Raw genomic sequence first — 130,363 nt, 5'->3', positions numbered from 1 at the left:
ACTTTGAATTTCTTTGTTTAAATAAACCTGGCATATACCTTTTTTCGCATCATACCAGTATTGTGTGCGGTAATTTTTCTCTATTTGTGTCTGTGTGCATGCATGTAGCAGGGCTCTGAGTGTGTATGTAGCAGGACTGTGAATGTGTATTCAGCAGCCTATGCATGTGTCTGTGTGCACGCATGTACCAGGGCTATGAGTGTGTATGTAGCAGGGCTGCAGGTGTGCTTGTGTATGTAGTAGGGATCTGTGTGTATGAAACAAAGTTGCTTGTGTATATACTGTACAACAGAAATGAGTGTGTGCTGAACATGCAGCACTCTTGTGTATATGTAATGCTGCACAGTGAACATAATGTGCGTGCTGTAAATTTCTAAGTGTATAATACACAAGTTGCAGAGAAACTACTACCTCCCTATTCTATCCTTGGGCAATAAAAATTAGTGTTACTTACCACTCTGCTTCTTTACACTGCGAGGGATGTTTTAATTAGAAAGAAATATTAATAAGAAGGAAATACGTTTTCCTTATTTTCGGATATTGAAAAATGAGGTGCGTCCTAACAGTCTGAAAGGTATGGTAGGTCTATCCCTTTAACCCTGCCTGTGATGATAATAAGATGACTAATAAAAATGTTATCTCTACAGGGTGGGATGTATGAGGCTATCATGAGACTTAGGCTGCCGTCACACTAGCAGTATTTGGTCAGTATTTTACATCAGTATTTGTAAGCCAAAACCAGGAGTGGAACAAATAGAGGAAAAGTATAATAGAAACATATGCACCACTTCTGTATTTATCACCCACTGCTGGTTTTGCCTTACAAATACTGATGTAAAATACTGACCAAATACTGCTAGTGTGACGACAACCTTAGTGGTCAGAGTGAAAAAAAGCTAAATTTTAGAACATAACTTGTGACATGATGAATAAAAAAAAATCAAAACCTTTTTAAGGATTGCTGTTGCTGAGCTTGTCGCAATGAAATGAATGCACAACAATGAGACCATTGAAATTATGAAACAATTAACATTTCTGAGAAGATCAAATCATTTTATGCAAGAATTAGTGTCAAGCAGCAAAAATATCAAACATTCAATATGGCTATGGTGTAAAAATTAACCAACCTTTAATGGGCACGTGATAATCAAGTGAACGGTGTGCAAGACTGGTGTACAGATGTGACTGACCAGTGCTGCAAATGCCCTGAAACTGGAACCCAGTGGGGCACAGTGCGATTATAATGTATTCTCTGCTTTCACCGCTGACATGAACTGGAATTAGAATCTCTACACTGCTCTGGCTTTTTTTACATAAACAATTCTGACCAAACACAGCCTCAGTACAGTCACTGAGCTCAGTGATTGGCTACAGCGTTGATGTGCGCTGTCGACTTGACGCCACCACTGCAGCCAAAACATCAAGACCTGAGCAGCGGCAGAGAGTCAGCCCTAGACTTCGGGAGGGTGAGTACCAGCTCTGCTCGTTATTTTAGGCATTTTAGAGCACGTTCCTAAAAGTGGAAAACCCAATTAAGCGGAATGGAGCAGGGTGAGGGTGCGATAACTGAAGATGTATCTTGGCACCAAAGAAGGACGGTAGCTTAATCCTTAGTTGCGGTAGTTGAGCAAAGTACTTACAGTGCGGAGGTGCCGAAAAAGGTCAAAAAGTCCCAGCACCTGCGCGCTGCAGTACTTTGCTCTGCCCTCAACAGGCGATGGCGGGGAGCCTGTATGGATGATGCAGGGTCACGTCATCCACAAGAAGCAAGCCGATGGGAGGCGCCGGACCAAGACCAATGACGCCCATCAGACCGGACCGCCCCGCAGGTGTGAATAATAAAACTTATTTTTCAATTCTTCCAGGTCGGGTTGGGGCTTATATTGTATACAACATTAAGGAATTCTGTGTATAAGCTCTGAAAGGTGATGGCCGTATCATATATTGGCCAAAACCGCTGACAGGTTCCCTTTAAACTAGTCTGATAATCATCAGTAAGTAAAGGCATTGTTCACCACTGGACAATACCTTCTAATAGTTCTAGCTCACAGGGCAAAATACTTATCTCCACGACCGACACTGCTGCTCCGATCTCCCTGCTGTCTCTCCCGGCAAATGTAGGAAACCAAACTGCTGTCACCAGAGCATATTTCAACACTCCAGCCCCAAAGTTGTTAATTCCAGAAGTAATGGCTCTATGACAGCCACAATAATGTCAATGACCCTTCAGATGGTGCATTGCCCCACTAATAAGCTTATACACCATTAATAACAAAAAGTGTGATAATTTCCTGGTATATGCTACAGATTTAAATGGCTACCTAATAAAGTTGAGCACATTTTTCAAAATTTGGTTCCAATTACGATCGGCGGCAAATATTGTTTTTGCAATATTCGCGGAACACAGCCGAACGTCATTGGAGTCTATGGGAGTAGAAATTAACGAATATGTTCGGAGCCGATCAAACAACATAAATTCGGCACGACTAGGGTAACAATATGGCACGAATATGGCAAATTCAGATTTGGCGACCAATTCTGAACATATTAGCTCAACTCTAATTCCTAACACCCATTGCAACAAGTAAGCTGGTGATAATTTAGTTCCTATGCCTAATTACTATTATGAGAAAAAAAAGACTGACACAATCCTGATGCAATGTCCCCACGACAGCCAGCTATGCTCTCATATATATGGCCAAAGCCAATGAGCTCAACTGGCTGCAGGGCTGTGAATGTTACGTAAGTGCTGCAGCCAAACAAAAAGTGGGGCAGTGTCAGAAAGCTGGCGGTTTACACGGAGGGGTAAGTAATACTCAGCTTGATTATGGTTACTGCAGCTGATGAAAGAAAATTTTCTGAAAGGGCGGGACCCCTTTAAAACTACAATACACAACAATAGCTCTCACTAGATACCCAAATCAATTTACAGTATATGCAAAATTAGAAAATGTGAGCTTTCTACATGAAGATTACCTGATGATTCAAGAACACTGATGATACCCCCCATAGCACTCCATCTCAAGGATCGCATATTAATGCCCCTTTCTATGCCCCATTAGTGGTCAACTTATCATCAAACACTACCATTCTTATTTCTTTCCATGCTCTAGTAATCATTAATTCCTCACCAAAATATGCATGATGTGAACCCTAAACAGCTTTTCAGAGAGAAAAAAATATTTATAAGGATGTTATGGAAAACTGAAGTGGAGACAATCTGCTTTTGTACTGATTGTGTTGGGAGGAGTGAGATGTGCAGGAGTGAGTATGATGGAGATTATCTACTTTATAAGGGTAGCAGCATCGTAGCCACAATGGTCTCAATCATTAGGATTGTATAAAGCCAATACTCATACAAACCAGTCTCGGATCTACAGGGCCAAACTGGGACTATAAATAATCCCTGGCACACATACCCCACCAGCCCACAAACCATATCCCCAACAGCTCAAAAACTATTGGCACCGTGCCATCAGCACAGAAATAGTCTACCCATTGGGGAATTTATTTCACATTGATAGAATGCGTGATACAGTGTACGTCCCATTGCTGGAAGGAAAGAATCAGAAAAGAGGAGACATCTTGCTCAAGTGGGTTTTTTTTTACAATTTTGGGGATTTTATGTGAAATGATGTCCAATTTGCCTTTTTTTTCTGTATTTTTTTTCTTTTGTGTTGTTCCAATACACACAAAGGAAATTAAATGTGAATAACAAAACATGTGTAATTGCAATAATTTTCTGAGAGAAATTGTTATGACCGTCTAAGTACACTCACAGGTGTAACGTACAAACTTACCTGAACTCAACCGGTCCCTGTTTAGACTGGGAAAGTTCATAATCTGACCCTAATATATGCAATGGCACCCCCACTCAATGTGGACTTACCCTGAATGTCCTTAACGGCACCATCTCTACAAACAATAACTATAAAATGAAACACACAAAAATCTGGGCAAAAGGCACAGGCCTAAGAACATGTACACACTGACACACAGGAAAGACGGGAGAAAATAAGAAGCACCACACAACAAACAGATGTAAAAGAAAGGAAATGTTACTGGGGAGGAAGACAAACAAACCGTAGAGATTTACCAAGGATAATAATCCCTAGCTGAGGAGCTGGAACTCCAAACACTATCCGTTTTGAAATATAGCCAGCAACCATTGTATGTGCTAGGAGAATATACACTGCTCAAAAAAAATAAAGGGAACACTTAAACAACAGAATATAACTCCAAGTAAATCAAACTTCTGTGAAATCAAACTGTCTACTTAGGAAGCAACACTGTTTGACAATCAATTTCACATGCTGTTGTGCAAATGGAATAGACCTCATGTGCCTGGAGTGTGTCAGCAGTTCCTGCAAGATGAAGGTATTGAAGCTATGGACTGGCCCGCCCGTTCCCCAGACCTGAATCCGATTGAACACATCTGGGGCATCATGTCTCGCATCATCCACCAACGTCACGTTGCACCACAGACTGTTCAGGAGTTAGTGGATGCTTCAGCCCAGGTCTGCAATGAGATCCCTCAGGAGACCATCCGCCGCCTCATCAGGAGCATGCCCAGGCGTTGTAGGGAGGTCATACAGGCACATGGAGGCCACACACACTACTGAGCATCATTTCCTTGTCTTGAGGCATTTCCTCTGAAGTTGGATCAGCCTGTAATTTAATTTTCCACTTTGATTTTGAGTATCATTCCAAATCTAGACCCCCATGGGATATTACCGTATATACTCGAGTATAAGCCGAGAATTTCAGCCCATTTTTTTAGGCTGAAATTGCCCCTCTCGGCTTATACTCGAGTCATACCCAGGGGTCAGCAGGGGAGGGGGAGTGGCAGCTGTCTAATAATACTCACCTGCGGTCCCTGGTTCTCCGGGCGCTGACAGCTTTTTCCTGTAGTGAGCAGTCACATGGTACCGCTCATTACAGTAATGAATATGGACTCCACTCCATAGGGGTGGAGCCGCATATTCATTATTGTAATGAGCGGTACCGTGTGACCGCCAACTACAGGAAGAAGCTGCCGGCGCCAGGGAACAGACGTGCAGGGACCGCGCCAGGTGCAGGTGAGTATAACGCAGTGCGCGATATTCACCTGCTCCTCGTTCCACCGTCGGCGCCGCTCTGTCTTCTGCGTCCTCTGCACTGATGCTCAGGTAAGAGGGCGCGATAGCGCGATTAGTGCGCGCCGCCCTCTGCCTGAACAGTCAGTGCAGAGGACGGGGAAGACACAAGTGCCAGGGGCCTGAGATGTGAGTATGTGATTTTTTTAATTGCAGCAACAGCATATGGGGCAAATATCTGTATGGATCATCTTATGGGGCCATGTGCAGCATTATATGGGGCAAATGTCTGTATGGAGCATCTTATGGTGCCATGTACAGCATTATATGGGGGCAAATATCTGTATGGGGCAATGTGCAGCATTATATGGGGCAAATATCTGTATGGGGCATCTTATGGGGCCATGTGCAGCATTATATGGGGCAAATATCTGTATGGAGCATCTTATGGGGCCATGTGCAGCATTATAAGGGGCAAATATCTGTATGGGGCAATGTGCAGCATTATATGGGGCAAATATCTGTATGGAGCATCTTATGGGGCCATGTGCAGCATTATATGGGGCAAATATCTGTATGGAGCATCTTATGGGGCCATGTGCAGCATTATATGGGGCAAATATCTGTATGGGGCAATGTGCAGCATTATATGGAGCAAATATCTGTATGGAGCATCTTATGGACCCATGTGCAGCATTATATGGGGCAAATATATGTATGGAGCATCTTATGGGGCCATGTGCAGCATTATATGGGGCAAATATCTGTGTGGGCCATGTGCAGCATTATATGGGGCAAATATCTGTATGGAGCATCTTATGGGGCCATGTGCAGCATTATATGGGGCAAATATCTGTATGGAGCATCTTATGGGGCCATGTGCAGCATTATATGGGGCAAATATCTGTATGGGGCAATGTGCAGCATTATATGGAGCAAATATCTGTATGGAGCATCTTATGGACCCATGTGCAGCATTATATGGGGCAAATATATGTATGGAGCATCTTATGGGGCCATGTGCAGCATTATATGGGGCAAATATCTGTGTGGGCCATGTGCAGCATTATATGGGGCAAATATCTCTATGGAGCATCTTATGGGGCCATAATCCGCATTTGTGGAGCATTATCTGGGGCAAATGTGTCTATGGAGCATCTTATGGGGCCATAATCAGCATTTGTGCAGCACTGTATGGGGCAAATGTCTGTATGGAGCATCTTATGGGGCCATAATCAACATTTGTGCAGCATTGTATGGGGCAAATGTCTGTATGGAGCATCTTATGGGGTCATAATCAACATTTGTGCAGCATTATATTATTATTTATTTATATAGCACCATTGATTCCATGGTGCTGTACATGAGAAGGGGTTACATACAAGTTACAGATATCACTTACAGTAAACAAACTAACAATTACAGACTGATACAGAGGAGAGAGGACCCTGCCCTTGCGGGCTTACATTCTACAAGATTATGGGGAAGGAGACAATAGGTTGGGGGCTTCAGGAGCTCCGGTGTTGGTGAGGTGGTAGCTTCGGTAGTGATGAGGAGGCAGCGGGGTCAGTGCAGGCTGTAGGCTTTCCTGAAGAGATGGGTTTTCAGGTTCCGTCTGAAGGATCCGAATGTGTTTGATAGTGTTTGATAGTCGGACTTGTTGGGGCAAAGAATTCCAGAGGATGGGGGATATTCGGGAGAAGTCTTGGAGGCGGTTGGATGAGGAGCGAATAAGTGTGGAGGAGAGGAGGTCTTGGGAGGACCGGAGATCACGTGAGGGAAGATATCGGGAGATTAGTTCAGAGATATATGGAGGAGACAGGTTGTGGATGGCTTTGTAGGTCAGAATTAGTAATTTGAACTGGATACGCTGAGGGAATGGGAGCCAGTGAAGAGATTTGCAGAGGGGGCAAGCAGAGGAATAGCGAGGAGAGAGATGAATTAGTCGGGCAGCAGAGTTAAGGATGGACTGGAGAGGTGCAAGGGTGTTAGCAGAGAGGCCACAGAAAAGGATGTTGCAGTAGTCAAGGCGGGAGATGATGAGGGCGTGCACAAGTATTTTAGTAGATTGATGGGGCATATCTTAATATGGAGCATCTTATGGAGCCCATCATGAACTGTTTGGAGCATTATATGGGGCTCCTGATTCAATATGGATATTCAAAAACACTTAAACTACTGATGTCTCAATTAATTTTACTTTTATTGGTATCTATTTTAATTTTTGAAATTTCACAGTAGCTGCTGCATTTTCTGTTGTGAATTCTGTTGTCGGGCTCCCTCCTGTGGTCATGAATGGTACTTCGGCTGGTTCTGTCCATGGACTTCCTCTGGTGGGTGTTTCTGAGTTTCCTTCCACAGGTGACGAGGTTAATTTGTTAGCTGGCTGCTCTTTAACTCCACTTAGATCTTTGCTCCATGCCACCTGTCAATGTTCCAGTATTGGTCTAGTTCACTCCTGGATCGTTCTTGTGACCTGTCTTCCCAGCAGAAGCTAAGTTCCAGCTTGTATTTCTTTGGTTTGCGATTTTTCTGTCCAGCTTGCTATTTTTATTGTTGTCTTGCTTGCTGGAAGCTCTGGGACGCAGAGGGAGCGCCTCCGCACCGTGAGTCGGTGCGGAGGGTCTTTTTGCGCCCTCTGCGTGGTCTTTTTGTAGGTTTTTGTGCTGACCGCAAAGTAACCTTTCCTATCCTCGGTCTGTTCAGTAAGTCGGGCCTCACTTTGCTAAATCTATTTCATCTCTGTGTTTGTATTTTCATCTTTACTCACAGTCATTATATGTGGGGGGCTGCCTTTTCCTTTGGGGAATTTCTCTGAGGCAAGGTAGGCTTTATTTTTCTATCTTTAGGGCTAGCTAGTTCCTTAGGCTGTGCCGAGTTGCATAGGGAGCGTTAGGCGCAATCCACGGCTATTTCTAATGTGTTTGATAGGATTAGGGATTGCGGTCAGCAGAGTTCCCACGTCCCAGAGCTCGTCCTTTATTATCAGTTACTATCAGGTCATTCCGTGTGCTCTTAACCACCAGGTCCATTATTGTCCTGACCACCAGGTCATAACAGTACAGGTGGCCCAAAGTACTAATGCATCTCAATAGAGGGATAAGAGAAGTTCTGAGACCATTTTTTTTTCTTTGCAGTGTGTTTTGTCTCTCTTTTCCCCTTTACCTCTGGGTGGTTCAGGACACAGGTGTTAACATGGACATTCAAGGTCTGTCCTCTTGGATGGATAATCTCACTACAAGGGTACAGAGCATTCAAGATTTTGTGGTTCAGAATCCGATGTCAGAGCCTAGGATTCCAATTCCTGATTTGTTTTTTGGTGATAGATCTAAGTTCTTGAATTTCAAAAATAATTGTAAATTGTTTCTTGCCTTGAAACCTCGCTCCTCAGGTGACCCTGTTCAACAAGTAAAGATCATTATTTCTTTGTTACGTGGTGACCCTCAGGACTGGGCATTTTCCCTTGCGCCAGGAGATCTGGCTTTGCGTGATGTTGATGCGTTTTTCCTGGCACTTGGATTGCTTTATGACGAACCTAATTCAGTGGATCAGGCAGAGAAAATCTTGCTGGCTCTGTGTCAGGGTCAGGATGAAGCGGAGATATATTGTCAGAAGTTTAGAAAGTGGTCTGTGCTCACTCAGTGGAATGAATGTGCCCTGGCAGCAATCTTCAGAAAGGGTCTCTCTGAAGCCCTTAAGGATGTCATGGTGGGATTTCCCATGCCTGCTGGTCTGAATGAGTCTATGTCCTTGGCCATTCAGATCGATCGACGCTTGCGTGAGCGTAAAGCTGTGCACCATTTGGCGGTACTATCTGAGCATGGGCCTGAGCCTATGCAATGTGATAGGACTTTGACCAGAGCTGAACGGCAAGAACACAGACGTCGGAATGGGCTATGTTTTTACTGTGGTGATTCCACTCATGCTATCTCCGATTGTCCTAAGCGCACTAAGCGGTTCGCTAGGTCTGCCACCATTGGTACGGTACAGTCTAAATTTCTATTGTCCGTTACTCTGATTTGCTCTTTGTCATCCTATTCTGTTATGGCATTTGTGGATTCAGGCGCTGCCCTGAATTTGATGGACTTGGAGTATGCTAGGCGCTGTGTTTTTTTTCTTGGAGCCCTTGCAGTATCCTATTCCTTTGAGAGGAATTGATGCTACGCCTTTGGCCAAGAATAAGCCTCAGTACTGGACCCAATTGACCATATGCATGGCTCCTGCACATCAGGAGGATATCCGCTTTCTGGTATTGCATAATCTGCATGATGTGGTCGTTTTGGGGTTGCCATGGCTACAGGTTCATAATCCAGTATTGGACTGGAAATCTATGTCTGTGTCCAGCTGGGGTTGCCAGGGGGTACATGGTGATGTTCCATTTTTGTCTATTTCGTCTTCCACTCCTTCTGAAGTTCCAGAGTTTTTGTCAGATTATCGGGATGTATTTGATGAGCCCAAAGCCAGTGCCCTACCTCCTCATAGGGATTGCGATTGTGCAATTAATTTGATTCCTGGTAGTAAGTTTCCTAAGGGCCGATTGTTCAATTTATCTGTGCCAGAACATGCCGCCATGCGGAGTTATATAAAGGAATCCTTGGAGAAAGGCCATATTCGCCCATCGTCATCACCGTTAGGAGCAGGGTTATTTTTTGTGGCCAAGAAGGATGGTTCTTTGAGACCTTGTATTGATTACCGCCTTCTTAATAAAATTATAGTCAAATTTCAGAATCCTTTGCCGTTGCTGTCTGATTTGTTTGCTCGTATTAAAGGGGTTAGTTGGTTCACCAAGATAGATCTTCGGGGGGCGTATAATCTTGTGCGTATTAAACAAGGCGATGAATGGAAAACAGTATTTAATACGCCCGAGGGCCATTTTGAGTACCTGGTTATGCCATTCAGGCTTTCCAATGCTCCATCAGTATTTCAGTCCTTTATGCATGACATCTTCCGAGAGTACCTGGATAAATTCCTGATTGTGTATTTGGATGATATTTTGGTCTTTTCGGATGATTGGGAGTCTCATGTGAAGCAGGTCAGAATGGTGTTCCAGGTCCTTCGTGCGAATTCCTTGTTTGTGAAGGGGTCAAAGTATCTCTTTGGAGTTTAGAAGGTTTCATTTTTGGGGTTCATTTTTTCCCCTTCTACTATCGAGATGGACCCTGTTAAAGTCCAGGCCATTTACGATTGGACTCAGCCGACATCTGTGAAGAGCATGCAAAAGTTCCTGGGCTTTGCTAATTTTTATCGGCGCTTCATCGCTAATTTTTCTACTGTTGCTAAACCGTTGACTGATTTGACCAAGAAGGGTGCTGATGTGGTCAATTGGTCTTCTGCAGCTGTAGAGGCTTTTCAGGAGTTGAAGCGTCGTTTTTCTTCTGCCCCTGTGTTGTGCCAGCCAGATGTTTCGCTCCCGTTTCAGGTTGAGGTTGATGCTTCTGAGATTGGAGCAGGGGCTGTTTTGTCGCAAAGAAGTTCTGATGGCTCGGTGATGAAGCCATGTGCTTTCTTTTCTAGAAAGTTTTCGCCTGCTGAGCGTAATTATGATGTTGGTAATCGTGAGTTGTTGGCCATGAAGTGGGCATTCGAGGAGTGGCGTCATTGGCTGGAAGGAGCCAAGCATCGCGTGGTGGTCTTGACAGATCACAAGAATTTGACTTATCTTGAGTCTGCCAAACGGTTGAATCCGAGACAGGCTCGATGGTTGTTATTTTTCTCCCGTTTTGATTTTGTGGTTTCGTACCTTCCGGGCTCTAAGAATGTGAAGGCTGATGCCCTGTCAAGGAGTTTTGTGCCTGACTCTCCGGGTGTTCCTGAGCCGGTGGGTATTCTCAAAGAGGGGGTAATTTTGTCTGCCATCTCCCCTGATTTGCGGCGGGTGCTGCAAAAATTTCAGGCTGATAGACCTGACCGTTGCCCAGCGGAGAAACTGTTTGTCCCTGATAGCTGGACTAGTAGAGTTATCTCTGAGATTCATTGTTCAGTGTTGGCTGGGCATCCTGGAATCTTTGGTACCAGAGATTTGGTGGCTAGATCCTTTTGGTGGCCGTCTTTGTCACGGGATGTGCGTTCTTTTGTGCAGTCCTGTGGGACTTGTGCTCGGGCTAAGCCCTGCTGTTCTCGTGCCACTGGGTTGCTTTTGCCCTTGCCGGTCCCGAAGAGGCTCTGGACGCATATTTCTATGGATTTTATTTCGGATCTCCCCGTCTCTCAAAAGATGTCGGTCATTTGGGTGGTTTGTGATCGCTTTTCTAAGATGGTCCAATTGGTACCTTTGTCTAAATTGCCTTCCTCCTCTGATTTGGTGCCATTATTTTTCCAGCATGTGGTTCGTTTACATGGTATCCCGGAGAACATCGTTTCTGACAGAGGTTCCCAGTTTGTTTCGAGGTTTTGGCGATCCTTTTGTGCAAGGATGGGCATTGATTTGTCTTTTTCCTCGGCTTTCCATCCTCAGACAAATGGCCAAACCGAACGAACTAATCAAACTTTGGAAACATATCTGAGATGCTTTGTTTCTACTGATCAGGATGATTGGGTGTCCTTTTTGCCGTTGGCTGAGTTCACCCTTAATAATCGGGCCAGCTCGGCTACTTTGGTTTCGCCGTTTTTCTGCAATTCTGGTTTCCATCCTCGTTTCTCTTCAGGGCAGGTTGAGTCTTCGGACTGTCCTGGTGTAGATACTGTGGTGGATAGGTTGCAGCAGATTTGGACTCATGTGGTGGACAATTTGACATTGTCCCAGGAGAAGGCTCAACGTTTCGCTAACCGCCGGCGCTGTGTGGGTCCCCGACTTCGTGTTGGGGATTTGGTTTGGTTGTCGTCTCGTTATGTTCCTATGAAGGTTTCCTCTCCTAAGTTTAAGCCTCGTTTCATTGGTCCGTATAAGATTTCTGAGGTTATCAATCCTGTGTCATTTCGTTTGGCCCTTCCTGCTTCTTTTGCCATCCATAATGTGTTCCATAGGTCGTTATTGCGGAGATACGTGGCGCCTGTAGTTCCATCCGTTGATCCTCCTGCCCCGGTGTTGGTTGAGGGGGAGTTGGAGTATGTGGTGGAGAAGATTTTGGATTCTCGTGTTTCGAGACGAAAACTCCAGTACCTGGTCAAGTGGAAGGGTTATGGTCAGGAAGATAATTCCTGGGTTTTTGCCTCTGATGTTCATACTGCCGATCTGGTTCGTGCCTTTCATTTGGCTCATCCTGGTCGGCCTGGGGGCTCTGGTGAGGGTTCGGTGACCCCTCCTCAAGGGGGGGGCACTGTTGTGAATTCTGTTGTCGGGCTCCCTCCTGTGGTCATGAATGGTACTTCGGCTGGTTCTGTCCATGGACTTCCTCTGGTGGGTGTTTCTGAGTTTCCTTCCACAGGTGACGAGGTTAATTCGTTAACTGGCTGCTCTATTTAACTCCACTTAGATCTTTGCTCCATGCCACCTGTCAATGTTCCAGTATTGGTCTAGTTCACTCCTGGATCGTTCTTGTGACCTGTCTTCCCAGCAGAAGCTAAGTTCCAGCTTGTATTTCTTTGGTTTGCGATTTTTCTGTCCAGCTTGCTATTTTTATTGTTGTCTTGCTTGCTGGAAGCTCTGGGACGCAGAGGGAGCGCCTCCGCACCGTGAGTCGGTGCGGAGGGTCTTTTTGCGCCCTCTGCGTGGTCTTTTTGTAGGTTTTTGTGCTGACCGCAAAGTAACCTTTCCTATCCTCGGTCTGTTCAGTAAGTCGGGCCTCACTTTGCTAAATCTATTTCATCTCTGTGTTTGTATTTTCATCTTCACTCAGTCATTATATGTGGGGGGCTGCCTTTTCCTTTGGGGAATTTCTCTGAAGCAAGGTAGGCTTTATTTTTCTATCTTTAGGGCTAGCTAGTTCCTTAGGCTGTGCCGAGTTGCATAGGGAGCGTTAGGCACAATCCACGGCTATTTCTAGTGTGTTTGATAGGATTAGGGATTGCGGTCAGCAGAGTTCCCACGTCCCAGAGCTCGTCCTTTATTATCAGTTACTATCAGGTCATTCCGTGTGCTCTTAACCACCAGGTCCATTATTGTCCTGACCACCAGGTCATAACAATTTTCCACCCTAGGCATATACTCGAGTCATTAAGTTTTCCCAGTTTTTTGTGGCAAAATTGGGGGGGTCGGCTTATACTCGAGTATATACAGTAATTTTGATTTACATTGATCATTTTTATGTTTTATTGTTCTCAACACATTCCACTATGTAATGAATACAGATTAGAGAGCGCCTGGCTCAAATTATCTGTATATCGAAAAGGTAATTTCACACCTCAAAGCTAGAAACTAGTCTGCTAATTATTAGTAATTGACAAGTGCAAAACTTGGGTCAGTATACTTTGGAACAATTACAATGGGGAAAAAAAAATACCATGTATACTCGAGTATAGGCCGACCCCCCCCCCCTAATTTTGCCACAAAAAACTGGGAAAATTTATTGACTCGAGTATAAGCCTGGGGTGGAAAATGCAGCAGCTACCGGTAAATGACAAAAATAAAAATAGATACCAATAAAAGTAAAATTAATTGAGACATCAGTAGGTTAAGTGTTTTTGAATTATCATATTGAATCAGGAGCCCCATATAATGCTCCATACAGTTCATGATGGGCCCCATAAGATGTTCCATAGAAACATTTGCCCCATACAATGCTGCATAAAGGTTGATGGCCCCATAAGATGCTCCACACATTATGGCCCAATAAGATGATCCATACATTATGCCCCATGAGATACTCCACACATTATGCCCCATGAGATACTCCACACATTATGCCCCAAAATATGCTCCATACATTATGGCCCCATAAGATGCTCCATACATTATGCCCCATGAGATGCTAGACATTACGCCCCATAAGATGCTAAATACGTTATGGCCCCATGAGATGCTCCATACATTATGGCCCCATGAGATGCTCCATACATTATGGCCCCATGAGATGCTCCATACATTATGGCCCCATGAGATGCTCCATACATTGTGGCCCAATGAGATGTTCCATACATTGTGGCCCCATATGATGCTCCACACATTATGGCCCCATGAGATGCTCCATACATTATGGCCCCAAGAGATGCTCCATACATTGTGACCCCATGAGATGCTCCATACATTGTGGCCCCATACGATGCTCTATACATTGTGGCCACATAAGATGCTCCACACATTTGCCCCATTTGCTGTTGCTGGGATTAAAATAAAAAAAAATCACATACTCACCTCTCTTCGCTCAGGCCCCCGGCACTTGCGATAGTCACCTTCCTCGTTCCACGTGCCACTCTGTCTTCCATCCTCTGCACTGACTGTTCAGGCAGAGGGCGGCGCGCATACTAATCACGTCATCGCGCCCTCTGACCTGAACAGTGCAGAGGATGGAAGACAGAGAGGCGTGCAGCGGTGGAACGAGGAAGGTGACTATCGCGCAATGCTCACCTCCCCGATATACTCACCTGCTCCCGGCGCGGTCCCTGGCAGCGTCTCACTGTCAGATGATCTCCGGGAGTCGGCGGCATCTTCCTATGTTCAGCGGTCACGTACCGCTCATTAAAGTAATGAATATGCATCCACGTGACAAAATCTCGGCTTATACTTGAGTATATATGGTATTTAGTCAGCCACCAATTGTGCAAGTTTTACCACTTAAAAAGTTGAGAGAGGCCTGTAATTAATATCATAGGTAGACCAGAACTATGAGAGTCAAAATTGAGAAAACAAATCCAGAAAATGAGCCTGGTCTGATTTTGCAAGATTTATTTTGCAAATTATGGTGGAAAATAAGTATTTGGTCATTAACAAAAGTTCATCTCAATATTTTGTTATATGTCCTTTGTTGGCACTGACAGAGGTCAAACGTTTTCTGTATGTCTTTACAAGGTTGGCACACACTGTTGGTGGTATGTTGGCCCATTCCTCCATCTTGATTTTGAGTATCATTACAAATCCAGATCTCCATGGGATATTCATTTTGATTTACATTGATTATGTTTATGTTTTACTGTTCTCAACACATTCCACTATGTAATGAATAAAGATTTGCAACTTAAATATTTAATTCAGAGATATCTAGGATGTTGTATTTTAGTGTTCCCTTTATTTTTTTGAGCAGTGTATATTTTTCATATGTGGTTTTCTTTTGTCCATAGATATGCACTTTCTTTCTTGCTGTTGCTAGCTTATTTATTGATCTGGATTGTCTATAAATTGCACATTTTTCTGTGGTCATTTAAATCATGTACGAGTACTTACTGTATACTCCTGCAATGTGCCTGAGCCTTCATGTAATTGTTAATACACACATTTGGTGTTTTAGGCCTCTTTCACATTTCCGTCTTTTGCTGTCCGTCGCTATGCGTCGTTCTGTGCAAAATACGCATCCTGCACAGTTGCCCGCAGGATGCGCTTTTTGCACATAGACTTGTATTACTGAAGCATGGACACACGTTCCATACGTCATGCACTGGATGCGTCTGTATTTGGTGGACTGTCGTAGCGAAAACACGTTCAAGGGAATGCTTTTTCGTACGTCGGGTCCTGCATTTCCTACCGAACTCCGCCCCCTCCCCCCCGGGACTTTAGAATCGGCAGTGGATGCGTTGAAAAACTCCATTCTCTGTCCACGTTGTGCCGAATTTTCACAACGTCTATCGGCACGTTGCGCCAACGCTTAGCGACGGCCGCGTACTGACGGAAATGTGAAAGCAGCCTTACCTTAATCGTGTTCTGACAACTCATGACCTTATTATTTGCTACCTCAGTACTTGCACTATTTATGAGGTTCCCCTTTCTGCTTTCTTATGAATTACTTTTTGATTGTTTATTTTAATCATGTATTTAATAAATAAAAAAACTTTTTAGGGCAGCACGGTGGCTCAGTGGTTAGCACTGCAGCCTTGCAGTGCTGGGTTCAAATCCCACAAAGGACAACATCTGCAAGGAGTTTGGATGTTATTTCCTTGTTTGAGTGGGTTTCCTCCTTGCACTCCGGTTTCCTCCCACATTCCAAAGACATACTGATAGGGAATTTAGATTGTGAGACCCATCGGGGACAGTGATGATAATGTGTGTAAAACTGTAAAGCGCTGCGGAATATGTTGGTGCTATATAAATAAAGAGATTATTATTATTTTTAAACATATTTTATGTATATGCAGCTGTGTATCATATTTTTAGGTTCTATTAGTAATGTATCATTATAACAATAATTATTACCCCTCTTCTGATTCCTGTATACTGTTGCCGCCTGAAGCATTCACCATCTTGCTTCTTTTCATACAGAAATAAACATCTGAAATAGTAAGGCTGGTTTCACATTTGCATTGGGCAGAGCTGCGGAGGACTGCGTACTTTCTCTGTTAAGCCCCGCCCACTGCCACATCTCTTCCATTCAGCTTCGCCTATGTCGGCATGCGTCCTGCGTACCTATCTTTAACATTGGGTACGCAGGTCATGTGGAGGTATGTGGATGCATTCGCATGTGTCGTTTTGATGCTGCACTGAACGCAACAAAATGCAACATGTTGTGCTCTACGCAGTTCGGCGCAGTGTCAAAACAACGCATGCGGAGGCATCCGCATACATTCGCATGGCCTGCGTTCCCAATGTTAAAGATAGGTACGCAGGATGCATGCCGATGTAGGCGGAGCTGAATGGAAGAGGTGTGGCAGAGGGCAGGGCATATGGAGGAAGTACACAATCCTCCGCAGCTCTGCCCAACGGAAATGTGAAACCAGCCTAAGAGAGAAAGCTTAAGAGATGAACTGGAATATAAGTTGGCTTGCGTGCAATAATAATAATAATCTTTATTTTTATATAGCTCTAACATATTTCGCAGCGCTTTACAGTTTTGCATACATTATCATCACTGTGCCCGATGGAGCTCACAATCTACATTCCCTACATTGACAGCACTCCGGCCAGTGGCTCCGCTGTCTATACAGGCAGAGCAATGAGAGCAGCGCGGTGCCCTCCGCTATTTACCTAGCCCAAGGGGTCGGTGGTTACATCACATCTCTGACCTTGGGGTATCAGGTGTTTGGTAATGATTAGTGATGAGTGAATATACTCATTACTCGAGATTTCCTGACCACGCTCGGGGGTCCTCCGAGTATTTTTTAGTGCTCGGAGATTTAGTTTTTCTTGCCGCAGCTGAGTGATTTGCATCTGTTAGCCAGCATAAGTACATGTGGGGGTTCCCTAGCAACCAGGCAACCCCCACATGTACTTACGTCATAACAGCTATTTTTGCAAAATGCAGCATGTCACTTCTGTCAGTGTTTTTCATCCATTGACGGCAATGGTTAGTACCAAAAATGCAGGTATCAAGTTTTGCTGCATTTTTGGTCACAAAACCTGATGAGCTTTTATTACTAGTTGGGTCGCCTAGGGCTGAACTCAGCTGCATCTGGCAAAAGCAAACAAAACTGATTCTACAGATAGTTTTCTACAATAGTAAATTATATACATGGCTGTCTCTACATACTGTCCATTATAACTGAAGTCCCTGTCTGAGGTAAAATATGCGCCGTCCATTACTACCACTACTTTGTACTTTCTGCCAGGAACAGCAAGTGACAGGAAGGTAAATCTAAAAAGCACGTGACGGGCCAGAAATGACGTGTGAAGTTCCGCCCTTCTACTGCATCCAACTCGCTGCCCTTAACAAGTATGGCCGCCGGACACTTTCTTCCCACACCACGTGACGTCGCCAGGCTCCTGTAAGCAGTGGTCGCCGTCTAGCCACTGTCATTGTGACCCCGCCTCCACTCACGTGACTCGGCCCCCATCTCTCCTCCCCCTCCTGTTCATCGGTTCTAGTCCGTCCCCTGCCTGGCAGTGACCGTCTCAGCCATGATGGTGAGTAGCGGGGGTAGGGCGTGAGCCGCATTCCGTTAGCTGAGCCCGAGCGGTCGGCGGTGATGTGATGGCGTCATGGTAACGGTGTATGTCTTGTTTTTTTCTTCTGCAGCAGGAAGGCCTGGATGATGGACCCGACTTCCTGTCAGAGGAGGACAGAGCGGTGAGTGGCCGCAGACCCCAGTGACTGGCAGCGGACCTTCCACAGGGAGCACCTGTCAGCACTCCCACTGGCTGCAGTTAGCTGACTTTTGTCCTCTGCCTGGCCGGCACATGGCGACATTACTGCAGAGGGCACTAGACTTTTGGCTTCTATACAGAGCGACGTACACCGTCCTGTGGTGGACAGATGCACAGCCACTATCGGATGGATAGCCGCCAGTAGCCACCCCCATATCACCGTCTGTCACTGCACCATTGCTGTTCTCTCGTGACCGCTGCTGTCCTCCGTCACCACACCGTCCCTGTCCTGCGTGATCGCCACTGTCCTCCATCACTGCACCGTCGCTGTCCTCCGTCACCACACCGTCTCTGGCCTGCGTGATCGCCACTGTTCTCCATCACTGCACCGTCCCTGTCCTCCGTGACCGCCACTGTCCTCCATCACTGCACCGTCGTTGTCCTCCGTCACCACACCGTCCCTGTCCTGCGTGATCGCCACTGTTCTCCATCACTGCACCGTCCCTGTCCTCTGTGACCGCCACTGTCCTCCATCACTGCACCGTCCCTGTCCTCTGTGACCGCCACTGTCCTCCATCACTGCACCGTCGCTGTCCTCCGTCACCACACCGTCCCTGTCCTCCGTGACCGCCACTGTCCTCCATCACTGCACCGTCGCTGTCCTCCGTCTGCAGCAAAACTTGATCTTGGCAGGAAAGAAGCTGCGTCAAAAACGCAGGTTTAGGTGCATTTTTGGTGCGTTTTTTTTTTTTTTTTTCTTTGTCCATGCTAATATCCTTGAATTTTCAGCAGCAAATTACGATACCTGCGTCTTTGCTGCGTTTTTTTTCAACACCCATTCAAGTCAATGGGTGAAAAAAACGCAGCAAAAACGCTGAAACAAGTGACATGCTCTATGTGCAAAAAAACGCAGCAAAGCACAAAATACTGATCACACAACATGGTACTGTACAACGCATGGAAAACAGCTGCAGAACCGCAGCATCAAATCCGCAGCAAAATCTGCAACGTGTGCACGTAGCCTTAAGGCTAGGGTCACATTGCGTTAGTGCAATCCGTTTAGCGCTAGCGGATTGCGCTAACGCAATGTTTTCTATGGGGCCACGTTCGGGGTCGCGGTAACGTCCCCGCTCTCGCAGATCCCCGATCTGCGAGAGCGGGGAACGGACCGCGGGCGCGCCTCAGACGCTGCAAGCAGCGTCCGCGGCGCGCCAGGAATCACCAGCGCGTTGCTAGCGCGTGCCGAACATGGCACGCGCTAGTGAAGCGCGTTCCCATTAGCGTGAATGGGCGCGTTAACGGCCGCGTTGCCGTGCAACGCTGTCCGTTTAACGCGGTCCCATAACGCAATGGGAACCCAGCCTAAGATCAGCATGCACTTGCACTGATTGCGGTGTCCCGCATGCACCTTGCTGCTCGAGTCCCAGTTTTGGCACTGAATGAGAGAGTGCGTGTAGGACTCATGCACTTGGCACTCCAGTCAGTTCCTTTGGTGTGTCTTATGGTATTTTCTTCTACAAGCACGTGCATAACCGCTAAGCTGAAAACAGCCGTGGTCTTGACCTATGTACCTCTCACATCACTTCTTTACGTGCTTGGGATGCTTACTTCCTAGACTTCTTAGTGTTTGCAGTTAATTGGTTATCCTTTTAGAATTTTCCATGAGTTAGGTTCATTCCTTTTAAATTAGAAAATTCGGAAGTGGTGGAAAATGACAGCTCAGTAATGATCCAAATTGGTCGCCGTAACCAAATGCAAAATTGCAGCAATAGCCTATGGTTGATGATTCTTCCATTGCGTTATGTCTAGAGGGGTCATAAACTTTGCAAAAACTGATAATCACCAGTGGACAAAGTTGGAAAGTATAGAAATACAGCTTGATGTGTACATGTGGGCAAAGACTGATTTTTGCCCCCTAGCGTTCTCATTGGCGGCAGTCGTGTTTACAGGCTCGGCACTTTATTGCTGAGCCTAGTGATTGACTGCAGCAGTTATGGTTCCGTGTAGTGGTAACATAACTGCTGCAGCCAGCCAACAAAGATTGTCGCAGCAGCGGATAGGCAGCGCTAGAGAAGAGGGTAAGGAACAGCTGAGTTTATTTTAACGTAGCAGAAGTTGATGGGGATGAACAATGTATTCCATGAAAACCCTCTTTTAACACTACATGTCCTTTCACTGTGGTAAACCATGGCATCGTTTCCCTCATCCCCCCCCCCCATGACAAGTGTCTTTGGTGTATATATCTGTCTAATATATCCAGGAACTATTCCCCATTCATATTATTTTTAATGGGTGTCTGTCGCCCCCAAAACGCAAATTAAATTGCTTTAACCATTTATGTTATAGATGGAACTCCATGGAGTTGTCTATTTTCAACTTTAAAAGCTAAGAAACTTATATATAGGTGTCTTAGCCCCTAAAAAGTTATTTTGCTGCAGTATACATTTTAGTGTTTTAGCGATGGAGAAATTGACTTTCCATATTGAAATGGTAAGGGGGCTTTGGTGCAACCTTGATGTGGCCAAAGGCTCCGTGCACCATTACACACTCCAGTTTGCATATCGAGTAAATCCCCCATCTTGAATGACAGCGCTCACTTGCCCAGAGCAAGCGATACCTGAACCTGATCTGCTTTCCAGCGCATGCGCACTCGGTGTTGCTCTCTCTGATCCCAGGCTCCTGTCTGTTTCGGAGGGATCAAAGCATGCTCACAATGACACTGCTGTGTGCTCCTCCAGTGTCTTATGTGCGCACAGGATTGGCGAACGCTGTCAAATCAAGATCAGGGAAAGTACTCTATATGCAGTTTGGCGGGCGTAATGGTGCTCCGAGTCCTTGGCCCTCATTTGCATATGAAATACCGTAAGTCTTTTTCTCTTCCACTAAAATGTACTAAGTCACTTACATAAATATTAAAACATTTTCATTTTCTGCACCACAAATCTTGCTATTTGAGTGACTAGTTTCTCTGCATCAGCATTCTGCCAGCACTATAGGTGTTGTCTTACCTTCCCTCCCTTTTCAGCATATATTGATTCCTCTATTGTTGATTGGCTTGCTAATCTAGTAGAAAGGGCCATTTAAGAAATAAAGCTAGCTCCTGCAAAAATATAAAAAACATAATTGACTTATTCAAGGCTCTGATGGTCCCCACCAGTCTTTGCTTATTTTTTTGGAGTGGTGACTTGCCATCCAGACATGTGAGTGCTGCGGTTATCCAGTAGCCTAGGTCATGCATTGTACATGGCCAGTAACTTCCTGTTTGAATGAACATTATCCCTCCAAGATCGTACACACAAATTGTCCGGGGACCACCAGTGGAGCGCTGGGGGATTTACCAGGTGAGTGTGAGATTTTTTTTTTCCCCATACCTACTTGTAATTTCAGACAACCCCTTTTAAGTAGGTCTATCTCTAGGGGTAAACTAGAGGACATTCATGTGGCTAAGCAGGCTGCCAAAAGAAAACAGGGGAAGATAGGAGGTGCAATGAAACTAATAGATGCTTATAAAATGGAGAATAACACTGACATTGTCTGCTTACAAGCGTGCTTTACTAGGTTTTACATATATAATTTTCTTGTATTTTTTGCAATGTCCGTGATCGCAGGATTAGTAAGATTCTTTTGATGACCCGCACTGTTGCATGCTTTCTAATCGGATCATTCTTTTTTCTTAAAGCCACGGGCCATTAATGTAGATCTGCAGCCTGACGCCACTCTGCAAGTTGATATATCCGATGCACTAAGTGAGCGAGACAAAGTGAAATTCACTGTGCACACGAAGGTGGGTGCAATCCGTGTGCTGGGGCTAATTGTGAAGCTTTTATTGCGGTCAGGTAAACCTGTGTATGCTCAATACATTGCTGGTATTTTCTGCAATACCGCTGCTTATTCGTGACTAATCGGAGGTAAACTGCTCACGTGTTTCTTGTGGATTGGATTTCAGCCTGTGCATTGCAAAGGTTAATATCCACTGCATGCACAAACTACAATCTGCAGAAATGTTTTCAGTCCATGTGGATTAAAAACATCCATTTGTATGATATTGTAAATTACTGCAGCACAGAATCCATTGTCTGTACTTGCCCTTAAAGGAGCTACCATTACTTCACATCCACTGGGTAGATGAAAAAATGAATGTTTGCAATTTACATGACCTTTTTATTCACAGTATGGCACCTCCTAATGTGCAGGTCCATGTAATGATCGGAGTGCTGTTGATCACTCTTGCTCGGTCACTTTCCGTACAACCGGACCTCTGCATATTGCTCACAATTCCCTCAGTTTATACAAGAGACTTGTGAGCGCTGCAGTCCATCAGTGGCTGCTGATGGGCTGCAGCGCTCACTTGACATAACAAATTAACACGAGCATCAGCCGAAACTGCGCTGACTTCGCTTTAACAGCATCGGTCCTGGAGGTGGGTATATGGTGTTTTTATCTGACATTGGGTTTTATTTAGTGATGAGTGAGCATGCTCATGTGCTAAGCGTCTTCGGCGTGCTCGAAAATGTGTTCGAGTCCCCGCGACTGCACGTCTCGCTGCTGTTTAACAATTACAGTACATGTAAGGATTGCCTGTGTTTTAGGCGATCCATTCATGTGTAGTGTCTGTCGAGCAGCCGCGAGACATGCAGTTGCGGGGACTCTAACATATTTTCAAGCGTGCCGAAGACACTCGGTTAGGACCCCGAGCATGCTCAGATAACATATGTGAGCACGTTTGCTCTTCACTAGCTTTATTGCATGTAAGAAGGGGTTGTCCAAGTTGCGGGCAATCCCCTTAAATAGTTTGCAAAGGAAAATATACGTTTTCCTGTGCACTTTTTGCACATTTTGAAGAGAGCCGTCCTCTAGGCAAAGCAAATCAACATTCTGCGGGATAAATCTGTCAATAAAGTCTGAACATCAGACAACTCCTACTGCCAAAGATAAATCTGCAGCAGATGGTTTACGCTCTTAGGATATAGTGCTAGTAGCTGAATTTGGCACAGGTCTTGCAACCAAAATGACCCTTTTTATTGTATTTTTAATATTTGTAATTTTCCATTGACAGAGTTCACTACCAAACTTCAAGCAAAACGAGTTCTCTGTCGTCAGACAGCACGAGGAGTTTATATGGCTTCATGATTCCTTTGTGGAGAATGAGGAATATGCTGGATATATTGTAAGTCCTCCTTCGCTTCAGTTTGTCATTGGTTAATGTTATATTCCAGCACTGCAGGCGATTAGGTCTCTATAATTATCGCCATGTTCAAATTCCTTGGAGCATTAAAAAAGAAAAAATGCTGCCAAGACCATCTGTGCTGCGAAAATACCGTTCACAACACGGCGGAATCACAATCAAGCAAGGCTCAAAAAACATTTTAATTTGGCGAGGTTGATGTGCCAAGTGGTGAATCTGTGTTGTGTGGTGGGAAATAAGGTGATGCATAGGAATCTGTTCCATGGAGGGTTATTTCTAGCGACAGGCACTTGGCATGTGAGGTTTTCTTTTAATGTGTCTCAGATGCTAAAGCTGCTTTCTGCAATATTTTTTTTTTTCCAAAGCATGGTAATCCTATAGGTTTATATGGCCATATTGACATTTAATGTGTATTGGAGGGTTTAATGTAAATGTAAGGACATGTTTGTGACTTTTTTTTTTTTGCTCATGGCTAGACCACATTCAGACATCCATTTTTCCTGTCCGTGTTCTGTTTTTCACAGATACAGTCGAAATTGTAGGCATCCTTAAAATTGCTCCAGAAAATTATTGCAGTTAAACATGTGGTGTTACACAAGTTTATTTCCTTTGTGTGCATTGGAACAAGACAAAAAAAACAGAACAAAGATAAAATTGGACATCATTTCACACACAAAAATGCAAAAATGGGCCAGACAAAATTGGTGGCATGCTTCCAAACTTGCAGGTAAACAACTTTGTTTCAAACATTTGATGCTTATTCAAACTCGCCTGTAGCAAGTAACATGTGTAGGCAATATGAAAATCACACCTGAAACCAGCTAAAAAGGGAAGTTGACTGAATCTTTGCATTGTGTGTCTGTGTGTGCCACACTAAGCATGGAGAACAGAAAGAGGAGAGGACAACTGTCTGAGGACTTGAGATCAACAATTGTTGGAACATTATCAACAATCTCAAGGTTACAAGCCAAACTCCAGAGATCTCAAATTTTTTTTTTCCACATAATCAAGTAGATTACAACCCATGGCACTGTAGCTAATCTTCCTGGACGTGGATGGCAAAGAAAAATTGCTGAATAGTTGGAACGCAGGATAGTTTCGATGGTGGATAAGCAGTCCCAAAGTTCCCAAAAAATTCAAGCTGTCCTGCAGGCCCAGGGTGCATTAGTTTCAGCGCAAACTCTCCGTTAGCATTTCATTTAATTCAAATGCCATCGCTGGAGACCCAGGAGGACCCCACTGCTGACACAGAGACATAAAAAAGCTAGAATGCAGTTTACCAAAATGTACGTAACTAAGGCAAAACCCTTCTGGGAAAGCGTCTTGTGGACAGATGAGACCAAGATGGATCTATGTGGTAAAGCACTTCATTCTACTGTTTACCTAAAATGGAATGAGGCATGCGAAGAAACGAACACATTACCTACAGTCAAATATGGTGGAGGTTCAAAGATGTTTTGAGGTTGTTTTGCTGCCTCTGGTGCCTTGACTGTGTGCAATGCATCATGAAATCTGAAGATTACCAAAAGGATTTTGGGTCACAATGTAGTGCCCAGTGTCAGAAAGCTGGGTTTGCGTCCTACGTCATGGGTCTTACAGCAGGACAATGACCCCAAATTTTCTTCAAGAAGCCCCTAGAAATGGATGGTAACAAAGTGCTGGAGAGTTCTGAAGTGGCAGCAATGAGTCCGGATCTAAATCCTATTCAACATCTGTGAAGAGATCTTAAAATTGCTGTAGGGAGACATGGAACAGTTTTCAAAAAGAAGAGTGGTCCAAAATTCCAGTTGAGAGGTGTAAGAAGCTTGTTGATGGTTATAGGAAGTGATTGATTATTTAGTTTAGATTAGTTATTTATTCCAAAGGGTGTGCAACCAAATATTAAGTTGATGGTGCTAACAGTTTTGCCCGGCACATTTTTGGGGTTGTGTGTGAAATGATGATTTGCCTCCCTTTTTTTTTTTTTTTTTTTTGTTTTGTTCCAATACACACAGAGGTAATAAACGTGTATAGCAAGACATGTGTAATTGCAGTAATTTTCTGGAACAATTTCAAGGGTGCCACCACTTTTGGCCTTGACTGTAGAACATGTACTTATTAGTCCATGGAGCTATTCAATTATATTTACTTTGCACACAGATCTTTGTGTTTTTTTGAGGACACTGTCTTTTTTTTTTTTTTTTTTTCTTTTTTTCAATCAGTGTCTGATGAAAGTTACCCATACAAGTCTACGGATTTGTGAAAATCGCGTACAGCACACTGATGACACCAGTATACACTAAAAATGCAGTAAATAGAAGAGGTTTTGCAATTTATTTTTTTCATACTAATGAAACGCCAATGGAAAAAACTGATGACATGCAGACCGTTGTTTTCTTTTTCCCCCAAACAAGAAAAATCACAGATGTCTTAAGCAGCTAGAATGCTGTCAATGTAGCACCATTGTCAGACCAAGGTAGTTTACTGTATACCATATACAGTCATGGCCAAAAGTATTGACACCCCTGCAATTCTGTCAGATAATACTCATTTTCTTCCTGAAAATGATTGCAAACACAAATTAGTTGGTACTATCTTCATTTAATTTGTCTTAAGTGAAAAAACACAAAAAGTATTGTCCTAAAGCCAAATTGGATATAATTCCACACCAAACATAAAAAAGGGGGTGGACAAAAGTATTGGCACTGTTCGAAAAATCATGTGAAGCTTCTCTAATTTGTGTAATTATCAGCACCTGTAACTTACCTGTGGCACCTAACAGGTGTTGGCAATAACTAAATCACACTTGCAGCCAGTTGACATAGATTAAAGTTGACTCAACCTCTGTCCTGTGTCCTTGTGTGTATCACATTGAGCATGGAGAAAAGAAAGAAGACCAAAGAACTGTCTGAGGACTTGAGAAACCAAATTGTGAGGAAGCATGAGCAATCTCAAGGCTACAAGTCCATCTCCAAAGACCTGAATGTTCCTGTGTCTACCGTGCGCAGTGTCATCAAGAAGTTTAAAGCCCATGGCACTGTGGCTAACCTCCCTACATGTGGACGGAAAAGAAAAATTGACAAGAGATTTCAACGCAAGATTGTGCGGGTGTTGGATAAAGAACCTCGACTAACATCCAAACAAGTTCAAGCTGCCCTGCAGTCCGAGGGTACAACAGTGTCAACCCGTACTATCCGTCGGCATCTGAATGAAAAGGGACTGTATGGTAGGAGACCAAGGAAGACCCCACTTCTTACCCCGAGACATAAAAAGCCAGGCTGGAGTTTGCCAAAACTTACCTGAAAAAGCCTAAAACGTTTTGGAAGAATGTTCTCTGGTCAGATGAGACAAAAGTAGAGCTTTTTGGGCAAAGGCATCAACATAGAGTTTACAGGAGAAAAAAAGAGGCATTCAAAAAAAAGAACACGGTCCCTACAATCAAACATGGTGGAGGTTCCCTGATGTTTTGGGGTTGCTTTTGTTGCCTCTGGCACTGGACTGCTTGACCATGTGCATGGCATTATGAAGTCTGAAGACTACCAACAAATTTTGCAGCATAATGTAGGGCACAGTGTGAGAAAGCTGGGTCTCCCTCAGAGGTCATGGGTCTTCCAGCAGGACAATGGCCCAAAACACACTTCAAAAAGCACTAGAAAATGGTTTCAGAGAAAGCACTGGAGACTTCTAAGGTGGCCAGCAATGAGTCCAGACCTGAATCCCATAGAACACCTGTGGAGAGATCTAAAAATGGCAGTTTGGAGAAGGCACCCTTCAAATATCAGGGACCTGGAGCAGTTTGCCAAAGAAGAATGGTCTAAAATTCCAGCAGATCATTGTAAGAAACTCATTGATGGTTACCGGAAGCGGTTGGTCGCAGTTATTTTGGCTAAAGGTTGTGCAACCAAGTATTAGGCTGAGGGTGCCAATACTTTTGTCTGGCCCATTTTTGGAGTTTTGTGTGAAATGATCAATGTTTTGCTTTTTGCTTCATTCTCTTTCGTGTTTTTTCATTTAAGACAAATTAAATGAAGATAATAATACCAAAGAATTTGTGTTTACAATCATTTTCAGGAAGAAACTGAGTATTATCTGACAGAATTGCAGGGGTGTCAATACTTTTGGCCATGACTGTAGCAAAAAAAGGTTTGACAGTGTGGTGAACTCCGCTCTTCTGTACCCCAGAGGTCTATAATTCGTTAACGTTCCATGATGGTTATGTACATTGTGGAGTGTGTTTGGAGCGGGTTCGGGAGCTGAGCCCACTTCGCTAGCTGGCGCCTGACATTAACAGCAATGATTGGCTTTAACATTCTTAATCATGGACATAAGCATTTAAGCACCGCGATCTGGCTTGGGCATTGGGCTCGATATGATCTTGGTGTGTCAGTTATTTTCAGAGGGTCTACTAAAGGCTCCTGTGCGTGTCATTTTAATTCTAATTCTCCTATGGTGTCCATCCAGTTTCTGGGCATCAGAAGAGACAAGAATTTTTTTTTCTATTTTCAGCCATACTGAGTATTGCTGCATATAGTGCAAGTAATCAAAGATCGCAGGTTCAAGTCCTCTATAGGAACTGAAAAGCAAAAAAGTTTTTAAAAAGTAATGTAAAAAATGTATTTACATATTTGGTATTGCAGTATCCATAAAAGTTCAATCTATAAAACCAGTATTGTGGTTACTTGGTCACTGCAACACCACAAAATAATGCAAAACGAAGCTACTACAATGTCGCATGGACCCCAAAATTGTAAGAATAAAAATGTCAGCTTGACATACACAAAAACAATCCCTCAAACTTCTCCATGGACAAAAAAAATTAAGTTTTGTGTCGAAAAATTGTCGACACAAAATTTTATTTATTTATTTTTTATATATATCTGTTAAAATGGTAATAAAAACTATTCACAATTTTGCATGATTCCAGAAGCAAGTCTGCATAAATACATATAAATTAACAGCAGCAGCTCTTCTTTTGTTATTGTTCCTTCATTATTCCTCCTGATATTTATGAATAAGGTAAAAGCTGCGTCTACTTTACCACTTGTCATGGATGTATTTTTCTACAGTCTAAAATTGCCAAATCAGTTATAATACTGTCAGATCAAAAGGACGATAGTAATAACCAATTGGCAATTTAATAAAGGGGTTTTCCATTACCATGGCCAACCCCTTCTCAATTTGAAGGTTTGCCCCCTTGAAGATAAAGCCACCTACATTCGCCTCCTGTGCCGGCGCTGTTCCAGCCGTGTCAGCACTCGCTTTCCCGGGGCTCACGTGACATTATGTCACATGAGCCATGGGAGAGGAGTATAGGTGGGGTTTTTCTCAAAGGAGGCAAACATTCAGATTGAGAAGTGGTTGTCCTGGTACCAAGCAACCTGTTTAATACTTTTCCAGGAGGAGTAACAGAGGTAAAGCATATTTTCTTAAAATCACCATTTGACACATTATTATTATTATTATTTTTGCACGAGAAATGCTAGTATTTACTTATATAAACATGTTTGTAGAGCTGATTGACCTTTCTTTTTCTTTTATTGAGAACACCGCTATGAAACCAACTTTACCTTACATGACCGGTTACTATACAATTCATTTTTTATACATCCAGATCCCTCCTGCACCCCCCAGACCTGATTTTGATGCCTCCAGGGAGAAACTGCAAAAGCTTGGAGAAGGGGAAGGTTCAATGACCAAGGAAGAGTTTACTAAAATGAAGCAGGAGCTTGAGGCGTGAGTATTTACCCGTCCATTGACAATCCCGCTGTTTGCTATCTATTCCCTCTTACCTGATGCTGAAGCTTATGAAATCGTAATGGTTAAGATAAGGGAAAAGCACTGGATTGTCTCTTGGACCCACCTTGCATCTGTGCACTTGGCCTACAGTATATGTCAGGAGATATTCCCGATGTATGCCCTAACGTTGCCATAGGCCGTCATTCGCCAGATGAGGCTGAAATCTGTTCTTTCACCTGCCTCCTGGCAGGTATGTGCCTGCTTACTGTATAGGAAAGCCCAGAAGATGCGGAGATGCCCAGTTAGGTCCTTGTGGTGGATGGATGCCTTTGCATCCATACTCTCTGTGACCACTGTCAGGCACATACTTCCCGGACACAAACGCAATGTGTGTGTGTAGCTGAAGTCTCAAATATGGAGCTGAAGTCACTTTGAAAGAAACCTATGCCTGCACCATTTATTGTGAGCGCTATTCCTTGTAGACGTCCTCCTAGTTTGTATGAAATAGCTTTGCAGAGACTTGTGGTGCCCTGTCACTGGGCCGATAAGGTGTCACTCAAATATCTGGCAATGGTATATTATTTAGAGATTACAGGAGTTAATAATGAGAGCATGTCCTAAAAAAAAGCCATATTTGACATGAAATATGGATTTATTTATTTTTTATTTTGGTCATCTATATCTGTCTAGCCACATCTTATGAAAGACGCACTATACTGACATGAATGAACACAGCGACGTTAAAATGGATTCTGAATTGGAAGCTTACTGGGGACCTATTGTTCTCTGCTGCCCTTATCTGTATACTAAAATAGCATAGGTGGCCCTTTCTCTTCCTTTTTTAAGGGGCAGCTGTCACCAGCTTTTTACTACCTAACCTGAGAGCAGCATAATGTAGAGACCGAGACCCTAATTCAAGCAAGGTGTCACTTGGTGGCTTCCTGTAGTTTTAGATAGTCACAGTTTTATCAGCAGGAGATTATCACTAGAGGTCCTGATCTCTGTACAACGTCTGCCTTCACCACTGATTGGTGGCTTATGTATTGTGTACACAGAAAGCTGCCAATCGGTGGTGTGGGCGGAGTTACAGAGCTCCACATTCGGATAACTGCTTTGTGATAGCTTTGTGGATCATTTCCATTATATTCTTGACATATGTGCATGGAGAGCTTTGTGTCAAACTTGTACGTATGCCATCACTCACTGGCCAAAGGACAGCATTCTTTCCTTTCAGTCTTCACCAGGACACTGTTGTTGCTCTCCTCCTCCAGCTTACACTGCATAGTGTGAATGCAACCTTACCTGCAGACAACTTTGGAACACAATGTGGCTGGAAGGCTTTTCGGGTCAAGTAGCATATCTAAAATATTTGGCCTTCTCTTGCCACAGACTTCTGTAAGAATCAGCAGTAATCAACACTAGATTTTGATGAAATTGGAATCTGAACAATTACAGATCAATTTTAGAAATGTTTTGTATGAGCGGAAAAAGCACAGACAGAACCACAGCGATCATCAAGTTATCGGCTGTCCTGAAGATGAGTGATAGCTCCTTTTAGTGACTATTAGTAGTCTGCTCCATCGGACAGGACTTTTGGATTACTAGTGGTAAAGCTGGGCTTGTAGAATATACTATTCCATGAGAAAATGCATAGGGGGAAATGCACAGATACAATTGCGTATTGCCTCTTTTTGTTTGACCATCTACTATATAATTGTCTAAGGCTCACTTCCGTCTGTCTGTCTGTCCCGGATATTCATTGGTCGCAGCCTCTGTTTGTCATGGCTGCCGCGACCAATCAGCGACGGCCACAGGCCGATTAGTCCCTCCCTACTCCCCTGCAGTCAGTGCCCGGCACCCGCTCCATACTCCCCGCAGTCATCGCTCACACAGGGTTAATGCCAGCGGTAACGGACCGCGTTATGCCGCGGGTAACTCACTCCGCTACCAACGCTATTAACCCTGTGTGACCAAGTTTTTACTATTGATGCTGCCTATCCAGCATCAATAGTAAAAAGATCTAATGTTAAAAATAATGAAAAAAAACGTAGTCAGGCGATGCGCTCGCACCTGCCGCCAGCTTCCGTTCCCAGAGATGCATTGCGAAATTACCCACAAGACTTAGCGGTCTTGCGAGACCGCTAAGTGATCTGGGCAATTTTGCAATGCATCCTGGGAACGCAAGATGGCGGCAATCGTGCGCACCGCCAGAGGTTCGCTGGTTTTACACTGGATCCCGCCGCCGGGTGAGTATATAACTATTTTTTATTTTAATTAATTTTTTTTTAACAGGGATATGGTGCCCACACTGCTGTATACTACGTGGGCTGTGTTAGATACCGCGTGGCTGTTATATACTACCTGGCCAGTGTTAGATACTATGTGGGCTGTGTTCTATACTACGTGGGCTGTGCTGTATATTACGTGGCCAGTGTTATATACTGCGTGGGCTATGTTATATACTACATGGCTGCTATATACTACGTGGGTTGTGTTATATACTATGTAGCTGTGTTCTATACTGAGTGCTATATACTACGTGGCCACTGTTAGATACTATGTGGGCTGTGCTATATATTTCATGGGCAGTGTTATATATTACGTGGCCAGTGTTACATACTACGTGGGCTGTGTTATATACTGCATGGCTGCTATATACTGCGTGGCTGCTATATACTGTGTGGGCTGTGTTATATACTACATAGGCTGTGTTATATACTGCATGGCCTATATTAACGCATCGGTTATTCTACAATTTGTATGTATGTAAATAGCAGCCGCATGGTATATACCACAGGCCACGTAGTACTCCTATATACTATGTGGCCTGTGCTATATACTATGTAGCTGCTATATATATACATACATACATACATACATACATACATACATACATACATACATACATACATACATACATATTCTAGAATACCCGATGCGTTAGAATCGGGCCACCATCTAGTCTACTATATAATTGTCTAAGGGTCACTTCCATCTGTCCTTCTGTCTGTCACTGATATTCATTGGTCGCGGCCTCTGTCTGTCATGAAAGTCCAAGTCGCTGATTGGTCACGGCAAAACAGCCATGACCAATCAGCGACGGGCACAGTCAGGCGGCAACATGGCCGCTCCTTCCTCTCCGCAGTCAGTGCCCCATCCATACTCCCCTCCAGTCAGCGATCACACAGGGTTAATGGCAGCGTTAACAGACTGTGCTATGCCGCGGTGTAACGCACTCGGTTAACGCTGCTATTAACCCTGTGTGACCAACGTTTTACTATTGATGCTGCCTATGCGGCATCAATAGTAAAAAGATATAATGTTAAAAATAATTAAATTAAAAATCATTATATACTCACCGTCCGTCGGCCCCTCAGATCCACAACAGGCCTTTCCCGCTCGCGACGCTCCGGTAACCGGTCCATGCTGCGATCTCGCGAGATGATGATGTAGCGGTCTCGCGAGACCGCTACGTCATCATCTCGCGAGACCACAATGCACTCTTGAGACGGGAGCGCGGGAGGAGCGTCTGTAACCGCTTCGCTTGGATCCGGGGGCTCCGGAAGGTGAGTATATAACTATTTTTTATTTTAACTCTTTTTTTTTTTTGTACAGGGATATGATGCCCACATTGCTATATACTACGTGTGCTGGGCAATATTCTACATGGGCTGTGTAATATACTACGTGGGCTGTGCAACGTGGCTGGGCAATATACTACGTGGGCTGTGCTATATACTACGTGGGCTGGGCAATATACTGCGTGGCTGGGCAATATACTGCGTGGCTGGGCAATATGCTGCGTGGCTGGGCAATATACTGCGTGGCTGGGCAATATACTACGTGGCTGGGCAATATACTACATACTACGTGGCTGGGCAATATACTACGTGGGCTGTGCAATATACTACGTGGGCTGTGCAATATACTACGTGGGCTGTGCAATATACTACGTGGGCTGTGCAATATACTACGTGGGCTGGGCAATATACTACGTGGGCTGGGCAATATACTACGTGGGCTGGGCAATATACTGCGTGGCTGAGCAATACAGGTCCTTCTCAAAAAATTAGCATATAGTGTTAAATTTCATTATTTACCATAATGTAATGATTACAATTAAACTTTCATATATTATAGATTCATTATCCACCAACTGAAATTTGTCAGGTCTTTTATTGTTTTAATACTGATGATTTTGGCATACAACTCCTGATAACCCAAAAAACCTGTCTCAATAAATTAGCATATTTCACCCATCCAATCAAATAAAAGTGTTTTTTAATAACAAACAAAAAAAACAACAAATAATAATGTTCAGTTATGCACTCAATACTTGGTCGGGAATCCTTTGGCAGAAATGACTGCTTCAATGCGGCGTGGCATGGAGGCAATCAGCCTGTGACACTGCTGAGATGTTATGGAGGCCCAGGATGCTTCAATAGCGGCCTTAAGCTCATCCAGAGTGTTGGGTCTTGCGTCTCTCAACTTTCTCTTCACAATATCCCACAGATTCTCTATGGGGTTCAGGTCAGGAGAGTTGGCAGGCCAATTGAGCACAGTAATACCATGGTCAGTAAACCATTTACCAGTGGTTTTGGCACTGTGAGCAGGTGCCAGGTCGTGCTGAAAAATGAAATCTTCATCTCCATAAAGCATTTCAGCCGATGGAAGCATGAAGTGCTCCAAAATCTCCTGATAGCTAGCTGCATTGACCCTGCCCTTGATGAAACACAGTGGACCAACACCAGCAGCTGACATGGCATCCCACACCATCACTGACTGTGGGTACTTGACACTGGACTTCAGGCATTTTGGCATTTCCTTCTCCCCAGTCTTCCTCCAGACTCTGGCACCTTGATTTCCGAATGACATGCAAAATTTGCTTTCATCAGAAAAAAGTACTTGGGACCACTTAGCAACAGTCCAGTGCTGCTTCTCTGTAGCTCAAAAGTGGCTTTACCTGGGGAATGCGGCACCTGTAGCCCATTTCCTGCACACGCCTGTGCACGGTGGCTCTGGATGTTTCCACACCAGACTCAGTCCACTGCTTCCTCAGGTTCCCCAAGGTCTGGAATCGGTCCTTCTCCACAATCTTCCTCAGGGTCCGGTCTCCTCTTCTCGTTGTACAGCGTTTTCTGCCACATTGTTTCCTTCCAACAGACTTACCATTGAGGTGCCTTGATACAGCACTCTGGGAACAGCCTATTTGTTGAGAAATTTCTTTCTGGGTCTTACCCTCATGCTTGAGGGTGTCAATGATGGCCTTCTTGACATCTGTCAGGTCGCTAGTCTTACCCATGATGGGGGTTTTGAGTAATGAACCAGGCAGGGAGTTTATAAAAGCCTCAGGTATCTTTTGCATGTGTTTAGAGTTAATTAGTTGATTCAGAAGATTAGGGTAATAGGTCGTTTAGAGAACCTTTTCTTGATATGCTAATTTATTGAGACAGGTTTTTTGGGTTATCAGGAGTTGTATGCCAAAATCATCAGTATTAAAACAATAAAAGACCTGACAAATTTCAGTTGGTGGATAATGAATCTATAATATATGAAAGTTTAATTGTAATCATTACATTATGGTAAATAATGAAATTTAACACTATATGCTAATTTTTTGAGAAGGACCTGTATACTACGTGGGCTGGGCAATATACTGCGTGGCTGAGCAATATACTGCGTGGCTGGGCAATATACTGCGTGGCTGGGCAATATACTGCGTGGCTGGGCAATATACTGCGTGGCTGGGCAATATACTGCGTGGCTGGGCAATATACTGCGTGGCTGGGCAATATACTACGTGGCTGGGCAATATACTACGTGGCTGGGCAATATACATACTACGTGGCTGGGCAATATACTACGAAACTGGGCAATATGCTACGTGGCTGGGCAATATACTACATACTACGTGGCTCTGCTGTATACTACGTGACTGGGCAATATACTACGAAACTGGGCAATATGATACGTGGCTGGGCAATATACTACGTGACTGTGCTATATACTACGTGGACATGCATATTCTAGAATATCCGATGCGTTAGAATCGGGCCACCATCTAGTTTCTTAATTAGTGCCTTCATGACCATAACATTGGAGCATTGGACAATTAACCTCTAGGGATCTGGCGCTCCTCAATCATTAAGTGATTTTCATACCTCAGTAATAGATCAAATCCATGTATCTCGATATTTTCTAATGGTCTGAATCATTTATTTATAGACTGTGGACCAGAATTGATGAGAACTTTTCCCTTTTGAACGTTTTATATTCAAGGGTAGCTATAGTTTCAATTGTACCTTTCAGAATAAGCTGTGGTGTCAGTAGGTGAGAAATAACACAATTTCTGGTCATTTTGTGGCTTTTATCCAACATTTTCACTAGTTTTCTCCTCTGAATTATCTATTTTCTAATTTGCAGTCCCCTTTAAGCTAGTGAGAGGTTACTAGCTGGTTTGATGTCTTCGATACACAGCTTGACACACAGAGAGGGATGCCTGCTCTTTATTCCTTTTTTAGCGCAAAGCAGGATCATGAAGGGCATTAAGCTGCAATACTGAGCTGTCTGGATGTGAATCCAGCTCTGTAGTGAGATAAAAGACTTGTTAGAGAGCTCGGCACGATGGTTCTGTATCTCCGCCCTCTTCCTGTTTCTTCTCCCTGCTCTACACTCCTCCTCTCTCCATAGAACCTAATGGTCTGTGTCACATGATGTTATAGTGACTGCAAACGGATTTGAACTGTTTTTCAGAGAGAATTACAAGTTCAGGTCTCGGAAGAAGTGTCTGATATGTGAGGAAAGAACCTGCTCTCTCTGATAAGACATAGTTTCCTATATTAGTCTGTACTATTGATTTATGCAAAGTGTGTTGAAAGTGCAGATCCACTTTAAGCATGTGCTGTTTTCTTGTTTGCAGAGAGTACCTGGCTATTTTCAAGAAAACGGTAGCAATGCATGAAGTGTTCCTGTGCCGTGTCGCAGCTCATCCTATTCTTAGAAAAGATCTGAACTTTCATGTTTTTCTGGAGTACAATCAAGATGTAAGTTGCATACTAGGTTAGATCTAAGCTATAGACCAGGTCTGTTTCTCAGACATTTACAGAGGTTGTCCACTACTTTAGGACAGATGGTCTATTCCTAGGATAGGTCATCAATGTCTGATCAGTAAGGGTCTGACACCCAGCATCCCTGCCAGTCTGCTGTTATCTATGTTGGCAGCAGTGGCCGTCGGTCGGAAATATCACTTGTGGAGCTGCTCCATCTTCTGCTAGTGGCCGAGGCAGAGTACTGCACATCAGCCTCTTACTAATTTGAATAGACATATTTACGTGAAAAAAAAATTCCGATACAACAACATGTAATCATCATGGCCTATGATGCCATTCACATGTCTGTGTTTCTTCGGGTACAATGTGTTCTTGTAAAACACATGACGTCTGTGTTTTTTTTTTTTTTTTCCCCTGGTATCACGGATGAAAAGGGCCAATACAAGTCTTTGAGTTGGTGAAAATCACATACAGCACACGGATGCTTTTATAATTTATCCATTTGTGAAAAACACTGATGGTAAAAATGGACACAAGGATGGCACACGGTACCATTTTTTTCACATACATATAGCAACACTGATGTGTGAATGAGGCCTTAGCTTGGGAACAGAGTGAGTGTCGGTCAGATTATCCTGCTGTGGTGTGCAGCTTATTTTCTGACTGGATCTTTTCCATACTATATGAGAGATCAGGGGTGCAGCTGAAAATATCCCTATTGGTATGTGCACACAGGGTGTTTTAGGCTATGTGCACACGTTGCAGATTTGGGCGCAGAATTTTCTGCACAAAATCTGCATCTCCTGGCAGAAAACGCAGGTGCAGATTTGATGCGTTTTTCTTGCGGATTTTGTGCGTTTTTTTGCGGCTGATTTTGTGTGGATTTCATGCGTTTTTTACCCCTGCGGATTTCTATAATGGAAGGGTGCAGAAACGCTGCAGATCCGCACAAAAGTAGTGACATGGTCCTTCTTTCAATCCGCTGCATTTTCTATGCGGAATTTTCTGGACCATTAGAACAGCATTTTTTTTCCTATTGATTTACATTGTACTGTAAATCACTTTGCAGATCTGCAGCGTTTCTGCGTGGAAAAAAAGCTGCGGATCCGCAGTAAATCCGCAACGTGTGCCCATAGCCTTAGACGTCGGCGTACCCGTTGTTGAGTTTTGGAAGCAGTAGATGCTTCAGGAAAACGACAGCAATTTTTTCCTGAAACTTATTCTAAAGTGGTTAAAAAAAACTTAAAAAGTCTGAAAATGTGCACTGCAAGCCATTTTGACATTGGTGTGACTACGTTCATTCCCTTTAGGATTTTGTAAAACTTTTTCAGGCGTATTTAAAGTCGGAATCCACATGAAAAAAATGTCGTGCCCAGAACCCAATATGCCACTACAATGTTTAATGGTGTCTGCCAGATTCTCATTTGTACAATACTTTTTGTTTTGATTGGTGAAAAGATTACCATTTCCATAAAATGAGATGAGAAAAAAAAATGGTCAAAATGTAACACGGCGCCTTGCTACTAACTAGTTAAATGCTTCATTAAGATAAGTCACAACCTTGTGGAGTACAAAGATTTTTGTTGCAGCCATGATAAGCTGTGTCTACACTTCAGCAGTAGAAAACAGCAAGGGCATGAGCAAAGTCAACCCAAAGTACACTTTAATTAATAGATCTTGGAATAATTATAAGTTCCACAATTCAATACGTTAAAATGAAAATGTTCCTGTGCTCAGATATCCTTACAAATGTGCTTCTGCTGTGTACGGTGTAGTGGCTGTATTCGACCATGCAGAGCCGCTCCAGTTTATGGTAAGCACATAGCACATCTTCAAATGTACCGTTTATACTTGTGTATAAGCTCAGTTTTTCAGCACATTTTTTGTGTGCTGAAAACGTCCCCCTCGGCTTATACACGAGTCATTGTCCCAGAAAGACGGCGGGGGAGGGGGAGTGGCAGAGCAGCGGGTCACAGAGGCAGCAGGCTAAAGCCTGTGCCCGCTGCTAAATAGAAATTAATATTCATTTCTTTTATAGCGCACACATCCTACTTACCTTCCCTGCGCACCCTCGCTGCATCTTGTTCCAGTGCCAGCAGCTCTTCTGGCCAAGCGATCACGTGTCCCCCGCTCATTAAGATAATGAATTTTCACCTCTTTCCACTCCCATAGGCGTGGAGTGGATATTCATTACCTTAATGAGCGGGGACACGTGATCGCTCGGCTGGAAGAGCTGCTGGCACCAGAACGAGATGCAGCGAGGGAAGGCAAGTAGGATTTTTTTTATTTATTTATTTATTTATTTTTATAGGAACCATGCATACACAGGTAGGGACGAGGGGACAATGCATACCCTGCTTATATTTGAGTTTTCCCAGTTTTTCGTGGCAAAATTAGGTGCCTCGGCTTGTACTCGGGTCGACTTAAACTCGAGTATCTACGGTACTTTGTTTGTGGGACAGCCCCTTTAATGCCCCAGGTAAAATATTAAAGGAATAATGATTATTATTAGAGACATTATATTTCAATGATTATTATTAGAGATTATACTTCTGCTTTTATAGCCCATTAATTGGAAGCAATTGCATGCAGTAAATGCTTTGTGATTCCCCTCCAAATTTCGAAAGTGATGAGATGGGGAAGAATTTGGAAAATGTAGCCGCCTCATCAACTCTGTGGCACATTCAGACATTGCCTGATCAAAATCTTCCTCCCACATGGCACTTAGAAGCCGGTGGTCAGTTGAGCCGCTGATGTGCTCCAGTTCCTACTGAGACGACTCAAAACAAGTAATGTTTCGAGGCGGAACATAATGACACCAATAAATATATATTTTTTTTTTACAGTTAAGTGTTCGAGGGAAAAACAAGAAGGAAAAATTGGAAGATTTCTTCAAAAGTGTAGTGAAATCAGCTGATGGTGTCATAGTTTCTGGTACAAAGGTAAGCTGGGATGTTTGGTGGCCATAACTGCTCTTAGTATACAAAGCTAACACTAAATGACAATTGCTTCTCCTTTCCTACTGTCTTTGAAGGATGTGGATGACTTCTTTGATCACGAGCGGACGTTTCTTGTAGAATATCACAACAGAGTGAAGGATGCAAGTGCAAAGTCTGATAAGATGACAAGATCTCACAAATGCAAGTTCCTTTTTATTTAAACTGTACATTGTGTTATTTCCTAATTCGCCAAATAATTTGGTGCCTGAGACCCCATTGGAAACACTTCAGTCATTTGTAAGGCAGAGAATTCCTACAAATCAGTCTTTTGGTGTCTTAAAGGGTTTTTCCAGGTCTATTTGCCTACAAACTTAAGTCAGGTAGTTGCTAACGGGCAACTACTTGCCTGTTCTACCCGGTGCCGACTGAAGAGTGGTCACCCACCTCTCCTCGCTGTGATTCAGAGTAGCTCTTCTTCTGGGCTGCTCTATCGAAGGGGTTTTACTGCTGACATCATGCTGATTGCCTAACTAGAGGACGTCAGCTGTCAATGGGGAGTCTGCTATCAATCAGCATGATGTTGACAATCAGGGCCCATCAACGGAGCGGAAGTGAAGCTGCTGCTCTGTCGACATTACGTCAGTGCCGTTGGGAGCAGAGATCGGTGTCTGGCACTGTGGTCAGGTAGTTAGCAGCTACCTGCCTGTTAATTCTTAGGCCCTTAGTAAAATATGTAAATGGTTCTGGATGATCCCTTTAACAGAGTGTATGCAGCAGAGAGGAGAAACAGCCATGCAGCAATCATCCATTGCTATTAGAGATGAGCAAATCCATTTGTAGGACCCTGATCCACAGGCCTGTTCAATACTCCGGTGGTCACAGGATGGGAGCCCTGTGAACCCCCTCATACCCGCTGTTGCCCACGGCTCCTGATTTTGGATCAGTGTCTTTTGTTGTAGCATGAACTAATCAAAAGTGAAGCTGCGGATGACGGCAGGTAGAAGGCAGTACGCAGGGCACCCATCTAGCAGACACGGAGTACTGACCTAGGCTCTGGACTAGGGTCCTGCAAATGTATTCACTCATCTCTACTTACCATTTTTGGAACCATTACCTGTTAGCAGAATGAATCCTTCCCCTGGCCTCTGCTTTCTTCTTGGCTGCATATCTTAACCCTTGTAAATACGTTTAGCCATCTCTTTCTGTAATTTCCATAGACTTGAATAGAGAGAGCTGTGAATAAGCCACATATTTAGCCAGTCTACGTCTGCTGCATGTCATAGCCAGGATGGGGAAAACCCGAAAGGAATGAGGGACCTTATGAGTGAAACACTCAGTCCAAATTTGGGGCACAGTGGCAGGGTCCTGATGGATTGCACTGGCACCTGGGGGCCCAGCAATCCCTTTCAGGTGCATCCTGTACATATACCATTCAAAACGGTAAAATCACACAGGTTCTTATACAGAAACAGGTTTATTGGTAAATGACAGGTCCATACACAACCTGGTAGCCAAATGACCCCTCCTAATCGTCAGCATATTTAGAATTTGTAGTCTTTTGTTCTTCATATTGTTGATATTGCCATGGCAGCACATTTTGAAAAGGTTTGTCCCTGGATAGTGATGAGCTAATATACTCGTTACTCGAGACTTTCCGAGCACGCTCGGAGGTCCTCCGAGTATTTTTTAGTGCTCGGAGATTTAGTTTTCCTCACCGCAGCTGAATGATTTACATCTGTTAGCCAGCATAAGTACATGTGGGGATTCCCTAGCAACCAGGCAACCCCCACATGTACTTATGCTGGCTAACAGATGTAAATCATTCAGCTGCATTGATGAAAACTAAATCTCTGAGCACTAAAAAATACTTGGAGGACACCCGAGCGTGCTCGGGAAATTTCGAGTAACGAGTATATTCGCTTATCACTAGTCCTGGATAATATTTTCTTCCCATCTTTTGTTGTAGGTGTCGCTGATGATTATAACAGAATAGGCTCCTCCATGTACGCCTTGGGAACCCAAGATAACACTGACATATGCAAGTAAGATGCACATAATAGAAATGCTTTTACATAGAAATTTTAGATCGTATCCTTGGAAGCAGTATGTGTCGATTTTTTTTTTTTTTTTTTTTTTTTTTAAATTTAATTTTTTTAAATCCATTATACAAGCATTTCTATCACTCCTCCCCACTCCAGCAGGTGTATAGAGCAGGCTCATGAGCTGATCGCACTCCACGGAAGGCAGTTGCCACCGCTCCGATCTCTACCTGTTTATTACCCACTTACGTCTTGCTGTCAATTTCTGACAATGGAATTAAGTGGGTCATTAATTTGGGCGCCTATCGCACCCATCTAACCCATTTGTGGGGTGCTGATGGGATGCCATGGTAGCTGGTGTGTGCTAAAGAACCTCATCGCTGTCACCTTGGTGCTGCTTATGAGATTGTAAAGCTGCCTACATACTGCAGTATGTTATACAAGTGATCAACTTTTGAAATATTCAATACAGCCATGCGTAATAAAAATCCAGTTTACTAAAATGCAACATGATTTAACCCATACGGTAAGTACCATAAAGGAACAAAAAAATTCAACCATCAGAATTTTTTGGTCACTGCACCCTAAATCAAGCAATAAAAAGTTATCAAAATGTTGTATGTATCATAATTTGATGCTAGTAAAAACTACATCTTGGCATGAAATGTGGCCGCTGTGGGGACACAGCTACGATCGGTGGAACAAGTGATGGTCTAGTAATAGTCCCCTCCATTATCATCCCTTTTCTTTTCCTCTCGCCCACAGATTTTTCCTAAGAGTGTCTGAATTGTTCGACAAAACCCGGGTATGTATTTCTATTATTAATACCGCGTGGAATAATAATAATAATCTCTTTATTTATATAGCGCCAACATATTCCTAAATAATTGCCACGTTATTACAAACGACTGTAGCTAAGCTTGGTCAGGATGACCATTACTGTACCTTTGTGACAGTGAAAATGAAATCTTAATATTATTGCTTGATATGTGAACACAAAGGAATTTCCATGCTTTGAGATTGTATCAAGGTTGCAGATAATGGCTTTGAGTAGATTTGCACTCCCTCAACCCTCAAAGCTATCGGAGCCTGGCTGTTGGAATGTACTTGGCTATGTTTTACTGTGAGATGCTGCAGCACATCAGAGAAAACATAGTATGAAGTGCCGTCCGTGAACTATAGGGAGAGATGTGACTAATTCAGCGCGTCTAAACTCCAGGTGATGTGTTTTGTTTTTTTAATTTTACCGTATACAGCTCGTTGCTGAGATTACCGGCCACCGATGCTGCCTTACCGCAGTTGCCGGTCTTCTAAGCCAAGAATGCTTCACTTGGGAGCTCTTGTTAAGGGCACAGTCAGACGGCCATATAACACACTGCCGTATAATACGGACGACGATCGCGATGCAGTGCACGGACTGGCCAACGCCTCTCCTGACCTGATCTTGACAGCTGCTTAGAAAATCAAGCTGTGGCGCTCCAGTCAGGAGAGCCACCAGCCACTGTGTTATACGGCTGTCTGACTTTGCCCTAATAGAGCTTGTAAGCACCGCTCTGAAGGTGGCCAGATTTCTTCACTCCTTCCTTGTTTTAGAGATCAAGGTAGCGATGCTTGCAGCCTCGAAGAGCGCACAGATAGGGTATCGTATTTCCTAATTTCTTCTACTGCGTGTGAAATGGAAGATGTCTTCCACCCATCCATCTCAAAGCAATTGCATTTCTGTCCAGAAGTGTAGCTTCCCAAAGAAATACCCTATCATGATGAAACCATAATTCCTCCTCCGGAATTCTGGGTTAAGATCAGCAGGTGCTTCCATTATTTGTGATAGGATTATTAACCAGCTCACCCAAGTACCGACATGTAAAGTGCGAAAAGTCTGCAGGAGAGTCCTAGATCTGTAACAGGCGTCGGTAGACAACTTACCAAATCAAAATAATCTTGATGGAGTTATATAGGAGTGATTGAAAAATATACAACTCTCTGTTTATTATTTGCCACTGGGGACCCCGAAAGTATGAGCTCATGGGGCATCGTTCCATTGTTCTTCTGTCAGTGAAAGTATCAGTTGTTGCCATTTACTTTTCGCAGACCATTGAGTCAAAGCTATTTTTCATGTTTAACAAGAATGTGTACAATGCAGATATAATACCGGTAGGGTCAAAAGATAATAAAATTTTAATTTTCAAAAATTTGGTCCAGCCATGTAGTGAAATTGGATTGCTGCCAGAATATTGTTTCTTGTAGCTTCTCAAGATGCGGAATCTTAAGGATTGTCACACAACTGGGTTTCTCATATGCGATCTGTAAAATGTAGAATTATCCTACTGTCGCTCCGTACTTGTACTCCCATCTTATGTAGAAATGACAAGCCCTGTGGTGGTTTATATGATCCTTCTAGTATAGCCCAAAAATAGTTCTCATCTAGGAGCATATGTGCCTCTGCACTTGGTCTAGCCTCTCGGGAAGTCCGAGTCCTCAAATACCTCAATTTGCCAGATGGGTAATACAAATCTGGATCCGCTATTGCATATCCCCTCTTTTAGTCTTTGCAGCGCTTCACTACGAGGTTTAAGCCTTTAGGAACCCCATATAATTTTCCCATAAACAATGTAGTATCTTAAAAAAATAAATAAAATAATAAAACGGGAAAAGATTTTGGGGACCATCACAGAAGAGTATTCCAACATATACAGGCATTTTGGAAGAATTGCCATCTTCACTCCTTCCTGCAAATGGCTGTGTTATTCACATCCTGGGAAAGAATCCTGCCACACGTCAGATACTGGCGGGCTGTGTTAAATAGGCAGCATCTGTCTCCAGCAAACACAGCCAGTGGTGAGTTCTGGCTGCTCTGTTAACCATTTACATGCTGCTATCTCTGACCGTGGCATTTAAATGGAACGCGCGTCAGTGTCTGCGCTCACCGACTCCCTGCTGAAGGCTGAGCTCCTTAGGAGTCCAAGATTTTCACTATATACTGCAATACTGTGATACTCTGGTACAACATAGGGGCACTAATTTTATGTAAGAAACAGTTAAAAAAAACAAAAAAAAAAAAAAAAACACATTTCAAATCAAGCTGTATCCCTACTCTCCCTTTTAAAAGTGAAGGAAAAATGTGAACCTACTTGCTATTGCCACATTTGTAGAAGTCCAGTCTATTAAAATATGGAATTAACGTAAACGCAAAATTAACGTAAAATCAGTAGACGCCATAGAAAAAATTCACAATACCACTTTTTTTTTTTCTTGGTACCCTTGCCACCCTACAAAAAAAAAGAAAATGTAATAGTCAAAACCTCATACGTACACAACATTGGTATCAATAAAAATGTCAACTCACCGCACAGCTCTAGCAGCAGAAAAATAAACATTGGATAGCACTCTGCCGTATTATACAGCAGTGTGTGCGAGCCCTAATACTCGGAATCAGTCTTTAAAGGGAATATGTAAGCAGGTTTATGTAATCCGACAGCAGCACGATGTAAAGGCAGAAACCCTGATTCCAGCAATGTATCACTTCGATTACTGAGTGCAGCAGTTGTGACATAATCACCGTTTTCTCAGATTTCTGTGTGCCAGAAAGTTGCTAATATTTGGGGGCATGGTTGGACCAGAAGGCATGAAACACCTAGTCCTGTCATGATCTCCTGCTGATAAAACGCTGATTTTATTGAAACTGCAAATTGTAGGTCACTAAGTGACACTTTGCTGGAATCAAGGTCTCTACTCCTACATCATGCTGCTCTTAGATTGCATAGAAAAACCTGCTACTAGATTCCCTTTAATCCATTTGCTTTATTTTTTAGTAAGGATTTTATAATCTGTGTTTAGGAGGGATGTGGGGCAGATAAACCCACAATTTTCGGCCGGTTTGTCTGCCTTTTGCAGTACCATATTGGTAGCATCATACCAACGAGACTGGAAAGGTTTCCCTTTGATGGCTTCAGAGTAATTGGACTCACTTCATCTATATATATTTTATGTTTAATCTGGTTTTTATTGAAAAGAAATTCAGAACAAGTCAAGTGACAAAGGATTCAGCAACATAACGATTAAGGAGTACAAAAAGAAATCTCATTTACAACTGTATATCAAGACCTGTAGCTAACAAGTCCCGAAATAATAGCACTTTCAGGTCAAAAGTCATTTTCGATCAAGTCCAACAAAATCTGGAAAGAAAAATAAAACCATGGCGGATGTAGGAATCCCCTATCCAGGGAGACTGTATGATTTTTGGCCAATTCATATGAAGTATCCGCTGAAAGAGAGCGACCCAAACAAGGGAAGCTAGGTCGCTCCAAATAATAATGGTATAAACACAAAAGGAAAGAATGGGACGAAGAAGAGGAATAAGGGGGGGGGGGGGGGGGGGGGGAGAAAGAAGAAGCCTGATATAAAAGGGGCAACTTGCACCCCTATGACGTCTGTCTAACCCGTATTGTTCAATCTATCTTCCTTATGGCTTAGAAAAGAGGGATTGAAAATTCTGAAAGTCCATATACAAAATCCAAGGACTTCAAACCTGCAGATATTTCTCCATTGAACCATTAACCTCAGCGGACGATTCCTCCATACTTTAAAGGCTGGTTATCTCCTTAACCCATTCAGACATATTCGGAGAATCTGCATATATTTTATATAATCCCACGGGCATGCCATCTGGACCCGGATCCTTCCCATTAGGGCACAGCTCTCCCAACCTCAGCATGACCGATGTGTAGAAATACTTGAAGCTGTCACACTTGGGTCAGGAGAGCCGCCGGCCAGTTCGTGTACTGCTTTGCATTTTGGTCCGATATATATGCCCATTTGACTGCTCCCCTAGAGAGCCATGATGGCCCCATTGGCCTTATCTGAATTGGTATCCCCCTCCAGCAGTTGCTGGGCCTCACTAGAGTTGCAAGAATTCACTTTGATCTAAATTTTCATTCATTTCTTCCGCTCTCTAGTGAAGTTGTGAGCTATATAAAGTTTCTCAAAGAATCATTTGGATGTATATTCTCTACTATTTTCAATAGCAAATTACCTTCCTTGGCTTTAATACTCTATATGGTTGGTGACACCCGATTCTGTTGAATTACTTGTCATTGACTTCTCTTACATGTGCATGGTTCTGGTGTTGTGTGGCGGAAAAAGCAACGTCTGAATGCAGCCTATCTAACCAACGATTATTAAGCATTACGACTTTAAATGATAGGAAGTCACGCTAATAGTCAGTAAGTCCGGTGACCTGCACAGCTTTTACTCTAGTTTCAATGCATGGAACTAAAGATTTTTTTGGGGGAAGTTGTGGTCACTTGTCCTTGAGTTTCTTAAGCAACGTTTTCCAGCAAATATCAGCACAAATAGAAATGTGTGTCTAGATCTATATTTAAAGGGACTGCATCCCAGTCTTGCTGCATGACTGCTGCCAGCAAAGTATCTGTAGTGTGCTCACCTACATAGTCTGACAGATCTATTGACGGGGGGACCATAGACACTGTAGAAGCGAGGGGACCGTAGACACTGTAGGGGGAAGACCCTAGACACTGTAGGGGCGGGGGGACCGTAGACACTGTAGGAGGAAGACCCTAGACACTGTAGGGGCGGGGTACCGTAGACACTCCCTGTGTATATATACTATGCAGCAAGCGCCCCCTAGTGGTAGTTGAAGGCAGCCAGGACTTGATAATTTACCTCTGTCTATGACGTAGATGTATGAGAAAAACAGGACTTCACCCTCTCGGAAATGTTACCTCTGCATGTGTCTACTGTAGCCAGTTAAGACAAGGGAGTTGTATAAACAGCTTTTTTATCCTTTCTCTAGAAAATTGAGGCGCGGATATCAGCTGATGAAGACCTGAAGCTTTCTGACCTTCTGAAATATTATTTAAGGGAATCACAAGCTGCTAAGGTAAACGGTTCACTGCGTAGATTGCTCCAACATAAGGCTTGCTTCACACGTGTTTCAATGGATTTATCGGATTTTCCTAAACGTTTCATAACAAAGTCCTTCACCCTGCAGGGTGTTTCTTGCTGCCCAAACCTGGTGAACCCCATTCAGGTCATTGAGCAGTCACAGGTAAATCCTGAGGGACCTGAATTGTCAATAAATGGAGGCTATGACTCTAGTAGATTCTTCATGCTTTGTAGTACGGTAAAGCTTCTCCCTCAGACTGACCTGGCTGGCTTTGTGCCTTAATGCAAAAGTGTAAGATGACAAATTACGTCATCCTGTGGAGATGGCCAGATACTCAGCTAGTACACAAGCATGATCGGCTATCACCTTATCGGAGCATATTCGCTCATCACCATTTGGCAGGAAAAATGCTGCGTAAAATACCTGCATTTTTTTTAGCGTTTTTTTCATACTTTTTTTTTTCTTCCCCCATTCATTTGAAAGGATAAAAATCGCTGCAAAAAAACTGACACGCTGCAGATTTGAAACAAAAACAAAAAAAAAAACCCACTTTGATCATTCAAATCTGGAAGGAAAAAATAAGCAGTGTGTGCATGAGATTCAAGAAATCTCATTCAGTTTGCTGATGCTGCAAAACATGTGAGCAAGCCCTGATGGAGAAATCCGAGATTTTGATCCGTGGGTGTCCAGATGCTGAGACCCCTGCCAATTGCAAAATGAGGAAGTGAAAGGAAAGCGCTACTATCCTCCAAGACTACACATTTGGAAGTCTATGAATTAGGCAAGAGTGTAGGGGGAGGATAACACTCAGTTGAGTACTTGTGGTCCTCAGTTTGAGCAATCATGGGGTTCCAGCCTCTGCACTCTTTTAGTCTATATAAGTGTGTCCCCGTTGGGGAGCATGGGGACTGGAATTTGACGTATCAAAAGTGTAGACCAGTGTTTCTCAAAGGTTTCTATGAAATGACAGACCAAGGGCTCATGAAGACATCTGAGCACAGACTGGACTTGCCGCTTCTCTTCTGACCTGAGCATTACAGCTTGATATGTCTGAGGTAGTGACGCTCTGATCTAGAGAGCTGTGGCCAGTCCATGCATTGCGGTCTATTCCCAGATGTAGGCATGAGTCCTTCATCTCTACTAGGCCTCACACACCTCTACTTGTGTAGCTGGGCTGTTCTGCTGCAGTTGCAAAGCTCACACCCTCCGGTCATTGACTCAGTCCACCGTCCACTACCTGACGGATGCCGCTGCTTACAGGAAAAAGCATCTGCAACGTTCACACATCAGATGTTCCCCCAGATGAGTCTCATGTTTCTGCGGCATTACAGCTGGTTACTTTACTGGTATTCGGTAGGATTACGGGAACATTATATATGGAGTACAGAGCCGTCCTTATTCTTTTCCCAGTGATCAAACTCCAAGCGGAAACTAAATCTTCTTAATCTGTTTTCTTTTTCCAATCTATTACTTTGAGTTTCTCATTTCCAGGATTTGTTGTACAGAAGATCCCGCTCGTTGGTAGATTATGAAAATGCCAATAAAGCACTAGATAAAGCGAGAGCTAAAAACAAGGATGTTCTGTCTGCGGAAACCACTCAGCAGTTAAGCTGCCAGAAGTTTGAGAAAATCTCTGAATCTGCAAAACAAGGTAAGGGGGGGGGGGAACAGTATCTGAAAGATATATGATCTGCCAGAAATGTCTCAGTAATCCTTATATTGGTCAGTGTTGGAGCGGGTGGATGCAGGGGGCTCGTACTATGGGCTAGATAGCAATAGGTGGACGGTAATATCTGTGCGCTTGCACCGATCCAGACCGCGGCAGAGAGGCTTGTGGTTTTTAAGAGCATTAGCCGACAGGATTACCTAAGTACACTTTTACGCCCTGTGAGCGACTCCTAATGTGACAAATACTTTTGCGCACTTCCATTATTGCACAATAATCAGTCTTATTTCACTTCCTTCTTCCTGAAACCTTTTAGCATGCTTTTATTTAACCCCTTATTTACGCATTTTGGACCTAATCGTCAACCTCAAGCATGTTTTTATGCAGGCATCACTGCCAAGGATTTAAAGGATTCAACATATAGACCTTTGCAGTGAATGCTGCTCAACCTACTGAACAGCCGCACAGCCAGCTCTTCCCTCTCCTAGTGTATCCTCACCCACCCCCTGCAGACTGTGAGCCCTCGCGGGCAGGGTCCTCCCTCCTTATGTACTCGTGTGCCTTGTTATCTGCTCATGTTTAATGTAATTGTCTATATTTGCCCCGTATTCACATGTAAAGCGCCATGGAATAAATGGCGCTATAAAAATGTATAATAATAATAAAATAATAATAATATTTGGTTTTCATCCCAATTTGCATATATCTCATCACGGCTGTGGTGGTAGATCCATCCATGCCATATTTTTTTCCCTGGCCGATAATGTAAGCTTTTCTAGAAAGGTGTTTTTTTTTTTGTTTGTTTTTTGTTTGTTTTTTTTGGGGGGGAGGGGAGGGTCGATAAACGGGGATAATCTAAACAGGCTGCAAACCATGAAACAAACAAGCAAAATTTTTGTTTGTCCGGTGAAATAGTTTTTAAGCTTAAAATCGTCATTCTCGACAGCACATCGTCCTTTGTATTCCAAACATGTGCTGCCGAGAACAATATTCAATGCGTATTAACAATTGTTAATACATGGAAATGTGTTCAGCCCGTCTACCCAGGTTATTAAATGTCCACCAACTGATCAGCCAACAAAATGCAGCCTGAGACTTGATTGTTAGTGTATTTACCCTGACATGAACACACGTTCATATCAACTCTTCTGAGAATGATATTCTTTGTGTAAGAATTAGGTTTAGGTCAGGGCTATGTGGTCAAGAATGGCCACAAAGTTGTTCTGAAGCCACTTCTTTGTTATTTTAGCTGTGTGCTTAGGGTCATTGTCTTGTTGGAAGGTGAACCTTTTGGCCAAGTCTGACGTCCAGAGCACTCTGGAAGTGGTTTTCATCCAGGACATCTCTGTACTTAGACGCATTTATGTTTCCTTCAATGGCAACCAGTCGTCCTGTCCCTGCAGCTGAAAAACACACCCATAAGCATGATGCTGCCACCACCATGTTTCACTGTTGGGATTCTATTGGGCAGGTGATGAGCAGTGCCTGGTTTTCTCCACATACACCGCTTAGAATTATCACCAAAAATGTCTGTCTTTGTCTCATCAGACCAGAGAATCTTATTTCTCATAGTCTGGGAGTCCTTCATGTGTTTTTTAGCAAACTCTATTCCGGCTTTCATATGTCTTGCACTGAGGAGAGGCTTCCATCGGGTCACTCTGTCATAAAGGACCGATTGGTGGAGGGCTGCAGTGGTAGTTGACTTTGTGGAACTTTCTCCCATATCCCTACTGCATCTCTGGAGCTCAGCCACAGTGATCTTGGGGTTCTTCTTTACCTCTCTCACCAAGGCTCTTCTCCCATGACTGCTCAGTTTGGCTGGACGGCCAGGTCTAGGAAGACTTCTGGTGGTCCCAAACTTCTTCCATTTAAGGATTATGGAGGCCACTGTGCTCTTGGGAACTTTGAGTACTGCAGAAATTCTGTTGTAACCTTGGCCAGATCTTTGCCTTGCCAAAATTCTGTCTCAGAGCTCCTTAGCCAGTTCCTTTGACCTCATGATTCTCATTTGGTCTGACATGCACTGTGAGCTGTGAGGTCTTATATAGACAGGTGTGTGCCTTTCCAAATCAAGTTCTATCAGTTTAATTAAACACAGCCAGACTCAAATGAAGGAGTAGAACCATCTCAAGGAGGATCACAAGGAAATGGACAGTATGTGACTTAAATAGGAGTGTCCGAGAAAAGGGTCTGAATGCTTATGACCTTGTGATATTTCAGTTTTTCTTTTTTAATAGATTCGCAAAAATTTCTACATTTGTTTTTTTTCAGTCAAGATGGGGTGCAGAGTGTACATTAATAAGAAAAAAATGAACTTTTTTGAATTTACCAATTGGCTGCAAAGAAAGTGAAAAATTTAAAGGGGGGTCTGAATACTTTCCGTACCCACTGTATGTGCACTAAATCTATTATGATCGTTCAGTGTGCGTCCTTTAGCTTGGTCTGCTTATGTAAACCACATGAAACGATTGGCAATCTGTAAATCTTTACCTGTCATTTAGTTTTTAAAAATATACATGAAGATTAGAAACTGTTTCATAATATCAGTGAAATTTGCTTTTTCTCTATCGCTTCATTGGGGGACACAGGAACCTTGGGGTGTATGCCACTGCCACTAGGAGGCTGACACTATGCAAATAAAAAAAGTTAGCTCCTCGTCTGCAGCGTACACCCTACCGACAGGAAGTAGGATATCCAGGTTAGCTTAGTAGTAAGTAGGAGGTGGACACGGGCCTCTCTCTCTCTCTTTCTCTCTCTTTCTCTCTCTTTCTTTCTCTCTCTCTCTCTCTCTCTCTCTCTCTCAAGATTGGGGGGGGGGGGAATTTCCTTTATTTTAATAGTGGGCCCCTTAATTCAGGTTACCTTTGCAGCAGTTTTAGGGCTCTCCTCGCCGCTTCCCCCGTCCTCCGGTGGTCATCTGATGTAATCTAGGTCCCGGCTTCTTCCGGGCCTAACTGCAGAGTGGGCATCAGGGATCTTTTCCCCTTTAATTTTGGAGGTATTGGGGGCTGCAGGCGTTGTTTTGCAGCGGTTTTCAATCCTCCGCGCTGATCCCCCATCCTTCGGCGGTCACCAGCTCTAATTTAGGTCCTGGCTTCACTCGGGCCTAGCTGCAGGGTTGGCTCTCCCCTCTTCTTCCTGCTTTTCAGGCGGGCTTTTCTCCCGCCTATCTCTTAGTCAGCTCCTTCCTGTGGGACTTAGCCACGCCCCTGTACTTGGCTCTGCTCCCTCGGCCCGCGGCTTAGCTCCGTCCCCTTTTCCTGTCTCAAAGCAGGCTTATCAGCATGTGTCCCTGCAGTGTGCGCTTTTTCACTCCTGGACCTGAGCACCGTCTTGTGACTGCCATTTTTCCTCTTGGTGGATCCAGATTGTACCTTTTTCCTGTGGAGCCTCCTCTTCCTGGCACAGCAGCCCTACAGTCTGGAGCTGAATACCAATACCATTGATACATAATTCAGATAAATATTCCGGGAAAACATCCCATATCAATTAGGACATAATAACCAGGACACTCCAAAAGCATATATCCTACAAAAACTCCATGGAGTACAAAGTCCAAAACACTCAAATAAAAATTCAGTAATTTTATTAATTATAATCCAAAAGATAATAAAGCATAACTACAAAATGACGACACAGACTTCAGACATGATGCTTGTACAGACAGATTAAGGCAACTGTAGTAACACACGGGGAAGATAAATCAGATACCCGTATTATATATGGTACAGCATGTACTGGAAAAGTGCTTAGTGCAATCTAAGTGCTTAAAGAAATATATAACTATATCCCAATTTGGGGAGCATAATACAATACACACTGTATAACCTACGGGACCGAAGAATATAGGTAAATGCCCAGTGCGCCGCTTATCTTACCCATGTGCCAGTGCCTGTCTCCTGCAGCAGCCCCGACGCGCGTTTCGCGCTGCAGGAGACAGGCACTGGCACATGGGTAAGATAAGCGGCGCACTGGGCATTTACCTATATTCTTCGGTCCCGTAGGTTATACAGTGTGTATTGTATTATGCTCCCCAAATTGGGATATAGTTATATATTTCTTTAAGCACTTAGATTGCACTAAGCACTTTTCCAGTACATGCTGTACCATATATAATACGGGTATCTGATTTATCTTCCCCGTGTGTTACTACAGTTGCCTTAATCTGTCTGTACAAGCATCATGTCTGAAGTCTGTGTCGTCATTTTGTAGTTATGCTTTATTATCTTTTGGATTATAATTAATAAAATTACTGAATTTTTATTTGAGTGTTTTGGACTTTGTACTCCATGGAGTTTTTGTAGGATATATAGTCTGGAGCTGAATACAGGACGACTGCACGTACTGTGAGTAGCTGCTCTGCAGCTTGACACTCTCCTCGGCTCTCCTGTCCCCTAACCACCTGGCATCAGTTAATGGGTCTGCTCATCATGCCTAATTCTAAGGGAGAGCGCTCTCGTCCTCCCACCTCCTCTTCTTCTGCTCTCATGAAACACTTTGTGCGCTCTTCGTGCAAATGCAGGCTCCTTTCAGGTCAGTTGTCTCCCCTCTGTCAGGACTGCAGCAGCCCCCCTGTGCCCACCGCCTAGGAGTGCCCTTCTGTCCCAGGTGGGAGTGAGGCCCCTATTCCAGGGTGGGCTTCCTCTCATAGTCCGTAGTGGATCTCACCAAGGTGTCCCAGACTCTGGTGTCCATACTTGATAGGTTGCCCCTCCCGACTTCCGTAGTTGCTAGTGGGTCACAGGAATCTCCGTCTGGGCCTTCCAACGCAGGCCGCAAGGGATCCAGACAGGAGCACAGTTTTAGGTCCTCTTCCCACTCCATCTCGCCCCCCCGGTCCTTCCCGGCGGTCTGCCTCTTCCCGATCCTCCTCTCCCAAGCCAGGCGAGGCGTTTTCGGATGCACCATCAGATGATGATTCAGACCTTGTTTCGGAACAAACCTCCAACATGAGGGATATGGTCCAGAGCCTCATTGTTGCGGTCAACCACACCTTTAGCATCAAGGACACCTCTACGGAACCCGCAGATCAGGTGGTTTCATTTAGACGGTCTAAACCACCTTCCAACGTCTTTGCTCCTCATAAAGAATTTGAGGAGGTACTTGCCAGGGAAAAAGAGAACCCGACCAGGCGCTTTCAAAGAGGGAAGCGCCTCTGTGTCCTGTATCCCTTTTCTCCCGAGCTCACCGCCAACTGGACAGCTTCTCCGGCGGTGGACCCGCCAGTTTCCAGACTGTCCACCAACACTGTCCTCCCGCTTACTAATGGAGCAACCCTCAAGGATGCCAATGACAGAATTATAGAATCCTTTGCAAAATCAGCCTTCGAAACGGCCACTTCTACATTATGTCCGGCTTTTGCCTCTGCTTGGGTCTCAAAATCTATAGGCAGATGGGCCAAACAACTCCGTCAGGGCATTCTTGCCTGAAGATCCGGCGGATCTCGCCGACCAGATTTCTCACGCAGGGAACTACTTGGTCTCTGCCTCCATGGATGCCGCATCTTGCGCAGCTCAGGCGTCCAGCAATATCGTGGCCATACGGACTATTTGGCTTAAGGCCTGACAGGCAGACTTGTCGTCAAAAAAGTCCCTTACCAGCCTGCCTTTCCAGGGGTCACTTCTGTTTGGCTCCATGTTGGACCAAATTATTAAGGACGCCATCGGGGGCTCCTTTCTTCCCCAGTCCAAATCTCGCCGGCCTCCTCCGAAGAGCAGTTTTGGTCCATTCGCCGTTTCGCGGCGACGGAGGAGGTTTCCCACCAGCAGAGGCCGCAGTCTCGCCAGGTTAGGAAGAAGGTTTCCTTTAAACCCACCCCTTCCTGGCGTTCCAGTAAATCCCTAGGTAGATCCTCCAGACCTGGACAGGGCACATCTTCCTCGGCATGACTCGTACCGAGACCTCAGTCTATCTCCCAGGCTGGGCGGTCGTCTCCTTCTTTTTTTTTTTTTTTTCAGAGACGTTTGGCTCGCCTAAGTGGAGGACACAAGAGTCAGGGTGGTTGTATCCTCAGGATATAAAATAGAGTTCGATTAGTGACCCCGAGATCGATTCTTCGAATCCCGTCCCCTAAGAGATCCTTCTCTGGTGCCGGGTTTCTTTGCATCCATCGCCTCCCTTCTCAGTTTGGGGGTAATCGCTCACGTCCCAGACCGGGAACGTTTCACAGATTTCTATTCGAACCTGTTTGAGGTGCCGAAGGAAAAAAAAAAAACGGCGCAGTTCGGCCCTGTCTGGATCTCAAGTTACTGAACAAAGGGATGCTCCATAGACATCCAAGACACTTATCTCCATGTTCCTATTTTCCCAGGGCATCCGAGATATCCGCGTTTTGCGGTACAGCACGACAGTTTCCAGTTTGTCACCCTGCTGTTTGGACTCGCAACCGCTCCCAGGGTTTTCACAAAAATCATGGCAGTGTTGATGGCCATTTTGTGGATCAGAGGTTTAGTGCTCTTGCAGTATCTCGACAATATCCTCAAAGGCTCCGTTTTTTTCATCAGGCCTGGGAAAGCCTGGCCATCTTTCTCGACACCCTGTCCCATTTCGGGTGGCTTGTCAAAAGGAAAAAGTCCTGCCTTGTTCCGACTCGGCGCCTGTTTTTTCTAGGCATGCTGTTCGACACCTGTCAGACAAGGGTTTTTCTTCCCAAAGAGAAGAGAGCAATCCTCCAACAGGGAGTTTCTCTCTCTACAGGGCCTTCAGCTTCTTTCCTTCCTGAAGGTCCTAAGGAGGATGGTGGCAGCGGCGGAGGCGATCCCTTCCACCCAATTCCACTCAGGACCACTTTAACAGGCCATCCTTTCACAGTGGGATGGGTCTGTTCGTTCTCTGGATCGTCCAGTTCGGCTCTCTTCCAGAGCCAATTGATCTCTCAATTGATGGCTGTCATCCCCTCTCGTCCTACAGGGCCGGTCCTACCTAATCGTTTACTAGAAGGTGGTGACGACGAACGCCAGCCTTCTCGGCTGGGGTGCCGTGTTTCACCATCTAACTGTCCAGGGACGTTGGTCGGCAGAGGAATCCTCTCTGCCGATCAACATTTTCGAGATAAGGGCCATTCTTCTGTCCCTCCGTCACTGGGAAAGGCTTCTCATGGATCTGCCAATCCGAGTTGACGGACAATGCCACGGCGGTGGCATATGTTAATCACCAGGGAGGGAATCGCAGTGCCTTGGTGATGGCCGAGGTATCCAAGATCCTCCTTTTGGGCAGAGGTGACACTTCCAGCGATATCCGCGGTGCATATTCCCGACGTGGACAACTGGGCCGCCGATTTTCTCAGCCGCGAGGGCTTTGCGGCAGGGGAATGGTCCCTGCATCAGGAGGTTTTCCATCAGATTTGCCTTCGATAGGGGACCCCGGATGTGTGCTTCATGGAGTCCCGACTGATCATGAAGGTTCCACAGATCATCTCCAGGTCCCGTGATCCTCTCACGGTGGGCGCCGATGCCCTGGCCATTTCTTGGTCGCAGTTCGTGCTTCCCTTTCTGTTTTCCTCCCCTTCATCCCAGGCTGATGAAGAAGATCAAGGCGAATGGGGTGTCGGTCATTCTGATCTCACCGGATTGGCCCAGAAGGTCTTGGTTCACAGAGTTAGTCAATCTTCTCGCGGACACCCCCTGGAGACTCCCAGACAGGTCAGATCTTCTGTCCCAAGGACCGATCTGCCACCAGAATTCTGTCGCTCAATTTAACGCCATGGCTGTTGAAACCGCGGTTCTGAGAGCGTCAGGATTTTCTGATTCACACCATGATCCAGGCTAGGAATCCGTCATCTTCCTGGGTCTATTATCGAACCTGGAAAGCCTTTTTCTGCTGGTGTGAGTCTAATTCCACCGATGTCCCTTTCTCTCCCTTCCATTCTGGCATTTCTCCAGGCAGGACGCTGACGCTGGCCTTGCCCTTAGTTCACTAAAGGGTCAGGTATCAGCCCTTTCCATTCTTTTTCAGAAGACCTTAGTTTCCCGCTCTCAGTTCAGAACCTTTCTACAAGGAGTTGCGTATGCGGCTCCTCCGTACCGGACTCCTGTGGACCCCTGGGACCTCAATCTTGTTCTGGAGGCCCTGAGGGGTTCTTCGTTTGAACCTCTCCGAGAGGTTTCCCTGTCTGTTCTGTCCTGGAAGGTGGTGTTTCTTGTGGCCATCACCTCCATTAGGCACGTCTCTGAGTTGGCGACACTTTCCTGTCGCCCCCTTTCTTGGTTCTTCACCAGGATACGGTGATTTTGCGACCTTCGCATGCCTTCCTTCCCAAGGTGGTGTCCACCTTTCACCTGAATTAGGGTATTGTCCTCACTTCCTTTTGTCTTGCTCCGACTCATTCTCTGGAGCGTTCACTGAACAGGTTAGTCCTGGTCAGGGTGGTGAGGACCTATCTGGCTAGGACCGCCCCCTTTAGGAAGACTGACTCTCTATTCGTCATTCCAGATGGTGCGCGAAGAGGCCTGCCGGCCTCCCAAGGCTACGATTGCTCGCTGGATCAGAACTGCAATTTCGGAGGCTTACCGGGTGAAGAACAGAGTGCCTCCTCCTGGGATTGCTGCTCACTCTACCCGGCAGTAAGCGCCTCCTGGGCAGTACACCATGGGGCATCTGCCCTACAGCTTTGCAAAGTGGCAACCTGGTCTTCCATTCACACGTTTGCCAAATTTTATAAGGTCCATACCTACGCTTCGGAAGATGCCAGCCTAGGCAGAAGGATCTCGCTTACGGCAGTGGCGAGTTCTCCGACCTGAATGGAGTTTTCTGCTGTTCCCTCCCAGGGACTGCTTTGGGAGGGTGCTGTGCCCCCCAATGAAGCAATAGAGAAAACAGGATTTTTGGTTGCTTACCGTAAAATCTGTTTCTCGGAGCCTTTATTGGGGGACACAGCACCCTCCCAAGTTGAACAGCTCTGTTTTATTGTGTTATATTGTTAGTTTGTTTTCTGTCTTTTACATGGTGCTTCTCCTACTGCTTTCTCACTAACTGAATATCCTACGTCCTGTCGGTAGGGTGTATACTGCAGAGGAGGAGCTAACTTTTTTATTTGCATAGTGTCAGCCTCCTGGTGGCAGCAGCATACACCCCATGGTTCCTGTGTCCCCCAATGAAGGCTCCGTGAAACAGATTTTACGGTAAGCAACCAAAAATCCTGTTTTCTCTTCTCCCATGACAGCACGACCTGAGAGAGGGTATCTGCTCATCAAGGACAGGAAACCGACAGAATAAAATGGCGGTACCTCTCCTCCGCTTCATTTTTTTGTTTCCGGTCCTTGAGGGAACCTAGCAAGTGAGCGGTACTTTGACTTGCCCAGATCTGGATGGTTTCCAGGACGGAATGCAGGCAGAGACCTCTTGGTACAAAGTCTCTGGCCAACACAAGGTTCCGGGTCTGCGCATGCTGGGGCTTCAGGAGCTCCCCGGTGGAGTGCTCGGGACTCTCTTCCGGGGCTGCGCACGTGCGGGGTGCGCTGTTGGGATCCCGGTGCACACTTGCAATGAGTGCGCCGGAAAGTGAGCCCACCCGGGACTGCGCCGGGGGATATTCGGTACGTTCCGATGACGTAGTGTTCTGGAAACTACAGCGGACATCCGGGTTTGTCTGCGCAGGACTGGCTGAGGGTCCCTACCCACAGCGCGCCGAATTCAACAATTCGAAATCGGGCTGGATGGAGGTGTGCCTGGTCCATCCCGGTATGAGGAATGGATGTGCAGCTGCAGGCGCCACAGCAACCAGTACAGCTCCACCATCGCCAGGGATGCAGCAGTGGCAGTTGGGCAAGCAGCAAGACCAGCCTGAAGAGTAAGGCAGGTCATAAGTCCACCTCCAGGGGAGAACGATCTTCTGAACTGATCCAGCTCTCATCTCCAGTACCATAGATTGATCAGCTGAATGGTGAATGATCTACCCGAAAGTTCACCATATTATATGGGTTCCCCTTTTCTTTATTTTTATTTTTTTACTAGGAAAGGCCCCTGAAATGTAGCACCAAGCAGAACAATAAGGAGGGTGCTCTGTGCAGGGAAGATTTACCCTGCACTTATGTTAAAAGACCACATCTTGATTGCATACAGTGAACCATCTTGGAGGAAACCCCCGGGTTTGCTACGGACCTTAAAGGTACCTTCACACATAACGATATCCTTAACGATATCGTTGCTTTTTGTGACGTATCAACGATATCGTTAAGGAAATCGTTATGTGTGACAGCGACCAACGATCAGGCCCCTGCTGGGAGATCGTTGGTCGCTGAACAAAGTCCAGAACTTTATTTCGTCCCTGGATCTCCCGTGGACATCGCTGGATCGGCGTGTGTGACACCGATCCAGCGATGTCTTCACTGGTAACCAGGGTAAACATCGGGTAACTAAGCGCAGGGCCGCGCTTTAGTAACCCGATGTTTACCCTGGTTACCAGCGTAAAAGTAAAAAAAACAAACACTACATACTTACCTACCGCTGTCTGTCCCCGGCGCTGTGCTCTGCACTCCTCCTGTACTGGCTGTGAGCGTCGGTCAGCCGGAAAGCAGAGCGGTGACGTCACCGCTCTGCTTTCCGGCCGCTGTGCTCACAGCCAGTACAGGAGGAGTGCAGAGAAGCAGAGCGCCGGGGACAGACAGCGGTAGGTAAGTATGTACTGTTTGTTTTTTTTACTTTTACGCTGGTAACCAGGGTAAACATCGGGTTACTAAGCGCGGCCCTGCGCTTAGTTACCCGATGTTTACCCTGGTTACCCGGGGACTTCGGGATCGTTGGTCGCTGGAGAGCTGTCTGTGTGACAGCTCTCCAGCGACCAAACAGCGACGCTGCAGCGATCCGGATCGTTGTCGGTATCGCTGCAGCGTCGCTGAGTGTGAAGGGGCCTTAAGTCCATAATTAGATCAGAAGTCCAGGATTCATTAAAACACCTAATGAAGCAGAAAGGGGAGGAAAGATCAAGACTGCAGTCATCTGAGTCTGAGGGTTCAGTAACATTAAAGGATAGGGAGGATTCTGATTTTTCTGGCTCCTCTTCCTCCTCTGATAGTGATATGGATAGGCCTTGTTTTCCATCAGAGGACACGGGAAAGGCTGGTCAGAGCAATCATGTCAACTATGGACAGAGCTGATTCTAAGATCCCTAGAACAGTCCAGGACATCATGTTCGGGGGGGTCTGGAACAGAGGAAAAGTGCTCTTTCCCGGTCAATGAAAAAATCAAAATGCTCATTGGTAAGGAATGGAAGAAACCGGAGCGTAAAGACCCGCTACCATCTTCGTCAAAAAGAAGATATCCATTTGACAAAGAAGCAGCAAGCGAATGGGATAAAACTCTTAAAATCAATGTGGCTATAGCAAAATCAGCAAAAAAAAAGTCTACCTTGCCCTTTGAAGACCTGGGGCCTCTTAAAGACCCCCTGAACAAGACAACAGAGGTTTACTTGAAACATGCATGGGAAGCATCAGTAGGGTCGTTAAAACCGGCAATAGAGGTAACCTGCACAGCTAGATCCATGATGGTGTGGCTACAGCAGCTTGAGGACCAGATAAAGAACATCACCCCTAGGGATAAGATCTTGGCAAACCTTCCACTGATGCAAGGAGCTGCTGCTTTCCGGGCTGACACCTTGGCAGGTTAGGTTAGGGGCTAGGCCAGCAAATCTAACGCAGCCTGCAGAGCTTTGTGGCTCAAAAGCTAGCCTGGGGATGCACAATCCAGACTGTGCTCAGTCCCTTGTGAAGGGAAATATCTTTTTGTTCAGGCACTGGATGATTAGATAAAGTAGCAGATGAGAAGAAAGGGTTTCCCAATGTATCCCTTCCACAGTACAAAAGTTCCTTTCGTAGGAGGAAGTATAACAGGAACAAATCTATCTGCGCTAGCGGGATTGGCAAACGCGATCCCTTTTGGGACATTGCGTTAGCGCAGTCCGTAGCGCTATGCGCTAAACGGACTTCCCTAACGCAATGTGAACCTAGAGAACAAAGGAGGTGGAAGGAGAAGAAATCAAGGAGCGGAGGCTTCATGTTTGGGGACCCCTCTGCAGAGAGCCGAAAGCCCTTTTAAGTGATTGGTTTCCCCAGGTAGGAGGAAGGCTGTCCCACTTCCAACCTGCCTGGGAGAAAATCTCTTCCAATACCTGGATCCTGAATTTAATAAAATCAGGACTAAAACTGGAGTTCAGGTCCACTCCCAGGCACAACTTCAAGATCTCCTCCCCCCAGGTCTCTGAAAGAACAATTGGCCATAGAGACAGAAGTGTTAGGCTTACTGAAGAAACAGGTTCTGGTGGAAGTACCGATTCAGCAGCAGGGGAAGGGTTTTTATTCTCGGGACAGGCTGTGGGGGGTAATGTCCCAATTAAAGCTATATTGGAGTTTCTTCAAAGGGGGTATGGAGATGGGCCTAGCCACTAGCATCCTTAATTTTCAGGTATCTGCTTTGGGATATAATTATAACCTAGCAGCGGACAGATGAATAGTTAGTTTAATTAAAGCATGTCCTATGTAAAGACCAATTCCAACCCCAAAAATGCCAACTTGGAACTTAAACCTAGTTCTGGAGGCACTGACAAAATCTCCCTTTGAGCCCATTGGCGAGTTACCGGCTAGTGTACGCACACTAAAGACTGTGATATTAGTGGCCCTAACATCAGTCCATAGGGTCATTGATTTACAGGCTCTATTAACCACCTGTTTATGCAGGTATCGGATGATAGGGTCATTCTGAGGCCAGATCCAGCATATCTTCCGAAGGTAGCCTCAAAGTTTCATAGAAGCCAGGAGATAGTTCTCCCCTCTTTTAGCGACCCGAAAAATACATAGAAACAGAAGCCTCATGTTGGATGTTAGGATAGCCTTGGTGCAATACTTAGCCACGTCAAGACAGTGGAGAAAGAGTGAGTCCTTTTTCTTGTCATTCCAGGGGATTAAGAAAGGTCTTAAGGGGTACCATAGCTAGATGGATTAGGTACGCCATTAGCCTTGTGTGCTCCTCTAGTAATATGCTGGTTCCTTGAAGGCCCATTCCACCAGGGCCATGGCAGCCTCCTGGACTGAGAAAGTGTAGGTGTCGATTGACAGAATATGTAAGGCAGCAACATGGTCTTCCCCTTCAACCTTCTATAAAAAATACCGTCTTAACCTGTTTTTCCTCTGATGAACTGTCCTTTGGGAGAAAGGTGTTACAAGAGGTGATCCCTCCCTAAGGTGCTTTAGATCTATATAAATCTCTCAGGTGTTGCTGTCCTGGGAGAAGAGGATAAAAATCTTAGTTACTTACTGCTAACAGGATTTTACGGTGCCCATGAAAGCACCCTTATATTCTCTTCCCATTTTTATCTCTAGTGGTGTGCATTTTTAAGGGTGTTTAAGAAAGAATGTTTATTGGTGATGGGTTATGTTACTGTCTGGAGGTCCTCTCATGCCCTGAAACCCAAACTCATGGCAGAGGAGAGATACCGCCCTTTTATTCAGTAGGTTTCCTGTCCTTGATGAGCAGATACCCTCTCTCGGTGGTGCTGTCATTGACTCTGTAAAATCCCGTTACCGGTAAGTAACTAAGACTTTTTTTTCTCCTCCTGGACTCATGATTCATTCATTAACTCTGAAATCACTGGTGAAATCTCTTCAGTGAACCCAGAGTTTCCCATTACTGAAATAGGAGATAACAGTTGGTTCTCGTAAAGTTCTATGGAGAACTGTGACTCTGGTTTCAGGAGAATTTGCAGCAGAATGCCTGTCCTCTAGTTCCCTCCTCCTCTATAGAATGTTAAAAGCACCAACTGTTATCTCCGTAAAGGAATAATCTTTCTTCGTGGAATACATATCTTGGCCCATGAATTCAGAATGAAGGATCAGTCCAGGAGGAGAAAGTAGCAGATTTTTGGGGGTAAGATGTATTACTGTACTTGTTTCTTGTTTTTCATGTGTACTATTAATTTATAAAATAAAAAAATATAATGAGTTACTTTTTAACACTTGAGCATGGGGTAGGGGAGATTTTCAAGATTTGAAGTTGGGATGAATATTATTTGTTGCACATCTGTGGGCCTAGGACAACACTTCTTGTACTGTGATGACTTTTTTTTTCATGTTGTTATCAAATCTGATTATTAATCCATGTTCATGGTTGGATTTTGTTATCTTCCAGAACTCATGGACTTTAAAACAAGAAGAGTTGCTGCTTTTCGTAAAAATCTAGTAGAGCTTGCAGAACTGGAACTTAAGCACGCCAAGGTATAAATTCTGATTTCTGCTGATTTGTCCATTTCCTTTTTTTTTTTTTTTTTTTTGTTCCTTGGTGTCCAGGGCTTTTATAACACCCCGATAATTGTTGCTATGGTAAAGCTCTGGGAAATCTGCCAAGCTGCGCAGTTCTGTGAAGTGTACTAGTGCCGAAAAACATGTTACCAATTGTTAATCCTGACATATTCGCTCTTTGAAACAATCAATCAGTTGTTTCCTGTTGTTTTTACTCTTCTATTCAGAAGACTGCTTCATTTTTGACGAATACTTGGAACCCTAGTGATAGAAGCTCGTGATTTACTATGCATCTGGGAACTAGATAATACAAGGACTTCTTGTTCTACTCGGGGACTTACATCCGTTGCGAGTTTGGCTGCAAAATCTGCATGTTTAGTTGCAACTTTGCAAAGGGTGAACATTTCCACAAGAAAAACTTACCTTTTTCTGCTGCACACAAAAGATTTTTGTTAAAATGTAATGCAGATTTTCGTTTGTAAATTGAAGCCTAAAATCCACAGCATTGTGGGAACATACCCGAAAAGGGGTCATGTTGGTTTAATATGCGTATTATTGGCTAATTATGCAAGTTTACAATAAGGGTTTGCAGAAACATTTTGGTTAGTTTTGGGCTTGTGTATCTTTGTACAAAGCAAGCCTAAAGCTGGCCATCCACATTAGACTTATGTCGACTGAACCCACCATATCGAGAGGGGTCGGCCAACAGTCTAATGTGTATGGGGGCGCCAGCCGATTGACAGTTGGGAGAGATCTCGATCAGACATGTCCGATTTATAGCTGCTGATCACATTGTTCTCCCTAAGATAAGCCACCAGCCGACACGTCAGTCAGCGGCTCTCTCATTGAGAACACAGGAGTGCTCAGTTACACAAGTGATTCTGTGTTCAGGGGAGTTGACTGAGATGGCTGCTGGCCGAACGATCTTTTGGACGACATCCATCTAATGGCGCATCCAATGTGTATGGCCGGCTTAAGCGAAGTCAAACAATCTCATCCATGGACATCTGAATCTACATTTACACGATCCGGAAGTAGCAGCACTTTGGATGCAGCATATTTTTACCTTCTATTGAACGCAGGTAAATCGGCATATGTTCGCTGAACCATGCGGATTCCCCGTGTCCGATAAATTATTTTGATTAAATTTTTTTTGTGAAGAATAGCGAGTCTCCGCAAAAGAAATTGACATGCTGCGATCCTGAAAGACGCGACTCATGTCAGTCTCCGCGGGTGATCCGCAGGTGCACAGTCGCATAGTGGACATGGGATTTCTAGAAATTCCATCCACTATGCTGTAACATTGGCCACTGCAGTTTGGACAGTGCATAAATGCATAGCGTCAAAACCGCAGCAATTCCTGAAGGTGGGAACTTACCTTCAGGGTCTGTAGACTCTCATCTTTGTTGACATGAGCAAACCTTGAAGCTGATTTCAACTTTAACATGGTCAATAAATGGGTTATCCTACATTGTTTTTAATTTTCTTGACATGGATATTTTCAAAATAACAAATGAACTCAATACTCTTTTTTCACCCCCCCCCCCCCCCCCCCATAGATCTGAAGGTCAGAGAACCGCTGATGGTTGGGACTTTTTTGCAGTGTCAAGTGACAAGAACCACGCATTATTGAATGTTTCTCTGATGTGCTGTTCTTGTCACCTGACCACTGCAGCCAAGCGGAGCCTTCAACAGTCTTGTGACATCAGAACAATGTGGTTATCATGTCCCTTGCCTGCAGCCTATACTGAATTGACACTGATGATGGAAAGCGAATATGACGGTGTTTTCTGTTTTGTTTTTTGTTTTTTTCCCCAATGTCTGACAACTCGTTTAATCAGTCAGTAGGAACACTGCACTCCTGGATAAGTTAGTGCTCGGATAGGGTCCCAACCCAAATCCTCCTTTAATCAGCCTAGAAGAGTACAGGTGCTTCTCACAAAATTAGAATATCATTAAAAAGTTAATTTATTTTGGTTTTTCATTGCAAAAACTGAAACTCGTATCTTATATAGTCATTACAGACTGAATGATCAATTTCAAGTGTTTATTTCTGTTAATGTTGATGATTATGGCTTACTGCCAGTAAAAACCCAAAAGTCATTATCTCACTAAATTAGAATAAGTAACAAAATACACCTGCAAAGGCTTCCAAAGCGTTTAGAAAGGTCCCTTCATCTGTTTCAGTAGGCTCCACAATCATGGGATAGACTGCTGACTTGACAGATATCCAGAAGGCAGTCATTGACACACTCCACAAGGAGGGTAAGCCACAAAAGGTCATTGCTAATGAAGCTGGCTGTTCAGAGTGCTGTATCCAAGCATATGAATGGAAAATTGAGTGGAAGGAAAATGTGTGGTAGAAAAAAGTGCACAAGCAACTGGAATAACTGTAGCCTTGAAAGGATTGTTAAAGGGAACCTGTCACCTGAATTTGGTGGGACCGGTTTTCGGTCATATGGGCGGAGTTTTCAGGCAATCTTGCCTTGCGCAGGCGTGTACTACGGAGGACAGAGAATGAACTTCAATCCAATATTGCGGCCAGCATGCAGCCAGCGAGTAAGGAAAGGGTGAATCAAACACCTGAAAACTCCGCCCATATGACCGACAACCGGTCCCGCCAAATTCAGGTGACAGGTTCCCTTTAAGCAAAGGCCATTCAAAAGTTTGGGGGAGATTCACAAGGAGTGGACTAATGCTGGAGTCATTGCTTCAAGAGCCACCACACACAAGTGTCTTACCTGTGCCAAGGAGAAAAAGAACTGGATTGGTTCTCAGTGGTCCAAGGTGTTGTTTTCAGATTAAAGTATAATTTGCATTTCATTTGGAAATCAAGGTCCCAGAATCTGAAGGAAGAGTGGAGAGGCACACAATCCAAGCCGCTTGAGGTCTAGTGTGAAGTTTCCACAATCAGTGATGGTTTTGGGAGGCATGTCATCTGCTGGTGTAGGCCCACTGTATTTTGGTCTTGATAAAGTCAGTGCGCTTCATGCTTTCCTCTGCCGACAAGCTTTTTGGAGATGGAAATTTCATTCTCCAGCAGGACTTGGCACCTGTCCACACTGGCAAAAGTACCAATACCTGGTTTAAAAACAACAGTATCACTGTGCTTCATTGGCCTACAAACTTGCCTGACCTTATCCCCATAGAGAATCTATGGGGTAATGTCAAGAGGAAGATGAGACACCAGACTCAAAAATGCAGACAAGCTGAAGGCTGCTGTCAAAGCAACCTGGGCTTCCATAGCACCTCAGGAGTGCCACAAGCTGATCGCCTCCATACCACGCCACATTGATGCAGTAATTGATGCAAAAGGAGCCCTGACCAAGTATTGAGTGCATTTACTGAACATATATTTCAGTAGGCCAACATTTCGGATTTTAAAATCATTGTTCAAGCTGGTGTTATAAAGTATTCTAATTTACTGAGATAATGACTTTGGGTTTTCATTGGCTGTAAGCCATAATCAACATTAACAGAAATAAACACTTGGAATAAATCACTCTGTGTGTAATGTCTCTATCTAATATAAGAGTTTCATTTTTTGTATTGAAGAACTGAAATAAATTAACTTTTGGATATTCTAATTTTGTGAGAAGCACCAGTATATAGGAGGATAGAGATGTGTTACAGATCCTGTCATCTTACTGGTGGGTTTTTACTGAAGATGGCTATGTTCTGTGATACTTAGCAGCGGTAGAAGTTTACATTTGTAATGAAACCCTATTGCAAATATGTTTATTGGCCAACAAACCCTGTGCATATAAAGGAAACCTGTCACCCTGAAAAATGACATTTACCATCAGATATAGGATTAATCTGCAGGTAATTGGTGTTACAGTTTTTTCTGGCTGCCGTACTGTAAGTACGTCTACCGGGAGAAAATTTATTTCTTTATCGCCTCTCATTGGGGGACACGGGAACCATGGGTGTATGCTGCTGCCACTAGGAGGCTGACACTATGCACAAAAAAAGTTAGCTCCTCCTCTGCAGTGTACACCCCACCGACTGGCATTATGCACCTCAGTTTAGCTTAGTGTCAGTAGGAGGTGGACATGGGTCTTTTATTAGACCCTTATCTACCTCAATGTGCGTCGTTTTACTTTCAGGTTTCCGGAGGGATACAGGGTGAACAGTCACACCTGTAGTCCCACAATACGGACTATGAGTACGGCGTGTACTGCCACCCCGTATCCTCATAAATCCGACTGCAGGATCAAAGACCCCCTCACTCTGGAAAGCCTGGTACACAAGCGTGCTCAGAAGATCGGTCCTGCCTCCGTCCCCCACCAACTCGCCCACCAGAGCCTGTCGGCTGGAGGAGACTAGGACGTCCATCACAGCTCCATGGACGTCTGATAACTTCCACCGTTTGAGGTTAGTAACGGACGGCGTGGGATGTTTAGGTGAGTATCCCTTTTTCCTTCCCACCTGCCCTTCTGTCCCCTAACCTTCGGTCTCCTCAGCTCATGAGGGGTTCCTGCGGATTCACTGTTCCAGGGTGCGCTGTTATTGCGGCCGCACTTTTCCCCTGTCCTGTGCCTGTCCGATCTGCTCGCCCAGCGGCCGCTCTTTTACAGGCAGCCACACGGTCTGTGGCCATATCTTGGGTCTGTGCGGCACAGCCCCCTACAGACAGCCACGCTTTTGCCTCCGGTGGCCATACCTTCCGGTCCCGCGGCCCTCTCCGGCGGCCGCCAGTTTCTAATTTAGGTCCCTTCTCCTGGGGCCTACTTCCGGCCGCGACTCCACCCACTTCCTGCGTTCTCGGGCGGGCTTTTCTCCCGCCCGACTGGCGCTGCGAGCTCTGTCCCCGGCGCCTTCTTGGTGCTCCGGGCCAGACTATTAGCCCTCCCACCCCAGGTATGCCTTGTTACGCCTCCCCCTCACAAGAGCGCGAATCCTGGCGTCCTCTTAACTTGCGATCGCCTCAGCCACACAGCTGGTCCCGGACAGGAGATTTTCAGAGGTTTGCTCCGTCTGCTTGCACTCCTGCTTCAGGGATCAACACTGGAGCACATCTTCAAAGCCGTGCAGCCTTCCATCCGAAAATCGCATCGCCTGCCGTGGGTAGCTCTGCTCTGCAGACTGACACTCTCCCCTGCCCTCCTGTCCCCCAACCTTCTGGCATTTCTCAGGGGTTCGTACGCCTTGTCTAATTCCAAGGGAGGTCACTCTCGTCCTCCTACTTCTTCCTCTACTTCCTCTGTCTTAGTCAAACACTTTGTGTGTTCGACTTGTAACTCCAAACTTCCGTCAGGTCAGTCGTCTCCCCTCTGTCAGGCCTCCACCCCAGCCTGGGCTTCCTCTCTGTCACAATCCGTGGCGGATCTAACATGGGTTTCTCAAACTCTTGTCCGTGCTTGATAGGTTGCCCCTGCAGACCCCCGCAGTAGCCAGCGGGTCGCAGAAGCCCCCGCCCGAGCCTTCCGTTGTAGGCCGCAAAAGGTCCAGACAGGAACGCCGGTCTGAGTCCTCTTCCCGTTCCATCTCTCCCCACGGTCCTTCTCTGCGGTTGGCTTCTCCCTAGTCCTCCTCTCCCGAGTCAGGCGAGGCGTTCTCTGATGCGCCTTCGGAGGATATTTCGGAGCTGGATTCGAACCAAATCTCCAACATGAGGGATATGGTTCAGAACCTCATTGGAGCGATAAATCAGACCTGTGGCATCAAAGATTCCTCTACGGAACCCGCAGACCAGGCAGTTTCGTTTAGACGGTCTAAACCACCTTCCAAGTTCTTCGCTCCTCATCCTGAATTTGAGGAGATCATGACAAGAGAAAGAGAGAATCCGTCCAGATGCTTTCAGAGAGGAAAGCGCCTTGGCGTTTTATATCCTTTTTCTCCGGAGTTCACCGCTAATTGGACGGCTTCTCCCTCGGTGGATCCTCCAGTTTCCAGGTTGTCCACCAACATGGTCCTCCCGCTACCCGGCGGGGCATCTCTGAAAGACTCTAATGATAGTTATAGAGTCCTTTGCAAAGTCAGCCTTCGAGGCGGCTGCCTCTTCTCTATGCCCGGCCTTTGCTTCCACTTGGGTTTCTAAATCCATATCCAAATGGGCCAAACAACTCCGTCAGGACATCCTGGACGGGGCTCCACCCGGACAGCTGGCGGAGCTTGCCAACCAGATTTCTCATGCGGGCGAATACCTGGTCTCCGCTTCCCTGGATGCCGCGTCTTGTGTGGCCCAGGCGTCCAGCAACGCTGTTGCCATCCGTCGGACAGTTTGGCTCAAGGCCTGGCAGGCGGACTTGTCTTCTAAGAAGTCCCTTACCAGCCTGCCTTTTCAGGGTTCACGTCTCTTTGGTTCCAAGCCGGATCAAATCGTTAAGGATGCCACCGGGGGCACAAGTTCTCTTCTTCCCCAGGCTAAACCTCGTCGCCCTCCTCCTAGATGGCAATTTCGGTCTTTTTGGCGCTTGCGGCGTCAAACGCCTTTTCCCAGCAGCAACAGAGGCCTCAGGCACGTCAAGAGAAGAAGGCAGTATCCTTTAGACCCACTCCTTCCTGGCGTTCTCGCTACCCCCAGGGTAGATCCTCCAGGTCCAGGGCTGGAAGATCCACCTTGACGTGACTCTCGGGAAGACCCCAGCTCACTTCCCAAGCTGGGTGGCCGTCTCCTCTTCTTCAGGGACGTCTGGATTTCCTCAGTAGAGGACACATGGGTCAGGGAAGTTGTATCCTCGGGATACAAGATAGAGTTCGTTTCACGACCTCGGGATCCTTTCTTTGAATCCAGACCTCCAAGAGACCCCGCTCTAGTTCCGAGTTTCTTCGCAGCCATCGCTTCTCCCCTCAAACGGTTCACAGGTTTACATTCAAACCTTTTTGTGGTACCGAAAAAAGACGTCAAGGTTCGTCCCATTCTGGATCTCAAATTGCTGAACAGGAGAGTTTGTCTGAGTCACTTCAGGATGGAATCCCTTCGTTCAGTAATTGCTTCCATGGAGGCTCAGGAATTTCTGTGTTCCATAGATATTCAGGACGCCTACCTCCATGTCCCAATATTCCCGGGACATCACCGATTCCTGCGCTTTGCGGTGCTCCAGGACCATTTTCAGTTCGTCGCCCTGCTGTTCGGTCTTGCAACCGCTCCCAGGGTTTTCACGAAAATCATGGCGGCGCTGATAGCCATGTTGAGGGTCAGAGGCCTGGTTCTGTTTCCGTACCTCGACGGCATCCTCATCAAGGCTCCGTCCTTTTCTCAGGCTCACGAAAGTCTGTCCATCGTCCTCGACACCCTAGCCCGCTTCGGGTGGCTGGTCAACCGGAAGAAGCCCTGCCTTATTCCTTCTCAGTGCATCGTTTTTCTGGGCATGTTCTTCGACACTCGTCAAAACAAAGTCTTCCTTCCTGAGGACAAGGAATCCACCCTTCGTCGGGACGTACGCTCACTTCAGGGTCCTTGTCTTCCTTCCTTCCGATCGGCCATGAAGGTTCTGGGGAGGATGGTAGCAACATTGGAAGCGATTCCATTCGCCCAATTTCACTCGCGTCCTCTTCAGCAGGCCATCCTGTCTCAGTGGGACAGGTCTGTTTTCTCCCTGGATCGTCCGATCCCCCTCTCTCCCCGGGTCAAACGGTCACTCAACTGGTGGCTGACGTCACCTCTAATCTCCATGGGCAGGTTCTTCCTTCCAGTTCACTGGCAGGTTCTTCCTTCCAGTTCACTGGCAGGTGGTGATGACAGACGCCAGCCTGCTCGGCTGGGGTGCTGTGTTTCGCCACCTGACTGTTCAAGGTCGTTGGTCGGCGCAGAAGTCTTCTCTGCCGATCAACGTACTCGAGATTCGGGCCATATTTCGCTCCCTTCGTCACTGGGAAGGGATTCTCAGGGGTCTACCTATCCGAATCCAGACAGACAATGTCACGGCGGTGGCATATGTCAACCATCAAGGGGGGACTCAGAGCTCCTTGGCCGAGGTATCCAAGATCCTCCTCTGGGCAGAGGCAACGGTTCCGGTGATATCCGCAGTACATATCCCCGGCGTGGACAATTGGGCCGCCGACTTTCTCAGCCGCGAGGGCCTTGCGTCAGGGGAATGGTCCTTGCATCAGGAGGTCTTCCATCAGATTTGTCTTCGATGGGGGACTCCAGACGTGGATCTCACGGCGTCTCGAATGAACAGGAAGGTACCTCGGTTCGTCTCCAGGTCCCGCGATCCACTCGCAGTGGGCGTCGACGCTCTGGCCATTCCTTGGTCGCAGTTCGTGCTCCCCTATCTATTTCCACCCCTGCCCTTGCTTCCCAAGCTCTTGAAAAAGATCAAGGCGGAAAGGGTGCCGGTCATTCTGATTGCTCTGGATTGGCCCAGGAGGTCTTGGTTTGCGGAGTTCGTCAACCTTCTCGCAGACGCCCCCTGGCGGCTTCCAGACAGACCCGATTTGCTATGCCAGCGTCCGATCTGCCACCCGAATTCTCGGTCTCTCAGTTTGACGGCGTGGCTGTTGAGACCGCGGTTCTAAGAGCGTCCGGCCTTTCGGATCGCGTAATTCGAACTATGATCCAGGCTAGGAAGCCTCCATCTTCTAGGATCTACTATCGTACCTGGAAGGCTTACTTCCGTTGATGCGAGTCCAACTGCGTTTCACCTATGTCCTTTTCCCTGCCTTCCATTTTGGCTTTCCTTCAGGCAGGACTGGATTCGGGCCTTGCATGGGATTTGAATCTTGTGCTGGACGTTCTGAGGGGTTCTCCTTTTGAGCCCCTCAGGGAGGTTTCCCTGTCAGCTCTTTCCTGGAAGGTGGCCTTTCTTGTGGCCATCACTTCTATCCGCCGCGTTTCGGAGTTGGCGGCCCTTTCATGCTGACCACCTTTCTTGGTTATCCACCAGGACAAGGTGGTCCTCAGGCCTCCGCCTTCCTTCCTCCCTAACGTGGTTTCCACCTTCCACCTCAACAAGGATATTGTTCTACCTTCCTTCTGTCCAGCTCTGACTCATCCTCTGGAGCGATCGTTGAACAAGCTGGACCTCGTCAGGGCAGTGAGGATCTACCTGGCTAGAGCGGTCGCTTTTCGGAAGACGGATTCTCTTTGTCATTTCAGATGGCTCGCGTAGACGCCTGCCGGCTTCCAAGGCGACTATTGCTCGCTGGATCAGAACAGCAATTTTGGAGGCTTACCGGGTCAAGAACAGAGTGCCCCCCTCCTGGGGTTAAGGCTCACTCTACCCGGGCAGTCGGCGCCTCCTGGGCGGTGCACCACAGGGCTTCCACCCTACAGCTTTGCAAAGCGGCAACCTGGTCTTCCATCCACACGTTCGTCAAATTTTACAAGGTCCATACCTACGCTTCGGCGGACGCCAGCCTAGGCAGAAGGATCTTGCAGGCGGCAGTGGCGAGTCCTCTGACCTGATGGAAGTCTGTTTTTTTTCCCTCCCCAGGGACTGCTTTGGGAACGTCCCATGGTTCCTGTGTCCCCCAATGAGAGGCGATAAAGAAAACAGGATTTTTGGTTGCTTACCGTAAAATCTGTTTCTTGGAGCCTCCATTGGGGGACACAGCACCCTCCCTGGTTATTCAGTTTCTGTTGTTCGGTGTTCTATGACTGTTCTTGGGTTTACAGTTCTCATGTTCGTGGTTATGTTGTTTCAACCTTATTGTGTTTCTCCTACTGCTTTCTCACTAACTGAAGTGTATAATGCCAGTCGATGGGGTGTACACTGTAGAGGAGGAGCTGACTTTTTTGTGCATAGTGTCAGCCTCCTAGTGGCAGCAGCATACACCCATGGTTCCTGTGTCCCCCAATGGAGGCACCAAGAAACAGATTTTACGGTAAGCAACCAAAAATCCTGTTTTCCACCATGGACCGCCGGCTTTCAGTAATGGAGGCATGAATAGAACAATTACCATCACAGGTCATTCTGTGCAGCACAACTGTGCAGAGCGAGCTGCCAATGAAAGTGCCGGGGCATCCTGACAGCCACCGCTCACTGTGTACTGAGTGATGATAATTGCTCCATGACTGAAAGCTGGCAGATCCGTGGAGGGAAAAAAAACGTCATTTTCTCCCAGTAGCCACACTTTTATTACACCAGCCGGTCAGCATTGTACGTAACACTATAGTTATATGTAGATTAACTTTATATCTGCAGGTAAATAGTATTTTTTTAAGGTGACAAGCTCCCTTTAAATATAAGAAAAAAAAAACCAAACCTTAAAAATACCCCCGTATGCCATTTGTGCCGTTAACGGTGGGACTACATGTTGGAGCGACACTCTGCCCACCATGTATGTGTTTTACAATTGCACGGCATTTGACCTGGGGTGGCTCATTCGGCCGCATACTAAGATTTCTTAATTTATGGTGTTGATCGTCCTTTTCCTGCTTGTGTTCCCTCTCATTTGCAGGGTAATTTGCAGCTGCTGCAGAGTTGCTTGGCCGTGTTAAATGGTAAACCATAAAGCACACTCCGTCCTAATTTGAGTTAACCAGACCCTCCTGTCGCCTGCCACAGCTGCCACGTTTTCCATGGATTGATCAAATGGGAATTCCCAGCTGCGGAGGAGGACCCCGTACAGACATTGGGCTACCTCCATGTCAGACACAGCACTGTGCTGAAAAGCCCACACTTGGTGTATCCACATGTACCTTTATTTAGTCATTGTACACTTTCTAGTACGTCACAGATACAATCGCCATTTTTTTTTTTATTTTGGGAGGGATGCAATTAAATGCTCTGTGTAATGAATCGTCTTACTTAATTACTTAATGCCAATTTATTTACCGATGTATGTTACTCTTGGATGATGTTCGACATTCACGGTTCGAATGGATTAACATTGCCATTAGTTGTTCATTTCGTATATCCTTGTCCAAGTTCCATGTAATGATTTTTCTTAACTTTTTTTTTTTTCTTTTTAAGCCTCCGTTTATCTTGATTTACTGAACTATATTTTTTTTTATTAAACATTTTCTTAGATATCTCAGAGCGTTTTGATCTTTTTCCATTTTCTTTTTTTTTTTTTTTTCAGTTCATAACACTAACGCATCAGTATGTATGCCTTAACTTGTAAACTTCTCAAATATTGTAAAATAAACTGTGAATCCAATGATTTTTTTTAATTGACCTCGTCCTGGTCTTCCCTGATGTAGAGTAGACGCCATTACTGACTGTATAGGGTTATCACCACTGCAACATTAATTTGGTCCCTTAGAGCAGACACCTGAAGCTTCACTGCGCTACCTGTGAGATTCTTCGCTGTTCAAGCAGAAATAACACAGGTCTGCAAAAAAATTTTTTCGATAGCTGTTTTGGTTATTCCACGTAATCTTTGTTTTTAAGTGCGCTGAGGGCTTATTTTTTGCGGGACGAGTTGTACTTTTGAATGACACCATTGGTTTTACCATGTCTTGTACTAGAAAACGGGAAAAAAATTCCAAGTGCGGTGAAATTGCAAAAAAAGTGCAATCCCACACTTGTTTTTTGTTTAGCTTTTTTCCTAGCTTCACTAAATTCTAAAACTGACCTGCCATTATGATTCTCCAGGTCATTTCGAGTTCATAGACCCCAAACATGTCTAGGTTATTTTTTGTCTAAGTGGTGAAAAAAATTCAAAACTTTGCCAAAAAAAAAAAATGCGCCATTTTCCAATACCCGTAGCGTCTCCATTTTTCATGATCTGGGGTCGGATGAGGGCTTATTTTTTGCGTGCCGAACTGAAATTTTTATTGATACCACTTTTGTGCAGATACGTTCTTTTGATCGCCTGTTATTGCATTTTAATGCAATGTTGCGGTGACCAAAAAATAATTCTGGCGTTTTTTTTTCTCGCTACACCGTTTGGCGATCAGGTTAATGCTTTTTTTTTATATATCGGGCGATTCTGAACGTGGCAATACCAAATATGTGTAGGTTTGTTTTTTTATATTTTATTTTGAATGGGGCGAAAGGGGGGTGATTAAAACTTTTATGTTTTTTTTTTTTCATATTTTTGAAAACATTTTTTTTTTTTTAACTTGTGCCATGCTTCAATAGCCTCCATGGGAGTCTAGAAGCTGGCACAACTCGATTGGCTCTGCTACATAGCAGCGATCATCAGATCGCCCCTAAGTAGTAGATTTACTGCATTGCTATGAGCGCCGCCCACAGGGGGTGCTCACAGCAGGCCGGCATCAGTAACCATAGAGGTCTCAAGGACCTCTATGGTTACCATCCTGATGCATCGCCGACTCCCGATCATGTGACAGGGGTCGGCGATGCGTTCACTTCCGGCCGCGCGGCCGGAAGCGCCGGTTAAATGCCGCTGTCAGCGTTTGACAGCTGCATTTAACAGGTTAATAGCGGCGGGTGAATTACGATTTCACCCGCCGCCATTGCGTGCACATGTCAGCTGTATAAAACAGCTGACATGTCGCAACTTTGATGTGGGCTCACCGCCGGAGCCCACATCGAAGCAGTGGACCCGACCTCCGCAGTAATAGTACAGCGCATGTCGGGAAGGGGTTAATGTCCTGGTGGAATCGTTCACCTTGCTCTTCACTCACAGCTCCCAAATTTTCAGTAAAGTTGTCAAGGTGGGAATGGAGGAAATGCACTTTAAAACTCATCAGACAACCTAAAGCTTGAGATGCTTTTAGCATTCGCCCGACGATTTTTTTGTAGTCCGGGTCTTGTATATCTTCAATGCATTGATGTGAATTAATTAATAGTAATTTTGACTTTCAAAACCCTAAGGTAAAAAAAATACCAAAAATTGAGAAAAATATTCTAAATTTGAAGAGAATTTTGCATTTTGTGGCAAATCCTGACATCCAGGATTTTTTTTCAATATTTTTTTCGTTTTCAGCACACCAAAATATGTGGAAATTAGATGAAAATAATCAAACAGCTTTTTAGTCGCAGACCTGTGTAATCGAAGAAGTGATGACGTTTTTTATTATCCATTGAATAAACTTTATTTTTGATATATGATGGAAAAGATCTAACTTCCAAAATGGTCAAATAGATGAATAAGCTTTTGATGGTAGTAACTTAAAATTTGCCCCTCTAGTAATCCAGCCCTTAAGGGCATAAAGATTGTGGTCACATAGGGTGCAACCGCAATCGGTCCCGGAGCATTGAAGGACCCTCCAGAGGTCAGTACAATTTTCAACTGGATAAGTGTTACACACAGCCACTGGTTCCCTGCCTCGCAATATTTGTACTGTTCACTGGCCCATGAGAGGCCAGCAGCTGATGACATCGGGCATCCCATTGAAAGAAGCGCAATGATGCTATTCCATCGGCCAGTAGTGGAGGAAGAAGGAGCTGCTCGCTGTTAAAACGGGGACAAGTGAGAAGTATGGTGTTTTAATTTGTTTGCTATATGAAGGACCATTGTGGCCACAATGGGGGACGTTATTGCTGCATGGGGCCACAATGGACATTATTACTGTATGGGGCCACAATGAGGGACATTCATTACTATATTGGGGACATTATTGCTGTATTGGGCCACAATGGGGGACATTACTGTATGGGGCCACAATGGGGGACATTACTGTATGGGTGACATGTATGGGGCCACAATGGGGGACATTACTGTATGGGTGACATTATTACTGTATGGGGCCACAATGGGGGACATTACTGTATGGGTGACATTATTACTGTATGGGGCCACAATGGGGGACATTATTACTGTATGGGGCCACAATGCGGACTTTACAACTGTATGGACCACAATGGGGGACATTACTGTATGGGACATTATTGCTGAATGGTACCACAATGGGGGACTTTACAACTGTATAGACCACAATGGGGGACATGATTACTGTATGGGACCATGGGGGGTACATTATTACTGTATGGGGCCACAATGGAAGACTTCACAACTGTATGGACCACAATGGGGACATTATGACTGTATGGACCACAATGTGGGACATTATTATTCTATGGGACCAAAATACATACTGTATTTTGACAAATGGTGGACACAGTTACTGTATGTAACTAAGGAGGGAGGCATTACTGCTGTATTTTGGCACAAAGATAGACATTGCTACTGTATGGGGGCAGAAAGGGGAATTTTACTATTGTACAGGGGACATGAACATTAGTACTGTATGGGGGCCTCAGAAGGGGACATTTCTCATAAGATGGCGCTAATATATCTTATTTGTAAAGATTCTGTTATAGTAGGGGGAAGAAAAGAGAGTTACTATTACTATCTATGGCACCTGAGTGGCACTACAGCACTTTATGTTTTCAACTTGCCCGGTATGTAAGTGGGGATGGCGCTCTAAGAGCAGTCAGCCAGAGATATGTGTGTTTCATTCCGCTGAGATGAGGTGTAGTCGGAAGAAGAAAATTTAAAGTGAATGACTTTATTTGGAGACCGGCAAGTCGCTGGATTTACCTGTAAGTACACACATACATGGACCAAAGAGCACCTGTGTATAACTGACACCTAACGCTATACGGTCAATGGAGGTAATATTTCTCTTAGGGTATGTGCACACACATTCTGGATGACTGCGGATATTTCCACAGCGGATTTGGAAAAACCGCAGTGCAAAACCGCTGCGGTTTTTCCTGCGGATTTATCACGGTTTCTACTGTGGATTCCGCTGTGGCTTTTCACCTGCAGTTTTCTATTGGAGCAGGTGTAAAACCGCAGCGGAGTCCGCACAAAGAAGTGACATGCTGCGGAATATAAACCGCTGTGTTTCCGCGCGTTTTTTTCTGCAGCATGTGCACTGCGGATTTTGTTTCCCATAGGTTAACATGGTACTGTAAACTCATGGGAAACTGCTGCGGATCCGCAGCAAAATCCACAGCATGTGCACATACCCTTAAAGAGGTTTTCCGGGTAGGATTCTTGGAGATTAGCCAACTCCGGTTCAAGTGGTTACAGAATTCACTTACCTGGGCATCAGGGTGTCAAATAATATTGAAGATTGTGAGAGACTTAATTTGAACCGGCTGCTAGGTATACTTAAACAGAAGATTACGGCATGGAGGAATTAAATTTAACAATGGCCGGGCGTGCTAACTTAATAAAGATGATACTTATGCCTCAGCTTTTGTATGTGCTACACAATGCACCGGTTTGGCTGCCTCAAAATAGATTTTATAAAATTAACGCCATTTTCCCTGATTTGATATGGAAAGGAGGTCGAGCACGTATTAAGTTAGAACTGTTGCAACGTCCAAAGGATGATGGAGGTTTGGCGGTTCCCAACCCATGGTTGTATTCCATCGGGTCCCAGTGCCAGCATTTGGTGGGATGGGGGGGATCACAATCTTATAAGCTCAGTGGGGAAGGTTATTTCTCATGTAGTTGGGAGGGGTCTGCTGTTTGCTGCTCTGGAGGTGGGTAAATTTCATCTGAATCCTAAAAGGTTTACAACTTTGGCGTTGCTTGAAAAACTGGAAAAATATAAAGCTATGGAGGGGTATAGGGGAATACACGAGATACACAGCCATTTGGTATGACCCCCGACTGACTGAACTGCTAAGTCTACGGAATTTTGGACCGTGGAGAAGAATAGGTATATGGTATGTGTAGCAGCTGCTAGATGGTGAGACATTTAACCCCTTCCCGACCTCCGCTGTACTAGTACTGCGCTGCAGGAGGTGCATTTCTGACCAGCGCAGTACTAATACGGCGCCGCCATTTTCTGGTCACCACGCGGCATCGCGCGGTGACCGGGTTCCGATGGCTGCTGTCCATGACAGCAGACCATCTCCGCACGTAGCCCCGGGGGGCTGCACCCCCCACATCGGCGATCGCTGTGATTGGCTGGTCAATTCTGACCAGCCAATCACAGCAATAAAACAATAAAGTTATTAAAAAAAATTGTGACCGGCTGTGATCTGTGCTGAGTGACTTCGCACCTCAGCCGTTACAGTGGGTGGGGTGATCACGTCACCTCACCTGATTAACCCCTAGGGCACTGATTGGCTGAACAATAGCTTCTAGCCAATCAGCACCAAAGGGGTTAATCTAAAATAGCGATTACCGCCCTGCACGCCATCTTTACCTCAGATTTGGCGTGCAGAGCGGTTGTCCAAGCCCCTCTGTGTCTCACCTGAGAAAAGAATCCATTGGTGGCCACTGTGATCAACCTGGCGATCTGCCTCCGGCTTCATCCTCCAGCTTCCTGCTGTGCTCTCTGCTGCACCTCCCCCACCCCTTTCCCATCAGCCATCCCTGTTTCAGTACCCACCTCCCCTTCCCCACCCTCCAATTGATTTTTTTTTAGCGCACTTTTTTTGCGCTTTTTTCCTGTGCGCGGCATCCTGCGCAGAGCATTCGTGCTCTTCCCATGTCCGCAGCGCTCTGATCAGTATCGCTGCTGATCAGAGACTGCGCCACGGGAATTTTTCTCTTTTTAGCTAGTTAGCGTAGCGGACTTCACAGTGTAAGCGGCGTCCGATTTTTATTTTTTTTAAAATAGTACAGTGTAGTTCTAGACGTAGCGTAGCCGGCGTCAGTGTTTGGTGACGCCCCCTTTCCCATCCTCCCTCCCTGTTCCAGTACCACCTCCCCCACCTCCAATTGAATTTTTAGCGCACTTTTTTTGCCCTTTTTTGTGTGCGCTGCGTCCTGACCAGAGCATTTGTGCGCTTCCTGTGTCCGCAGTGCTCTGATAAGTATCGCTGCTGATCAAAGACTGCGCCACAGGAATTTTTCTCTTTTTAGCTAGTTGGCGTAGGAACATCACAGTCTAAGTGACATCCGATTTTTTTTTTTTTTTTTTTAATTATAGCAGTACAGTGTAGATTTAGACGTAGCAAGGTAGCGTAGCCAGCGTCACAGCATTAGTGACGACCGATATTTTATAGAAAAAAAAATCGTATAGAGTAGTTTTATAGGTAATGTATTAGGTCTAGTCGGCGTCAGTGTTTGGTGATGTCCAATCTTGTTGTAGGGAAAAAAAATCGTACAGAGTAGTTTTATAGGTAGTGTGTTAGGTTTCAGACAGTTGGCGTCAGCGTTTAGGTTTCAGTCAGTTGGCGTCAGTGTTTGTTGCTATCGCCGGGTAATTTCTAGTGCATTAGCGGAGCGTACGTCCAGGGCTGCCACTAGAAATTTTGGGGCCCCATACTGGCAAAATTTTCGGGGCCCCCTTGACTGTCCACAGTCCCACCGCTCTCTTGGAAAATCTCCACTTCTCACCTATCACACATTAACAGTTCCCATCACCAGATCACACATATAGCCGGCAGCTTTTGTTTTGGCCAAAAGAATTTTTAAGCCGCCACCATAACACGGTAGACACTTTTGGCCGGGCCCTACTCTACTGTAACCTACTAAATATTTGTTAAAATATGCAATACAATTTAGGTATATTTTTATTTATTTTTCAATTTTTAAAATGACCAATAATACTACATACAAGGAACAAATACCACAGCACTATGACCAGATGACATATTACCACCACAGTGATCAAATAATATAAAATACAAGGAACAAATACCGCTACACCATGACCAGACCGCATATTACCACAAATGACTGAATACTACAATACTGATCAGTAATAAAAAAAAAACCCACAATACTATCACCATCAGTGCCATTATGCACAGGAGATCTGTAATTAGTAAGCAGTGTCTGTGTACAGGTAATACAGTGATCACCGGTGACATTACACACAGGAGCTCTGTATATAATGTATAGGTAATACAGTGATCACTGGTGACATTATACACAGGACCTCTGTATATAGTATACAGTGTATAGTGTCAGTGTATAGGTAACACTGACTCACCAGTGACGTCTCTAGGTGAAGTCCTTCATCTTTCATCCAGCACAGACCGCCATCACTTCATCCAGCCAGGACTCGTCTCTGCAGGAAATAAAACAGTTATCTCGAGTTCCGCTTGTAGAACACATTACTTAATTTTCCCAACTTCTACATTACACCACATGAAGAAGGCAACATAGTATCACTCTACACAGTAACAGGACCCCCCCCCATTTAAAACAGTATACTCAAAAAATAAAATGAATACATCACTGCAATAATAATATCCCTTAATTAGCCCCTATGGTAATATTCGTCATCCTAGCCCCCGTGTGTCTCATTCCAGGCTCCAGCCATATGTTCTCCCATCCTGCCCTCATGAGTATCCATTCTGCCCCATATGATCTCCCCATCCTGCCCCATCTGTCTCCATCGTATCCATCCTGCCCCATCTGTGTCCAGCACTCTGCCCCATCTGTGTCCAGCACTCTGCCCCATCTGTGTTCAGCACTCTGCCCCATCTGTGTCCAATCCTGCCCCATCTGTGTCCAGCACTCTGCCCCATCTGTGTCCAATCCTGCCCCATCTGTGTCCAGCACTCTGCCCCATCTGTGTCCAGCACTCTGCCCCATCTGTGTTCAGCACTCTGCCCCATCTGTGTCCAGCACTCTGCCCTATCTGTGTCCAGCACTCTGCCCTATCTGTGTCCAGCACTCTGCCCCATCTGTGTCCAGCACTCTGCCCCATCTGTGTTCAGCACTCTGCCCCATCTGTGTCCAGCACTCTGCCCCATCTGTGTCCAATCCTGCCCCATCTGTGTCCAGCACTCTGCCCCATCTCTGTCCAGCACTCTGCCCCGTCTCTGTCCAGCACTCTGCCCCGTCTCTGTCCAGCACTCTGCCCCGTCTCTGTCCAGCACTCTGCCCCGTCTCTGTCCAGCACTCTGCCCCATCTGTGTCCAATCCTGCCCCATCTGTTTCCAATCCTGCCTCATCTGTGTCCAGCACTCTGCCCCATCTGTGTCCAGCACTCTGCCCCCCCTGTGTCCAGCTTTCTGCCCCCCCCCCTGTGTCCAGCTTTCTGGCCTCTTTGTGTCCAGCTTTCTGCCCCCCCCTGTGTCCAGCTTTCTGCCCCCCCCCCTGTGTCCAGCTTTCTGCCCCCCCCCGTGTCCAGCTTTCTGCCCCCCCCCGTGTCCAGCTTTCTGCCCCCCCCCCCCGTGTCCAGCTTTCTGCCCCCCCTGTGTCCAGCTTTCTGCCCCCCCTGTGTCCAGCTTTCTGGCCTCCTTGTGTCCAGCTTTCTGCCCCCCCTGTGTCCAGCTTTCGGTCCTCCCTGTGTCCAGCTTTCTGCCCCCCCCCCTGTGTCCAGCTTTCTGTCCCCCCCTGTTCCTGCTTTCTGCCCCCCCCCCTGTGTCCAGCTTTCTGCCCCCCCCCCCGTGTCCAGCTTTCTGCCCCCCCCCCCCCCCCCCGTGTCCAGCTTTCTGCCCCCCCCCCCCCCGTGTCCAGCTTTACTGCCCTGGCCTCCCCCCCCCCCCGGATCGCCGCTCTCAATAATATAAAAAAAAAAAATTCTGCTTACCTGCCGCGCTCAGCCGCTCCTGCTCTCTCCACGCAGCTGCAGCGTGCACTCGCCGGCGACTGACAATGACGCCAGACGCCGGCGACCTGCACGCTGCGGCTGGCGGCTGTTAACTATTGACGCGCGGGCCCGCACGTCAATAGTGTTAAACAGCTGTAGCGCCGCTAAGGGCCCGGTTCAGCCTGCGGCTGCCGGTAGGGGCCCGGTGAGCAGGTAAGAGGGGGTCCGATGCGGGCCCCTTCTGCTCACCGGGCCCCATACGCCATTCACGGCTGTAATGCCCTGATGGCGGCCCTGCGTACGTCACATTGTTGCTGACGTCCGTTTTTCTTTTGTAAAAAAAATTTAAAAAAATTAGTTGCGTCTATTAAAGGGCACCTGTCACCCCGAAAATCGCGGGTGAGGTAAGCCCACCGGCATCAGGGGCTTATCTACAGCATTCTGTAATGCTGTAGATAAGCCCCCGATGTTACCTGAAAAAGGAGAAAAAGACGTTATATTATACTCAACCAGGGGCGGTCCCGCTGCTGGTCAGGTCGGATAGGCGTCTCCGGTCCGCTGCGGCGCCTCCTATCTTCTTTCCATGACGTCCTCTTCTGATCTTCAGCCACGGCTCCGGCGCAGGCGTACTTTGCTCTGCCCTGTTGAGGGCAGACAAAGTACTGCAGTGCGCAGGCGCCGGGCCTCTGACCTTTCCGGCGCCTGCGCACTGCAGTACTATCCTCTGCCCTCAAGAGGGCAGAGCAAAGTACGCCTGCGCCGGAGCCGTGGCTGAAGATCAGAAGAGGACGTCATGGAAAGAAGATAGGAGGCGCCGCAGCGGACCGGAGACGCCCATCCGACCTGACCAGCAGCGGGACCGCCCCTGGGTGAGTATAATCTAACGTCTTTTTCTCCTTTTTCAGGTAACATCGGGGGCTTATCTACAGCATTACAGAATGCTGTAGATAAGCCCCTGATGCCGGTGGGATTACCTCACCCGCGATTTTCGGGGTGACCGGTTCCCTTTAACTTTTTAGCGAGGCTAAAATTCCGACAATACCTGCCCAGTAAGAGGTCCAGGTACGGAATAAAGCTGTACAAACTGTGCGAGAGTACCTCAGGGTACATCCACAGATTTAGGGTCTACGAGGGGAAGGACACCCAGATTAAGCCCCCTGAATGCCCCCCTGTCCTGGGGGTGAGTGGGAAAATTGTGTGGGAATTGCTGCACCCACTGCTGGATAAGGGTTATCACCTCTTCATTGATAACTTTTACACCAGCGTACCACTCTTCAAGGCCCTCTCTGCCAGAGGTACAGCCGCATGTGGCCTCCCTAAGCCGCTAATTGGGCAAATGCTGAGAAAAAGGGAAAGCAGAGCCCAATGCAGCGACAACATGCTGGTGGCCAAGTATAAGGACAAAAGGGATGTCCTTATCCTGACCACCATACACTGTGACAACAGCACCCTTGTCACTGTTCGTGGGACCACAACACAAGTCCCAAAGCCAGATTGTATCTTTGATTACAATCGGTACATGGGGTGTGTGGATCTTTCAGATCAGGTCCTCCAACCTTACAATGCCATGCGAAAAGCCAAAGTATGGTACAAAAAAAATGGCCGCGCACATTGTACAGATGGCAATGTACAATGCTTTTGTGCTGTTCCGATCTGCAGGCAATACGGGGACCTTCCTTCAGTTTCAGGAGATAGTTATCAAGGCCCTAATGTTTGGCACTCAGGGAGGAGAGGGTCCCAGTACTTCTGAATCTGATAGTGCCCGTATTGTCCCAGGTCAACATTTCCCAGGACAGGTTCCCCAAGCAGCGAGGACAGGACAATCACAAAAACGTTGCAGAGTATGCTCCAAGAGGGGAATACGAAAGGACACAATTTACCATTGTGAAACCTGCCCTGAGTAACCTGACCTTTGCATTAAGGATTGCTTCAAAGCATACCACACGTCCACAAATTAATAAATTTTGTTTATACCCTGTTGACACAACACACTATAAATCTGATGTACCCCGCACATCTTACATATAACACCACATTATAAATTCATACACCACTAAAACAAAAAGCATTATAATCAATACTATAAAACTATGCCTCTAGATAAATTCAATCAGGGGTGTAGATTCCAAAATGGGGTCACTTGTGAGGGGTTTCCACTGCTTAGGCACATCAGGAGCTCTGCAAACGCAACATGACGCCTGCAGACCATTCCATCAAAATCTGCGATCCAAAAGTCATTCCTTGCATTCCGAGTTCTGCCGTGCACCCAAACAATGGTTTTCTCCCACATATGGGGTATCGGCGTACTCATGAGAAATTGCACAACAACTTTTGTGGTCCATTTTCTCCTTTTTTACTTGTAAAAGTAAAAAAATTGTTGCTGAAAAATCATTTTTGTGGAAAAAATTAGATTTTTTTTTTCACGGCTCTATGTTCCCGGGAGTTCAAAGTGCTCACCACAGGGCTAAATAAATTCCTTGAAGGGTCTAGTTTTCAAAATGATGTCACGTGTGGGGGCTTTCCAATGTTTAGGCACATCAGGGGCTCTTCAAACGCGATATGGCGTCCGCTATCAATTCCAACCAAATCTGCGTTCAAAAAGTCAAAAGGTGCTCCTTCCCTTTCGAGCCCTGCCGTGCACCCAAACAGTGGTTTTCCCCCACATATGGGGTATAGGTGTACTCAGAAGAAATTGCACAACTTTTGTGGTCCATTTTCTCCTTTTACACTTGTGAACATAACAAAAATCATTGCTGAAAAATCATTATTGTGGAAAAAATTAGATTTTTTTTTATTTTCATGGCTCTACGTTCTAAACTTCTGTGAAGCACCTGGGGGTTCAAAGTGCTTACCACATAACTAGATAAGTTCCTTGAAGGGTCTAGTTTTCAAAATGGGGTCACTTGTGGGGTTTTCCAATGTTTAGGCACATCAGGGGCTCTTCAAATGTGACATGGCGTCCGCTATCAATTCCGACCCAATTTGCGTTCAAAAAGTCAAAAGGTGCTCCTTCCCTTCCGAGCTCTGCCGTGCGCCCAAACAGTGGTTTTCCCCCATATATGGGGTATCGGCGTACTCAGGAGAAATTGCACAACAACGTTTGTGGTTCATTTTCTCCTTTTACAATTGTGAAAATAAAAAATTGGTGCTGAAAGATCATTTTTGTGACTAAAAAGTTAAATGTTCATTTTTGCTTCCACGTTCCTTTAGCTGCTGTGAAGCACCTGAAGGGTTAATAAACTTCTTGAATGTGGTTTTGATCAGCTTGAGGGGTGCAGTTTTTAGAATGGTGTCACTTTTGGGTATTTTCTTTCATATTGACCCCTCAAAGTGACTTCAAATGTAATGTGGTTCCTAAAACATGGTTTTGTAAAATTTGTTGAAAAAATTAGTAAACGCTGGTCAATTTTTAACCCTGACTTTCTAACGAAAAAAAATTTTGGTTCCAAAATTGTGCTGATGTAAAGTAGACATGTGGGAAATATTATTTCTTAACTACTTTGCGTGATATGACTCTCTGATTTAAGGGCATAAAAAATAAAAGTTTGAAAATTGCTAAATTTTCTAAATTTTTGCCAAATTTCCATTTTTTTCCCACAAATAAACACAAGTCATATCAATTTTTTTTTACCACTAACATGAAGTACAATATGTCACGAGAAAACAATGTCCGAATCATCAGGATCCGTTGAAGCGTTCCAGAGTTATTACCTCATAAAGTGACAGTGGTCAGAAGTGTAAAAATTGGCCTGATCAGAAAGGTGAAAACAGGCTGGGTCTCGAAGGGGTTAAAACATTTGAAACACTCAGGAAGGAGTTCCCTTTGGAGCATAATATGTTCTACCAGTATCTGCAGTTGCGACACGCATTCTCTAAACAGTGGAGAAGGGCACCGATAGTGATACAGAGTGACAGTATGTTGCATATACTTGGTCCACAGAGGGGTACTAAGGGGTCTTATATCGCTAATTTACAGGGGATTGCTGGATACGTTTTTGGATAGACACCCATTGATGGCTAGAGCTAAATGGACAAGGGATTTGGGAGACATATCGGATGATCAGTGGGAGTTGATTTTACAATATGTCCCTAGAATATCTATATATATGTGAATCTGGGAGGGTGTCGCAGTTATTCACTTTACATAGGGTATACAGGACACCTGTGTGGATGAAAAAAGCTGGACTAAGGGCGGACTCTGGATGCCCGAGATGTACGATGGATGAAGCTGATATTCTTCATAGGCCGGGATCTCACATGCGAGAAACACGTCCGTGTCTCACATGTGAAATCCAAGCTCTGGCGCCGACACTCCAGAGCGGAGTGTGCGGCCGCATAGCAACACATGGAGCCGCACGCTCCGCTCTGGAGTGCCGGCACCAGAGCTTGGATTTCACATGCGAGACACAGACGTGTTTCTCGCATGTGTGATCCCGGCCTTATGCTATCTTCTTGTCCAAGACTACAGGTATTTTGGATTGTGGTCCTAAATTTAGTGGAAAGAGTGTCAGAAGCAACTATTACTCGAGATCCATTGACGTGTATTTTAGGACATGTAGAGGAGGTGGCGTCGGATGAATGTGGTAGGCTAGCAATAGCCAGACCGCTTTACGTTGCAAGGAAAACTATCACATTGCACTGGTTAGATGAAAATCCTCCTACTGGGAAGGAATTTGTAGATAGAGTTAATTTTGTAATCCTTGTGGAGCGAAGCGTGTACATGAAAAGAGGCAAGATGAACCACTACGAGAACATCTGGGGGGGGGGGCTAGTTGGACTTTCCCCGATTGGCTTCCGCAGAACTCGTCAAAAATAGGATATTAAGGTTATAAAAGAGTGTACAACATTGTAATACATGGATAATGATTGCAGAAGGCCACAAATGTGCATGTGTCTGCACAAACGGTTAGAAATTGACTCCATGAGGGTGGTCTGAGTGCCTGACGTCCACAGATGGGACTGTTGTAAAAAAGTCACAGTAAATAAGCAAGTGCTAGTCAAAAAATGAACTTTGACTTTTTTTTTACAACAGAGTATTTTTTGACCTCTCTGTGCGCTTTTGTGTCTTCAAGTTCTTTGGTGGTGTGAATAGGTTTCTACAGACTTGTACGCTATGCAGGTGGCCCATGAGTTTTTGGTTTTATAATTGTTCTCTTGTTTCTACAAGACTGGGGAGTCCACCACTCCTCTGTGGGTTATTTGCATTGTAGCTGTTCCATCCTGCATGTTCTACATGGATATTTTCTCTCTGAACCCTTCTCATACAGGTACTATACAGATGATCAGGTTTTTTAAATACATCAGATAGGGATTATATACATTAGACAGGATTGCTCTATTATGGGTATACCTTGGCGATTGGTGGAGCAGCTTAACATACTTTTTTTTCCCAAAAAAACGTATTAACTAAATACCCTGTATTTTTTCATTTTTTGACTAGCACTTGCTTATTTACTGTGACTTTTTTTTACAACAGAGTATTATTGACCTCTCTGTGCGCTTTTGTGTCTTCAAGTTCTTTGGTGGTGTGAACAGGTTCCTACAGACTTGTTCACTGTGCAAGTAGCCCATGTGTTTTTGGTTTTATAGGCTAGTGACTGTGTTTGTTTGTTTTTGTTTACTTACCAACTTAGTAATGAGGTTGTTACTAGGACTTGGTGTTAATGACAGCTGCTAGCACCAAGCCCTAATCCCATTACTCTGAAGCTACTGCATACAGTGCCTTGCAAAAGTATTCAGGCCCCTGCAACTTTTCAACCTTTTCCCACATATCATGCTTCAAACATAAAGATACCAAATGTACATTTTTGGTGAAAAATCAACAAGTGGAACACAATTGTGAAGTTTAATGAAATGTATTGGTTATTTTAAATTTTTGTGGAAATTCAAAAACTGAAAAGTGGGGCATGCAATATTATTCGGCCCCTTTACTTTCAGTGCAGCAAACTCACTCCTGAAGTTCATTGTGGATCTCTGAATGATCCAATGTTGTCCTAAATGCCTAATGATGATAAATATAATCCACCTGTGTGTAATCAAGTCTCCGTATAAATGCACCTGCTCTGTGATAGTCTCAGGCCGGCTTCACACTTGCGAGTTTTACGGACGTAAGAACGCAGAAACTACGTCCGTAAAACTCGCAAAACATACGGTACAATTATTCTCTATGCCCCTGCTCCTATCTGCCGTATTAAACTGATCAGTATTATACGGCTTTCTACGGCCGTAGAAAATCGCAGCATGCTGCGTTTGTCACCGTATTGCGCAAATAAAACGTCAATGAAAGTCTATGGAAGCCCCAAAAATACGGATCACACACGGACCAGCAGTGTGACTTGCGAGAAATACGCAGCGGTGTTAGCGAGAAAAGCCGGTAATTCATTGCGGTGTACAGTAAAATCACACTGACAGCTTCCAGTAGAATAGGTAGAATAAATGTGTACACATAGAATAGGTATATATATATATATATATATATATATATATATATATATATATATATATATATATACATGTGTCAGTGAGACACACATATATATATATATATTAATATTTCTTCCAGCGCTAGACAGCTTTAAAACCGGCTTTTCATTTCTCCTTCCTAAACCTGACATGATATGAGACCTGGTTTACATACAGTAAACCATCTCATATCACCATTTTTTTGCATATTCCACACTACTAATGTTAGTAGTGTGTCTATGCAAAATTTGGCCGTTCTAGCTAGCAAATTAAGGGGTTAAATGGCGGAAAAAATTGGCGTGAGCTCCCGCACAATTTTCTCCGCCAGAGTAGTAAAGCCAGTGACTGTGGGCAGATATTAATAGCCTGGAGAGGGTCCACGGTTATTGCCCCCCCCCCCGGCTAAAGACATCTGCCCCCAGCCACCCCAGAAAAGGCACATCTGGAAGATGCGCCTATTCTGGCACTTGGCCACTCTCTTCCCATTCCCGTGTAGCGGTGGGATATGGGGTAATGAAGGGTTAATGCCACCTTGCTATTGTAAGGTGACATTAAGCCAGATTAATAATGGAGAGGCGTCAATTATGACACCTATCCATTATTAAATCAATACAAGTAAAGGGTTAAAAAAATACACAAACACATTATTAAAAATTATTTTAGTGAAATAAAAACAAAGGTTGTTTTAATATTTTATTGAACGCCCAATCCAATCACTGAAGACCCTCGTTCTGTAACCAAAAAAACATAATAAACCAACAATATCCTTACCTTCCGCAGATCTGTAAAGTCCAACGATGTAAATCCATCTGAAGGGGTTAAAATATTTTGCAGGCACGAGCTTTGCTAATGCAACGTCGCTCATGTCTGCAAAACCCCGGAGAATGTAGGTAAAGTAGGTCATTGACCTATATTTACCTGCATTTGCGGTGAGGCGCCCTCTGCTGGTTGTTCCTAGATCGTGGGAACTTTCCTAGAAAGCTCCCTGGCTCGAGTTCATATGAGGACAACCAGCAGAGGGCGCCCTCTTATGATCTCGAGCCAGGGAGCTTTCTGTTAGAATGGCCAAGTCAAAGTCCAGACCTCAATCCAATCGAGAATCTGTGGAAAGAGCTGAAAACTGCTGTTCACAAACGATCTCCATCAAACCTCGCTGAGCTCGAGCTGTTTGTCAAGGAACAATGGGCAATAATTTCAGTCTCTCGATGTACAAAACTGATAGAGACATACCCCAAGCGACTTGCAGCTGTAATCTCAGCAAAAAGTGGAGCAACAAAGTATTAAGTTAAAGGGGCCGAATAATATTGCACGCCCCACTTTTCAGTTTTTGAATTTCCACAATTGTGTTCCACTTGTTGATTCACCAAAAATTTACATTTGGTATCTTTATGTTTGAAGCATGATATGTGGGGAAAGGTTGAAAAGTTCCAGGGGGCTGAATACTTTTGGAAGGCACTGTATCTTTATTAAACTCAAAAAAGCCTTCAGTACTGTACAAAATCGCAGCAAAAATCGCATCAAAACGAGAATTTTTGCCGCAACGTTTTTGCTCTCGAGAGGCAGAGACCTTGCAGAAATTTCTGTATGCTTATGCTCAATGTGCGCACATAGCCTTATATGGGATAATTCAGGGACGGCTCATCACTAATTTTGGTTCAAGCTATTTTCTTCTATAGTTACACTCGTAAAATGCTTAACGCAATATCAGGATTCTGACATTGATTTCCAAAGTAAATACACCAGAGTCATCAGGTTTCATAGATGCATTTCTTCTTCTTCTTCTTCTTCTTCTTTATTTTTTTTATATAGCGCTAACATATTCCGCAGCGCTTTACAGTTTTTGCACACATTATCATCACTGTCCCCGATGGAGCTCACAATCTAGAATCCCTATCAGTATGTCTTTGGAATGTGGGAGGAAACCGGAGTGCCCGGAGGAAACCCACGCAAACACGGAGAGAACATACAAACTCTTTGCAGATGTTGTCCTGGGTGGGATTAGAACCCAGGACCCCAGCGCTGCAAGGCTGCAGTGCTAACCACTGTGCCACCGTGCCGCCCCTTTGCATTTAATAATGAATGCAGTTTATGTGAATTCTGGTGACATCCACTTTTAAGGGTTTGTCTCATCACAGCTTCCAACCGTGCAGAAATCTCTCCAGAAGTGGCAGCTCCAGGAACCGTATCGATACACAGTGGTCATTCACACGAATGTTTAGATGGCTCAATTCTGCTAGAAAGGGAGCAGCTTTGGTTCTCGATTATACAGGGTAGTCCTGAGAGAAGTACTTTACTAGGATGTGTGTGTCCTACACACTGTGGTGGTCAAGAGTGGAAGAGCCCTGTAGGATATCTGCACGTCCTGCACACAGGGTGATCCCGAGCGGATGACTCCTCTTGGATGTCTGTATTTTCTATGTGCAGCGCCCCAGGGTCCTGGTTGTTGCAGTAATGTCATTCTTCCACCAGGGGGAGTGATGTTATGACTGATGGCAATAAAGGAGATCACTTTACCAGGTATCACAAACCACACTTCACACTCCAGCCCACCAGGGGGAGCTATGCTCCTATTTAGTAGGGCACTCTTCACAATTAGGTAAAACTGGTGGTCTGGATAGGAAGTGAGACAGAACAAGACAGAAGCGAGCTGGGCTTCACCCAGTTAGCTGCTATTTGAGCTCCACTCAGGTAGTGGGTCCCTGACAGGGGTGGGATCCTGTCAGAGGCCTAGACAGAAGGCCACGGAGCTGCGTCGGCCCGACGTGTGGCAGCATCCTAAGAAAGAGACATTGAAGGAGAATTGTGTTGCTGAGAGTGAGAAACGAAGTCTTCGCAAAAGGAGAGGAAACCAGAAGGAGTTCTGCCCTGTAAAAGGCTGCCTCCTTTCTGAGGCGCAGGATCTGGTAGCCGGAACACCGAGGGAGTCGTCTCCAAGCCTGGCTCCAGAGACCGGCAAGACAGCTAATTCCATATTAGTTGCCCGACCTTATACCCAGGATGCACGGTGGCAACTGTAGAGGCCGGGGGCGTGATAGTGTCCCTGTAAAAAGCCTCAGGCCATCAGTCATATGGGTTGTTCCTATCCATCTGGGGGACAGAGAGAGACATAACATCTAGAACACCAACATCAGTTGTGAGAACCTTATGAGAGGCTTAGCAGTAAGGTACTACAACACACAGCGCTACAGAAAGGCTACTGATTTCTACCTGGATAAGGGGACTCTGGATTTGCCTTCGGACAGGCCGGACTCTGCCCTGTGGTCCCTACTCTGGACTGTGGATGCTGAAGTCTTCAGAAAAGGTAAATAAGACTGCAACCTTGTGTTCTCGTTCTTCACTGCACCTTACACCATCCACCATCTACACACTGGGAAGCCCTGGGGACATACTTGTGATAAGGTATACCATCTAGTTGCCATAACTTCACCCCAGCGGACCCCTAAGCAGCGTCGGTCACCCTGACCGAATACCACAGATGGCGTCACGAACATTATCCCTTAAAAGACCTTTCCCTTTCTTTTACAGATGTCCCTAGGGCCACGGACCGGGTCAGCCACTGTGACATCCCCCTTGAGAGCCGAAGGACCCGGTACCGAGTACCCCACTGCCCTAACGGGGGGCGCTCCATATACACAAGGTTGGTCCTGGCCTGAGGACCCCTCTAGGATGTCTGTGTGTCCTGCATACAGGGGTGGTCTCAGGCAGAGGACCCCTCTACGATGTTTGCGTGTTCTACACACAGGATGGTCCTGAGCGAAGGTAGTATCTAGGTTATGTGCGTGTCCTGCACATGGGTGGTCCAGGGCGGAGGATGTGTGTGTGTCCTGCACAAAGGGCGGTTCTGGGTGAAGGACCCCTCTGGGATGTCTATTATAGACTGGGTTGGTCCCAGGCATACCACCCCTCTGTCTGTATTTTCTATACACAGGGGTGGTCCCGAGCGGAGGACCCCAAAAAGATATCAGCAGTGGTCCCGAGTGGAGGACCCCTCTAGGATGTCTGTGTGTCCTGTATACAGGGGGGTGGGGGGTCGTCAGGAGGAGGGACCCTCTAGGATGTCTGTGTGTCGTGTATACGGGGGGGTGTCGTCAGGAGGAAGCTTCCATATCTTTCTTTTGTTGAAAACTTCAAAAATAAAAAGAGAATACAAATCTGAGACCCGAAACCGAGAACTGCGACAGGTGTTCCGCCTCTCACTGATCCATTCACTGACAGCAAGCAGAGTGCAGCAGGACATGCACTGATGAGTGACACGAGACTTGCCTCTGCCCGGTGAAGCTCCACACTACTGCACAAGACAGCGCTGCGGAGAGTACGGGCCACAGCGACACTAGTCCACTGAAGCGCTACGCCAGTTGCTATGTTGTTCACCCCCCCCCCATTATTTCAGCGGGCCACCGTAACCACGCCCACCCTACAATCTTGGCTCCGCCTACTTGTGAGGGTGGCTAGTTGTTACGTCCTTGCTGCGCGTCGATAACTTGGTGACGTCATTGCCGTGCGACGCTCAACAACGATTATTGTTCACCCAGGAAAAGGTAAATCTATATTTTATGATTGTTAATTTGAATACAGCGAGCGGTGACGGCGGGTGTGAGGATTCGCAGTAGGCTCCTGGACAGCGTCACTGAATGTCCCGTTTTGGTAAATTGCTTGGAATTCATCCTGGAGCAGCTGGATAGGAGCAGCATGGCTGCTGTCCTGGATTTCCGCACTGTATGTGGCAGGGTTTCTATTCAGGGGTCTGGAGAACCAGGTTTATTGTCACTGTGGGGGCTCCGATGGCGCTAGGACCAGGGTGACTCCTCCTGTGGGGGTTCTGATGGCGGCAGGACCAAGGTGACTCCTCCTGTGGGGGTTCTGATGGTGGCAGGACCAGGGTGACTGCTGCTGTGGGGGTTCTGATGGTGGCAGGACCAGGGTGACTCCTCCTGTGGGGGTTCTGATGGTGGCAGGACCAGGGTGACTCCTCCTGTGGGGGTTCTGATGGCGGCAGGACCAGGGTGACTGCTCCTGTGGGGGTTCCGATGGCGGCAGGACCAGGGTGACTGCTCCTGTGGGGGTTCTGATGGTGGCAGGACCAGGGTGACTCCTCCTGTGGGGGTTCTGATGGCGGCAGGACCAGGGTGAGTCCTCCTGTGGGGGTTCTGATGGTGGCAGGACCAGGGTGACTGCTGCTGTGGGGGTTCTGATGGTGGCAGGACCAGGGTGACTCCTCCTGTGGGGGTTCTGATGGCGGCAGGACCAGGGTGACTGCTGCTGTGGGGGTTCTGATGGTGGCAGTACCAGGGTGACTGCTCCTTTTGAGGGTTCTGATGGCGGCAGGACCAGGGTGACTGCTCATGTGGGGGTTCTGATGGTGGCAGGACCAGGGTGACTGCTCATGTGGGGGTTCTGATGGTGGCAGGACCAGGCTGACTGCTCATGTGGGGGTTCTGATGGTGGCAGGACCAGGGTGACTGCTCATGTGGGGGTTCTGATGGTGGCAGGACCAGGGTGACTGCTCCTGTGGGGGTTCTGATGGTGGCAGGACCAGGGTGACTGCTGCTGTGGGGGTTCTGATGGTGGCAGGACCAGGGTGACTGCTGCTGTGGGGGTTCTGATGGTGGCAGGACCAGGGTGACTGCTCCTGTGGGGGTTCTGATGGTGGCAGGACCAGGGTGACTGCTCATGTGGGGGTTCTGATGGTGGCAGGACCAGGGTGACTGCTGCTGTGGGGGTTCTGATGGTGGCAGGACCAGGGTGACTGCTGCTGTGGGGGTTCTGATGGTGGCAGGACCAGGATGACTGCTCCTGTGGGGGTTCTGATGGTGGCAGGACCAGGGTGACTGCTCATGTGGGGGTTCTGATGGTGGCAGGACCAGGGTGACTGCTGCTGTGGGGGTTCTGATGGTGGCAGGACCAGGGTGACTGCTGCTGTGGGGGTTCTGATGGTGGCAGGACCAGGGTGACTGCTGCTGTGGGGGTTCTGATGGTGGCAGGACCAGGGTGACTGCTCATGTGGGGGTTCTGATGGTGGCAGGACCAGGGTGACTGCTGCTGTGGGGGTTCTGATGGTGGCAGGACCAGGGTGACTCCTCCTGTGGGGGTTCTGATGGTGGCAGGACCAGAGTGACTCCTCCTGTGGGGGTTCTGATGGTGGCAGGACCAGGGTGACTCCTCCTGTGGGGGTTCTGATGGTGGCAGGACCAGGGTGACTCCTCCTGTGGGGGTTCTGATGGCGGCAGGACCAGGGTGACTGCTCCTGTGGGGGTTCTGATGGCGGCAGGACCAGGGTGACTCCTCCTGTGGGGGTTCCGATGGCGGCAGGACCAGGGTGACTGCTGCTGTGGGGGTTCTGATGGCGGCAGGACCAGGGTGAGTCCTCCTGTGGGGGTTCTGATGGTGGCAGGACCAGGGTGACTGCTGCTGTGGGGGTTCTGATGGTGGCAGGACCAGGGTGACTCCTCCTGTGGGGGTTCTGATGGCGGCAGGACCAGGGTGACTGCTGCTGTGGGGGTTCTGATGGTGGCAGTACCAGGGTGACTGCTCCTTTTGAGGGTTCTGATGGCGGCAGGACCAGGGTGACTGCTCATGTGGGGGTTCTGATGGTGGCAGGACCAGGGTGACTGCTCATGTGGGGGTTCTGATGGTGGCAGGACCAGGCTGACTGCTCATGTGGGGGTTCTGATGGTGGCAGGACCAGGGTGACTGCTCATGTGGGGGTTCTGATGGTGGCAGGACCAGGGTGACTGCTCCTGTGGGGGTTCTGATGGTGGCAGGACCAGGGTGACTGCTGCTGTGGGGGTTCTGATGGTGGCAGGACCAGGGTGACTGCTGCTGTGGGGGTTCTGATGGTGGCAGGACCAGGGTGACTGCTCCTGTGGGGGTTCTGATGGTGGCAGGACCAGGGTGACTGCTCATGTGGGGGTTCTGATGGTGGCAGGACCAGGGTGACTGCTGCTGTGGGGGTTCTGATGGTGGCAGGACCAGGGTGACTGCTGCTGTGGGGGTTCTGATGGTGGCAGGACCAGGGTGACTCCTCCTGTGGGGGTTCTGATGGTGGCAGGACCAGGGTGACTCCTCCTGTGGGGGTTCTGATGGCGGCAGGACCAGGGTGACTGCTCCTGTGGGGGTTCCGATGGCGGCAGGACCAGGGTGACTGCTCCTGTGGGGGTTCTGATGGTGGCAGGACCAGGGTGACTCCTCCTGTGGGGGTTCTGATGGCGGCAGGACCAGGGTGAGTCCTCCTGTGGGGGTTCTGATGGTGGCAGGACCAGGGTGACTGCTGCTGTGGGGGTTCTGATGGTGGCAGGACCAGGGTGACTCCTCCTGTGGGGGTTCTGATGGCGGCAGGACCAGGGTGACTGCTGCTGTGGGGGTTCTGATGGTGGCAGTACCAGGGTGACTGCTCCTTTTGAGGGTTCTGATGGCGGCAGGACCAGGGTGACTGCTCATGTGGGGGTTCTGATGGTGGCAGGACCAGGGTGACTGCTCATGTGGGGGTTCTGATGGTGGCAGGACCAGGCTGACTGCTCATGTGGGGGTTCTGATGGTGGCAGGACCAGGGTGACTGCTCATGTGGGGGTTCTGATGGTGGCAGGACCAGGGTGACTGCTCCTGTGGGGGTTCTGATGGTGGCAGGACCAGGGTGACTGCTGCTGTGGGGGTTCTGATGGTGGCAGGACCAGGGTGACTGCTGCTGTGGGGGTTCTGATGGTGGCAGGACCAGGGTGACTGCTCCTGTGGGGGTTCTGATGGTGGCAGGACCAGGGTGACTGCTCATGTGGGGGTTCTGATGGTGGCAGGACCAGGGTGACTGCTGCTGTGGGGGTTCTGATGGTGGCAGGACCAGGGTGACTGCTGCTGTGGGGGTTCTGATGGTGGCAGGACCAGGATGACTGCTCCTGTGGGGGTTCTGATGGTGGCAGGACCAGGGTGACTGCTCATGTGGGGGTTCTGATGGTGGCAGGACCAGGGTGACTGCTGCTGTGGGGGTTCTGATGGTGGCAGGACCAGGGTGACTGCTGCTGTGGGGGTTCTGATGGTGGCAGGACCAGGGTGACTGCTGCTGTGGGGGTTCTGATGGTGGCAGGACCAGGGTGACTGCTCATGTGGGGGTTCTGATGGTGGCAGGACCAGGGTGACTGCTGCTGTGGGGGTTCTGATGGTGGCAGGACCAGGGTGACTCCTCCTGTGGGGGTTCTGATGGTGGCAGGACCAGAGTGACTCCTCCTGTGGGGGTTCTGATGGTGGCAGGACCAGGGTGACTCCTCCTGTGGGGGTTCTGATGGTGGCAGGACCAGGGTGACTCCTCCTGTGGGGGTTCTGATGGCGGCAGGACCAGGGTGACTGCTCCTGTGGGGGTTCTGATGGCGGCAGGACCAGGGTGACTCCTCCTGTGGGGGTTCCGATGGCGGCAGGACCAGGGTGACTGCTGCTGTGGGGGTTCTGATGGCGGCAGGACCAGGGTGAGTCCTCCTGTGGGGGTTCTGATGGTGGCAGGACCAGGGTGACTGCTGCTGTGGGGGTTCTGATGGTGGCAGGACCAGGGTGACTCCTCCTGTGGGGGTTCTGATGGCGGCAGGACCAGGGTGACTGCTGCTGTGGGGGTTCTGATGGTGGCAGTACCAGGGTGACTGCTCCTTTTGAGGGTTCTGATGGCGGCAGGACCAGGGTGACTGCTCATGTGGGGGTTCTGATGGTGGCAGGACCAGGGTGACTGCTCATGTGGGGGTTCTGATGGTGGCAGGACCAGGCTGACTGCTCATGTGGGGGTTCTGATGGTGGCAGGACCAGGGTGACTGCTCATGTGGGGGTTCTGATGGTGGCAGGACCAGGGTGACTGCTCCTGTGGGGGTTCTGATGGTGGCAGGACCAGGGTGACTGCTGCTGTGGGGGTTCTGATGGTGGCAGGACCAGGGTGACTGCTGCTGTGGGGGTTCTGATGGTGGCAGGACCAGGGTGACTGCTCCTGTGGGGGTTCTGATGGTGGCAGGACCAGGGTGACTGCTCATGTGGGGGTTCTGATGGTGGCAGGACCAGGGTGACTGCTGCTGTGGGGGTTCTGATGGTGGCAGGACCAGGGTGACTGCTGCTGTGGGGGTTCTGATGGTGGCAGGACCAGGATGACTGCTCCTGTGGGGGTTCTGATGGTGGCAGGACCAGGGTGACTGCTCATGTGGGGGTTCTGATGGTGGCAGGACCAGGGTGACTGCTGCTGTGGGGGTTCTGATGGTGGCAGGACCAGGGTGACTGCTGCTGTGGGGGTTCTGATGGTGGCAGGACCAGGGTGACTGCTGCTGTGGGGGTTCTGATGGTGGCAGGACCAGGGTGACTGCTCATGTGGGGGTTCTGATGGTGGCAGGACCAGGGTGACTGCTGCTGTGGGGGTTCTGATGGTGGCAGGACCAGGGTGACTCCTCCTGTGGGGGTTCTGATGGTGGCAGGACCAGGGTGACTGCTCATGTGGGGGTTCTGATGGTGGCAGGACCAGGGTGACTGCTGCTGTGGGGGTTCTGATGGTGGCAGGACCAGGGTGACTGCTGCTGTGGGGGTTCTGATGGTGGCAGGACCAGGGTGACTGCTCCTGTGGGGGTTCTGATGGCGGCAGGACCAGAGTGACTCCTCCTGTGGGGGTTCTGATGGTGGCAGGACCAGGGTGACTCCTCCTGTGGGGGTTCTGATGGTGGCAGGACCAGGGTGACTCCTCCTGTGGGGGTTCTGATGGCGGCAGGACCAGGGTGACTGCTCCTGTGGGGGTTCTGATGGCGGCAGGACCAGGGTGACTCCTCCTGTGGGGGTTCCGATGGCGGCAGGACCAGGGTGACTGCTGCTGTGGGGGTTCTGATGGTGGCAGGACCAGGGTGACTCCTCCTGTGGAGGTTCTGATGGTGGCAGGACCAGGGTGACTGCTGCTGTGGGGGTTCTGATGGTGGCAGGACCAGGGTGACTGCTGCTGTGGGGGTTCTGATGGTGGCAGGACCAGGGTGACTGCTCCTTTTGAGGGTTCTGATGGCGGCAGGACCAGGGTGACTGCTCATGTGGGGGTTCTGATGGCGGCAGGACCAGGGTGACTCCTCCTGTGGGGGTTCTGATGGCGGCAGGACCAGGGTGACTCCTCCTGTGGGGGTTCTGATGGCGGCAGGACCAGGGTGACTGCTGCTGTGGGGGTTCTGATGGCGGCAGGACCAGGGTGACTGCTGCTGTGGGGGTTCTGATGGCGGCAGGACCAGGGTGACTCCTCCTGTGGGGGTTCTGATGGCGGCAGGACCAGGGTGACTGCTCCTGTGGGGGCTCTGATGGCGGCAGGACCAGGGTGACTCCTCCTGTGGGGGTTCTGATGGCGGCAGGACCAGGGTGACTGCTCCTGTGGGGGTTCCGATGGCGGCAGGACCAGGGTGACTCCTCCTGTGGGGGTTCTGATGGCGGCAGGACCAGGGTGACTGCTGCTGTGGGGGTTCTGATGGTGGCAGGACCAGGGTGACTGCTCCTTTTGAGGGTTCTGATGGCGGCAGGACCAGGGTGACTGCTCATGTGGGGGTTCTGATGGCGGCAGGACCAGGGTGACTGCTGCTGTGGGGGTTCTGATGGCGGCAGGACCAGGGTGACTCCTCCTGTGGGGGTTCTGATGGCGGCAGGACCAGGGTGACTGCTCCTGTGGGGGCTCTGATGGCGGCAGGACCAGGGTGACTCCTCCTGTGGGGGTTCTGATGGCGGCAGGACCAGGGTGACTGCTCCTGTGGGGGTTCCGATGGCGGCAGGACCAGGGTGACTCCTCCTGTGGGGGTTCTGATGGCGGCAGGACCAGGGTGACTCCTCCTGTGGGGGTTCTGATGGTGGCAGGACCAGGGTGACTGCTGCTGTGGGGGTTCTGATGGTGGCAGGACCAGGGTGACTCCTCCTGTGGGGGTTCTGATGGCGGCAGGACCAGGGTGACTGCTGCTGTGGGGGTTCTGATGGTGGCAGTACCAGGGTGACTGCTCCTTTTGAGGGTTCTGATGGCGGCAGGACCAGGTTGACTGCTCATGTGGGGGTTCTGATGGTGGCAGGACCAGGGTGACTGCTCATGTGGGGGTTCTGATGGTGGCAGGACCAGGGTGACTGCTCATGTGGGGGTTCTGATGGTGGCAGGACCAGGGTGACTGCTCATGTGGGGGTTCTGATGGTGGCAGGACCAGGGTGACTGCTCCTGTGGGGGTTCTGATGGTGGCAGGACCAGGGTGACTGCTGCTGTGGGGGTTCTGATGGTGGCAGGACCAGGGTGACTGCTGCTGTGGGGGTTCTGATGGTGGCAGGACCAGGGTGACTGCTCCTGTGGGGGTTCTGATGGTGGCAGGACCAGGGTGACTGCTCATGTGGGGGTTCTGATGGTGGCAGGACCAGGGTGACTGCTGCTGTGGGGGTTCTGATGGTGGCAGGACCAGGGTGACTGCTGCTGTGGGGGTTCTGATGGTGGCAGGACCAGGGTGACTGCTCCTGTGGGGGTTCTGATGGTGGCAGGACCAGGGTGACTGCTCATGTGGGGGTTCTGATGGTGGCAGGACCAGGGTGACTGCTGCTGTGGGGGTTCTGATGGTGGCAGGACCAGGGTGACTGCTGCTGTGGGGGTTCTGATGGTGGCAGGACCAGGGTGACTGCTGCTGTGGGGGTTCTGATGGTGGCAGGACCAGGGTGACTGCTGCTGTGGGGGTTCTGATGGTGGCAGGACCAGGGTGACTGCTCATGTGGGGGTTCTGATGGTGGCAGGACCAGGGTGACTGCTGCTGTGGGGGTTCTGATGGTGGCAGGACCAGGGTGACTCCTCCTGTGGGGGTTCTGATGGTGGCAGGATCAGGGTGACTGCTCATGTGGGGGTTCTGATGGTGGCAGGACCAGGGTGACTGCTGCTGTGGGGGTTCTGATGGTGGCAGGACCAGGGTGACTGCTGCTGTGGGGGTTCTGATGGTGGCAGGACCAGGGTGACTGCTCCTGTGGGGGTTCTGATGGCGGCAGGACCAGAGTGACTCCTCCTGTGGGGGTTCTGATGGTGGCAGGACCAGGGTGACTCCTCCTGTGGGGGTTCTGATGGTGGCAGGACCAGGGTGACTCCTTCTGTGGGGGTTCTGATGGCGGCAGGACCAGGGTGACTGCTCCTGTGGGGGTTCTGATGGCGGCAGGACCAGGGTGACTCCTCCTGTGGGGGTTCCGATGGCGGCAGGACCAGGGTGACTGCTGCTGTGGGGGTTCTGATGGTGGCAGGACCAGGGTGACTCCTCCTGTGGGGGTTCTGATGGTGGCAGGACCAGGGTGACTGCTGCTGTGGGGGTTCTGATGGTGGCAGGACCAGGGTGACTGCTGCTGTGGGGGTTCTGATGGTGGCAGGACCAGGGTGACTGCTCCTTTTGAGGGTTCTGATGGCGGCAGGACCAGGGTGACTGCTCATGTGGGGGTTCTGATGGCGGCAGGACCAGGGTGACTCCTCCTGTGGGGGTTCTGATGGCGGCAGGACCAGGGTGACTGCTCATGTGGGGGTTCTGATGGCGGCAGGACCAGGGTGACTGCTGCTGTGGGGGTTCTGATGGCGGCAGGACCAGGGTGACTCCTCCTGTGGGGGTTCTGATGGCGGCAGGACCAGGGTGACTGCTCCTGTGGGGGCTCTGATGGCGGCAGGACCAGGGTGACTCCTCCTGTGGGGGTTCTGATGGCGGCAGGACCAGGGTGACTGCTCCTGTGGGGGTTCCGATGGCGGCAGGACCAGGGTGACTCCTCCTGTGGGGGTTCTGATGGCGGCAGGACCAGGGTGACTGCTGCTGTGGGGGTTCTGATGGTGGCAGGACCAGGGTGACTGCTCCTTTTGAGGGTTCTGATGGCGGCAGGACCAGGGTGACTGCTCATGTGGGGGTTCTGATGGCGGCAGGACCAGGGTGACTGCTGCTGTGGGGGTTCTGATGGCGGCAGGACCAGGGTGACTCCTCCTGTGGGGGTTCTGATGGCGGCAGGACCAGGGTGACTGCTCCTGTGGGGGCTCTGATGGCGGCAGGACCAGGGTGACTCCTCCTGTGGGGGTTCTGATGGCGGCAGGACCAGGGTGACTGCTCCTGTGGGGGTTCCGATGGCGGCAGGACCAGGGTGACTCCTCCTGTGGGGGTTCTGATGGCGGCAGGACCAGGGTGACTCCTCCTGTGGGGGTTCTGATGGTGGCAGGACCAGGGTGACTGCTGCTGTGGGGGTTCTGATGGTGGCAGGACCAGGGTGACTCCTCCTGTGGGGGTTCTGATGGCGGCAGGACCAGGGTGACTGCTGCTGTGGGGGTTCTGATGGTGGCAGTACCAGGGTGACTGCTCCTTTTGAGGGTTCTGATGGCGGCAGGACCAGGGTGACTGCTCATGTGGGGGTTCTGATGGCGGCAGGACCAGGGTGACTGCTGCTGTGGGGGTTCTGATGGCGGCAGGACCAGAGTGACTCCTGCTGTGGGGGTTCTGATGGCGGCAGGACCAGGGTGACTGCTCCTGTGGGGGCTCTGATGGTGGCAGGACCAGGGTGACTCCTCCTGTGGGGGTTCCGATGGCGGCAGGACCAGGGTGACTGCTCCTGTGGGGGTTCCGATGGCGGCAGGACCAGGGTGACTGCTCCTGTGGGGGTTCCGATGGCGGCAGGACCAGGGTGACTCCTCCTGTGGGGGTTCTGATGGCGGCAGGACCAGGGTGACTGCTGCTGTGGGGGCTCTGATGGCGGCAGGACCAGGGTGACTGCTGCTGTGGGGGCTCTGATGGCGGCAGGACCAGGGTGACTGCTGCTGTGGGGGCTCTGATGGCAGCAGGACCAGGGTGACTGCTGCTGTGGGGGCTCTGATGGCGGCAGGACCAGGGTGACTGCTGCTGTGGGGGTTCTGATGGCAGCAGGACCAGGGTGACTGCTCCTTTGAGGGTTCTGATGGCGGCAGGACCAGGGTGACTGCTCATGTGGGGGTTCTGATGGCGGCAGGACCAGGGTGACTGCTCCTTTGAGGGTTCTGATGGCGGCAGGACCAGGGTGACTGCTCCTTTGAGGGTTCTGATGGCAGCAGGACCAGGGTGACTGCTCATGTGGGGGTTCTGATGGCGGTAGGACCAGGGTGACTGCTCATTTGGGGGTTCTGATGGCGGTAGGACCAGGGTGACTGCTCATGTGAGGGTTCTGATGGCGGCAGGACCAGGGTGAACATATGAACTCCAATATCGCTGTACATGTTAAAAAAAAAAAAAAAAACATAAGATACTTGGTTAACTTTTTTTTTTTTTCAAAAAGTGCAAAAGCTTCCAACCACATCAAGATGTACTTAAATATGGATGGTCCCCAATAGTGATGAGCGAACGTGCTTTGATAAGGTGTTATCTGAGCATGCTCGTGTGCTAATAGTGTCTTTGGCACGCTTGAATTATATGTTCGAGTCCCCGCAGCTGCATGTCTCGCGACAGTTCAACAGCCACAACACATGCAAGGATTACCTGTTTGTAATGGAATCCCTGCATCCAAACTCTTTCCATCTGTCACCTGCAGCTCAAAAATATCTCCAGAATCCATCCTTTCCTCAACCCTCAATCTACTAAAATGCTTGTGCACGCCCTCATCATCTCCTGACTTGACTACTGCAACATCCTTTTCTGTGGCCTCCCTGCTAACACTCTTGCACCTCTCCAGTCTATCCTTAACTCTGCTGCCCGACTAATCCATCTCTCTCCTCGCTACTCCTCCGCTTCCCCTTCTGCAAATCTTTTCACTGGCTCCCAGTCCCTCAGCGTATCCAGTTAAAATTACTAATACTAACCTACAAAGCCATCCACAACTTGTCTCCTCCATATATCTCTGAAGTAATCTCCCGATATCTTCCCTCACGTAATCTCCGGTCCTCCGAAGACCTCCTTCTCTCCTCCACACTTATTCACTCCTCACCCAACCGCCTCCAAGACTTCTCCCGAATATCCCCCATCCTCTGGAATTCTCTGCCCCAGCAAGTCCGACTATCAGCCACATTCGGATCCTTCAGACGGAACCTGAAAACCCATCTCTTCAGGAAAGCCTACAGCCTGCACTGACCCCGCTGCCTTCTCCCCGCTACCGGAGCTACCGCCTCACCAACAACAGAGTTCCTGCAACCCTCAACCTATTGTCTCCTTCCCCATAATCCTGTAGAATGTAAGCCCGCAAGGGCAGGGTCCTCGCCCCTCTGTATCAGTCTGTCATTGTTAGTTTATTTACTGTAAATGATATCTGTAATTTGTATGTAACCCTTCTCATGTACAGCACCATGGAATCAATGGTGCAATATCTACTATATAAAGCTGAATGTGTGTGTGTATGTCCGGGATTGGCATCTGCACCGTCGCAGCTACAGCCACAAAATTTTGCACAGTCACACGTCTGGAGCCCGAGAGCGTCATAGGCTATATTGTGAGGCGAAATTTTAACCCCGCGCGTTCCAATTCACCAAACAATTTTGCCCCTATCTACATAATGGGGAAAAAAGTGAAAGGAAAAGTGTTGGAAGCGTCGCAGCTACAGCAACAAAATTTTGCACAGTCACACGTCTGGACCCTGAGAGCGTCATAGGCTACGTTGTGAGGTGAAATTTTAACCCCGCGCTTTCCAATTCACCAATTTTGCCCCTATCAACATAATGGGGAAAAAGTGAAATGAAAAGTGTTGGAGACGTCGCAGCAACAGCAACAAAATTTTGCACAGTCACACATCTGGACCCTGAGAGCGTCATAGGCTATGTTGTGAGGTGAAATTTTAACCCCGCGCTTTCCAATTCACCAAACTATTTTTCCCCTATCTACATAATGGGGAAAAGTGAAAGGAAAAGTGTTGGAGGCAAATTGACAGCTGCCAGATGTGAACAAGGGGGGCTTAAAGAATGAGAGCGATGGCGCCAAAGAGTATATACCGTACAGTTGCTAAGGTGGGGCCCCGACATGAGATACTCACCACACATTGGGATATGAACACACACACAAAATGCGCCAAACACTACCACGTGCTTGAACACATATACCACCCTCAGCACACATTTCACCACACATACACCAACCTCGCCACATAAAAGTCGAAACACAAAAGTCGCCGCTCAAAACTCACCACGCGCAAAACTCGCCACATGCAAAAACTAGGCTCATGCAAAACTCGCCACAAGTGCAAAACTCACCTCATGGAAAACTCGCCACACGCAAAACTTGCACACGTGGAAAAATTGCCACATGCACAAAATTTGCAACACATGCAAAAGTTGCCTCACACAAAACTTGCACATACTCAAAAGGCACCAGACATAAAACTCACCACGCGCAAAACTCGTCATGCGCAAAACTTGCTGCACACAACTTGCTACACTAACCTGTGACATGCAACTCGACACACAAAAAGTTGCTACACGCATGTTGCCACACAAAACTCATCTCACAAAAGTCGCTACATGCATGTCGCCACACACAACTCAACACACACAACTTGACAGACGAAACTCGCCCTAAAACACACACAAGTCTGGTATTAGCCTTCAAAAATAAAAATCTGATTAATAAGCAGACAAACTACAAGAGCAACAAATGTACCATATAGGAAATACAGCAGCTGTCAGTCACATAACCTGTCTATTATGTGTATGTGTGAGCTAATATATACTGCCAGGGGGAGGGCTTCCTGTTGGCTGGGGATTTATCAGGCTGCCAATTTATCTTACAAATACTGAGGTAAAAATACTGAGCAAATAACGTGTTAACGAGGTCTAATACAGGAGATCACACAGGTATATACTATATACAGGGGAGATGACACACAGGTATACACTATATAGAGGAGGAGATGACATACAGGTACATACTATATACAGGAGGAGATGACATACAGGTATATACTATATACAGGAGGAGATGATACACAGGTATATACTATATACAGGAGCAGATTACCTACAGGTATATACTATATACAGGAGGAGATGACATACAGGTATATGCTATATATAGAATATGACATACAGGTATATACTATATACAGGAGGAGATGACACACAGATATATACTATATACAGGGGAGATGACACACAGGTATATACTATATGCAGGAGGAGATGACATACAGGTATATACTATATATAGAAGGAGATGACATACAGGTATATACTATATGCAGGAGGAGATGACATACAGGTGTATACTATATATAAGGGAGATGACAAACATGTATATACTGAGGTGAAAATGAGAGGTGTGAGGTGAAAATGAAAAGGTGTGAGTGCAAAATGAGAGGAGTGAGGGAAAATAGTGTAGTGATCGGAAAATGACAGATGTGAGGTCGAAATGACAAGTGTTAGGCGGGAATGAGAGGAGTGAGGGAGAAAATGAGGTGTGAGGGGGAAAATGAGAGCTGTGAGGGGGAAAATTAAAGATGTGATTGGGAAAATGAGAGGCGTGATGGGAAAATAAGACAAGTGAGGTGCTATAACTAACCACAGATATTTACTATGCCCAGGCAACGCCGGGCTCTTCAGCTAGTAAATAAATATAATAATAATTTGTTGCAGCTGTCGATCCGCCGCTTGACATGCAGGTGCGGGGACTTGAACATATTTTTCGAGCATGCCAAAAACACTCGGTTAGCATGTGAGCTTTCTCAGATAACACCTTATCCAAGCACATTCGTGCATCACTAGTTCCCGTCACTAATGTTCTACCTCTCCATGTGCCAAACCAGACCTCATCTAAACAGAGGAAGTGAAGGAAAACCAGGCGTAGCTTGTGATTAAAGCCTTGCTGGGAAGATAATGTGTAAATTAAAGTGATTCTGTGTTTTGCAGCTTTATATCCATCGCTGATCTATCTGCAGCATATCCTTCTGCTTGTAAGTCAGCACATACAGCACATGCGACCAGGAATTACACTAAGTGTGATTCACCATGAACCGGTTACAACAAGAATATGACGCTTATCCAATAGAAGAACCTAGTGATGAAGAACGTGGTATTAGCAGGTGAAGATTGTGCTTTGTGATCATAAATCAGTATATACTATTTATATATATCCATATATATAAAATTACACCGCTGTACTAGGTATTACTTGAGGACACAATATTAGATTGACTCATATGCAGTCCTTGTGGTGTAGATCATGACATATAGAAACAAGGAATAAAATAAGGACTCGCTTTTTCCTGCACCATTCTCTCCGGCACTTCAGTATATGATCATTCAGACATCTGGGACCCCAAAAATCAAAAGGGGTCGTGGCACTGTTTCTCCTTCCGTTTTTACTTGCATAGCTGCACTTCCATCTGTGCAGACAACTGTGGCCGCACTGTTGCACTCGAATGGATGGGGTTGCCAAAGGTTGGGCCAATAGTAGTAGTAGGTAGTAATGATAATAATAAAAACTATTATTAATACTACTAAGTGTCAGAAAATCCTAGCAGTATGCCATCAATTGAAGTGGAGGTCCATGGTTGCAATATTTCCTTTATTTTACTATATGTCTCTCTTTCTAGCCCTTGCCTAATATAAACTATGTGAGAAAGACTAAAAGTATAGTCCCTGTGGTGAACATTAATATCTATTTTCCATCTCTGAAATCTCAACAGTGATCTGTTTTATTAGAGAAAGCAACAAAATGCTTCCTTTTAACTTGAGTATGATTTTTTTTTTTATGACTGTTTTCTCTTTTGAAGTTCTGAAGATGAGTTGGATATTCTTTTACACGGAACTCCAGAGCAGAAACGCAAGTTGATTCGTGAATGTCTTACCGGCGAAAGTGAATCTTCTAGTGAAGATGACTTCGAGAAGGAAATGGAAAATGAGCTGAGTTCTACCATGAAAACAATGGAAGGGAGATGGCAAAGCAATGGCCCAGGTTGGTGAATTTTTTAAAATGGGTAATAGCCCTTTGCACACTGATGTCATGCGTCTCCTTTTCACGGGATCAACATGTTAAAGCAGCACTGCGACAGTCATTTCTTTGATCATTGTGTAGCCCCATAACAATAGTCATATGCAATATTTTATATATATATATCGATATCGTATTTTTCGGACTATAAGACGCACCAGACCATAAGATGCACCCCAAACTTTCAGAAGAAAAATAGGGAAAAAAATGAATGCATCAAATGAGGGTCTGTCTTAAAATCCAAATTCAGCTTACCGGGTGGCAGGGTGTGATCGAAAGTGCTGGTGGACTGTGGTCACAGGAGGTGTTCTGTGATCTGGGGATGATCTGACTCATCCCAGGCTGGTGCGGCAGGTTCGGTGGTGCAGGGGCTACGCCACTTTGTGAAAGGCCGGAGCCCCCACACATCCATCTCAGGATGTTGCGTGGCAGTTTCACAGATGCTCGGTGATGCGGGGGCTCCACCAACATTTTGTGAAATCCCAGAGCTCCCCCCACATCCGTCCCAGGCTAGTGTGCAGCAGTTTTTGAGATGCTCAGTGGTGCGGGGGCTCCTTAAATGCCACGAACCAGCCTGGGATGGATGTGTGGGGGCTCTGAGATTTCACAAAATGTCGGCAGAGCCCGAGCATCTCCAAAATTGCCGCGCATCAGCCTGGGTGGGACATGTACAGACAATAAATATATCACAAAGTAACAGTTCAGCAGTTACAGGAGGAGTGCGGGTCTGCGCGCAAGCTACAATCTATAAGGACGTAGGGTTGCATTGAGTAAGCCATGTTCTAGTCATCACTGGAAATACTAGCAATGGATCCCCCAAATGTGGATACATGGTAAAAGTCTATTTGGGGGGGTGAAGAGCGTTTACACTTTTAATTTTAAGTTGTTTGTTATTAATTTGGTGAGTGTAATAATTTGGGTGTTTTTGTATTGTAGACGCCTCTACAAGCGGTGCCACAACATCAGGAGGAGACAAGCCGCAGTATTATGATGAGATATACTTTGACTCTGACTCTGAGGATGAAGGTAAATAAAGATACATTTAGCATGGTGTGAATAGTTGGATGTCTTTGATCACGTTTCTAACAAGTTGAATCTTTGCATTGATATATACATTGTACATTATTATTGTTATTATTCATTTTAAAGCATTTCATTTGCGTTACGTCAGATGGCTTAAATTATTGGAGACAATCTGACGTATTGAGATTCTATAGGATGGGGGATGCCCGGGAAAAGTCTTGAAGAGTGTTGGGTGATGAATGTACAAGGGCGGAGGTGAGAAGTAGGTGTTATGAGGACCGGAGATTATTAGTGGGAAGTTATGGGGAGAGTAATTTGGAGAAGTATGGTCGTAACAGAATATGGACAACCTTGTATGTAATTGTTAGTAGTTACATTGGATTGGATGCCAGTGAAGGGATTAGAAGAGGATTAATTACAGGGCCAAACTCCTCACTTGAGAACCACTGCTGTAATCCCATCGAATGAGCATATCTGCGGCAGTGGACTTCCTTTTTTGCATAAATCATTAGTTTGTGCAAATATAATTAAAACTATCTTTGTAAGGTAAATTGTCATCTATCTGATCTCCCAGCAGCCTGTATTAATTTTTTTTTTCCTGCTGAAGGTTTTTAAAGGCCTCCCCCTGGTTACACAAAAACGTTCTAGCGTAACTATAGTGCCAGTTTCACTCTGCAATTTTTCATAATCCGTACTTTGATCCGATGAACGGACTGACCGTTTGTTTCCTGACCCGAGCTCTGTGGCCTTATATTTACCTATGAGGCTGCTGAGTTCAGGTCACAAGACTTGCGGTGGATCCTTGTAACTTTGTAAAGGACCGGGAAACATGGATTCATTAGATCAACCTAAATAGAACAAAGGGAGTTTGGGGGATTCAGCTGCAACAGGATGAAGTGGTCATCTACTCTACAAGCACGAATAGAGAAAAATATACAGAAACCAGATGGGATGTACTACAATTAGATTAAAAAAAATTCTGGCTTTTATCTCAAAATTCCAGTGAACAAGTCTTCGTCGATACTACTCAATTGTTACTATTTCTTCTTAGGGACTGAAAAAGGAAAGGTACAAACGCGGAAAGAAAAGCACAAAGTGCTGACTAATGATGACTTGCTGTACGATCCACACGAGGATGACCGGGACCAGGAATGGGTAGATGCCAAACGAAGAAGGTAAGGCTATAACTCAGTGCTAGTAATTAAACTTGATGAGCTGCTGATGTTTTTCCGTTGTAATGGAAAGAAATCATAATCACAAGATCCCCAAAATCAGAGGAGCAGAAGTCTATACTCTGTATTGATATGCTGCTTGCGGATTATACTCCCTCCTCCTGATAAGAGGCTTATAAAGTGACATATGGACCATCATATGCCACCATATTCTGTACTAGATTCCACAACTCAGGGGAGAATACCGTCATACTAAGGCGGAGGAGAATATAGCCGTAATCTGGCATAGGATGACAATGTTTGTTTGTTTTTTCTCACTGATCCACTACACCGAATAATACCGTAGTTTAAAAATTAATGTTACTTGGGATTTTTTTTAAACAATCTCTTTAAATATTAGTTACAGAAACCTCAGTAAACAAAGGCAATCGCAGACCCATCCGACCAAACAGAATGCTCTTCCCAGCAGCGATGCCATCTTGAACTGTCCAGCCTGTATGACTACACTTTGCTTGGATTGCCAAAGGTACGAGCACCTAATATGTATTAGGTGGTATTCCGGTTTCAGGATATACATTTTATTCAATTTTTTCCAATTTGATGTCTTTCTCATTTCCTCTTTGTTTTCAATAACTTAATTATTACCTCTACGGCAAAACAATTTTTCTTGCAGACACGAATCCTATAGGACACAGTACCGAGCCATGTTTGTCATGAATTGCATTGTCAACAAGGAGGAGGTTTTAAAATTTCCTGAACAGCCAATAAAGAACAGACGACGGGAGAGGAAAAAAAGGAAGGTTGCCACTGCAGAGTCAGCAATGGCAAGGCAAAGTAAAGAGGTGGATATGTACCACCCCGTGAAATGCAGCGAGTGTTCCACTGAAGTGGCCGTTTACGACAAGGAGGAAGTCTACCATTTCTTTAATGTCTTAGCGAGCCACTGCTAGGACCAGAACATTGACTTTTTCAGTGATGCTTTCCATCACTTACAGTTTTATTTTGCTTTTTATATTGATTTTCTGGATTTTTTTAGCATTGAAAAGTCTTTGGAGATAATCATATTCCTGATTATTAAAAAGGAAATCTAATCAATATTAGATGGATTTCATCACTGGAGTCACCCAGAGCGACTTCAGGGAGACGTTGAGGAAATGGAAACCGTGAAATAAGAGCAGATTTTTCTAAATCGTTTCAGAGACACAAAGCTTTAGAGCCTTTGTGCACACTGATATCATTATACTATAACTTACTGGTGGAATCTCAGACTGGTTCTTGTATATAGAAAGAAGCATCTAAAGTGTACAATGCTGTTTTCTCACAATTAAATGTTAGATTATTCTCCGCATTCCACAGGTTTTAGGTTATTTTTGTTGTTTTGACATATTGATGTCTATACAATTTTAGCTGGGAAGGGATTGACAAGAAGTCTTTTATATGCAAGGCACAATAAAATGCACAGGAAAGGCATTATACAATATACAGGCAGCCAGTGCATGCAGGGCTAAAGTGAGTGATTGTCCATATGGGGCTGTATGTGTCCCTATTACTGCAGCGGCTGTGGTGCAAAATCCGTGCACCTCTTACTGCCCCACATAAAATGCCCACCACTGTGTCCTTTAAAAAGTAAAATGCTTCCTTTGTGCCTTCTAGATGGTAAAACTGACTTCTAGAATATTAATACCCTGTGCAAATGCCCTAGAAAACAGTGCCCACATTTTGTCCCCAAGAAAGTAATAATGCCCCTTTGACAATCACAATACCCTGAGTGGAGTGCCCCTATAGCAATAAGTGCCCACTTTACATTTAACGTCCCATGAGTCTTCGCCCGTAGCTCCCCTCTACACATTATGATGCTCCCACAGCTTCCCTTTACAAAGTATGATGTCTTCCACCGCTCCTCTCTATACAGTATGATGGGCCCCCAGCTCGTCTATACAGAGTATAATGCCCACACATCTCCCCTCCAGACAGTAAGATGTCTCCACAGCTCCGTTATACTCAGTAAGATGTCCATCACTCCCCTCTATACAGTAAGATGTCCCCACTGCTCCCCGTTATACAGTATGATTTGCCCACATCATTTTTTATGCCCTATATATAATACTGGTAAAAATTCCAATAACATTATGGCGTGTGTGGACATTTAAGGTGTGTGTGTGGGGGGAAAAAACTAAACCTTTTTGGAGAAACACCGCTTTGTGTGAAACTCCTTGCTTCTTTACACTTTTATTTCTGTATTATTTTTTTTTTACTTTCCTGTAAAAAAAAGAAAACAATCATGCATTTTAAGAATGTCTTTGTGTATTCCCCCCTTTCCTTTTTTTGTTTTTTCTTCATTACATTTGTAGCATATGTGCATTTTTTCTGAGGATCTTCTTTAAGGCCTATAGAAATAAATCTATTGGAAAGCACCAGGAAAAAATGCCATACACAAGTAAACCCTCCCAGCCCTTTCCAAAAAGAAAAAAAAGGCTAGGTAAAATGCCACACAAAAGCTTTGTGTGTAGTGAGACTTAAATTTCATTATTGCCTTTCATGGAACACCAATAGCTTGCAAAAATGTCATCGAAAAATGCATTTGTTTGCAAAATGCTTTATTTGAAAGCATCCTTTACCCTATGGCAGGCGCACAGATTGGCAATCTTGGTGCTGCTGTGTGGCACTTTGATTAGACAGCATGTGACTGCACGTGAAGCCTCATACTCAATGCCGAAGAAATCGAGAGGTTTTGAAAATGTTGTCACCATTTTTCCATCATTTGCAGAAGGGTTAAAATATGATTTCCAACTACTTGCAAAAGAGAGAAACGCAAAGGCTTATGTATGCAAGTGATGTGTTTTTTTTTGTTTTGTTTTTTTTAATTTTTATTTAATCCCAAGGGTGGAAGAATGCAATGTAACCAGAATCATGGCCTTATTACATTTTGTTATCTTTTTCCCCTGCACATAAACTTGGGAATTACGCCATGTTTATTGCTGTAATTCACCGATTCAATTCACCAAATGATGGAAGATTGCGACATCCAGTCTCACCATCGTCATTCTTATGAAATCCAGGATTGCACAAGAGATTGCACAGAAATGTTTTTCACTGATAATTTCAGCTTTAAAGAAAGTTCTGGAGAAACAGATGTTCTTTGGCAAAATCATGCACCCATTAAATAAGAAAAAACAGCTTCTGCAGGGTGCAGTGCTTTTCACCCATGTCTCCCCGCATTGATGCAATACCGTATGGCTTTCTTTTGGTAAGCAGTTCATATTGCCATAGGTCCAACAGCTGAAATGCCTGAAGATCAGCTGAATGTACAACTATGTAATTAAGCAGGGGTGGGGAACCTTTTTTCTGCCGGGAGCCATTTGGTTATTCATGTCATCATTCAGTTGCCACACATAATGATCAACTTGAAAATGATCCTGCTGGACGGCTGGATCTGCTTTTCTTTGGTGCGGCTGTGATGTTAGGTCGTATGGATGATCTTGCTATTTGTAACTGCATTTACAGATTTGCGTTGGTCTGGAGCGCAAGTGTCATGACACAGCAGTCGGGTGGCCCAGGACCAGGGGCTCCAACCCTGTCTCTAACACTAGTGGGCACCCTAGCTTGCCCTACTCCCGGGATACTTCAGATGGCGAAGATGCTGGGGCTTCCGCCCTTGCCTTATCTCCTGAGTTAGCCCTCTATCTGTTCTGCTCCCCCACCGAGGGAAGAGGGGTGCTACTATGCACCATAGTACACCGACCCGACATACAAGGCAACACAAGGGTTAACAGAAAACTCCAGGCATACAAAATACTCACATGTAACAGGAATTCATCGGGGTGTGAAGGTAGGGGAATAAACCAAAATAGAGAAGGATAGGGAAGTACCACACATAAACCAAGCAGCAGTGAGTAATAACTCCTTCAACTCTCCTCATGTGCCAGATTATAAAGGGAACAAGAGTGGCTAACCAAGCTTGGCTGTGAGCACAGGGATTTCCAACATGGCCGATTAACCCCTGTTCTGCCAGAATAAATAAACACATTTAAAATGAAGGAGAAGTACTTCTTCTCAGCGCCGGAGTAGGAGCAATCAGACACTGCGGTCTTCTGGCTTCACACACGCGGCAACCCTGTGACATCAGGAGACTCTTTGTGATAAGTTTTGTAAAGAATTCGAAGCAGTATGTCGTACCAAATACAGATATACAGCTCTGGCAAAACTTAAGAGACCTCTGCACAGTTTTATAAAAATCAGCTTCTCTACATGTCTGACATTCCAGTGTCAGTTGAATTCCAACCAGAGTACACCTCATTCTACTTAATGTGCTTCTAATTAGGTGATCACCTGAACCAAATCTTATTTAACCAATGAAAGTATAAAAACCCAGCTGTGGTGTTCACAATCTTCTTGCAATAGAACAAGCTGGATGGCAAAACAAGTGCTAGCAATATTCCAAAAGTAATAGGAATGAAAAAATAACTTTCAACTATGCCAAAGGAGTTGAAAAGAAAAGTCTTGAGTGAGGAAAAGAAGGGCTCAATTCTGTCTTTACTAGCAGCAGGGTGGATTTGATTTAAATCTAACTGATTTAAATCACGATTTAAATCACTAGTCAGTAAGGCTTGATTTAAATCCGTGATTTAAATCAAAGTTTCTACCTAAACTAGTTCTTGCTACTTTAACATGCAAGTAGATGAAGATTTTTAGAATCACTTTTTATATTACTTTTTCCTCCCCAGTTTAATGGGTTAATCATTCATATTTGGACACCACTGTTCTGTTGTACTTAGGAAGGAGAAAAATAATCCTGACCTTAATAACAATTTAAATAGATTTATTCAACTGAAACAATAACAACATTACAGCATAAGTTATTTGCTTAAACAAACATCCATGTTTGTTAACTAATTTGGCTAAACAAAGTATATATATATATATTATAAGAAACTTAGACTGTCAGCCCAGCCGACACATGAAAAACTTAAAGGGAACCTGTCACCCCCGTTTTTTCAGATTGAGATATAAATACTGTTAAATAGGGCCTGCGCTGTGCGTTACTATAGTGTATGTAGTGTACCCTGATTCCCCACCTATGCTGAGAAATACATTACCAAAGTCGCCGTTTTCGCCTGTCAATCAGGCTGGTCTGGTCAGGTGGGCGTGGTGACATCGCTCTTTTGTTCCCCAGCTTTCCGTTGGTGGCGTAGTGGTGTGCGCATGTCCAATTTCCGAATTCCCTGCGCGCACATGAAGAAACAGCGCGCGATCTGCGCTGTAATCCCTTGCATCGGTGGGGGCGGCCATCTGCCTGGGGCCACGCGTGCGCAGATGGAGTGCTCTGCTGCACGGGGCTTCAGGAAAATGGCCGCGGGATGCCGCGCGTGCGCAGAAGAGATCGCGGCGGCCATTTTCCCAAAGCCGAGTTTGCATCTCGGCTTTGGGAAAATGGCCGCCGCGATCTCTTCTGCGCACGCGCAGCATCCCGCGGCCATTTTCCTGAAGCCCCGTGCAGCAGAGCACTCCATCTGCGCACGCGCGGCCCCAGGAAGATGGCCGCCCCCACCGATGCAAGGGATTACAGCGCAGATCGTGCGCTGTTTCTTCACGTGCGCGCAGGGAATTCGGAAATTGGACATGCGCACACCACTACGCCACCAACGGAAAGCTGGGGAACAAAAGAGCGATGTCACCACGCCCACCTGACCAGACCAGCCTGATTGACAGGCGAAAACGGCGACTTTGGTAATGTATTTCTCAGCATACATGGGGAATCAGGGTACACTACATACACTATAGTAACGCACAGCGCAGGCCCTATTTAACAGTATTTATATCTCAATCTGAAAAAACGGGGTGACAGGTTCCCTTTAAATACTACTGTCCCTGCTGTCCTCTGTAGCTCACTTGTCGTCATCTTCATCATCATCTTCTTCTTTGTTCCTATTCATAATCTGGAAAAGAAAAACAAGCTTTCCTGCTTTATTGGGTCCCAAACGATTTCTCAATTTAGAATGAATGAGTCCAAAGGAAGAGAATATTCTTTCAACGCCTGCAGAAGAAGCTACTGCTGTTAAAAGTGAAATCATTACTTGAACAGTCTCTAAATCCAAGCGCTTAAGTGACTTCCACCAGTTTACTGGTGTGACCTTCCTTAGGCTTGGTTCATATTGCGTTAATGTGACCGCGCTAACGGACAGCGTTGCACGGTGAAATTAACGCCGTGCAACACGTCCGTTAGCGCGTCCATTAACAGCAATGGGGACGCGCATCACTAGCGCGTGCCATTTTCGGCACGCGCTGGCGATGTGCCGGTGTTTTGTGGCGCGCCGCGGACGCTGCTTGCAGCGTCCGCGGCGCGCCCGAGGTCCGTTCCCCGCTCTCGCAGATCTCCGATCTGCGAGAGCGGGGACGTTTAACGCGACCCCATAAAACAGCATTGCGTTAGCGCAATCTGCTAGCGCTGGGCGCTAAACGGATTGCACTAACGCAATCTGAACCTAGCCTAACTCCTCTTCCTCAGCACTTAGGTTTTGACCCTGATATTGGATATTGACAATATTTGCCAAAAAATGAGCTGGAGTCAGTGCTTGTCCCATTCGTTTGTTTACTGCTTGTAATTTAATTCTGTCCATGTGTAGTTCTGTTTTTAAGTGTTCACTCAGTTCCTTCCAAATTTCAACAGCATCCGGAATAAAACAGCTATTTTTCTGTATTTTGTTTAAAGCTTGAGAGATGGGTTTCAGGAAGCTCAGCATATGTTCAACATCCATCTAACATCTTGTGGGAGCGTTAGCTTGGTTCCACCCATCCTTTTCAGAGCTGCTGCAGCAAAATGATTATTACGGAAGTATTTAGCAATTTCAACAACATTAGCCTCTATTTCTGGAACACTTAAGTCTTTGGCTAAGAGGTGCAGCAAATGAGCACTGCAACCATATGTTATTAGCAGCTTTGTATTGCCTCCCTGCTCTTCTAAATCTCTTCTCATCTTGGATACGTTTGCAGCATTGTCATGCCTGCCTTAGGCTACGTTCACACTAGCGTTGCGCCGCCCTGCGTCGGCGACGCAACGCGCGACGCATGAAAAAACGCGCGCAAACGCACGCAAAAACGCGCACGTTTTGCGACGCGTGCGTCGTTTTTTGACGAAAATCGGATGCACAGAAAATGCAACTTGTTGCATTTTCTTGCGTCCGACGCTAGCGTCGGAAACGACGCACGTGTCGAAAAACGCCACCCAAAAAACGCACGCGTCCCCTATGTTAAACATAGGGGCGCGTCGCCGCTGCGTCGCCGGCGCAACAGCGACGCACATTGGCGGAACGCCAATGTGAACGTAGCCTTACCGATAGGCGAAGGAGCTTCATTAAAATATTCCCAAACTGGGTCTCTTTTACGGCCTGCTGCCATTATAAGGAAAGAATGTAATAAACCTCAGATCGTACACACAAACAGATCCAGACTTGTCTGTCTGTGGCTATGCTGCAGTATTGTGCTCAAAGTTTCACTTTCATTTTCTTGTCTGCTTGCCCTTCCTCCTCCTCACACTTAGATTCACATTCTTCTTGTGTTGTGCAGATCTATTCCACTCCAAACAATCAGAAACATATTGTCTAACTTCTTGGACTTGGCACTGAAGGGGTTTATTCTGTATTCATAGGTTTGTAGAACAATAGGATTAAGGTCTTTTTCTCAACTCTGTTCATGTTGTAACATTTTTGCCGTGAAGAAGAGGCTGGGACCTCTGCGGAGTCAAATTCAGTTTTGAGAACTGCGTAAGTAAAGCGAGCGTCTGTGATAATATAGGAGAGAAACTGCCCACTAATCCTACAGAAACCTCTGGAAGAGCATGGCATTGTGAATGCTACACATATACAGCCTTTATTCTCCTGAGTTAAACAATTCAGCTTTATCTCATGATGGAAGAACCTTTGGATGGTAAAATATTTTCCTCAAAAAACAGTTTATTGAAAAAAATCCGATTTAAATAAAAAAAATCCGATTTTTTTTTTTTTTTTTTTTTTAAACATTGATTTTTATCCACCCTGACTAGCAGAGGGACACGGTGAGCGTCATGTTGCCTCCATCCTTAAAATTTCTAAGACGGCAGTCCATTACAACAGGGTCAAGCAGCAAACATTGGATGACCGTCTTCTTATTCGAATGTCACTCAGCAACCGCAGGATGACATCAAGTGACCTACAAAAGGAATGGCAAATGGCAGCTGGGGTAAAGTGAACGGCAACAACAGTTCATAACAGGCTCCTAGAGGCAGGACTCAAGTCATATAAAGCTAGAGAAAAGCCTTTCATCAATGAGAAGCAAAGGAGAGCCAAGCTGAAGTTTGCCAAAAACCATAAGGATTGGACCATAGAGTACTGGAGTGAGGTAATCTTCTCTGATGAGTCTAATTTTCAGCTTTGCCCAACACCTGGTCGGCTAATGGTTAGGCGGAGACCTGGAGAGGCGTACAAGACACAGTGTCTTGCACCCACTGTGAAATTTGGTGGAGGATCGGTGATGATCTGGGAATGCTTCGGCAAGGCTGCAATTGGGCAGGTTAATCTTTGCAAAGGACGTATGAATCAAGCCGCATACAAGGTTATCCTGGAAAAACAGTGGATTCATTCTGCTCAGGCAATGTTCCCCAACTCTGAGGACTGGTTTTTCCAGCAGGACAATGCGCGATGACACACAGATAGGTCAATCAAGGTATGGATGAAGGACCACCACATCAAATCCCTGTTATGGGCAGCCCAATCTCCAGACCTGAACCCCATTGAAAACCTCTGGAATGTAATCAAGAGGAAGATGGATAGTCACAAGCCATCAAACAAAGAAGAACTGCTTACATTTTTGTACCAGGAGTGGCATAATGTCACCCAAAAGCAGTGTGAAAGACAGGTGGAAAGCATGCCAAGACGCATGAAAGCTGTGATTAAAAATCATGGTTATTCCACAAAATATTGATTTCTGAACTCTTCCTGAGATAAAACATTAGTATTGTTGTTTCTAAATGATTATGAACTTGATTTTTTTGCATTGAGGTCTGCAAGTAATGTATTTTTTTGTTATTTTGACCATTTCTCATTTTCATAAAATAAATACAAAATGTATTGCTTGGAACTTTGGAGACATGTTGTCAGAAGTTTATAGAATAAAAGAACAATTTACATTTTACTTAAAAATATACCTATAAAGAGAAAAATCAGACAAACTGAAAATTTTGCAGTGTTCTCTTAATATTTGCCAGAGCTGTATATTATACTGCAGGTCTTCTCAATGTGGGAAATTCATCATTTCTGCTCATGTTACATTCATAGAACTCAAGCAGCAGGAGATCTGCAATATATATCTTGCCGTGTACACATCACATAGGAGACACCAAGTCTGCTTGTATATACATCACATAGGAAACACCAAGACTGCTGTATATACATCAATTAGGAGACACCAAGACTGCTGTATACAGGGCTGCCACTAGAAATTTCGGAGCCCCATACTGGCAAAATTTTCGGGGCCCCCTTGAGACTCCGCCCAGGCTCCACCCCAGCCCCGCCTCCAGGCTCCACCCCTCGAACTGTCCACAGTCCCACCGCTCTCTCTTGGAAAAACTCCACTTCTCACCAATCACACATTAACAGTTCCCATCACCAGATCACACATATAGCAGGCAGCTTTTGTTTTGGCCAAAAGATTTTTTAAGCCGCCACCATAACACGGTAGACACTTTTGGCCGGGCCCTACTCTGCTGTAACCTATTAAATATTTGTTAAAATATGCAATACAATTTAGGTATATTTTTATTTATTTTTCAATTTTTAAAATGCCCAATAATATCACATAGAAGGAACAAATACCACAACACCATGACCAGATGACATATTACCACCACAGTGATCGAATAATATCACATACAAGGAACAAATACCACAACACCATGACCAGACCACATATTACCACCACAGTGATCGAATAATATCACATACAAGGAACAAATACCACAACACCATGTCCAGACCACATATTACCACCACATAGTGACTGAATACTACAGTTCTGATCAGTAATTTTTAAAAAAGCACCATACTATCACCATAAGTGCCATTATACACAGGAGATCTGTACTTAGTATGCAGTGTCTGTGTACAGATAATATAGTGATCACTAGTGAAATTATACACAGGAGCTCTGTATACAGTGTATAGTGTCAGTGTATAGGTAACACACTGACTCACCAGTGACGTCTCTAGGTGAAGTCCTTCATCTTTCATCCAGCACAGACCGCCATCATTTCATCCAGCCAGGACTTCTCTCTGCAGGAAATAACACAGTTATCTCGAGCTCCGCTTGCAGAACACATTACTTAATTTTTCACAACTTCTACATTACACCACATGAAGAAGGCGACATAGTATCACTCTATACAGTAACAGGACCGCCCCCCATTTAAAACAGTATACTCAAAAAATAAAATAAATACATCACTGCAGTAATAATATCCCTAAATTAGCCCCTATGGTATTAATAATATCACCCAGCCTGGCCCCGTGTGTCTCATTCCTGGCGTCAGCCAGATATTCTCCCATCCTGCCCTCATGAGTATCCATTCTGCCCCATATGATCTCCTTATCCTGCCCCATATGATCGCCCCATGTGATCTCTCCATCCTGCCCCATCTGTCTCCATCATATCCATCCTGCCCCATGATCCTGCACGATCTGTCTCCAATTCTGCCCCCAGTGTCTCCAATCATGCCCCATGTCTCCATTCTGCCCCCTATGTCTCCAACCATGCCCCCATGTCTGCAATCCTGACACTTGTCTCCAATCATGCCCCCTGTGTCTCCATTCTGCCCCATCTGTCTCCAATCCTGCCCCATCTGTCTCCAGTCATGCCCCCATGTCTTTCATCCTGCCCCGTGTCTCCATTCATGCCCCGTATCTCCATTCTGCCCCGTGTCTCGCATTCTGCCCCTGGGTCTCACAGTCTGCCCCTGTGTCCAGCATTCTGCACCTGTCACTGTGTCCAGCATTCTGCCCCTGTCACTGTGTCCAGCATTTCTGCCCCACTGTGTCCAGCATTCTGCCCCAATGTCCAGCATTCTGCCCCTGTCACTGTGTCCAGCATTTCTGCCCCTGTCTCCAGCATTCTGCCCCACTGTGTGTCCAGCATTCTGCCCCACTGTGTGTCCAGCATTCTGCCCCACTGTGTCCAGCATTCTGCCCGACTGTGTGTCCAGCATTCTGCCCCACTGTGTGTCCAGCATTCTGCCCCACTGTGTGTCCAGCATTCTGCCCCACTGTGTGTCCAGCATTCTGCCCCACTGTGTGTCCAACATTCTGCCCCACTGTGTGTCCAGCATTTCTGCCCCTGTGTCCAGCATTTCTGCCCCTGTGTCCAGCATTTCTGCCCCTGTGTGTCCAGCATTCTGCCCCACTGTGTCCAGCATTTCTGCCCCTGTGTCCACCATTCTGTCCCACTGTGTCCAGCATTTCTGCCCCACTGTGTCCAGCATTTCTGCCCCACTGTGTCCAGCATTTCTGCCCCTGTGTGTCCGCATTTCTGCCCCTGTGTGTCCACATTTCTGCCCCACTGTGTCCACCATTCTGCCCCACTGTGTCCACCATTCTGCCCCACTGTGTCCAGCATTCTGCCCCACTGTGTCCACCATTCTGCCCCTGTGTGTCCACCATTCTGCCCCTGTGTGTCCACCATTCTGTCCCACTGTGTCCAGCATTTCTGCCCCACTGTGTCCAGCATTTCTGCCCCACTGTGTCCAGCATTCTGCCCCACTGTGTCCACCATTCTGCCCCACTGTGTCCGGCATTTCTGCCCCTGTGTGTCCAGCATTCTGCCCCACTGTGTCCACCATTCTGCCCCTGTGTGTCCACCATTCTGCCCCTGTGTGTCCACCATTCTGCCCCACTGTGTCCAGCATTTCTGCCCCACTGTGTCCGGCATTTCTGCCCCTGTGTGTCCAGCATTCTGCCCCACTGTGTCCACCATTCTGCCCCTGTGTGTCCAGCATTTCTGCCCCTGTGTGTCCATCATCCTGCCCCCCGGGCCCCCCTGGATCGCAGCAGCTCTCAAAGAAAAAAAAAAACACAACTTCTTACCTGGCCAAGCTCCAGCGCCGGGTGAAGCTCCCTCTCCAGGCTCCACACAGACGCACTCGCCGCCGGGCCCGGCGGCTGACAATGACGTCAGACTCCGGCAACGCCGGCGAGTGCGCACTGCGGCCCTATTCAGCCGCCAGCCTCAGACTGGCTGGCGGCTGTTAACTATTGACGTGCGGGCGCGGGCCCGCAATGTCAATAGTGTGCCGCTGCCGCAGCGCCTGCAGGGGGGGCCCGGTGACCAGATGAGACGGGGCCCGATGCGGGCCCCCTCTGCTCACCGGGCCCCATACGCCAGTCACGGCTGTCATGCCCTGATGGCGGCCCTGGCTGTATATTGCATCTCATAGGAGACACTGGGGCTGCAGCATGTACAGCACATATGAGATGCTTGGACTAGAGTGTATTCACTATGAGACATCACATTGGGGATGAACCATGTACATCACAGGAGACTAGGGCTGGAGTATATCCATCACATAGGAGACGTTGAGGCTGCAGCATATATATCACATGGGAGATGTCGGGGGCTGAAGCTGTTATCTTCATCGGTGGGATGGGAGCACATTGCGAGCTAACTCCACACACAGAATATATTCAGATGCTGACACTGGACAGTGTCATGACATAATCCTTGCAATGCCTGCTCTGCAGTGTTTAGTAGTGGACATCGTGTGCGCATGCTCTCAGTGCAAGAAGGGATTAAAGGGCTGGAAAGCATGACCACTGGCCTGAGCACTGTGGCCCCCAGGAATCTGTCGAGGCGCCGGAGATATCTTAATTGTGGGCAGATTTTCCCTGCTTCTGTATTATAGGAAAAATAAATGGAGCACATCACCAGTCTATTCAGTATACCACATCAACATGATAAACGTATGATATTGTTATCTAAAGTACAAAGACCAGATAGGACAAAGTCTGACCGACTGCAAATTCACTGAGAAACAACCAAAAGAACAGTGAAAAGTCATAAGGTAAATGAATGTACAAGAAACTTTATTAATAAATTACGGATAAGAAAGCAGTAGGAGGATACTTTGCGTCAAATCTCAGCACATACAGCGCCAGACGGGTAGCAACATATGTCTGTCAAAGAGTTCATTATCAATAACCATAAGAGAAATCAAAGCATACTATTCTGTATTATAGAGTTGCATCAATGCCTTCAGGGCTATTCTTTATGACAGCTGTCTGGAGTAGTCTGGGGCTACACAAAAACTTTGTCTGCAACATTTGTCATGCGACCAATGTGCGTTTGATGCTGCGTCAAGCAAATGGGGTTGCATTGCGACCCCCTGGACATATTCACTCCTAAGTAACATGCTTTTCTCCTTTCTTGACACTTGCCTTTCAGGAGTGTCTTTTTTATTATTTTGATGATTTTTTTTAAAAGCTTTTTGTTGTTGCTTTCTATGCACACATGGGGTTTTGGGGGTATAAAAGGGTATGTTCACACATACCCTTTTTTATGTAGATTTTGATGCAGATCCATTTAAAAAAAAAAAAAAAACACTTCAAATGCTCTTTAATGTGGAATTTGAAATGGATCTGCTTAACAATCCATGTCATAAACCTCCTTACTTTAAAAATGTTTTTTTTTTTTTAAACTTATGGAAAAATGCATAAATAAAAGGCGTCACTTATAACATTTCGGGAAAAAAACCTCACCAAAAGTGTGTAAAAAGTGACTAAAAAGGAAGTTTCTACAGTATTCCACATTTTTTTTTCGACTTACAAACCAGTAGGTCAAAAATAAGTATTTTTGCAAAAACAAGCTAAATATGTAAAACACCCTTAACCTTTTTTTCCGGCAGATTGGCAGCTTGTGCTATGAGTGATAATATGGCTCAGAATCATCTACGTGAGCGGTGTAGCGCCTTCACTCTTATAATAGGTATACATTAGCTGTTGATGAAGGGGGTTCGTATCCTTCAGGACAAGTCTTTGGCTATGTTCACACATGCGTACAGACATGCAGATTCTGGCCGCCGGTCTCCTGACCCAAACTCGACAGCTTCACAGGCTGAGACTAAGATTGGGTCCATAGAGAGACCTGCAGGTGGTCTCTGAAATTTTAGGCTTCATTTTGCCGTCAGTTTTCCACACACGTGTTTTGTCCATGTTTTTCAAGGATAGAAAATCCCTCCCGGATGTGTTTTCGGTCAGTGAAAAAAAAAAATCGGATGCTATTGGTGTGCTCTTTGAAAGTAGAGCCTTAACATCCTCCATTTTTTCCTCCACATTACTGTAGAAAAACTAATTAAACTCTACTGATAAAAAATTCTAATGAAAATCTGATCCGACACTGAAAAATCGTTGTCTGAACGCGTCTTTATAAAGTCTACGTTCCCACCATGAGCTTTGATGTTGCAGATTTAAATGTAAATTAGAGGTTACTTGCATGTATTCGAAAATACGCAGTGTAAAAAAAACTCATGGTGGGAACGTAGCCTAAGGAAAACGTCCCAATCAAAAATCAATTGTAATGTGCGAACATTAACCCCTGCAGTTTATTTAAAAAAATCCCATTTAATCACATATTTTAATCACAGATTCCCTTAAAATTCCACAAGCCCCTCCTGTGGGATTACCATTTGAATGGGTGGAGTAAAATAAAAAAAAAGTGAAAGCCAATCCCGTCATGTGTCTGTTTACACCAGTGCAGAGCGATGCGAATGTAGACGAGTCAGCGAGAAAAAGGTCAGTGACATCTGGAGGCGATCTCATGTTTTACGGGAAACAAAGTAGATGATATTGGAAGTGAGAGTTCACAGCAAGTAACACCGGCTTCCTGGTAAACCAAACCATCTGCTGATTTTCTGTGGTGTCCGAGTGGACTTTGTTGTCCCTTTAAACTTGATCTGTTATTTTTTGCATTTAACTTCCTAAAGTCTCTTGTGAAATCCATGGGAGTGTTTTTCGCTAAAAGTTGTGCAATAAGGGAGCAGAAAAAAAAAAGTTAGGCGGTGATACATACAGATTGATCTTTCATTTTTAACCCTTTCTTTTCCAGTGCCTACACCCAGCAGTGATTTAGTAGAGCTGAGCTTACGGAACCACAGCTCCTCCTTTCCTCCCTCCTCATTTCCTTTGGAGGGTTTTTTTCTGCCTGTTTACAATAGACTGGAGAGAACGCTGAGAACAGGAGAAGGAACGCCGAAAAGAAGAGCGGGGCGACATTCTTGAAAGAAACTTTTTACATCTCGCCGGAAAGATGGCCGTAAGCACTGCCCAAGTGGGAAACTTGTCTATCACTACCCAAGTGGTTCCAGGAGGAGGACAGAACAACCTTGCCGGACTTGGCACGACTCCGAACTGGGTCCAAGAGCTGTCCAAAAAGAAGAAACAACCCATGAAATCGCTGAGTGCGGTTTTGATCCTTATAGGGGCGCTGCAGTTGACTATCGGGACCTCCATGTTTGTGGCTGAGAACAGTTACCTGTCGCTTCTCTCGCGCAGTGGAATTGTATTTGTGGGTAGCCTGACGCTTATTTCCACTGCAATCATCACCGTGATCTTCGCCAACAAGGAAACTATCCTCAGGATAAAGATCTGCCTGATCAGCCACGTGATAAACGTCACAATCGCCGGCATTGGAATCATCCTATATGTGATCCAGGTGTATACGGATACTCAGTCATGTTGGGTGTCCACACATGATATCGATTCGTACAACCCGTGCATCCCGGGGAATTATTCTATCAACGATTATAATTATAATTATCGCTACGGCTACAGCAGGGATTATTCGGAAGTCATTTACACGATGCGGGTGTCCCTGAATTCTCTGGTGCTCTTCTACGTTATCGTTGGCTTCAACATCTCAAGCTTCATCATATTCCTGAAGTGGAAGTCACTTAAAGATACCAAATATACTTTGCTTGGAAACTAATGTACCGTACGGAATGATGGGAGAGGAACGGCGGGGTATGTGAATAATGAGATCATCAAGGAGCAGTGACATCATCACCACTGAGCTTTCAACATGAAGTCAACGTCCCGTAAATCATATTCCTTTTTTTGGCACAAATATGGAAACGGATAACAGAGACACTAAGGAAAACGTGCAGTCTTCTTGCATGAAGGAATTCCAGAAAATAAAGCTTTAAAATAGGAAAGAGTTTATCAACACTAGTGCAAAGGGTCCTGTTTCCACTTGCACTAGTTTTAATAAATTGCCTCTTCCACCCGTGTCTACATTGTACAATATAAGGGCACAGGCAGGCAGCCGTATAAATCATAACGAGATCGAAACGCACTGGGTGTCACGCTCGGGTGGGGAGAGCCACCAGCCAGTCAGTTCATTGTGGTCCGATCTCAGTCTGATTTATACAGCCGCGTGAATGCGCCCTTAGGGTGAAGCTTTCCGCTGCGTTTCCAACCTCGACCACAGTAATCAGTATCACAGGGACCTATGGTGGGGTTAGTTGTGGCGGGGACTTGGAGCCATATAACATAAATGCTGAAGTGCATGCAATTATGGCCGTCTTATTGGGGTCTTATTCTGTGACAAAGGAAGGGTTGTAGTTCCAGCTCCTTTATCAATCCATTTTAAAATTGCAGTGTTGGTGGGTGCTCCTTGTGGCAGGAAAAGGGGGATAGAAGCGACGCGTTTCGATCCAGATGATGATCTTTATCAAAGCTCTGATATAGCTTTGATAAAGATAGTCATCTAGATCGAAACACGTCGCATCTATCCCCCTTTCCCTGTCACGAGGAGCACCCACCAACACTGCAATTTTAAAATGGATCGATAAAGATTGGAATTTTTTAAGGAGCTGGAACTACAACCCTTCTTTTGTTTAGTATTCATCACGTCTCATCAGGACGGTGTTCCGTGCACCTGTGGTGTCTTTGCCCCTTTTTTTTGTACATTTACAATCTTATTCTGTGGACGGTTTTGTATCGCCATATATGCTGTTCTACAAACATAAAGGTCTATATATTGTAGTTGTAATAGCTTTTCAGGAGACTATCTCCTTTTTCACCCCCCTTGCCCATGCCTTTGATTTCATATAGGGGATACGGACATATTCTATCATGTTTCATCACATGCTGTATTTTCATTGAGAAACAATTGCTTCTATGAGAGAACATTGTGCCTCATAAAAGGTACCATAGTGGCACACCGAATTTCTACAGTTCACTACGAACCCTCAGGGACAACGGGTGATGCCGTATAGGGTCAGTTTACACAGAAGTGCGATGTGCATTGACACTTGGGATATGTTCAAACTTTGTATTTTCAGACTATTTTTCTAGATACATTTATAGCACAAAGTTCTAATTTCCTCCCTTTTCAGCTTTCGTGACTACATGATTAAAGTCAGATCATAAGTTCAGAAGTTGTGAGAAGAGATAGAAGTGGCTCATAAGTGTAGTAAGTTTGAAATGTCAAACTGTCATGTCAGAAGTTTTCATCAGTTGGGGGGTAAAAGTGTTGAAGCTCTCAGAGATCGCCAAGTTAAAGGGGCAGAAGTGCTCATTTGAGCGCTGCTCTCCCCCGAGTTTATAAAAGGTCTCAGAGAGCATCATCTGGACCCCCACTGTTTAAAACTTCTGAAATGCCAAAAGGTTTTTTTAAATGACATATTTTTTAAATTAAGAATTTATTTTTGTAGCAAAGTTTTCATTGTGTCCATTTTATACATATGTTACATGCAACGAGTTACATCACAATGACCACAAGTGCATTACTTCGCTGTATATGAGGATATTGTATCCATTGTATCTGTAAGGGAGCACGCACACCACCAACTATCTCAGACGAATGCATCGTACCTATGATATTCTATGGGGCTGTGCAGATGACTGATTTTTTTTTTCTCTTTCCTCGGATGGAGTGGTCCGCGAAAAAAATTGGAGACATGTCCTATTTTGATTTGAAGGGTCGGATCAAAATCGGCAATGCAAGTCTATGGGTCCGTGAAAAATCGGACTGCACTCTGATGACTCGGATTTTCATGGATTGACCTATCCATGTACGAGAAAAATTGATCCCATTGATCAAAGTCTGATCAGAATAATCGGTCCGTTTTCACTTATAGGCCGGGGTCACACTTGCGAATACAATGCGAGAAACTCGTATCAATATCCGCCACTGTCGCCGGCACTCAGGACCGCAGCGTGCAGCTGCATAGAAATACATGTAGCCTCACACTCCAGTCCTGAGTGCCGGTGGCAGTGACGGGTGTTGATGCGAGAGACTCGTGCAAGTTTCTCGCATTGTACTCGCAAGTGTGACCCCGGCCGTTTGTGTGAACCTACCCTTGGGGATAATGTACCGTGAGAATCGGTTACATGTCAGGTCAGTAATAAAATCCTACATAAATACTTGTGGAAGAGATCGCTAGCACAATTCATCCATCCTATTGACAAGTCTTATAGTAAATGCTTTACAGCATAATTTGTAATATAACTAAATATTTACATTAATCAATATAAAATTCTAATATTAATCTCACAGTTTACTGATTATTCTCCATGTGGATTACATCTGTTATGTATATAGCACAAATTCAGTAGCTCTGTGTACCAATAAATCTTATACAGCTGCAATAATAAGATGTTGTGTGACATAATTGTAGCGTGATCGCACTCAGCCTCCTATCATCTATATACCGCACTTAGCCTCATGTTCTGTATACTGTATTATCCTGTATATACTTACACTGCACAGTACCACTCAGTGGCGTAACTACAAAGTTATGGGCCCCGATGCAAACTTTAAAATGGGGCCCCCCATGCCAAAATATTTTCCACCCAAATTGACATTTTCTCTATTCATTTTGCACACTAAAGCTTTGTTGCAATATTGTATAGTGTGACCTCAGTGGTGTAACTATCCGGTGCCCCATCCTGGTATATATTTGTCCTCTGTTCTGCCGTTGTTCTGTAATGTTTAAAAGATAATAAACCATTATAATCATCAGGGGCTTACATAGAAGTCATGGGGATCCATATAATAAGTATAATGCACCCCCATAGGCCAATACAGTATAATGCACTCCCCATAGGCAGCCAGTATAGTATAATGCACCCCCATTAGGCAGTCTGTATAGTATAATGCACCCCCCTATTAGGCAGCCTGTATAGTATAATGCACCCGCATTAGGCAGCCTGTATAGTATAATGCACCCCCATTAGGCACTCTGTATAGTATAATGCACCCCCCTATTAGGCAGCCTGTATAGTATAATGCACCCGCATTAGGCAGCCCGTATAGTATAATGCACCCCCATTAGGTAGCCTGTATAGTATAATGCATCCCCATTAGGCAGCCAGTACAGTATAATGCACCCCCATTAGGCAGCCTGTATAGTATAATGCACCCCCATTAGGCAGACTGTATAGTATAATGCACCCCCATTAGGCAGACTGTATAGTATAATGCACCCGCAGTAGGCAGCCTGTATAGTATAATGCACCCCCATTAGGCAGACTGTATAGTATAATGCACCCCCATTAGGCAGACTGTATAGTATAATGCACCCCCATTAGGTAGCCTGTATAGTATAATGCACCCCCATTAGGCAGCCTGTATAGTATAATGCACTCGCAATAGGCAGTCTGTATAGTATAATGCACCCGCAGTAGGCAGCCTGTATAGTATAATGCACCCCCATTAGGCAGTCTGTATAGTATAATGCACCCGCAGTAGGCAGCCTGTATAGTATAATGCACCCACATTAGGCAGCCTGTATAGTATAATGCACCCCCATTAGGCAGCCTGTATAGTATAATGCGCCCGCATTAGGCAGCCTGTATAGTATAATGCACCAGCATTAGGCAGCCTGTATAGTATAATGCACCCGCATTAGGCAGCCTGTATAGTATAATGCACCCCCATTAGGTAGCCTGTATAGTATAATGCACCCCTATTAGGCAGCCTGTATAGTATAATGCACCCCTATTAGGCAGCCTGTATAGTATAATGCATCCGATAAAAAAAAATACTCACTTTTCTTCCTCCTTGTTCCCGCGGTGCTCAGAGTGCCCGCTCATCTCCTGACAGGGGCGCCGGGTACTGACATCATCGCTACCCCCTGTCAGTGTCGGTGATGTCAGATGCTGACAGGGGGATGATCGGAGAAGGAGCGTAATGCTCCCTCTCTCATCAAGCTGATCCTGCAATGACGGGTGAGGGGTACACTGCTGGCACAGGGCCCCCCACCGCCTCCTCAGGGGCTGCACAGCAGCCAGGAGGCAGAGCAGGGAGATAGTGTCTCTCTGCTCTGCCGCAGAATGTAACTGTAGCGGCGCCCTGTGCACGCCAATACAGTTACATGGCGTAGCTCTCGGTGGGGCCCCTCAGAGTGCGGGGCCCTGGGCCACCGCCCCTTCTGCCCCCCCGGTAGCTACGCTACTGCTTGGAGGTCAGGTCTGTCTGTTGCTGTGTGGGAGGAATCTCCTGCATGGCAACAGATTTTAACTTTTGCTAGTGTCGGCGTGCATCTGACCCACCTGGCCCCTGATCCGCCAGGCCCGATCGCAATGGCGACTGCTGCGACCATGGTAGTTATGCCCCTGGTACCACTCCTGTACTGTTTATATACACTGCACAGTACCACTTCTCCTGTCCTGTATACACTGCACAGTACCACACCTCCTGTCCTGTATATATACA

General features: G+C 46.3%; 3 protein-coding genes across 4 annotated transcripts; all 3 read left to right on the top strand.

Moving 5' to 3' along the window:
• Positions 1-17,723: 17,723 nt before the first annotated feature.
• SNX6 (sorting nexin 6) lies at positions 17,724-73,766 on the top strand. Its single transcript, XM_069732099.1, has 14 exons — positions 17,724-17,937; positions 18,050-18,100; positions 21,797-21,901; positions 23,174-23,284; positions 28,893-29,014; positions 35,937-36,060; positions 38,913-39,008; positions 39,101-39,206; positions 40,972-41,047; positions 41,810-41,849; positions 46,854-46,940; positions 48,438-48,597; positions 62,728-62,813; positions 73,188-73,766. The coding sequence occupies exons 1-14, from the start codon at positions 17,932-17,934 to the stop codon at positions 73,239-73,241; spliced, it is 1,224 nt and encodes a 407-aa protein (XP_069588200.1). The 5' UTR covers positions 17,724-17,931; the 3' UTR covers positions 73,242-73,766.
• A 19,256-nt stretch (positions 73,767-93,022) lies between these two features.
• On the top strand, positions 93,023-110,981 carry EAPP (E2F associated phosphoprotein). 2 transcript variants are annotated; one of them, XM_069732079.1, is made up of 7 exons: positions 93,023-93,098; positions 106,355-106,527; positions 107,221-107,402; positions 108,375-108,464; positions 109,513-109,636; positions 110,034-110,159; positions 110,307-110,981. In XM_069732079.1, exons 2-7 carry the CDS (start codon positions 106,454-106,456, stop codon positions 110,581-110,583), a joined length of 873 nt encoding a protein of 290 aa, XP_069588180.1. In that variant the 5' UTR covers positions 93,023-93,098; positions 106,355-106,453; the 3' UTR covers positions 110,584-110,981. The 2 variants fall into 2 exon arrangements, with proteins under 2 accessions (XP_069588180.1, XP_069588188.1); XM_069732087.1 differs by lacking the exon at positions 93,023-93,098 and adding an exon at positions 93,153-93,204 and having other exon boundaries at positions 110,307-110,728.
• A 13,349-nt stretch (positions 110,982-124,330) lies between these two features.
• On the top strand, positions 124,331-128,301 carry LOC138643213 (uncharacterized). The gene is made up of 2 exons (XM_069732064.1): positions 124,331-124,437; positions 124,751-128,301. The coding sequence occupies exon 2, from the start codon at positions 124,952-124,954 to the stop codon at positions 125,627-125,629; it is 678 nt and encodes a 225-aa protein (XP_069588165.1). The 5' UTR covers positions 124,331-124,437; positions 124,751-124,951; the 3' UTR covers positions 125,630-128,301.
• The last annotated feature ends 2,062 nt before the right edge of the window (positions 128,302-130,363 follow it).

Source organism: Ranitomeya imitator, chromosome 1, assembly GCF_032444005.1.
Source record: "Ranitomeya imitator isolate aRanImi1 chromosome 1, aRanImi1.pri, whole genome shotgun sequence".
Lineage (NCBI taxonomy): Eukaryota > Metazoa > Chordata > Amphibia > Anura > Dendrobatidae > Ranitomeya > Ranitomeya imitator.
Note: the sequence above shows the minus strand (reverse complement) of the source record. Positions and strands in the feature narration are given on the sequence as shown.

Coding starts and splice junctions, on each gene's coding strand:
- SNX6 (XM_069732099.1), top strand. Junction 18,101..21,796: donor TGTCAGAGGAGGACAGAGCG/GTGAGTGGCCGC, acceptor TTTTTCTTAAAG/CCACGGGCCATTAATGTAGA. Junction 23,285..28,892: donor AGGAATATGCTGGATATATT/GTAAGTCCTCCT, acceptor TTATACATCCAG/ATCCCTCCTGCACCCCCCAG.
- EAPP (XM_069732079.1), top strand. CDS start 106,454: ATGAACCGGTTACAACAAGAATATGACGCTTATCCAATAGAAGAACCT. Junction 106,528..107,220: donor GAAGAACGTGGTATTAGCAG/GTGAAGATTGTG, acceptor TCTCTTTTGAAG/TTCTGAAGATGAGTTGGATA. Junction 108,465..109,512: donor CTCTGACTCTGAGGATGAAG/GTAAATAAAGAT, acceptor ATTTCTTCTTAG/GGACTGAAAAAGGAAAGGTA.
- LOC138643213 (XM_069732064.1), top strand. CDS start 124,952: ATGGCCGTAAGCACTGCCCAAGTGGGAAACTTGTCTATCACTACCCAA.